A 113,165-nucleotide genomic window follows, 5' to 3' on the forward strand; every position below is an offset into this window, starting at 1 on the left:
CTGTAGCTATCCACTTTTAGGGGTGTTTTCTCACCTTAACATATGGGTAGTTGGAGGCATAACTACTTCTGCATTGAGGTAAAACTATTCCCTTGAATGTGTAACCAAGGCAGGAAAGAACAAAGTTCCATATTTTAAATTCTTAAATTGAATAACTTATTACAAAATCTTTGAATAATGCTATATTTACCCATCTTACACTATTTTTCATTCAATACATTTTTAATGTTCTCTTCTAACTGATCTAGAACACATCTGAGGTCTGGGATTTAAGAGTAACTACCTAATTACTATTTTATAATTTTGACACCTTTGTCACAGTAAGACACATCAGCAGATTCTTCATAGAAATAGTCAACACCACTGGACAAAAAAGGTAAAAGAAAAGATGTAAAGAGAACTGATGAACACATAGAAAGGCAAAATATGTGTAGGCAAATACTGCTTAACTTATTGTGACAAAAGATTGTTGCACCTTTCATATGTAGTGTTGCGCTATTCTGATTACCTGCCTGTAGGCACCCTGTTTCTCTCTTTTTTTAATTTTTTTTGTTTTTTGTTTTTCAGATTACATCTCCGCAGTTTGGAAGCCTAATCCGACTACAGCATGGACCACAGCTATCTGTTCATATGACATATTGTAGCAAAACCTAAATGAAAATCCAGCTTGGGGTATTCCTCCCTCAGAGAACAAAAGGAAGAAGATTGTGCAGAGGTCTTTTGCCAAGAGGTTCATTTGGAATAAGGTGCTGGACTGAGTCACTATTTATATAAAAAGTTTCCTCTGAAAGTGGCCCTAACACAGATTTCAGTCATATGTCTGAAGTCCAATTTTGTATTCATAGCCTGCAGCAGAATATCCTGTAAGGGTTGGTTTTGCAACAGAGCGAAAGAAGCCCTTTACTTTCCACTTAAAGTGTAACCAACAGACTCTATTTTCACTTGAGGAAGCAGAAAGCTTAGTACTCGGAGAATGGAGCCCAACAGCCTTCAGCAGAGGTTGCATACAACTGGAGGGCTCAACACCAGTCTCATGTAAATATTGATATGGCCTATTTTAAGCATATTTATGCACACTATGTAACTACAGTTTGTCAGTTCATAAAGTTTACACAATGCTTATATGGATATGTACATGGGTTTAGACAATCTAAAAATGTCTAAAACCAAAACCAGGCCTAAGTCACTGGACACACAGCTAATGCACAGGAGATGAAGTGGCAAAATTTGCTTTTGCATATTTATATACCTAAAGTGAGTAAAATTATGTTTTAAATGTTTAACGGGATGAAAATTGTTACAGTTGATGGTTAGGTTTTGTAAAAAACACACAAAAAGCTCATCTCAAAACATGTTTTTATGAAATAAAGTTTGATTTTTTTTTTCATTTAGTTTTGAGCATAATAAGCAACTGTTGCAATATTTGCAGTTGTAACCTTGCAGGGTGACTTTGTGGATTCCTGGATTTCATGGTGTTTTGTGCAAAACATCTAGGTTAAGACAGCAAACACATCAATAATCCAGGTAGATCTAGCATAGAGCAGCTGCGGCCTGGGTCGCAAGGAGACCACCTGTCAAGCTCTGCATGTAGGGCTGGCTACCCTCAGGAACTCTGCGACAAACCCTCCTGGCCACTGATGGGACATGTTCTTACCAGAGATTTCTTCACAGCCAGCTTTGCCACCATCACTGTGACCAGGATCAAGACCGACAGTGCCAACAAGCTTAGATCCAGACAGATCTGGTAATCTAATGAGTAGGCTCAATTCACTAGAGTATCTGCTTAGATAATTATTCAGCATAGCATTTAAATAATTGTGGAACTAAGTACTTATAGCCAATTGATTTTTTTAACAGGAAATTAAAAAATACTCCCAAGTGCTCTTCTGAGTATTACTGGACCTAAATGAATACATAAAGGCTAATCATGTAATGAAATGCTGTGATGAATCAGCACAGAACCAATATATATTTTTTTATATGTAGAGTCTACATTATATTTAAATCCTTAAATTTATTTCCAACTGATTTTTTAACACTGATCACTTTTCAACATAAATGGTAATATTTTCAAATTTTCACTGAAAATGAAAAATTCTTAAACCTGATTTCAGAATTCAGCGAGAATTACAAAGTGAAAGACTTAAGGATAAGGGAAACGAAAGCCTAAATTGTTGTAAATTGTGCTTTTAAATTTCATTAAAGGCCAACTTATAAAGTTGAGCATGCGAAAGTTTACATGTAAGTAACAGTGAGACATTTGCAGGCAAACATGAAGACACATTTGACCATGTATTTAAATAAATTGTCAACAATTTGTTTGCAAAGCTTCCAAGAGAAAAATCCAGACTCTGTTAAAATTACTTTTGATATGAATTTGACAGGAGGTGAGGATCTCATAAAGGTCTCCTCTGCATCAGAGGACATTTTACCACTAACCAAACCAATGCTATCAATAGAAGCACAGCTACCTAGTGTGCATCCTGTCATACAAGCACAGCATTTATATTCACATTACTTATTCCCATAGGGCAAACAGAACAAGTTACTTAAGTGTAAAATTCTTCCAATAAATAATATACTATACTGGTAAAACTCATACCACAAGTCAGTGTAGAGCTGGGAATATACAAAGATCTCTTCCTAAAGTCTTCTCAGTAAAGTGTGATTTGTTATCAAGAGCACGCTGAAATGCATACCAATATTTTTACATGGCAATGTATTTTAAAATGTCACCTATTATTGAAGTCATGTCTACATGTCAACTTAAGGAATGTCCATGAAAGAATAAGCTTCCTGAATAAGGAGGGCATATCTGTAACTGTAAAGCTATAAAAGCCTTCCCGATTACAACAGTAGTAGGCACCACTGAAAGTATTATTTAAATATATATCTCTTCCATTAATACAGAATCATAAAGGTTAAAAAAAGGTTAAGCAAGCAAATATTTACTATCAGGGTGGCTACATTTACTAACTAACATTAAGTGCCTGAATGAATAGTGCCCTATGTTCACATAGGCAAATATCTGCAAAGCACCATAAAATTATGAATGATATGTTTTATTTACTTTTCATAATGTGCTGATCTGCAAAACAGAAAACACTTTCACCTTTTGGACATACATTAGTTAATAAGCGAAAGAATACTTAAAACTGTTTCCTTCATGCCCAAAATATTTCTAGGAAATTTACTTTCTGCTATTTTTCTCAGCAAGAGCAATAGTTAATCACCACCATCCTGTCAAATTCAGTATTATAAAATGATGTGTGTAAAACCTAAAAATTATCTAAAGATCAGGGCTGGCTGCTCTCAACTTTCTGACTGAATGGATAAAAAGGATCCAATGCGATAGCAAGGCAGGCAACTAGTAAAGCAGAGGCAAAGCAACAACACAACACCCCAGTTGGACTAAAAATCAGAGTGCTGCAGTTGACAAAAAGAAAACCTCTTTCCATAGTCCCCAAGATAATTTATTTGCATGAAGAGCAGATTTTGGTTCAAAGTACTTTTATATTCAGCAACGACCTTTAAAGGGCAAATTCTAGGACACTACACTTAAAAATAAATTCTGTGCAGAACTAATTGTCATGATTTTCTTGTGTTGCAATTATTTAAGGGGTTCAGATCGTGAAGAAAAAAGTAATTGTATTGCATGCAGACACCAGTCATGTCCAATTTTGAAACCCATATCTTGCCACTTGTGCCTAACTAAAGCACGTACGTGTTTTCTTAGCTGTTTTAACCTCCCCATACACAAAAGTTCTGAATGAAATTGTACCTGTGAATTGACTCACACTGAAGTACCAGCCTTTGCTATCCTAAACCTGTTTATTTTCTGGGAGTGCTTACAATTGTTTTCATATTTCATAATGAAGAATTAGTAAGTCTCCATTGCACATGTGGGCATGCATGCCAAAACAAGAAAACAAGAGTACCAGAACATTAACAAGAAAAATGGCACATTAGATGTTATACTGGCATCCAAAAGTGCTTGTTTGGGTAGATATGTAAACTGCACCAACAAGACGAATTTTAAATTCAACAGCAACACATGCTGAAAGAATCAACCCTAATTCTACTCACCCACCCAGAAATGTGCAATTCTATTTGTTATTTTAGGTAAATGTCCCTTCAAGAACAGAAAGTGGAAAAATGTCTTTCCTGATTCTGTATCTAATAAGGATAATCAAGCATAAAAAAACCTAGCGTGCCCTTATTTATAAACAACAGAAAAAAAACATAGTCCATTTCAAAGAGGCATATGACAACCACAACCCCACATAAGGGGAGGTCTCCTTGGGAAATCAAAGCCAGTATTTAGAAGTCAGATTATTTGCTTTTAAAGATAAAACAGCTGTCACCGAAACAATGAACATCAATGAACTCATCTCAACAAAACTCAGCCACTTTCATGTCATATTTAGTTCTCCCTTTTTAACTGTAGGTTAATTAGTGCTAACCTACATATGTGGAAAAGGTATGTTATCCTCCTGCAGTTTTAGGCAAGGAGCCAGGGGCCAGATACAGAACTATCACAGCAAAGAAACAACTCTGACCTGACTTAGGATCTGGTTCTTTAGAGAGTAAGCCAGAAGTACTGTGACTATTTTTGGACAGTAGTATCCCCAAAGCTGAGGGCCATCATTGCACTTCTGATGCTAAGAATATTCACCCAACTAGTGCCAGATATTTGATCAAAAATTTAAGGTTCAAAATATTACGACAAAATTTCTCTCATTCATTTGTTGGTTATTAATCAACAAGCTGCACTATTTTTCTCCAGTAGTATTTTATGTCCATTTTAAAGCTAAAAAACCCCTACGTGGATAAACAGTTTATGTTTACTTAAAAAAGATAAGAAAATACAGAACATAAGCAATTAAAATGTAGCCCTTTAACTGTAGTACTCTAGCAGGGACCATCATCACAATAAATGGTCTGGAATAGATATAATCACTGCATTATTCCCTTGACACACTTCCATAATTCATTCAGTCAGAAGGATTTCTTTCTTTCATTATGTTACCCACAAATATGATATGAAGTTTGCATCTAAAATTCTAATTTGAAGAAAAAGCTTTTCCTCAAATTCATATACTTCTTTTGATAAAGGGCCATCAATTATCAAGCATACAGAAATTGGTTATGATCATAACTTCATGTTTGACTACCTGCGCGCTACAGCTCAAGGTAATTTTGCTATTTTATACTGAAAGCATCATCAACTAACTACTGTGTGCCTGAAAATTCAGAATAACTTTAAGCATTAAAAATAATTTTTGATAAAACAGTTCTATTCTAGAACAAGTATTTCTGGTATTTTAGGGTAAAAACACACTTTCTTTGAAATCCTGGTGCTTTCACATTGTCTTCTGTGTCCTATGGCTGCCTTTCCTTCTCTAGCTGCAAAGCCCACTTGGCAGTGTTTTTTTATATTGTTTTTAGGTACTTTAAAGTAATGAAACCTAGATTAGGTTTAGACTATCAAGCCCCGGAAGAGGTGAGCCTTCTGGGGTTTGTTTGTTTGTTTTTATTCCATTCAGAAGGGCTATGTATAATTATACTCTTTATCAAAGAAACCTAACTACAATTTGGCATCAGTAATGTTTACAGTTCCGTGATGTACTGTAATAGTTTGAGATACTTTAAGAAAACCCTCCAAATACTGAGATCCTTATTGCAATTCCCTTTTAAAGATTCAAAAGCCTTCTAATGACTTTGTATTTCCTATTTTTATCTTCTTTATAGCGTACGGTATTATATATTTGAAATATGCTTTCCACATAAAAATCAAACTTGAAAATACCCACTTAGAAATGATATTTCAGTAAATAGAGGGTTTAAGGCAAGTCATTCATTTGGAAAAATCAATTTCCATTTGTTAATCCTAGATTGACACAATTTTATTCCACCCCATCAGTGCCTTGGGATACACAACGTACATTCAGCAAAGGGCACACATATGACCCTATGGACATACGTTGCAAGTCCTGAGTGCCCATTGAAATAATGGTAATATCTTCATATAAGGCGTGACCCACAGGGACATGGCATGGGAGGGGTTAATTTCCTTTGTTTCCAGTCTTGCTATTGTATGTGATTTTCCTAGGTAATGCATTCTTTTCTTACTAAACATCTTTGCAAACAAATACAAACCCCTTTAAAAGGTGCTAAAAATGGGTTTCTGAAAACATACAAAATATATTCATCATAGTATTTCCTCAATCACTGTTTTAATGCTTGATATCTGCAGGTTATTTCTTGTTTCTGACTGAAACTATTATTTGTTGTGGAATAACTGTTCTTTTGCAAAAGATTTTCTTCTTCTAGTTTTTTGGACCATGCGGGCTGGATGCTTTCATGCTTTTTACTTCCTTTTTGAGTTCTTTTCAATGGAAATACCAACAACACCAGGATGCTGGCAATATGAAGACAGAAATAGCAGGAGCTAAAAAACAAACAAAAATAATAATTCAATAAAACTCTGACCACTCTTACAGGACATTTAAGGAATAAACTGTCAAAACCTACTTGCATACAGTACTTTGCACAGAAGACATTTAAGTCAGGAAGACATTAATATTTCCTTTTTAAGAGAAGTAATAAGGGGGAAATCAGAAATTAAGTCTTCTCCCACAATACACAGTGCTATAACAGAGATGTAAAGTGAAGAAAAGTCTGCTTTCAACTATTTTTCACAAAAGTTACTTTTGGTAAGTCATTATCTTGTCTTGCTATAAAAAAGTTCAAGTGCATATAGTAATCTCAAAGATACCCGCTGGTTTTGTGTTTGGTTGGTGTTTTTTTTTCCCTGCCCCAGGAAAAATAAGTCAATTGCGACAGGAAAACGGAATCACTTTATGGTTTCTCATACACAGCACAAACTATGTTCAAGCACTAGAACAGAAGTATAGTTTGCTCAGCTAACAAATAAGTCTTATAATTATCACTAAAATAGCCTGAGAAATCTTATGCCACAGAAAATAGTTCTATTCCAAGTTAAAGAAAAGAAGAAGGAAACAGGTAGAATGTGCTTACCTGTAAAAGGTGAACGAGGGTTTTACAGAGAGCAATACAAATGGCACAACTGTGTAACTTATTGCTACTTGAGTTGCCATCCATGTTATAATATCATAACATAGTTTAACAGCAGGAGATTCAACAAAATAGTGTCTGATATTGTTTCTTATCTGAAAAAGCAAATAATAGTAAGTTAACTTAAGAATAAACTTTGAAAGCTATCTTACTGTTCAGAGTTCTTGCACTTCCACAAAATTCATAGGATAAATTTAAATGCTACAGTTTGGTCTTCAAACTTCTTTGAACTATTCAAAATACCCATCAACTTCAATAGGATAGTGCGCTTCATCCAGCACAGGAATTTAACCATTTATGAATTTAAGTAGAATTTAAGTAAATGAACCCCCCTCTGAATCCAGTGGGACTTTGGACTACTTGTCTGAATAAGGCAGACATTCTATTCTATCAAACTATTCTGTAAATATAGAGTGTTTGAGTAAACAAAACCCAGAATGCTTCTGTTGAAAGTTTCTATATGGTAAGCCATTTTCATATACTTACTAGTAAGATATATTTTAGGACAAGTAGGGTATAAATCAGAATACACAAAATATCTGTTCCAATGACATATTTCAAGAGTCTTAATAACAACCACTATCAAGTGGGACTATTATCGAAGGACTCAATTTTCTATGCTGAGTTTTCTTTTGTTCGTAAAATTCTGTTCAAACAATGGAATACCAAAGGTATTTTAAAAAAATCCAAACCCCACACAGGTTTGGGTTCAGTTTTATTTAAATCTATAATTAAAAAGCCACCAGTAGATCTTCTCCCCTCCTTCCTTTGACTGAACTGTCACGGCTTGCTCACACTCTTATTTGCTGACAAGCCATGACGGGCTCAATTCAGCCTTTGTGTAGCTTGGTATCACAGCTGCCACCTTCCAATCATCCGCCCTGAGGTAGTCCTGTCTGAAAAGCCGCACACCAAAGGACAGTTTAGCTTCTTCATCCTTCAGTTCATTTAGAACTCCTGCTTCTCCAGAACACATGGAAGGCTAGCTTGTGCTAATTTCATTCTTTACATTAAAAGCCTTTTTTGCCCTTCTTACCCAAATTCCCCTGTGGGTATCACATTCCCACTCAGCTTTTGCTTAGTTAAGCTATGTAAAACAAGTCATTCTAGCCACATACCCTTCATCCTGGCATCTGCCATCTCCCCCCAGTTTTCTTCTATGGTCACATGCAATGACTTGTTCCTGAGTTCTGTAAAACTTGGATGAAGTTTCACAGAACTTCTTGTACAGAAATCTAGCATTTTAGGACTTGAAGGACAACTTCTAAAATAAATAGCCTTTTATGAGGAAATAACGAGGTGGATGGATGATGGCAGAGCGGTAGATGTGGTCTACCTTGACTTCAGTAAAGCATTTGACACGGTCTCCCACAGCATCCTCATGGCTAAACTGAGGAAGTGTGGACTGGATGACCGGATAATTAGGTGGACTGCGAACTGGCTGAAGGAGAGAAGCCAGAGAGTCGTAGTCAATGGGGCAGAGTCCAGTTGGAGGCCGGTAACCAGCGGAGTGCCTCAAGGGTCGGTACTGGGGCCCATATTATTCAATATATTCATTAATGATTTAGATGAGGGAATTGAGTGTACTATCAGCAAGTTTGCTGATGACACTAAGCTAGGAGGAGTGGCTGACATGCCAGAGGGCTGTGCTGCCATCCAGAGAGACTTGGACAGGCTGGAGATTTGGGCAGGGAATAACTTCATGAAATACAACAAGGGAAAGTGTAGGGTCCTACATCTGGGCAGAAACAACCCCAGGTTCCAGTATAGGATGGGGAGCTACCTGTTAGAGAGCAGTGTAGAGGAAAGGGACCTGGGGGTCCTGGTGGACAGCAGGATGACCATGAGCCAGCACTGTGCCCTTGTGGCCAAGAAGGCCAATGGCATCCTGGGCTGTATTAGAAGGGGGGTGGTTAGCAGATCGAGAGAGGTCCTCCTTCCCCTCTACTCTGCCCTGGTGAGACCGCATCTGGAATATTGTGTCCAGTTCTGGGCCCCTCAGTTCAAGAAGGACAGAGAGCTGCTGGAGAGAGTCCAGCGTAGGGCAACTAAGATGATTAAGGGAGTGGAGCATCTCCCTTATGAGGAAAGACTGAGGGAGCTGGGTCTCTTTAGTTTGGAGAAGAGGAGACTGAGGGGTGATCTTATTAGCGTTTATAAATATATAAAGGGGGAATGTCATGAGGATGGAGCCAGGCTCTTCTGAGTAGCGACCAGTGATAGGACAAGGGGTAATGGATTCAAGCTGGAACACAAGAGGTTCCACTTAAATTTGAGAAGAAACTTCTTCTCAGTGAGGGTGACAGAGCACTGGAACAGGCTGCCCAGGGAGGTTGTGGAGTCTCCTTCTCTGGACACATTCAAAACTTGCCTGGACGCCTTCCTGTGCAACCTCATCTAGGTGTTCCTGCTCCGACAGGGGGATTGGACTAGATGATCTTTTGAGGTCCCTTCCAATCCCTAGCATACTGTGATACTGTGATATCCATAATTCCCCCTAGTACACACCTGATTATGAAACGTGTAACGATTAAAGGGAGTAAAACTAGTTGAATACATGCTTAGGCATGACAGGAGAAGAAAGCGTGGGTCAGAGCTGCCAAACTTTGTGGTCTTAATAAAGGCTAATAGAGTTAAATAATAAGCATGCTAAAGCACATATCTAGCCAATTAATATTAAGTAACTGTTCATACAGAAACTAACAATATATTTATTTTATAGTCTATTTATTGATACATATGAAATGTGAATACAATGCAGCTTACTAGCAAAGCCCAGGATGAAGTTCGGTGAGCACTCCGATTTACTGGACTCACCTTACTGAGAGAACACAACTTTTACCTGTGAACTGTCCCTGAACTTTGGCTTTTGCACCAGCCCCTGGCTGATATATGTGATACACGTCAAAAGTTCACTGTGACTGAGTCTGGAAAGGAGAAGGGAACTATACCTATTGTAAAGAAAGGAGTAGTTCTGTCAAACAAGGACTATACCCACATCTTTGTGAAGGAAGAGGAGGAACATCTGTTTTATTACTGTTAGTAACAATCTAAATCTGAAGTACCACCTTCCCCTAGCTATTAAAGCAACAGAGGACAGTCTGCTTCGTTTCTCGTTCTCCTGGTTCTTTTGTCAGAAAAGTGGTCTAGTTGTCAGCTCAGCGCAGCATAACATTTTTTTTGTTCCTCTTTCCCCTTGAGTAACTGATAAACCTGCCTCTGTTCTTACTCAGCTTTCTCAAGCAGGACTGAGAGATTTCTTGGCAGATTTGCTGGTTCCGCATGGTTCTGAATAGCAGCTGTAAAAGCTTGTTAATGTGACTGCACTTCTGCCCAATTTTGAGTAGTAACAGAGATGTTTATCTGCTGGTTGACATGAAACATTTAGTTACCATCTTTACAATAGCACTGGACAGAAATTAGGGATGGGTACAGATTCCATAAATATATAGTACTGACCCCCCAGATTTCAAGCTAGTGATAATCAGTAATAAGTATTTTCAAACCGGTATTAGATACCATCATCTTGTTTAGCATGACGTAATAATACATGATCAGTTAATACAGAGGAAGGGCTTCCACAAAAGATACACTACAAAGATATAGACTATGTACAGTCTCGCTTGCTCCTACTGACAACCTCTACTTATCAATAATCATTGCCAGTGTTCTCATAACTAAAAAAAGTAAACAAAACTATCAGACAGACTGTTTGTGTGTGAACTGTAAAACGCATCTTTGAACTACAGAACACAATCAGTTTTCTTTTACAGAACTGCTTATTATTTAAGAAGATACTTGGTTGGTACTTACAGCTCGCGCTGCTAGCGTCATTAGTACTCCTGTTAAAAATGTTAAATAATATCCTGGGTAAACTCCATGCCAAATGGCAGAGAGGATGAAGGTTTGGATCGTTGGGCTGAAGGTGGCTCGCTCATAGCACACTCTAGCAAGTCAAAGACAATTCAAGAAAAATAACATGAGACACAGATCACTAACAGTCTTCCCAGCTATCATTTATACTTTTAGCAGTTTCATCTCCAACACATCATGTGCAATGCAATTGCAGTTTACTATTATTTAATAATGTTGCCACTATATTATGACTTACAGACAATACTTAAAGCTATTCACACTTCCTGATTTAACCCCTCAGCCCTATCCTATGCTCAGTGCCATCACATATGGTACTATCTATAGTGAAGTGATACAGAAGCATCAAAAGATGGGTGTTGGTTTTAATAAGGGATCTTGAGCCATCCAAGGATGCATTTGAAAAGCTACACTGGAAGGCACAGACTATCTCACAAAGTCTTGCAATGAGTCAGATATACATTTTTCATAAAGTGAAAGCAGCTTATAGGAGATGGAAAAAAAGTAACAACTACCTTCAATTTTGAATAACAGAGAGACTACAGTTGAAAATGTGTCTGTATATGGCAGTTAGGTGAGCATGATGATGAAATTATAATTAATGACTCTAGGGATGTGAGAATATCACATAAGGAGAATGCTGAACTCTGCTATTTAAAAATTGAGACTCCAAATTATTAGGCGAGGTCCTACAGTAAGGAATTCTAGAAAGAAGAAAGGGGAATTGGAATCCAAGAAAAGCAGTTTCTAGAAGACAACATTAAATGACACAGTGACAAACCATCATGATGTGGAAGAACGATAGGAAACATGGTAAGGTCCTGATATGGCTTCATCAAGAGTTCTTTAATCTCTTTAATGATCTGAAAACCAAAAAGCAATAGGAAATATGGAAACAGATGCACACTAACACAAAGTGAAAATAAACAGCACAAGCATCCATGAACACAAATCTAACACTAACGTACAAGCATGAGTTGTAAGTAAAAAGGCCACAGATCCCAATATATAAAAAGGTTTTATAAACACACAGCAAGTAACAGAGAAAGAGAGGAGAATTCACATCTATCGTTCAAAGAGGAAGACAAGCTAATGATACAGAGGGCTGAAACATTCACTACTAACGTAACTACTTTATTACAACTTCTGTATTTACAAAAGATTGCTGAGACCAAATGATACAGTCAATGCTAAAGAGCAGATGGTAAAAAGGCAGGATCTGAATCGGGAAAGATCAAAAATGTATTTTGCTGATATAGTTTATTCCAGTCAAATAGACGTGGTAAGTTTTATCTTATGAGGTCTTCAGTGCAGAGTACCAGCAGAGCCCCCCTCCCTTTGCCAAAGGGCTTCACTAACAATGCTCATTAAGATGATAACATGGGCCTAAGTAGGGCACAGTTTCATACATTTCTAATACACAAAACTCTCTGAGGACATTTGCCCACAACAGATCACCTTAAAGAGGAAAGCAACCTTGTCCAGGCTAAACAGTAACCAGGGAATTACAAAAAGACTTTTGAAATGAAGAAGGTGTCAGCCTAGAAAGTAGAAAAGCACTAGGAAAATTTGTAACAAGTCAGGGAGACATCTTGGAGCAAAATACTAGTCATTAAAACCTGGCTTAACACTGCCAGAAGTCACCCCACCAGCATCACGACCTCTGTCTCGGCCAAGACAGAGCATCCTTCCCTGGTAGACACCGAGTAGCCCGCATCCAGCTAGGGGCCTGTCAACACAGTGTGCAATCCACAGGGAGCAATATCGCATCCCTGTCAGCTGCATGCACATGAACTCATGGCATGCTTTTCTAATTGGTATGTAAATCAGTGGGCTCACGTAAAGCTGGAGCACCCACATCTCCCACAGGCGATGTGTACAAGCAAGGGGCCGACACTTCCAGAAGGAGGTGTGTTTTTGTAACCCACGTGTCCTTGGGAGTGGAGGCATGGTTTGCATGTAACCATGCGTGTGCATGTGCACTTTTTTAAACTCTTTGGGATTAGTTACAGGAGGGCGTTTAGAAATGTATTTATTAAGTCACAACACTAAGCACTTACAAAACATCATCTGTTCTACTACTGATATTAATTCTGAACGTATAGTTCACTGACTGGTGGTTAATTATATCTTGTTAATAAATTGATAAATGGCTTCAATCTTTATTTGGTTTAAACTACTTTAACTAAGCAGATTTTCCCCTGCAAAGCATTCAGGAACTAACAAAACTACCTAAATTAACTAATCAAATTTCAGATATATCAATGCAAGTCAGATAAAATATGTATTAGAAAAAAAAATGAGGCTTAAATTTCAAGGAGTTAAAAGTAAACTTAAAAATCCATTATGGATTTGTCAATAATAAATCATGTTGAATGCTTGCTTGACATTCCCAAAAGCAAACCAAAGAAATATGGTCATCAAAACAGGCTGAGAAAATCTATTTGAATATGGGTGGTTCAGGTTATCTATGATTTCCTCTAGAAATGGGAAGATGCATCAACTGTTCAGCAAGGTACTCCCCTTGGTCGGGTTCTATACTTTCATTACTAGCTTGGGTGGTAGATTGAGAAGTGTCTTTTTCCAATCTGCCTTTCCTTTTTTGGGGGGGGAGGAGGGTGAGGTGGGGTGTGGAGGGAATAAAGGATATTGGCATTGTTTCCTTAACAGAGGGATGCCATCCATAGGGACCTGGACAGGATGAAGAGGTGGGCCCAAGCCAACCTCATGCAGTTTAACAAGGCCAAGTGCAAGGTCCTACATCTTGGTTGGGGCAATCCCAAGCACAAATACAGGCTTGGCAGGGAATGGCTGGAGAGCAGCCCTGAGGAGAAGGACCTGGGGATGCTGATTGATGAGAAGCTCAACATGAGCCAGCAATGTGTGATTACAGCCCAGAAGGCCAACCGTATCCTGGGCTGCATCAGAAGTGTGGTCAGGAGGTCAAAGGAGGTGATTCTGCCCCTCTACTCCACTCTCGTGAGACCCCACCTGGTACTAGTACTGGATCCAGCTCTGGAGTCCCAACAGAAGAAGGACATGGACCTGTTGGAGAGGGTCCAGAGGAGGGCCATGAAGATGATCAGAGGGCTGGAGCAACTCCGCTATGAGGAGCGGCTGAGAGAGTTGGGGCTGTTCAGCCTGGAGAAGAGAGGGCTTCAGGGAGACCTTATAGCAGCCTTCCAGTACCTAAAGGGGGCCTACAGGAGAGCTGGGGAAGGATTTTTTACTAGGCCATGTAGCCATAGGACGAGGAAGAATGGCTTTAAACTGGAAGAGGGTAGATTTAGATTAGCTATTAGGAAGAAATTTTTCACTTTAAGGGTGGTAAGGCACTGGAACAGGTTGCCCAGAGAAGTTGTGGGTGCCCCATCTCTGGAGGTGTTCAAGGCCAGGCTGGATGGGGCTTTGAGCAACCTGGTCTAGTGGGAGGTGTCCCTGCCTATGGCAGGGGGGTTGGAACTCGATGATCTTCAAGGTCCTTTCCAACCTAAACCATTCTATGACTCTATGATTCTAACAGATAGAGCGCTACAATCCAAAAGTAACTTGACAGACTGGAATGATGTTCTGAAATCAACAAGATGAAGTTTAGAACATCTATGAAGAAAAGTGGAAGATGCAAAACAGTACCTGTCTTTTTAACATTACTGAAGAAGTGCAGTTGAGCATGAATATGAATCAACATCATGAAATGCTGAGTATCAGCTGAGCATGAATCAACACTAGATCGCTGCTGAAAAAAGAGACAGATGCAACACTGTGATGTATTAGCAAGAGTTATCTAAGAAAAGAAAAAGCTCAAAGCATTCAACTCTGCCTGTAACAAGGCCGGGGAAGAACTTGGAGGTCTTAGCAGAAGTACTGCATCCACTAGAAGACAACAGGAAGTTTGGAAAGAAGACAGAAGAAAGCAACAAGAACCACAGAGGTTTTGCAAACCTGACTAAAGACAAAAAGAATCGGATGTCTTCGTTGGAAAAAATAATGAACAGGCTAAGGGGGAACTTAACAGCTTCCCCACTCAGGAAATATTATCATGATTTATATTGTTGATATATGCTACTGTGTAAATATCTACTTTTACTTGTAACGATAATGCCTTTAACCGCAGTATTTTGTGATTTACATTAAATGTTTATTAAGCTTTTTTTATGATCTGTAGATGGTTTTGTAAAAACTGTTTTTACAAAGGGTTTCTTTTAAATACAAACAGGGTTTAAGTTCAGTTCCTCTTTCAGGAGTATCAGAAAAGAACAGAATGAATAATGACATCTGATATTTCTGGCCTAAGATCTTAGATGCTTCCATAAATGGTAAACAGGTGAGGTATTAAAAGTGGATATTTAAAGTAATACATGAGCTTGTCCTCTATTCAAACACCGCAACTAACTCAGTTATTGGTAATTTAATATATACTTGCACCTATATGTATGTCTCATATGTAATCATTAAAACAATCTCTTACTTGCAACAAATCTTTCAGAAAACATCCACCCTTCTTGCTTTCACTGTGGCAGAATCAGTATGTATTTAGACTACCCTCAAAGACTCTTCTACAATTGTTCTTAAAAATTTAAGAGCAATTAACTGTTCTTAAATGGAACTTAATTTTTCTTAAAAATATTTATTAAAGGACATGCTTTAATTTTCTTTGCATTTTCTTTTAACATCACCCTGAACAATTGATTTGCATTTTTTTCTTTCAATTCCTAACAGAAATTGTACTTATCTCCACTAAAAGGAGTTTTAGTTTAACATCATTCAGTTTAGGAGCTTTGAAAGTTTATTGGAATGCAACCTTCTTCTATTAAGTTTTAATACTAATAAACTTCTGTTCTCTAACTAAATTAAAATGCATTTTAAAATAGCTTATTTGCTTTATTAAATTATATATTTCAATACCTGCAAGCATGCAATTCTTTCATAACGACTGTCCCAGCAATAGATTCTATTGTCTATTGAGCCAACTAGAAAAAATGCATAAATTTCAATTTCCGTTTTTTAATTGGGTCAGAAAAATATTTAGGGAAGAAATTATGGAAGAAAAAGATTACACTATAAAGAAATTTGACGGAAGCAACATCCTGATGCCAGCCATCCTAGAATAAGGGATAAAGTTCTTTGTGTTATCCCAAGATCACACCTACTCATAAAAGATCATCTATACAGAGACTAGGAAAAGGGAAGCAACATCCCTGTACTACTCAACACTTTTTTTACTTTCTAGTTACCACAAAGTAGCAGTAAAAGCAGAGTGATTTAGTTCACTGGGCACTATACCCATTTCCCAGACAAGGAAAAAAGAACATCTGAGGGATACTCATTTGCGATTTTTTTTTTTTTATTGCAGATTGTAGGGTTTGATATTTGTCACACACTCATTATTGAAGGAGTACAGAAAATTCTGTCACATTGCGTATGGAATTTTATGTATCACTGTGTGGCTAAAAAAAAAAAGTTTCCACAGGCTAGCCACCAAAGATGCGCATTTAGCCTACTGCTTTCAGCAACATGCACTGCTTTGAATGCCAAGAGGGGAAAAAAAAAGACACCCCCACAGATTAATACTTTTAGGTTCCCTATGACCAATGAAGAAAAACATTTTCTATCATTACCTGATAGTTTACACTAAGAGAGAAGTGCTACATTCAGCGGCTTTAATTCAAGTATTACAAGAAGAATGCCCCGTGCAGCTGCTAATTAACTGTACTGTTTTGTGGGACATATTTATCTAAGAAACTTCATTGGAGAAAAGCTTTCATTTAAGAAATAAATACCTTTTAAGCCAAAGAGCTGTTTGGATATTCCAGTTATCAAGAAACATCTTGAAACTTGTGGAAAACTGTAAAGTAAAAACAAACTAATTATTTCTGTAATTGTAAATTGTTACAAAATATTTCAGAATTCTGACATACAAATTATTAAAAAAAAACCCTACTTTGTGATGAGTTGAATAAGGTATTTACTCAACTACTTATAACCACAAAATATTTTGGAAGTCAACTGACAAGTAGAACATATTCAAAACAGACTGTTTTTCATCCTTTCCTAAGGATGTGAATACATAATTTCTGACTTAGAAGATATTCACTATCTTGAGGAACAAAACGCATAGGAAAAGCTACTGAAATTACAGGCAACTACCTAGGTGGTAGTTGCATTAACGTTAATAAAATACACACATATTTTATTTGAAAGAGCCATGAACAAACCTCTATTTGCTGGATTCTCAGATTTGATATTAAATCCCAACGTGTAACTCCATTTTTATCATAGCCTCTAAAACCAAACCCTGCTGCATTATTAATTGCATCTGCTGCAATGAAACAAAAAGAAACAAGTGAATTATAAACTGCCTGTATTACAAATTGTGCATCACACAACTTACAGTTTGCTCAAAATATCTACCGCATTTTAAAGGCTACTTTTTTTTTTAATCACTGTATTAGACACTTGGACAAAACAGAAAATAAACCAAGCAACACAACAGCTTTCAATTAAAAAACTTGTACAAAGGCAAAAGAAGGAAAGGTAGCACTATGGACCGCAGAGTACAGACGTCCCCCCTCCCCTCTCTCATACCACCTGCTTAGACTTGCTCGAGCGATTTAAGACAAAACCAAACTCCATGAGATGCATCAAGACTATGAAACAGTGGCTGGCTGCAATGATTTGAGATAGCAGCTCAACACACAGATGCATGTCTTTGGTCTCCGTTATGCAGCAGCAGTCATGTTTTAGGCATAAAGACAAAATCACTCAATTCACTTCAAGCAGGTGCACGTTCACAGCGCCACACACAGGGCGGTGTAAACCTATGGGAAGCAACCTGTAATTTACTAAGCAATGCAGAGTTTGTCAGAGTTCCACTAATAGCACAAGGCCACTGTTAACAACACTTCTGAATGCGAAGTGTTTACAATGCATGTCAAAGGTCAACTAGTTCAAAGCAAACAATACTTTTCCCTAGGAGAAAAAGCTGCTACCCTCAGCTGGACTATGCAGGAAAATATGAGGGGTATCAGTCTGAATACTACCTGTCACTTTCAGTCATCACCTCTGCCTCAGCTTTCTTAGCTGACACTAAAATTTCCTCCGTCATACTTCTCAAATTGGGATGGCCACTTACAAAGAAACAATTTTTTTTTTTCTGTATATTGCCTCTGTTAAGCCAGGCACTTGGTTGCATCCACCCGAACATGGACACATACCCATGAGGCATGAACCCAACCATGTATCCCACTTAAGTGGATAAATAAGTGACCACAGGGAGAAGAATGCCAGCTCGTCTCCCAGTTCAGAGGCATCCCGAGGAACTGGAAGCAAGGTAGGCAGAAGGCTCTGCAGAAGCAATACAGATGTAGTTCTCTAGTTACAGGACACGAGTCCTCACTGTTAGCTCAGAATTCACCTTAAGCACTGTAATTAGATTGTCACCTTTTAAACTACAGCTAGCAAGGCAAGAGAAATTGCTCAGTTTGTGTTGCCATATTGAAAAGAATTTACTTCATACAATAGTGACATGTAAGAGAAATTAATATCTTTTACATTATCCGTTCTTCTTAACTTTGAGGTATTAATCCAGTGTATTTGGAAAGTAAAAGAAGCAATTGACTCAAACAGTTCCGTTCCTGAAGTTCATTTTCTCCAGTTATTTACCAGTCTGGAAGAAGGCTTTGCGACATTTGATTTAATTTACAGTACTTTATAATATTTTTATTCCCTCATCAATAACAATTTTAAAAAACATCTTTGAAAGCAACCAAATTTGCCACTGTACACCTGATATCACTGATATCAACTTCAAACATTAGACAATGATTTTATGCTCAATTAGAAACAGCTGAAGACATGAACTCCGTAACCTCTTGCTAGCTAGAGTAGGAAGATTACAGCTAGAGTAAGAACTCATTTTATTAACTAGCATATTAATACATATTCATTTTAAGTAATTCATTTCAGTAACGAATTATATTTTTTCTTAAGTGCAATGAATAGCAACATACAACTCAAAAGCGTAACATCCAGTAAAACTGTTAAGGCCCCTTCACATTCTACTCATACCATTAGAAGTTTAGATAAGGTAAAGTGGAAGGGAGAATGTAAAAGTTATTTAGCAAACTACAAGTCTGGAGTTGATACAGTTTATTTTCTTTGGTATTTTACCAAAGGAATGATAGCTTTATGCTGCTAGCAAGTGCGTAAGGAGAAATCCATCTGAAGTATTACAGGGAAAAAGAACAACAAAGAATATCCATTTTTCAGATTACTCCTACTCTTTACAATGATACTGGTGCATAAGAGCACAATATTCCAAATTACTTCATTCCACAACAAGCCCCAGAATTACTATATCTAGACAAGCTGAAAGCACTTCATTCATTGACCAGGAATGAAACCAGCAGCTGTAAATGAGTCATGTTGCTCTGCTACACTAAGGCTTTCTTTATTGCATTGTTTCCCACAGATTCTCTCTCAAAAGAATTATGAAACAAATATGTAAAATTGAAGAAGAGAAGGAAGCTGATGAAATCTGTTTTGTGAGCCACTTCCAAGATGTCAGCTGTTCTATGTGTTGGTTTTTTTCAAATAATATAAAATGAAAAGCAAAACGTTCTTTCAACTATATCGGATAGTCAGTGTCTTAAATCAGTGACTATAGGTGTTACCCATCAGTCAATTAGAACTTTTCGTAAACAAAGACTAGAACTCATCATATTCTGAAAATACTACTGCAAATGCCATCTGCTATTAACACCAGTACGATATATCTGACTTTCAATATATTAATTTTTCCTTCATGCTTGAATAACATCAAGCAAATTACTGATAACTAACCACAGAAAGAAGCTTAAAGTAACTTTTCAGATATGTCAAAATGAAAGTATCAAAAAAAAAAAAAAGATTATACATCAGACTAGATTTACTACAATTACTAAAAAAACAAAACGTCATTGCTCATTAAAACACTATCACTCTCCAAAACCCCCGTATGTTTCACTCAGATTTGTTCAGGACACCATGATCTCATTTGCAAGACTGTCACAACATTGTGCTTAGATTTACGATAAGTTTTCTTTCTCAAAAAGAGAGACACCATTCAATACACTTTGACAATACCTTATAGTACTTAAATGTAATAATGTTTTCCTAAGGCCTCAAGAGGGCACTGTCACTTTTTATTACACGCTTCGTGTCCAGTATCTCAAATGAAACTCAATACATACAGTTTCTTTTATTTATTTTTTTTTTTATATATACTTACTTACCTAAAGTCCATGCAAAATAATACTTGGGTCTGGCAGCCATAAGAGACACGTATAGGTAGAAAAACCTTACAGGCCATGATGCTGTAGCTCTGAAGTTATCATCAATATTGTATTCCACAGGCAAAGTTTTTGTAATAGTCATGTGGAAAAGTAAGGACAGTCCACAGATTAAGAGTTTCTGTGCCACAGCTATCTGAAAAATTTAAGATGGGAGGCTTTGTGAGCTTCATTTTTTCATTTTCATTCTGGAAACAAAAGCAAGTTACAATCTTCCTTCCCTGAACAGATGTATTTATCTGTTAATTTTGCAGTAATACATACTACTAACTGTAAAATAGTTCGTAACATTTTATAGAAGCTCAAGAAATACCATTATCTCGATTAAGTTGTGAGCACTGCTTCTGGCCAACACAGCAAATTCAGTCTGACTACAGGGAGCCCCTAAAAACTCTTTCAGTAATGGGAACGTCTTTTGCAACTCCAGTTTTTTCTTGCTTCAGTAATTTGACGATAAAATAAGTAAGTTGTTAAGACATCCTAATAAAAGCATATAACCTACAACAAGATGAGTACAATTATTGCAGAGATTCCAAAAATAATGGCAAAGCTTCAGTTCATTTTTGGTAATCTTTGGCATAACGTAGGTGTTAAATTGCTGCCCAACTCAATATATCAATCAACTCTCAGATTATTGCAATATCTACATTATAAACCAACTAAATCACTGAAATAATTTATGAATTTGAAGCCAAAATACCACAGTTCTATATAGACCTGTTTTACCAGCTAGAGTGACCAAGCTATAGGGGTCAAACAGTATGCTCACTGACATGCAAATATACGATGCTCAGGTAGGACATGGACTCACATTTTCTCAAAATTCATTTTGCTATAACAACGACACTAAAAAGTATGTATTTTTAGGAAAACACTTCTAAGGTTCTATGATAAAACACACAGAGCAATAATGCATGACATGGACTGCTTTAAGTAGTCTGATCTGCATCCCAAGGGCAGACACTATGTTCTATGCAAGTTCCTAAAGTAACACACTAACCAAGCAACTACAAAAGAGAAGCTTGAGACCTAGTTCATTTAAAATGTAATTTTCAAGTTCTGATTGTAAGTAGTCTTGACATTTAAATTTAAACATTACAATTTTAATTTACATTACAATTCTACGAACAGTAAACTTGGCAAGAAAGCAATCAATCTAGCTATTTTTCTTTGAAGCGTCAGAATAAAAAGATAACCAGAATCCTTTTTCTGTCCGTCCTGCTTCCAGGATACCTGCCCAAACTTTTAAAGATAACATCCTGCTTAAATTAGAGTGCAGCTTCACATATCTATTTCCAAAATAAAGAGTAAATCTGTTCCATGATACAAAATGAAGCATTAAGTGCCCAACTGAAAACAGATTTCTGCAAGACACACAGTATCAAAGATTCACTCAGTCACACAGACGCAAGAGGTGGTACAACGTGATAAAAAATTAGACTTGGAAAAGCTGTAAAACATTGAGGATAACTTTGGATATTGCATATATTTCATGTGGCTCATCTCAGAAGGTATTTCAGAGAGGGATCAGAAAACCCAGCTAATTAAAAAAAACAGCTGAATAATTCAGGAGGCAACTACCTGTTAACACCTAAAGCTGGTATTTAACTATTTTTTTCCTACTTGGTTTCTAATAAACTTGATTTTAATATTTTACTCTATTACAAGAGTTCAAAGTAAAGGGCATTAACTTTCTAAAAGCGTTCCTTTGTTTTTCTAGCAACTATAAATCCATTGCTCTCTTTGACAGAGCAGAGGGAAAGTTCAATTGGCTTAACTGCTTTAGGAATTTAAATAGAAATGAATGTTCATAAAATCATTTATTATTAACACTAATGAATCTTTAATTTTGATATGGAATATTTGATACATGCAAAAGTTAGATATTTGTAAATACGAAAAGGCCTCACCCCAAAGTTCTGAAGACAGTTGCAAGGATTTAATTTCAAAGTTTAAGCCATAATTTAAAGTCACATTCATTTAGCATGAGAAACAGTATTTATAGGCTGGTAACATTAACATGCAACTTAAAAATATAACCATAAATGTACAAAATAGTTATTTTCCACCTAAAGATCTCCATGACGTCTCAAAATATGTATTGGCAACTTATAAGTAATGTTATCTGTTTACAGGCCTGTTTTTTGCCACTGACACTATTTACCAGTTTTTCTGTTGCTAAACAGAAATCATTACTTTGCCTGTTAAACCCAAAATATGCTTAGCGCCTCTTTGAAGGTTTTTAACTAAATCATGGAGTTGAAAGCCCTTAAGGAAAAGCATAAGAGTTTCAATAAAATTTATCTTAAGAAAAAATAATGAACTCATACAGGGCTCTGCCATAAATTGTAATTTAAAAAAAATAAACTGTAGTTTCCAGTTTGTAGTTGTAGAAAAAATACTCTAGGAGGAAGGGGGGTTTATTTATTTAAATGATGTATTTCTACAATTTTTAGCAGCAATATTTAGGTGTAGGGACAAACATAACTACATCCAGAAACAGCATGTTTGTTTGTATTAATTATACTACTTCATTCAATAATTATAAATCCCAGAACCTCAATCAGGCATATGGACACCACTTACAGGGATCAGTATCAGGTATATTACAGTCCTCAGCAAACAGTGATGGAGATAATCTCCTGCCTCTACAAAGACTGGGAGCCGCAGTTTCAGGACTGGTTTATATAGAGTTTCTGAAGGACAACCCAAACAGACTGCAGCACAAAAAAGCAGTCCTTCCCTGTCTCCTCATCTTGACTGCATGTTTTTTGCTCTTTTCTGTCTCGTGAGTCAGATTAGAGAAGCAAATCAGGTGAAAATCTAGCATTTGAGGGGTTTACCTTTTTTCCCCCCTAAATGACAAATTAGGGCGGATCAAATGATCTGCATCAGAGCAGGATGCAGTGCAACGTGTGTTAGCCCTGCTACAATAAGCAAAGGATGCAGAACCCACAGCCAGGACCTACCATATTCAGCAAGAGTTAGTCAGTAAATTGTTTATTAAACTACAGCCTGAGGCTTGGTTATGGCACTTAAGCTTTGAACACATTTACACAGAAATTAAAGTCCTCACCTGAAACTAAAATAATCTATAGTTCAATTACCTATAAAAATGCATTTTGTAAAGCATTAATTAAGCAATGGAAGTGAATGAACTAAGTTATTGATATAAGCTTCTTTGCCAAGGCATAAATGGGTAATCGCTGGATGACACATTCACAGGAGGGTTGGTCAGTTTTTACAAGGATGAAGTAACTAATTTAAAAGTTTGAAGTTTAATTTCATTCACTCTTTAAAGTTTACAACATATCAAAATAACTGTTCTGTTAAGGAATGAAAAGACTGTAAGCTGCAGGATAACTTCGACCTCACATGAAATAGAATATGCAACTTATTTTACAACAAAAAGGTAGAAAGGCCTGGCTTATTTAGTTTTGATGAACAAAATCTAGGTATACCTGTATAAAAATATCAAATATGGCCAACACTGGGAAGGTAAAAAGAAAAACTTAAGCTAAAAGACAGTGCCAGGACAAAACCAAACATGCATTCAATCAACAGGAATATAATTACGTTGAAAGCTAGGCTCCTAATCAGAGAACGGAGTTCAGGAACAGCTTTCTACTTGAGGCAGTAAAGGTAAAACGCTCACTGAGCTCAGGAATTTTATTAGTATATTATGGTATAAACATGTGTAATATTTATAAATATATACCAAACAGTAGAAAAGGATCTTTTAACCTTTTATTTGAATGAATCTGTTATTCTTCTTGGCTGATAAATGATCAATAAGGAGCTCAATATTATATTGAGCTATGTTAAAGCATATTATTTGGGGGAGGTTAGCATTGCAGGTAAAAATTATAGATAATTAAGCAAGAACTTTATAACCTGTAGGAAGAGTCTGCCAAGTAAGAAAGAAAGTAGGTATCTGCTGACAGGAATCTTGCATTTTAAGGGTAGCCATAATAAAAAGAAACTTACAAAGACATATTAATTTCTGAGAGTTGACACCACTTTGAGCACCAACAATTGATAGCTTGCAAAAAGGCACAATAGGAGGGATATAAGAAATAAGTTTTAATATGTTGACTTGATTCATTTATCATGCAATGAACACAGCAAAAATATTAAACCAAGTTAACATCATGCAGTCAACACAGTATAGTACAATTATATCATCTATATTTCTCCAAAAGCACAAACTACTCGCTGGTGTTATAAAATGCAGCCAGATTTCTCTAACACCAGCTGGGAGACGAAGTACCAACAGCATAGACAGCTTCTCTTTTTTTTTTATTTAAAAAGCCAATGAAGCATAAATTGCAAAAAGTTTCAAGCATCTAAAGAGTAATTCATTTTAAGGAAAACTGCTTACCTGAACGAAGAATCCATCATAGGTTTATATTTATTTCTATCGACTGCCCAGATTGCTAGCAAGATTATGTGGTAAAAAGCTACGAAGTCCTACCAGGCAATCAGCAGATGCATGTCCAGAAGTACTGATACTGGCAGATTTGGTTAGTTCCACTTATTTGCAATAACTTTACTACACAGTATTTTTCTGCAGAAACAGAATTTTAGTCATAAGATGTGATGCTTTTCCTGAGCCAAAACAGTGTTTAAAAACAAAAGAAGTGTCTGCAGCTTTGCCAATACAACACATCAATGCAGACTGCAGACTACGAGGTGCCAACCTACGCAAGGATTGTCTCTTTTGCCCTTCCTAACTCCTTGCTCAACAGCACGCTTCTATGAGCTTCAGTGCTTTGTAAACATGTGGAGCAGTTTAAAGTGTTATCATCCAGCCACCAGTTTACATTCCTGTGGTGCAAGTTACTACAACCACATGAGATGGCGTAGAATGGAACATGCAAGGAGTCCTCATCCACATTCAAAGGATGGAAGTGGTTGGAGATGACACAACTGATTAGGAAGCACCCCCTGTTAGCCCAGCTGTGGGCATGATAACCTCTAGATGGTAGGACAAGACAAGCAGCTATGTGTGGGAATGCTTTCACCTGCTCCAGCAACAGTTGGCGGTCCACAAGATAAGCAGAAAACAGGTAAATGGTGCAGGAATTAGCAAAAGCCATTCATCTGAAGTGTTGCAGTTGACTTCATGATAATTCTGCCTTTTGTGTGTGGTAATAATTATATTAGGCACAAACGAATTTAAAAGTCTGATACACTCCTATTTAAGAGGACATGCAAAGAGTGAAAAGATAATATTGAGTACCCTGAGCATTAGACTAATTGGATTAAGTTTAAAAAGTTACAAGCTTCAGGAGCTTTTGATTTAAATTCCAGCCATACAATATCTCTTGTAAGGTACGATTAACTGGACTTTCTTCTGTACGTGTTTGGTCTCTTTTCCAACAATGGAACAAAGAAATATGTCATATGGATTATGAGCCATAATATTATGGCTAGTAATAGTATAGTATTAGAGCCATGGTATTATGGCTAGTACATCTTTTACTATATCTTCAGATCAAAATCCATCTTTAATACCTCTCTACTTGAATGAAAGCAAGAAAAATGAAACTATTTCTATGAGTGTTTTTCAACTTGTTACAGATGAATGTTTTCTACTTGCTGCAAGAAGACATTAAAAAACAGTAGAATTTGAAAATGTTCATGAAACCTTGCTGGAACTCTTAAGTACCATCAGCTTTCAAATGACAAAATGCGCATTTCATCCTTACCAGGGCTTTTTTTGTGCACAGTGTATGCTTTGAAGGAAACATGCATCAACTGTTTTAATTTAAAGACAGCTTTTTACCATATAAGCTTGTTAGGAAACTCCCAATTTAATCTGCTTTTATCCACAAGATCCAGACTGGAGACCATGGAGAAAACCTGCCTTAAAAAAAAAATATTTAACTTTTTGAACAGGGAACTAATACTGTTGATGAACAAACTCCGGATACAGCTCAGAAGTTATGCCTGTAAATGAACAGTGCAAACCAAGCTTTCCATGCAATGATTACAGAAGCATTGGCACTGCAAGAGTCATACATCTTACATTGGGAGAAGGATCCGGTTGTTCATATTTTGTATCTTCCTTCCCATTTGCTTCAGACTGTTGCAGTTGGTATGATCTGCCTTCAATGAAAGTAATATAGTCTTTGTAAGAGCATAACGGGCCTGCCAGGATACCCATGAAATTACAGTTGTAACTTAAATACTCCAGTAGACTTGGCATGCGTCTGTAATTCAAAGACAAGCAACTCGTGAGATGGAATGTGTAGTTCTACAGAATTTCCACAGTAGGAAAAGTCATACTCCATGTTATTGCTTACTCTAACTGCAATAAAAATCACACGTAGAAAAGCAGTTTGTGTATCTTTTGTAACCACAGCTTAAAACATTCTACACATAGTATTTGTTTCCAATCTGTACTGAGCATTTACAGACAGATCTCCTGAATTCTAGTGACTTTCTCCTTGCCCAGCAGACTGAAGTTTAACTGAAGCTGAGCCTGGGGAAGGAGAAGGAAGGGTGTTTCCTTAAGTGTTTGTTCAACTGTTTATGTTTTTTTTCTTTCCTCAATAACTGAAGCAGTAAACAAAGGTTTGTTTAACTGGCAAGAATTTCAGTTAAGGAAAATTCCTCAAGTCCAGACTGTTCTGTCCAGGACAACATACTATTTTCAAGCTTCCTGAATAAAGAAAGAATAAAAGGTAAGCTAAATACTGAAAAAAAGAATTAAACAAGCAAGTTCCTTCACCAGCTACTTTATATGTGTACTTTCTATGTGTAACTAGTCTCCTGTCTCATATGGCATTAATTTGTCATGACTGCATGGAACATAGAATGCTTTTCTTAAATAAGTTTAAAACCTACTTCTAGTGATATTTTCCAGAATAGATGTATGAATTAAGCTAAAAATATAAAAAGGATAGATCTGTTTTAGATGAGTTTGTAAACTCTGTCTTGAGTGTGAACTGCAGCAACTCCACAGAGCATTAATAAAGCACACAAACACCAGCTTCTCCCCAGTCCCAAAACTAGACTTTCGGAGATGTGTGAAAGCCTACCTTACAGCCAAGCACCTCTGTGATGCAGTCAAATCTTCATTTTTCCGAAACATTCCTAGGGAAGAGGACAAGAAAGAAGAAAAATAAAGAAAAGCCAACCCCCCCCACCATTAACTAGCAGTTTCTTTACTCAGCAGAGCAAGCCTCATGCTGCAGTGTAATTTAAGTCCTCAAGTAATTTCAGAGGTATTACGACACATAACATTTTTGCTGGAGTTGGATCAAACAATTCTTACTGTTGACAAAATTAAACTCTCGTATCCTCAGTCATATCCAGAAGTACATAAACCTGAAATCTCAGAAATTTCAGGAAAGCATTAAGAAGACTTGTAATAAGTGTTGACAAATACAATTCCCCTACATTGGTTAAGATTTCAAAGTCTGCAGGTTTTAAACTTATTTATTTCCAGTCCTGGAGACTGGACAAGCCCCAAACCTCTTTCAACACTGCAGTAACCCAGGGACATTACACTAGTCATTGCACTTTTGATGTATAGTATGAACACGGTCTAAGAATAGATTTAAGCTGTTCAAAACTTAAGGCAGACCTCAAGAGCACCTTTATGCTGCAAGTAAAGATTGTAAGCAAGGTCCAGTGAAGCAGGTACAACAGTAAAAGGGTCCTCAGGTCTTTTTCATGAGCACTAACAAGAAGCCCTAATAACCCCGGCTAGCAGAAGAGGGCAGGCAAAGTCGAAGTTCAGCAGCAAGACTGAATTTACCTTCTTGCCATACATGGCACTTTCTGAAATGCCGGTGGCCTAACCCTGCAAATTAAGCTTCAAAAATAGTACTCCCGTAAAAGAGGAAAGTAAAAAATATGACCTTCAACACTTTAAATTATTACAAAATACACGAATTCAGGAGCACAAAAGAAGCAGAGCTCCTTCCTTCAGACAGCCCTGGTTTATACCGGCTGGCACTGCCTGCCAAAATGACTGCTTCAGCTCCTTCTGCCGCCTCTCCGCTGGTCCAGACTTTAGTACATGCATCCATCCATTCTCTGCTATTCACATTTGCAAGTTTTCTTTGCCATCACAAGCACTAAAAAAATGTATTTTCATAAGCATAGCTTCCTAAAGGAAATTAAGTTTATAGAATCTCACTTCAACTATCTTCCTCCCTAGTAGTGCCTAAACCAAACAGCCAATTTCTAACCAAGGCTGACGAAAGAGTATAGGTAATATAGATATCAAATCCCAATGTGCTTTATGAAAATAGGTGATTCTATAGGAGATCCTCCTCCATTCATAGAAAGGTTGCCTTCAACCCCACCCCTTGAAGCCAGTAAATCCACAGAGGGGAGCCCTTCTATTTGATCCAAGCATAAAGAAAGTTTTAACTGGAACCAGTTGGTTTTTTTAGATATCAAAATCAGTCAGGATTGAAACAAAAAAAGATTGGGGGGCAGAGGAGGAAGCCAAACCTCATTGAATTCTATGACTCATGGAAATACTTGTTATCTAAAGAAAAGATAACTCTGTTGTCTTCATGTGACTCCAGGAACCATGACCTATGCAAACTTATGACCTGAAAACTGCACTTTTAGTCTTCAAAGCTGAGAATATAGAGAGGTTAGCAACTTGTCATCTCCTCTCTTCCAATATGACCTGGAAAAATAACTTTCTTGGTCCCGATCCCGAACGGTGGAAAGTCACCTCCACTCATACCCCCTCAAGGCAAGAAACTGAAGGCTAAAGCATCACCTCTAACTTCATGCGGGCACTTTCTCTTCCCCCAACATTATGTTTTCACATCTTTTCCTTGGTGCTACAGCAAAGATTTCTCTGCTGATAATGGTACTGAATAAAAAAAAATGTGGGAGAAGCATTTTGAAAGGTCTTTTAACCGTTAAGGCCGTAAGATTACAGTTCTCAGGTAGTGAATCTTTGAATTTAACACAAACTTAGACAGAAATTTAACAGAAAGACTCCTATGGACAGATCACACAATATTACTAATGTAGGGAAGTAGCTCGTACACAGCCTTCAGTCTCTCACAGCACATACAATGCAAACTGACAGGAGCAGGAGCCTCCTCCGCTGTTATATTCCATATGAGTATTTTACCCTTGAGTCAGAAAGAGGAAGCAGTCACCAAGTGCGTCCAAATGAATTTACATAAAGCCCGACTAACCACTAAATAAAGGTGATTAGTCAAATGAAAGTTTTCACATCATTTATGAGGCATGAAAAAGGAGGAAAAGCCCTCAAACCTGAAATAGAGGCAGCTAACCACTGAAATATGACCTATACTTTTGGAGGGGCGAGGAAGAAAGAATTGGTATATTTAAAATGGGTTCAAGTTAAACACGTACATACATGAGAAGTCAGTTAAGGCCTAAATAACCTGGTGTGTAACACACTTGCTGTCTCAAACATACCGCACACAAGTAGGCCTCCATTAATTTTTCATTTCCTTGTCTCACAAAGATTTCTCTCCAGCCAGCAGCTGCTTTGAGGTCAGTTCAGTGGCCTTCCCTGTATTCTATTTATTTTTTTTTTTTAATGTGTTCTCAGTGCCTTGAAGGCCCATTTATCATGTTTGCATAGCACGTAAGAACAAGGAGACTGTTGATCTCTGCCTCTGTCATACTCTTAGAACTTTCAGGAAGCTACTGTTAACTTTTTCATTCATAGAAAATACATATGGAAAAGGTGCTCTTACCGTGATGCTTATCTAATATGAGATGAATTAATATATACACATTCAATATTTCCTAGGCAGCGTATCTGCCCATGGGAACAGAGGCCTCATAAGTCATAGCTGTTCCCTACCTACTACTCACTGGAGATTAAAAAAACCCACTTCAGCAGCACACTGCTGCTGGGAACTCATGAAGTTTTGTAACCTTTCTCTGGGGATTATGAAAATTGTTTTCTCCTGTCCTAAAGCAGGAGACTGCTGCAATAGCTGCAGCCTTTAGTTGCTACCAAATCACACAGTGGGGATTAGAGAAAATGGGTTTTATTGAACATCTGTTAGAGAGGTGAAATAGTTTGGTTACTCCGTAACTATAACGCAGTTTTCTCATCTGTAAAGTAGGAAATACTCCTACTTTCCTTCCTTGGTAAAAGAATTTTGTAAATCATCAGTAACAAAATTTATCCCCAGTGGTCTAGATCATGAGGAAGTTGCATCTTTTCATTCCTCCTCAGGAGACCACATCCTAGTGGTAACAAAATGAACATATTTAAGTACACACCAGTATCCTGCCATATAGGATTTATTAAGGCATATTATGACTCTCACTGCGATAATACAATGTTTACAATCATAACATAACACTACCCCAGCTTTGCAGTTAATCTGCTTGAATATATCCACCTTTGTATTTGCATGAAATCTGGCTAATCAGTAACTCATTAATAATGCTTAGACATAAGATTATACTACATTAATAATACTTGAACATGGAGATCATATCGCAGGCTCTGTTGTAATTACAGTAAATTTTAATTTGAGGTTCTGAAATGGATCTCCAGCTGAGCCCAAATGCATGCTGTTATTAGAATACTTTAAGAGCTGAAGACAGACAGACAATAACAGTTTTAGTTGTTACTAGCACATTGGCAGCAACAGAAGCAAACACACACAGATGCCAGCTGAGTAAAATTGCAAAGAAACTACAAAAAGCAGGAAAAATCAGAAGTCTTGATATCCAGAGAGCCATGCATGCAAACATAAGTGCAGAACAACACTTGAAGACTTAGGAGGGAAGAAATACACTATAATTCTTTTGAACACTAATGACGTGTACTGTAATCGAAGTGATTCGGTAACTGATGCTGAAACAGTAATGACCATGCTGTCACTAACACAAGAGGGAGCACTTAAAAAAAAAAAAAAAAAAAAAATAAAAAGACAACTAGAGAGGGCATGTTAAAAGAAATTCCTAGACATAAGAAAGCATCAAGTTACCAAAAAAACCAAATACACACACCCCACCATACCATGGCAGTTTCACTGACCATTAACAGACATAATAAAAAACAACATTCCTGGTTAAACAGCTGCAACTTTTTTTGCTGTAACACCAGCATTTATAAAGTGGAACTGGGTCATGATGACCTATCAAAAATCCTTAATAGTATTCAGTTCTACACACATAAGGCACATTTCTCTATCTCAAGAGTTGTTCAATTTTCTCTTGTTTATACTTTCACAACAGCAACTATCCAAATACACATAGACAAAATAATAAAACACCTATTTGAAATCAGAAAAGAACATTGATATTTTATGAGACCTTTATTTTCATAAACATAACATTCTTAACCAACTCACTACAACAAAAAAAAAAACCCCACTTAATCACAAAAGTAAGTTGGCCAAAACAGGCTATGTTCCCTTTTACTATGGAGTCACACTGTGACAATCAGCAATTCAGCCTGGTAATCCCATTCTGCTTTTGTAGGTATTTATTGAAAATAAACTTGAATCACATCTAATGTACAGAAATACATAAGCTGTTCAATGCTTCAGTACATTCACATTTCCACCCTTTAAGCAAGAGCAGACTAATACTAAAGTTGCCTGCAAGCCTTTAGAAAGATGTAGTGTCTTTCTGCTGAATATGGGAATTATTTGCCTTTGAGAAAAGTAAAAGGCAAATAATCCAGTTAACTGAAAATAAAGAAGAAATGTTTATATCAACTAAATCAGGAAACATTCTTCAATACTTCTGACATTATTACATTGTTCAAGAGCAGCTAATAAATCCATTACTACTAATATAAGAGCGGGTATTACAGTTTGGATGGGACTGCTAATTAGCTGCAAACCAACAGGAAATTTATGTTCTAAAATAGATATATTAAAAAAAAAAAAAAAGAAAAAAAAAGCATTGTCTGAAAAACCTCCCTAGTGTATGGTGTAGTACCACAACCTGATGTAGCAATAGCAGGTAGCAATAGATAATGGCAACTAATACAGCATTTGCACATGTTTCTCCAACATCACCTTTGTTTCTTTTTCCTCATCTCCATTTTCCATGTGTTTCATCTATCCGTTGAAACATCTCTCCTCTCAAGGGCCATACTGGACAGAAACCGTACTTTCATTATTTTGCAGGGGGAAATAGGCTCTAATAGCCTATTTGGAAATCTTACAACTTTGTAATAGTACAATAGCAATATGAGGAAAAGAGCATAAAGTAATTCAGCCATTGTCCTAATAGCCTGATGTTGGAGCTAAGTAAATGAGACCTAAAATAGTGCTGTAAGACTAGCCTTTAACTATATTTTACCAATATATCACTCAAACAAAAAGGCAGAGGAAAAAAAAAAAAACCAAAAACAAACAAACCCACAAAAATCCTCTGAGTTGCATATTCATCGTACTCTTTTATCTCCTCTTAGTTTTCATAGTAAATGCAGTGCCTTGCCAAATCAGCATCAATGTCTACTCCATTACTTTTAAAAATGGAGAACGCCAGATATACAGGAGGAAATAATAATTAGGAAAAGAAAAAAAAAAGGCAAGCAGCATTTGAGGAAAAGCACATTTAAAAATTAGCAACGACAGAGCTGAAACTCAAGGCATAAGGGATGGGAGAAGGGTCCACACAGGAACAAAGAGTTTATTTCTTTGTGGTCATAAAGCACATGAGATAAGCCCCTGGGAACCAAGAAGCAGCTGACAGAACAGAAGTGTTATAGTTCTGGTTTCTTACCTGTATCTAGCTACACATTTTTATCACAAATTCTCCTAGATTGGAAAAGACCTGTAAGACCATCTAGTCCAATTATTAACCTAACACTGACAAGCCCACCACTAAACCATATTCCTAAGCACTATATCTACACAACCCTTAAATACCCCCAGGGATGGGGACTCCACCACAGCCCTGGGTAACACGTTCCAATGCCTGATGACCGTTTCAGTAAAGAAATTCTTCCTAAAATCCAATCTAAACTTCCCTTGGCACAACTTGAAGCCATTTCCTCCTGTTCTATCACCTGTTACTGGACAGAACGGGTCGAGGCCCACCTCGCTACAACCTCCTTTCATGTAGTTGTAGAGCACAATAAGGTCTCCCCTCAGCCTCCTTTTCTCCAGGCTAAACAACCCCAGTTCCCTCAGCTGTTCCTCATAAGACCTCCAGACCCCTCACCAGTTTCTTTGCCCTTCTTTGCACACACTCCAGCACCTCAATGTCCTTCTTGTGAGGGGCTCAAAACTGAACACAGCACTCAAGATGCTGAGTACAGGGGTAAAATCACCTCCCGGGTCCTACTGGCTACACTATTCCTGACACAAGCCAGGATGCCGTTGGCCTTCTTGGCCACCTGGGCACACTGCTGGCTCACGTTCAGCCAGCTGTCAACCAACACCCCCAGGTCCCTCTCCACTGAGCAGCTTTCCAGCCACTCCTCCCCAAGCCTGTAGCATTGGCAGGGGTTGTTGTGGCCAAAGTGTAAGACCTGGCATTTGGCCTTACTGAAACTCATACAGTTTGCTGTGGCCCATCGACCTAGTCTGTCTAAATCCCTCTGCAGAGCCTCCCTACCCTCAAGCAGATCAACACTTCCACCCAGCTTGGTGTCTCTCATCTGCAACTTACTGAAGGTGCACTCAATCCCCTCATTGACAAAGATATTAAACAGGACTGGTCCCAGTACTGAGCCTTGGGGGACACCATTCGTGACTGGCCGCCAACTGGAATTAAATCCATTCATCACCACTCTCTGGGCCCAGCCTTCCAGCCAGTTTTTTACCCAAAGTGCACGCCCATCCAAGCCATGAGCAGCCCGTTTTTCCAGGAGAATGCTGTGGGAAATGGTGTCACAAGTTATGGACAAGTGCAACATAGTAATATGAAGAAATAAATTGGAATAATTAGATTTCATGTTTAGTAGATGGGTATTTTAATTTTTTTTTCTTTAAATTATTATGTATTATTTAGTTTATATTAGAGAAGAATAGTAAGAACAAGGTTGGAAGAAGCTGTGAGAAATTTTTTTTTCCTTTTAAATATCCAATATCAAGTCTAACGTTCCCTAGTTTTGCTGGCTGAATGTCTTGGAGATTTAAAAATAAACACATTGTGAGCTCCAGAACTTCAATGAGTTATGAATATAAACATTTGAAGAGGCTCTTTGTTTAAGATCCACTAAGCACTAGAATTAAAAACAAGCTGCCAAAGTGCATACAAATTAGTGAGGTTAGATTTGGATATGGGTCTTTTACAGGAAAGACCCCTGATCTCATACAGAATTGCAGCAAAATGAGTGAGGATCTGTAGCAATGAGTGGGTTATAAGCAAAAAGGGAGAACGCTGTATGAACTCATTGCATGATACAGAGTTAAGCAGTGACAGTATCTCTCTTCTCGCCTGCTTAACTTTTAGTACCTTATAATTGCAAAAGCTTCTCTACTTACCACCATCTCTTAGCTAGAAATTTCTTGTGCAAATACAATACTCCATTTTATAGCCCTTCTAAATTGCACCTGTAGACAAGACCCCCTGCTTCTAGAATAACTGCAATGCACCCTTCCTTCTCCAAAATACGCTAGTTTTAAATTGGATTAAAAAAAGGGTAAGAATATAGGATCTGAAGCACACACACACAAAAATATCCTTCTCTCCCTTAACTCTGTCATTATCCTAAAGTGTTGTATAAATAAATCTTGCCATAAAGAATGAATATGGACACAAGGAGTCTCCAAATGTAAAAACATTTCTGCCTTTAGAATATACATGTGTAATGCCAAAGATAATCAGCAAGAAATACAAAGCAAGTTTCAGCATACTGACTACTCATTTCTGGCAGCGCTCATTTGAGTAACAAGAAACTGTAAGGCAACAACTATCAAGGCCTTAAGTTCAAAATGTAAAACCGACAGAGTACAAAGGCATACTCCAAATTTACTCAGCTGTAAATTTGTGATCCATGCAACCTTCTGAAAAGTCAGTATTATACAGCAAGCTTAAATTAATCCTATGCAACTTGCACAGAGTTTTTGTGATTTAAAAAAAGCCCACACTAAGTGCACAGGGTTGTAACAGTTACAGTTACTTTTTATTTATTTGTGGGATTCCATACAAGTGTTCAACTTGGAAACAAGCATATCCACTTAGCTAGACAGACTCTTTAATATGCAGCATGAGTGAGTGGCCTTCATAATTACATCCAGTTCTCTCCAGGACCTTCAAATGTAACACTGAAGCCTACAGGCTTCTCTAGACAGTGTAACTTAACAAGAATGGAAAACAATGAAACACAAACAGCACTAAAGCTAGGATGCATATGAGACAAAAGCATATTGAACTCCATACATAATGTTCCTAAACAAATTTCAGAAAAACGGGAGGCTTGATCCAGGTGTCTGCTGCCACACCCCCAAATCTTCAACAGATAGTTGTAGCTTCAAGCTATTCTAGCTAATTGGCTAGGTTTATTGGATAATATTTTCAAATTTTAAAATTAAGATTACTCCTTTGAATGTAAAGGTAACTAAAAATCTAGATACCTTACCCACAAAAGCCAACATTAGGATTCACTTTTGTCACAACTAGGGCCCACTTACATGATGGTTAAATTTGATAGGTAGTCCCCCTGTTCACACTGATATGTTAGCAGCAAGTGCAATTATGACAATAAATGAAGTGAAATGTATATAAAGGTTTTATAAAAATCAGTATACATGGAACAAATTATGGAGAAAATAACACCATTTTATAACAAAAGGTGCCCAACAACTGTACTAGGTTCTGTCACCAAGAGTGATCTTTGAATTTGGAAATTATTTAGCTAACTCTCAGGATCAATACCCCAGCCACAAAAAATGTCAGTGGTCTTTGGTCACTGGCCCCAGAAGTGTCATTGGTCTAATAAGTAGTATCTTCTGCACAACGTAAGCATTTTCAGAGCTTTTGTAGTGTCTGAGCAACATTTCTTGGTACTTCCATTAGTAAGCATCAAAAGAATCAACTGAGACACAAAATTATATTTTGTTCTCAAACACAAACTGGACTAAAGTAACTCATTGACTCATGACTAATTTCCCTTAAATTTATTTTGTATGGAATATTAAACATAGTTTAAAAAAATCTTACCATCATGAATCTCAAATGCCAAACTAGTGATCTTCTGTGTAATTATCATCATTGGACTGTTACAAAAAAAAGGAAGAAAGAATAATTCAGAAAAAAGTTCAGTATTTTCTTTCACATGTAAGTATCAGGGAAAGTTTATACTAATAGTTCAGCTTAATTATTCTCAACTAGAAGATTTTTCAGTACAAGGACAAAGTGATTAGTTTTTGGAGCTCAAACCATTACAGAGTTTTCAATGCAATGAAAAGAATTTAATCCTTCAATATAGTATTTGATAACCCATGTCTTTTATTGCTGCATTAGGTCCCACAAACACAGCCAAAGTGTTTTACATTTATTTTCTACTAACATAGTTTATTTTTTTTTACAGTGGGGAGAGTAAATTAAAAAGGGGAGTAAGAACAATTATGTGCATTGTAAATTACAGCAGCAGTAAGCAAAGGACAATAAAAATACACCAAAGTTGAACAGTTCTATAATTTAGATATGCAGACCACTTCCACTGTTTCTACTAACACCTGGCCCTATGCTTAATTTTTCCATCTAGAATTATTATTTGCTTCAAGTAAACATATCTGGCAAAACAATACCCCAGCATAATTATGATGGCTCCAACAGAGTTCAGTTTGTTTTGAATTTGACACACTTGAGCGGATCTTAAACCGTCCAAGAGATATTCTTCCCTGGCTAAGCAAGTCAACTTTATACTGAGAAATTATACCATCTTTGTAGTATCTAAGAGTTTTTGACTGATCTAAATCCCAGCATTGCTAACCCCCTAACTGAGGGGAGGGAGGGGATGGGGGAGAGCATGAAGTAGGCTACCAGAATTTAGAAATTTAACTTTAAAATTAGATCTCAAAAATATATCAGGGACTGTATTTACCCAGTAGTATCTGAGTTGGAGACAAAAATAAAAGCCACAACAAAATAATTATAGTGTAGGTTGGACACATAGTTTTGTTCCAGTCTTTTGACTGCACTTCCCTTTTTTTAAACATATTTAAGTTGGCACAGAAAAACAAATCCAAGAGCCATCAAGTCCTCCTTCATTGACAGGGCTACGCCAGTATTATGCCAGATGGCTCAGTCTGTCAAATTATTTTTTTTTTTAATTTATGGTTATTTCAAAGTACACAATATTTCCATTTCTCAAAATGCAATCAGGAAAAAAGTTTTTTTCTACCATATTATCAGTGTCCCAAAATCCTGATATCAAGACTAGAATGACAGGCAAGACTCAGCAAGGAAGAAAACTAAACAAGATCAGACAGTCTGGGAAATCCCTCACAGCTCTTTTTAGCATTTAATCTCTAGACCTGTCTGGTGCTGGCAGAAATCTCCAATTGATTCTGAACATAATGGGTTTTCCTTCTGTAAGTGGACATGTGACGGATCCTGCCTGGTGAAAGGATGGAGCACAGGAGGAGCTCCACCAGACCTTATATTAATCCTAGATCACAGAATCACAGAATCACAGAATTATCAGAGTTGGAAGGGACCTCTAGAGATCATCTAGTCCAACTCCCCTGCTAAAGCAGGATTGCCCAGAGCACATTACTCAGGACTGCATCCAGGCGGGTCTTGAAAATCTCCAGAGAAGGGGACTCCACAACCTCCCTGGGCAGCCTGTGCCAGTGCTCTGTCACCCTCACCGTAAAGAACTGTTTCCGTGTATTTGAACGGAACTTCCTGTGTTCTAACTTGTGCCCATTGCCCCTCGTCCTGTCTCTTGGAACCAATGAAAAGAGCCTGGCTCCATCCTCCTTCAACCCACCCTTTAGATACTTGTATGCCATAATAAGGTCTCCCCTCAGCCTTCTCTTCTCCAGGCTAAAGAGTCCCAGCTCTCTCAGCCTTTCCTCATAAGGGAGGTGCTCCAAGCCCTTAATCATCTTAGTTGCCCTTCGCTGGACTCGCTCCAGCAGTTCCCTGTCCCTCTTGAACTGGGGAGCCCAAAACTGGACACAGTATTCCAGTTGTGGCCTCACCAGTGCCGAGTAGAGGGGGAGAATGACCTCCCTCGACCTACTGGCCACACTCTTCCCTATGCAGCCCAGGATTCCATTGGCCTTTTTGGCGACAAGGGCACATTGCTGGGCCATGGATAATTTACTGTCTACCACAACCCCCAGATCCTTCTCCTCCAAGCTATCTCCCAGCAGGTCAGCCCCTAACCTGTACTGGTGCCTAGCATTCTTCCTCCCCAGGTGCAGGACCTTGCACTTGCTTTTGTTGAACCTCATTAGGTTCTTCTCTGCCCAGCTCTCCAGCCTGTCCAGGTCACGCTGGATGGCAGCACAGCCCTCTGGGGTGTCAGCCACCCCACCCAGTTTGGTATCATCAGCAAACTTGCTGAGGATACACTCTGTCCCCTCATCCAGGTCATTAATGAATATATTAAACAAAATAGGACCAAGTATTGACCCCTGGGGGACACCACTGGTTACAGGCCTCCAACTAGACTCTGTGCCGCTGATCACAACCCTCTGAGTCCTGTCCCGCAGCCAACTCTCAATCCACCTCACTGTCACCTCATCTAGCCCATACTTTCTCAGCTTCCTAATGAGGATGTCATGGGAGACAGTGTCAAAAGCCTTGCTAAAGTCAAGGTAGATGACATCCACGACTTTCCCCTCATCCAGCCAACCAGTTATAACATCATAGAAAGCTATCAGATTGGTCAAGCACGATTTACCCTTGGTAAATCCATGTTGACCACTTCCAATAACTTCCTGTTCCTCAACGGATGATATATAGATGATATATCTGTCATTGTTATCATAGCAGACCCCAGTATTTTTTTTTCCTTCTCAAGTGCTTATTCCAGTATCTTCAGAGATTTGGCTGAGGAGCAACAATCTAGAGACTAAAAGAGGAAGAGTCCTTCCTGAAACAGTGAGGCTGTGAACCAGGATTTTAATGATCCCTTTTAGGTGCCAGCAGAAAGGCAAAGGAGGCAGTGGAAAGCTCAATGGCAGCTGGGATCTATTAGTACTGGAGCCAGGACCAAACAGCTCTGTACAAGCAATTGCACCTCCAGCATGAAGTTTCCTCAGCTTTCTCTACTATCAATGCATTCATAACTTCCTTCAAACTTTTTGCAGATTCCCTGGCCTTGGCCACTTCAGAGGAGCATGGCATGTGTAGGAGAAACAGGTATTCAAAGCTCTTTTGGGGCTAACCACTATACAAATCCATGCCATTGTCTTTGGAATAACTTGCTGGTGCTGGAGTTCAACAGCCGGTTAGGCATCTTTTGTTATTTTCTTGAGCTTACTCTCTTCCCCTGGAACTACAGAAAATTGACAGAAAATAGCTCCCTTTGGTGCATTTTCATTCTCCTCCAGTTTTGGAAGTAACCTCTGTCTCAGGCCTCAAGGAAGCAGATGCTGTATGTGCCAGAGATTTAATGTGATACGCATACATCAAGCTCCCAAACAGATGCCTGAAAGGATGGTTTCAATCAGGCAGCTCAAACATACCATCAGAGAGTTGGATCTAAGCTTCAGAACAGTTCTACCAAGAACACAGAGCTCCCAAATCTTTGGATATGTTTACACCTAGCAGAAATCTCTGAGCCAATACCAAACCAATGGAGCCACAAAGACAGCTGCTATCGGAAAGCAGTACAGTTCCATTTGTGCAATGGTGTGCTGAAGGTCTAGTAATAGTTTGAGGGCAGCAACAAACAAGTACAATTATAATGTTTCTACAGTCAGCTCAGAGCTTTGATGGCTGTCAAGGTTGTACACTCTGGCTCTACAGTGAACTGGAAGGACAGTATTTGGATTACAGTTCCACTTGTAATGGTGAAATTCAATTCAACATCAGTAAAGCTAGTTTTAAAGTGTCTTTATGTATATGTCTATGTTGCAAGCTCTCATTATACCCAGTGGAGATCTAGTCAATACAGTCAGGGGCATCTGACAAGTGACCCAGTTCACGCTAAGGTAGATACTTCGCGGTGGGTCAGCTGAAATGCCCTCCAGGATCTACTGTCTACATCTATCAGATCTCCACTGACTCCAATTGGAACTCTAATATCTGCTTGAAGGCAGACACTTGGATGTAGGCATAAACGTAGAAAGATGTTTCAGAAGGTAAGACCCAGCTAAAAGCGACAAAAAAGATGCAGTTAACCATAAAAGCTTTTGGCTTCAGCCTACAAGTTAAGTTTCTGGGTTACATAACTGTTACCAATGAAGACTAAGAAGCACAACTCCGCTACACAATACAAGTAATACTAAACTACAAAGACCACTACCACTCATAGTATTCCTGAAAGGAGTTCATAGCATTTTTTTAAGCAGACTAGCAAACACTTCCCATCTCTTTTTTTCAAAAATACATACTCTCCTTTAAATCAACAAAAAGCACCACCAGTAGCAAACTTATTTACAGGAAATGTTGTGCTTCACTACTCCGTGTCTGTAGTACAAAGAAGAATCGCCAATTTTTACTTTGCCTATTTAATTCTGTTTTGCTCCTATAGAGCTCAAGTCAAATATAGGTTTAATTTCATTATATAAAATGAGAACACCTATAGATAAAACTTTCTACTTTCAAAGGCTGTGTGACTACTCCACCATATAGGCGCCTCTCTCCATAGCTTTCTCTTTCTGGAACATCTAACATAAAAACCAAAAAAGAAACAAGCCAGAAGATAAATCCCATAAAACATTCAGATTTTGCTCACAAAGTTGTATCAGTCTATAGCAGGCATGCAAGTACATCAGATACAATTCAAGTTCCATCATGTCGTCACGGGTGGTAACAAAGATTTTAAGGGAAAAAACAAAGGCAAAAAAAACCCATAACCACACCAAATCATTTATGCCCTTCAGTCAGGAACAGTACACAGCAGATAATACATTTGTGGTTTTAACAGCCACAAGTATTCCCAAAATTCTCAGTTTGCATGATTAAAGCATAGGTACATATGTATTTGTATGCGTGCCAATACGCATGCACATGCCCAGCTTTCTCCCAAACTTTAAAAGGTTGACACACTTAACTTGGAAAAAAAACAAAACAAAAAAAAAAAACCAAAACAAACAAACAAAAAAAAACAATAACCAATACAGTATCACTTAGGATGGAAAGATTATTTTTTTCCTTACCCAGAAAAATCAGCAGAATACTGTCCATAATCAAAGATATAGACTCTAGTAATTTGGCACACAGTGAGGTATCCCAAAGCAAAAACAAAGCAATACCTAGAAGGAAAATGAAAAAAAAAAAAAAAATCTTTTCAATTAAAAACCATAAACATTTCTCCATTTAATAAACCTTAAGTAGAGCTTAATCCCCAGTTATTTCTAGTGAATATTACATAATTGGAATGTGTAATTACACCTTCATTCTGACTGATTTTTTTGGTAATACTGATTCTATGCAAGTACATAGACTTATTTTTTTTAGAAGTGTGCAATACTAACTTACAAATTCTATTGTCATGAGCCAAAACGTTTATTCACATAAAGCATAGAATTTATAATTTCAAGTGTCACTAAAACCTGGAAGTCCTATAAAGAGAAAATGAAATTGTTAAGCTTTTTTTTTTAGGTCAATGTTAATTTTTGTCTATATGAGTATAGAAATTTGGCAAATTATACATCAAACATCATTTCCATTGAATGTATTTCTAGACATTCAAAATTCAGCACCACAAATCCTACTGCTACTGTTTTCAAAGGAACTGGAAAAGGCAATTTTCAAATACACATATTAAAACACATCTGAGTGAAAAGGAAACAGGATGCCTTTATGCCTCCTGTTAAAGCTGATCCTCAGAAAATGTAAGAAAAACACAGATAAGAACCACCTTATATAAATATTATAAATTTCACATATCATTTTTTCAGGTTAGGGTTGGGATCCCCCCCCCCCCTTTTTAAGATGTACAACAGTACACTAGTGAGAACTGATTTGCTAATACACCTCACAAAGTCTGCCAGGTATTCTCTGCAGTCAAAAAGGATGGTGAATGTCAGCAGGAACTTAACTAATCCTTTAGGACTTTACATATGAACTTCAGTGTCTTGAACATTTCCCCGTAACTCAGAAAACACTCATGGTAATGAAATCAAGCATTTGTTTCATGTTCACAAGACTGATGTGCAACCCCTGCAGCAGACCATATTTTATATACATTCAAAATCCAGTTAGAATGAAAATATTCATACAGCAAATGGAAAATCAAGACTAGGACTGGATTTAGGTGAAATAGTGAAGGACACTACAGGAAGACCTTGGAACATGTTTCTCCTTTCTCTTCCAAATAAATATTTTTGAAAAGAAAAGTGTTAACATAATAAATTTTAGACTCTCAGAAATTGTTCTTCAATCTGAAAGTGATACCTATTTTTGCCACACAGAACACCCATAGTTCTTTAATTAAGAATTGTGCTAGCTATAAATCATTTAATATTTTTAAACATCCAGCTTTCAAATTACAGGGTACCGTATATATCAGTAGCTACACTGAACCACATTTGTTACTTTTTAAAAAAAAAAGTTTAGGGCATCTGTTTTAGTAATAGTTTATTTTCTGTTTTCATTAATAATCAGAAACAATATTATATTGGGTGGCTAATTGGTACAAAAGTGTTTCTAATAAGAATCCAACAAAATTATATAATTGTCTCATAATTATACCAAATTATTTCAGCAAGCAAAACAATTTAATACAATTACATAATTTGTAGTGGACTGCAGGTATCAGGAGTATGATATAATGCAGAACCCTTTTAAAAAAGTTTGGTATTAATTTTTTCCTGAGATACTTTAAGAAAAACTACCCCCACCCCCAAATAAAGAATAAACACCCAGGTTTCACATGAATGAGGAGTACATGGGTTTAGCTTGCCCACGCTGAGATCAGTCCCAGTTCTTCCATTCACTGAACGTTTGGTATGATTTTCAGCTTTACCAGTCTCTTAACTTACATACTGAACAATCCCAGATTAAAAGTAACTTGGTCCGTGTAAAAATACCTACATACCCACCCATAGATACTATAGTAAAAAGCCAATAAAAATTAAAGTACTGTAGTTTTCTTTAAGAGAATCTCATTTTATCCCCACCGGTAAGACCATGTACTTATTAACAACAGCCTATTCACAGCATATTGCAATAGGTCTAGAAAAAACAGAATTACAAAAGTGACGCTAACTACAGCTTTCATAACTTAAAATGCTATCCATAGCAGCAACACGTACTTTGTGAGCTTTCCATCATTTACAGGAAATCATGGCTAACTGGGGAGGTGCCAATGAACTGGAGGGTGGCAAACGTAACACCCATCTACAAGAAAGGCAAAAAGGAGGATCCAGGTAACTATAGACCTGTCAGTCTAACCTCGATACCAGGGAAGATCATGGAGCAGGTCATCTTGAGTGCCATCAAAACCCACATAATGGGCAACCAGGGGATCAGGCCTAGTCAGCATGGGTTTATGGAAGGCAGGTCCTGCCAGACAAACCTGATCTCCTTCTATGACAAGATTACCAGAATATTGGACGAGGGAAAGGCTGTTGATATTGTATACCTGGACTTTCAAAAAGCATTCGATACTGTCCCCCATACAATTCTCGTGGAAAAACTGGCTTCGCACAGCCTGGATGAGCATACGATCCGCTGGATCAAGCACTGGCTGACTGGAAGGTCCCAAAGAGTGGTGCTCAATGGATTTAAATCCAGCTGGCGGCCGGTCACAAGTGGTGTGCCTCAGGGCTCAGTGTTGGGACCATTTCTGTTCAATGTCTTTATTGATGATCTTGATAAGGACATAGGGTGTATCATCAGCAAGTTTGCAGATGACACCAAGTTAAGCAGGAGTGTTGATTCCCAGGAGGATAGGGAAGCTCTACAGAGAGACTTGGATAGATTGGATCACTGGGCCAACATCAATGGTATGAGTTTCAACAAGGGCAAGTGCCAGGTTCTGCACCTGGGCCACAATAACCCCATGCAGCGCTACAGGCTTGGGGAGGTGTGGCTGGAAAGCTGCCTGGCAGAAAGAGACCTGGGGGTTCTAATTGACAAGCGGCTGAATATGAGCCGGCAGTGTGCCCAGGTGGCCAAGAAAGCCAACGGCATCCTGGCTTGTATTAGAAATAGCGTGGCCAGCAGAAGTAGGGAGGTGATTGTGCCCCTGTACTCAGCACTGGTGTGGCCACACCTTGAGTATTGTGTCCAGTTTTGGGCACCTCAATACAAGAGAGGTATCGAGGTGCTGGAGCGAGTGCAGAGGAGGGCAACGAAGCTGGTGAAGGGCCTAGCAGACAAATCATATGAAGAGCGGTTGAAGGAGCTGGGACTGTTTAGTTTGAGGAGGAGGAGGCTGAGGGGAGACCTCATCGCTCTCTACAACTATTTGAAAGGACACTGTAGAGAGGTTGGTGCTGGTCTCTTCTCACAGGTAATTAATGAACAAGAACAAGAGGGAATGGCTTCAAGCTCCAAGAGGGTAGGTTTAGACTGAATATTAGGAAAGAATTTTTCACAGAAAGGGTGGTCAGGCATTGGAATAGACTGCCCAGGGAGGTGGTTGAGTCACCATCCCTGGATGTGTTTAAGAGACGTTTGGATGTGGTGTTGGGGGATATGGTGTAGGGGAGAACTTTGTAGAGTAGGGTAGATGGTTGGACTCGATGATCCCAAGGGCCTCTTCCAACCTAGACAGTTCTATGATTCTAAGAAACACAATACATTAGTGGATTAGGTATGCACCCTCAGATGGAAGAAAACAGACACCAGTTTCTACCTCATACATTTTATGTTGTAAAACATTTATGCTGTTTTTAAACAGAACATCATGGCAACTTCCTTTTGCAAGCAGAAAAGCTATGCTGATAAGTACAATTGAAGAAAAACTAATAAATATCCTAAAAGAAGAAAAGCACTGAGAAGTCAGGAAACCTTAGGTTCTTTTCTATATAGTCATTATGATACAGTCCTGCAGCATTATGTGAACGTGCAACTGCAAATTCCCAACTTGTTGAAGAAATAGGTCATTATTCTTGATATCTTTTAAAGACTTTGCGTTCAAGATATCACTGTGTGTGTTACTTATTGCATACCTTCCCGCATGCTGCACTCGAGAAGTTTGGGATTTCCCCATAAGCACTTCCCTCAGTTATTCTCCATGCATTCAAATTTTCCATAATTGCTTTCCCCTTTAAGATGAATCTTAGTGATACTCAGTGTTACCCCAGTTCTACATATATAAAGAAACTGAGGAAATAAAGAGATTATGAGGGTCCCTGAATACCAAACTGGGAAGATGCAAGGTCAGTTCTTGGGTGAACTTATCTTTTTTCAAAGTTGCCAGAAAGGACATCACCAGTACATTTCAGTCACACACACACACATGTACTCTGTACTTCAACAAATCTAACCACAGGTGTTCCATGAAAGGTGAAAAATCATATTTGTAGCTAATACAAGTAGTTTAAATGAAGTTGTAGCATCCCACACTTAGGAACACAGACTGAAGTAGCAATGCTACCCTATTATAGATCAGTGAAATGTGTAGGGAAGTTCAGAGGTTACTTCTTCCTGTGTTACTTCTTACTTCTTCCTACAAGTTCCTGTGGCTCAAACGCCTTCCAACTTCTACAGCTAGTTAACTTTCTACAATGAAATAACTGGTCTGGTAGATGAGGGGAGAGCAATGGATACTGTCTACCTGGACTTCAGAAAAGCTTTTGACACCGTCTCCTGTAAAATACTCATAGACAGGCTTATGACATATGGGCTGGATGAGCAGCCAGCCAAGTGGATTGAAAACAGGCTGCATGGCTGGGTGGTGACCAGTGGCCTGGAGTTGAGTAGGAGGCCAGTCACTAGCAGTGTAATTCAGGGGCTGATACTGGAACTGATCCTCTTTAACATCTTCATTAATCATCTGGATGATGGGACAGAGTGTACTCTCAGCAAGTTTGCTGATGACACCAAACTGGGAAGAGTGGCCAATACACCAGAGGGTCTTGCTACCGTCCAGAGGGACTTTGACAAGCTGGAGAAATGGACTGACAGGAACCTCATGACAGTCAACAAAAGGAAGTGCAAAGTCCTGCACCTGGGGAAGAACAACCCCAGGTAGCCACCCAGCTAGAAAGCAGCTTGGCAGAGAAGGATGTGGGGGTCCTGGTGGACATCAAGTTGAATATAAGCCAGCAACACCCCCTTGTTGCAGAGAACGCTAATTCTATCTTGGGCTGCATTAGGCAAAAGACTGCTAGCAGGTTGGGGAGGTGATCCTTCTCCTATACTCAGCACTGGTGAGGCCACACCTAGAGCACTGGGTCCAGTGAACAGCCCATAAAATAATGAAGGGAGTGAGCATCTCCCCTGTGAGAACAGGCTGAGAGAGCCGGGACTGTTCAGCCTGGAGAAGAGAAGGCTCAGGGGATCTCATCAATGTATATAAATACCAGAAGGGAGCTGCAAAGATGACAGAGTCAGGCTCTTTTCAGTGGTGCCCAGTGACAGGACCAGAGGCCATGGGCACAAACTGAAACACGGCAGGTGCCGTCTGAACGTCAGGAAACACTTTGTTACTGTGACGTTGACCAAGCGTTGGCCCTGCTTGCTCAGAGAGGTTGTGGAGTCTCCCTCCTTGGAGACATACAAGGACGTGGTCCTGGGTAACCTGCTCTGGGTGGCCCTGCTTAAGCAGGGGGGATGGATCCAATGGCCTCCAGAGGTCCCTCCCAATATCAACCATTCTGTGAGTCTCTTAAACAAGTGTACAGTGACAACAACACTTTTCACCTTTCACATTCTTAAATGTTGATCAACCTCCAGGTTACTATTCTTTGCATTCCTTATCTAACCCAGTCATAAATTTCCATTAATGTACATAGATGAGATTCTACACCAGGGCTTTACAGACAGCCCTGGTTATCACATTTCCTGATGTTGGATACCTGTCTTCATGCCTCAACAGTTCTTTGAGACTGGAAAATGTTAAAAAAGGAAGAGTAGAAAAAAAACCCAAACATTCCAACACCTAAGTAATTTCAATTATTTCCTTGTTCTTATAAGGATATGGAGGTTCATGCTCACCATTAAACTCAACATGGTTTTACCACATAGTGGCCAAAGTCAGTCCCAAATTTTAAGCAATGAACTTTCTTTGAAACACATCTCAGCTCAAAAAAAACCCTGAATTCAGCTGAATTTAAAGTTTTGATTAGACAAAAGTCTAATAGAGTCTGACATCAAAGTTAGTACTATGCTCCACATGCCTGAATTCAAGAATTTGTAAATTAGCCCTCCCATCCAAAGTATGGCTTCAGTGATAGTAGACAGAATGAAAAAAGGAATGGAGCACACATAGTCATAGAATCATAGAATTAGTGAGGTTGGAAGGGACCTTTAAGATCATCAAGTCCAACCGTTAACCTACCCTGATAAAAACACCACCACTTCTAAACCATGTCCCTAAGCACCTCATCTACCCTTTTCTTAAACACCTCCAGGGATGGTGAATCCACCACCTCTCTGGGCAGCCTATTCCAATGTTTAATAACCCTTTCCGTGAAAAAATGCTTCCTAATATCCAATCTAAACCTGCCCTGACATAACTTGAACCCATTTCCTCTTGTCCTATCACTTGTCGCCAGGGAGAAGAGGTCAGCTCCCATCTCTCTAAAACCTCCTTTCAGGTAGTTGTAGAGGGTGATAAGGTCTCTCCTCAGCCTCCTCTTCTCCAGGCTAAACAACCCCAGTTCCCTCAGTCGTTCCTCATAAGGTTTGTCCTCCAGACCCTACACATTGTATTGACAGCACCTCTGCAGTATATGTCCGCATTCCACATAATAGTTTGCTGCAGAAGAGAACACAAACCCTTATATGTTAGGCCACAACCAAGCATTACAGCTACGTTTGAAGAGCCAGGCTTCTCAGATACTTTTTTTCTTTTACTGCTTCAGCACTGCAAGTTTGAACATACTACATATTTAAATGTAATGATCTTCAGTAATAACTTGAAGGTCAACACACAAAGTTACAAAGTTTGGTGCTGCATTAAGTGAAACCTACTGTTTCAAAATCGTATTTGCTTTATGTACAAGTGAGAAATGCCTTTCTAACATAACACAACCTGGTATTATTACGTCAAAGCTTGACATTCAAATCTAAGTTGAGTAATTATACATTGCTATGTGGAAGATCAATGAGTCCATGTCAAACAGGTAACCACTATTATACACTCTGCAAAGACAGAGCAACAATTAAGTACCACTTTAAATGGTTTGCAAGAAAACTAGGATTGTTTCTGGACTGAAATACAGCTGTTTTTACCATTAGCAATGTCAGTAAAATAAATCATAAGAAACATATCGCAAGACTTCGGAAATAAGTGGCCAAAGTAAATATAAATAATTCCTGAAAAGTTTATTACATAGATAAAAATTAAAACCAGCATCAGGTCAGGGTAGGAAAACCACAGCAGTATGTTAGATCAGGTGGTGTTTTCAAAACAAACCACCAAATGAACATAGATGTTTATCCACCCTTAGAAAGTGCACACCGAAACCCACAGAACTTCTGCTTTCACTTCCCTTACGCATTTTGAAAATACCCCCAGTCCTACAATATGTAACGCACTATCATTTTATAATAGGATTTTACCTGACAGTTAACTTCTGATTATTCCCAAAACATTTTTTTATCTTATCAGTGAATGAACTTTAACTTGCCTGTTAGTAAAATTAGGAAGGTCTTGTTTTCTAAAACTAATAAAACTTATTCACCACTATCCAGCATAGAGCTAAGCAAAATTATGCACATTTTATGTTACAAAAAAATATTAAAGAAACAAAATAAGGAAAAAAGAAGTCCATTTAAATAAGTCAATTCACAGGGGGAATTGACTTGAGGGGAATACCCTCCCACAGTAAGAAGAGATCAGGTTCATGATCACTTGAGGCACCTGAACATACAGAAGTCTAAGGGACCTGACAAGATGCATCCCAGAGCCCTGATGGAATTGGCTGACGTAGTCGCCAAGCCACACTCCATGATATTGGAAAAGTCATGGCAGTCAAGTGAAGACCCTGGTGACTGGAAAAAGGGAAACATTGCACCCATTTTTAAAAAGGGTAGAAAAGAGGACCCTTGGAACTACTGATCTGTCAGCCTCACCTCTATGCCTCGGAAGATCACGGAACAGATCCTCCTAGAAGCTATGCTGAGGCACATGGAGGACAGACAGGTGGTTTGAGACAGCCAGCATGGCTTCACCAAGGACTAGTCCTGCCTGACCAACCTAGTGGCCTTCTATGATGGAGTGACTACATCAGTGAACAAGGGAAGAAGTACTGATATCATCTATCTGGACTTCCATAAGGCCTTTGACACAGTCCCCCATAGCATCCTTCTCTCTAAATTGGAGATAGATGGATTTGATAGGTGGACTGTTCAGTGGACGAGGAATCGTTTGGCTGGTCGCATCCAGAGGGTAGTGGTCAATGGCTCAATGTCCAGATGGAGATCGGGGACAAGTGGTGTCCCTCAGGGGTCTGTACTGGGACTAGTACTGTTTAATGTCTTCGTCAGTGACATAGGCAGTGGGATCAAGTGCACTCTCAGCAGGTTTGTGGACGACACCAAGCTGAGTGGTGCGGTTGACATGCCTGAGGGACGGGATGCCATCCAGAGGGAACTTCACAAGCTAAAGAAGTGGGAGCACATGAACTTCATGAAGTTCAACAAGGATAAGTGCAGGGTCCTGCACCTGGGTCGGGACAACCCCCAGTACCAATACAGGCTGGGGAATGAAGGGATTGAGAGCAGCCCTGAGGAAGACAACTTGGGGGTGTTGGTTGGTTGAAGAAGAGAAAACTCTGGGGAGACCTTATCGTGGCTTTTCAGTACTTAAAGGGGGCCTACAGGAAAGACAGGGACAAACTTTTTAGCAGGGCCTGTTGTGATAGGACAAGGGGTAATTGCTTTAAACTAAAAGAGGGAAGATTTTAGACTACATATAAGGGAGAAGGTTTTTAGGATGAGGGTGGTGAAACATTGGAACAGGTTGCCCCGAGAGGTGGTAGATGCCCCATCCCTGGATACATTCAAGGTCAGGTTGGATGGGGCTCTGAGCAACCTGATCTAGTGGAAGATGTCCTGGCTCATTGCTGGGGGCCTGGACTAGATGACCTTTAAAGGTCCCTTCCAACCCAAATAATTCTATGACTCTAGGATTCCCCAGTTTCCCTAAAATTGGGAAAGGCATAGAATATATATATTCTCCTCTCTCCTGCATCCCATAAAAAGAGAAATAGAAGCTACCATGATATATTACTTTGAATACAAATGCAAGTTTATGTTCAAGATTCACAGGAAGTCCTTTAGGTTACATGAACGTAATGAAGTTGCTATAACCATTCACAGTGAATGACACTATCCATATAGAAAAACAAAGATCATAAACCATGATCGAAACCAAAATCGTAAGATCTCTGAAGCACTCATGGAAATACATAGGACACCTCCGTATAATGAACCTGATTAACAAACATATTATGTTTAATATGATTAACCTGATTAACAAACATGGGTATGAACCTTTCAGTCTTCCACACAAAGTCCCAGTCCTGGTTCCAGAGTTTACGAACTACAGGTTCCTGGTTTTCTCTCCTCTTGATTTCTATAAATATCTAAAAATCCAGCCATGTCCGCCAGCAGTTGACTGGCAGTCCAGTCATGGTTAATTGGTTAATTATATAAAAAGGCATCAAAACCAAGAGCTAAGGAACAGTATGCACACACGATCATCTTTCAACAACAAAACTCAAAGCTATAGCTATTGATGCTTTTATGCTGTAGTTGCAGGGGAAAGGAATTTTTTTAAAAGTATTCAATCCTTTCAACAGAATAATAGATGACACCTTGTTGGGGGAGGGACAGAGCTTTCCCAACATCTTTAAAGGAGAAAACAATATTTGCTATGACACTTGAGCAGGAGCCCAACTGGCACCTTGCCTTGAGGAAAGCCAGAAACATCTATCAGATCCAGCACCTGCTATCCTTCCCAATACCCTCTTCCAACCCAAAACTTAACTTTACTACGAAAGGTCCAGTTAGAAAGAACAGCAAGAAAATTAGTGCATCCTTTCTTGTCTTAATGTTTATACAGCATTTCTTTGGCTTTGATATCTGCTGACATAAGTATCAGCCACCTGTGTACTTCCAGATATCCTTCAAAACAGACGTAAGCCATCATGACCTAGGTGGTGGGATTCCTCACAACATTCAGTTAGTATCCACACTGAATATGTAGTGCAGGAATGGAAGAAAGAAAAAAAAAAAAAAACCAAAATGCAAACACACTACGTAAACTTCTTGCTGCGATTCCAGATTCCATTTTATAATCTAAAACAAAAGCTGTCTTCCCACAGAGCAGTGAAACTTGCTGCTATGTTGTATTCACCAAATACAACTATGAATTTTAACTATCTTCCAATTATGTCAGTCATCAGCTCCAAGATACACACAGCTTGGAAGACTTCAGATTTTTAACTGATGAGGAAAACACAGAAACTTGCAACCCATAGAATGCTTTTCACCTTCCAAGTGCATCTCTGCACATTAGCCGTGCCACATCACATCCCCTGTTGGCAAGAAATGCCATTTAACCAGGGAAAATACAGCAATACGTTTTCCCCAAAGGAGATTTAAAAGGTTTATGACAGCTTGTGTCATTCCTATTGTTTCTCCTGCAGGTTTGTGCTGCAACTTGCCGATCATCTTAACTCTCATACAAATCCAGCTTTATTGAAAAAAAAAACTCAAAACAGATCTGAAAAAGCTTTGAAAATTTTCTAAAGTATTTTTACTGCATGTTTCCTCCCCTCTTCAAAGGCTCATTCACCAAAAACACCCCTTAGATCAGAAAAATGAGTGAGGTTTAGCAGAGCTCAACCACATGAAGTTTTACTCAACTACAACAAAATTAATTACAGTCTGTACATGAATGCAACAGTTTTACCCATGGCTAAATTTTCTCCCTCAGCAGAAAAGCAATTGGTCTTAAAAGTCAATGTTACTCAATAGCTGCTACTCGGTAAAAAATGTCTTTGTGAGCAGACTGACAGGAGTAATTCACACTGGACATGAACAACTAGGAGCGAGTCACAATATTGTTTTTATTACAAATAAGTTTAAGACAAACTGATCTGTAATGAATGTTGTACTATATATACTAAAAAGACACAAAGACATTAATTGAGAATATGTTTGAGACTAATTCACAGGATCTTTGTCAAAATGACCTTCCTTTATCTATCAACAGATGCAACAAAGTCAGACATGTCTGGGAGACACTGCAGTAAGAAAGTAGCAGAAAGCAGAACAGATATGTCTAACTTCTGCTTTGAAGTTTAGAAAAAAACCCAAACAAAATAGATTTTAAGCAAACAATACTGGAGAATTATACAAGAGGGCTTTTCTTGTAGAAGTCTGCCATATTATGTTTTCATTCCTTATTATTTTGAACTTCCCAGAGCACTAACATTTAATAAGTTTTATCCATCAAATTATATCATTCTCTTAAAAAGAAATATATCAAGTAAACTAATAAAAAGTTTTTTAAAAGTATATTCTAACATATTATACATAAAATATAACTTATACTTTACACACTTATATTACAAAATATAGAAAATACTAAGTAAGCAGCCTCTCAGAATAGTACTCTAAAGGTGTTCAAGAGAATTTCTTCTTAATTATATTTTTTAAATGTGAAAGAATCTTTTATTAGCAAAGAAAATACATTGCTGTATATTATTATTTCTTGTGCAGCCATTTTTTTTAACTAACATTAATGAACATAAACGTTAGGTTTTTCTACCTGCATATATATAAAGCCAAAAAGCTTTCTTATACCTGTATGTATACATATATACACACATTTACAGATATACAGGCTTCAGTTCTTTCACATTACATGACCTTTCTTTCAGTTTCTGAACATCTCGATAATATTTGACATATATTTTATAGTACACTTTCTACTGCTAAACTGGAGTAGTTACATTAAATAGACTTCTGAAGCACCATTTCTGCTAATGCAGAAAACCTCGATCTCATCCCTGTACTAGCCCTATTTTTTATCGTCCTCACAAGTTTAGCAGAGCCAACAGAACATTCACACCAGCACTGCTCACCTACTTCAGTGCAAAGTGGTCTGATTTTCTTTGAACAGCTGATTATTTTTTTTTTCCTACAGGAAAAGCCTTTTTATCCAGTGTTGCCTTATAAAATCATTCCATTTGATACACCTACTATTCTGCCCACCACATCATCTATACCAGAGAAGGACATAAATGCCCCACACGAGTGGCAGTACTAGGTCAAGCGAAGTCTCCATCTAGCCCAGGATGGAGGACTGTGTTCCTCCCCAGAACAGCAGCTAGAACACAGGCCCAGGAAAGCAGATGAGTACAACAAGCACTGAAACTACTTCCCAACACTCTTCCCAGACTCAAACCATCAGCACCTTAAAGACCTAGATTCAAACACGGCACCCACACATTTAATAACCCTGAGCATACTACTATTCTATCAACCTTTTGTACCAAAGCACACCCTCATCTTTACCACCCTCTGTTGCTCCAAATACTCTTAAGATCTGTTAATGTCTATGTTTTCAGCATAACTTAGTACAAATTTGATAGCACAGAATGCACCAGTGGAACCTGCCCATATGAAGCTTCCATAGCTTTATATTCTGTGGTTTAACAGCAGAACCCCCAGCTTCTATCTGTGCCCCTCAGAAATTTTGGGTTGCTGGCTAAGAAAACATAAGAACATTCGTAGGTTAATTCTAGAGCTTTGTATCCATGAATGGGCAAGCTGGGCTGCACATAGGCCCAGGATAACCATAACATACATTAGCTGATTGTATTTGCATAACCAGGGATGGGAGTTGCATTTTTGTTTGATTTCACACATTTGGGGGACTCATAACCTTAGTTATAAAATATTTGGTCAAGTACCTACCATACCTATCTGCCTCTGCACAAAATGCAGCAAAAACAGAACTGCGACCTTGACAAAGGCACGCTTTGGGAGATGTCATAACAGCTTCTGTTATTTTAGGCTCTTCCCATGCAGTGGAAGGACAACAGCACAGTATGCTATTTTGCTGGAAGAAAGTTAAATAAACCAATCAATGCAGGGCACTTTTTCATCAGCTAATCTGCACATACTATGGATTTAGCCTTGAAATAAAGGTTTCATGTCCAGTCAAGATCCACTCCTTCCATTATGTTAGGCAATAAGACAATTTTTTTTTTTTTTTTTTTTTTACAATGTGTAATTATTCAGATTCAAGAGGCAGACCTGACCACCATGTAACAGTATGCTGCTTTGATTTTTAGAAAAGGTGACAGAATAGCCTCCGAGTTTTCCCATGCCCTGTTCTGAAAGCTGCTGCCTGGATTTGTTTGTTTTTCCTACTGCTTGTACCAACATAAAAAGACTAAAAAAATTAAATTCTTGTCTTTAGGGTCAGAACCAAGTTCTTATCAAAATGCAGCTATATTAATTGTTTTAATTCTAATGAGCATAATTAGTTTTCATTGTTCACACAAATAAATTCAACTCTATGCAGTTAAGACATATAACATTTGTTTGCAAAGCTTCAGGGGAAAAAATATACGTCAAGCAATAAGGTCCAACATGCTAAAGCTAAACATTTATCTAATTCCGTAATCATCAACTACAAGCCAATAAAAATACTGATTAGAATTAGTTTAGCTTTGGCTGTCTAATAGTCACAAGGTAAGCTAGCCCGCCCCAACCTGTTGTTACACCAAGAAGAGATTCCTATTTACACCATTTCTGTTCACTATAGATGCACTACTGACATACATCATCAGTATTAGAAAATGGATCAGTTGGATGACATTATCAGCAACAGACTGTGGCCTTAACCAAGTCCCAATCCTCTCTGTATTTTAAGAAACCACTCTCTAAAACGTCAGTAATATTAGTCCTTTTGATCCAGTTGGAAGCTTTCTGATCCATGCACTAGTCTGTCCCTCCTGATTACTTCAAGCAGAGATCCAAAATGCATTGGAAAAAAAACCCACCACACCAACCAACAAAAACGGCAAAACCAGACTACCTGTGAGCTCACTTCCAGAGAAGGAAGTGTTCATACCGTCATGCTTTGTTAAGAAGCAATCCCATTCCTCTTCAACCCTCAGCTGAAGATCTTTGGGTTCGATAGCCATTTTAAAGAAAATTGAACAAGTGGACAGAGTTCTCCAACATGTAGATGCAGCGACAGCCCTATACAACATATGGCACGACAGCTGCCTGCAGCCTCCAATGCCACTTGCTTGGCCTGCCTGTCGCTACAGTATAGTGGCTTGCTGAACCAGTCAGCACATGCTGACCAGACCGGCTAGCAGCTATGTTGGGTTTTGCTCAGCCAGTAGAGAAAAAGCTATCAGGCCCATCCAGTTCATGCACACAACAAGACACACAAAGCCATGGCACACGGGGCTTCATTAGCTCAACTGCACCCAGAACCATTTGTGATGGTTTTGCTAGTTTTGTTTACTACAGATTTGCTGTAGACATCATCACTTGCCTAATGTATTTTGATGTTTCACTACCTAACAGCAACATAATGACTTGGTAAAGTAAATCTTGAACAAAGCTAAATTAAACAATCATAGAATCATAGAATGGTTTAGGTTGAAAAGGACCTTGATGATTATCAAGTTCCAACCCCCCTGCCATAGGCAGGGACACCTCCCACTAGACCAGATGGCCCAAGGCCATGTCCAGCCTATCATTCCATTTATAGCTACAGGCCATATTCCAAATGCAACATTGATATATGACAAATACAACACAAATATTCTTGTCAAAACACATACTAAAAACTTGGTATTTTCCACATGCTCCCTAAAGTTTATATTCTCTCGCTTTCTGACCTCTTGCCTTGCTCCCTCCAAATCTGGAACATCTCAAGGATGAGACCACCAGCTTCAGGCTCTCATACAAAGGAGAAACCTCATCTACAACAAGAGGGGAGGCAGGGGGAAGGGTACTTTCATTTCTTCCATTCTGGGGAAGAAATATCTCATGTGCTTCATTCTTCCTGTAAGTCTCCAAAGGAACATGGAACCAGGAAGGGTGGGAATAGAAAAATTGATTTTATCCCTTATGAGACTCCAAGCTGAGAGCTGAAGTTGACCCTGTCCAAAATCTTAATGTTAAACTGAGATGAGACATGAGAGGTCACCTAAGTTCTCTCTCACCTGAAAAACCATAGTGTGTCACATCAACCCGTGTTTCTGCAATCACTTGAAAGTATAACAGTAAACAATGTAGATAAGAGCAGCAGATCTGACCTTTATATTTTTAAAAAGTGGACAACAGTACATTGCACTTCAAAACACACACAAAGAAGCCTTACAGCTTCACAACACAAATATGTAAAGGCAGAACTCCGTGATGCTGGAATCTGCCTTACAAAGCCCAGATGAAAGAAGGCAGTTTCTGACACATCTGATAAAGATGAGTACTCATAACTCAGAAATAAAATAGCTGCTAAGTTCCACAAACACTCCTATGCTGGTGCTGTGAATCTTCATCTGTTCAGCCATTTTTCTACACGTTTTTCCTATATAATATTTGCTTAGCTATATGATGTTTCAGCATCACAGCGTGCAAGTGATTTTATGGTTCCTCTTTCTCCCTTGTGATACATAAGTAACCTTCTGTAAAACATTATAACCGCGCCCAGTATCTTTACTTTTGCAAACCAGCGGAAACTCATAGAGCACATAGCCAGAAAACAGTCTCCTTTTAGGAGCTAGGCAGCAACACAACTTCTGTACAATATTTCGAAGGAAATACAGATGTTATTACCAAATATTGACAATAATAGCATTATTTAAAGTACTATTTTGAAGTATAGCCCTACTAGCCATAGTAGTTTAGCAACTGTAAACCAGAACTGATAAATATAAAATATTTTGCAAGACTAAATAATTTTGTTTCAGTGGACTGTAAGGCTTCATATAAGAACTCACAGCCAGTAAAACAGAACAAGTTCTCTGCTGGCAAAACCACGGTGAGATCAATCATTAAACCTGTTACTGCCATAAACTCGGTACTTGGCAAGTATCATCTTGGATAAAGATAAGAGTGAGCTGTTAGTTTCATTCACCCACTCATCACCCTGCTCTAGCTACACACCCCTCTCATACCCTGTGCAATCCCCACATCCGCAGCTTTTGGTCCTTCCTGGCTGCAGAGCAGAAGATATTCCCAGCTGTCTCAGCCCCCCAAGCTCTACTGTGACCCCCACATCCTTGCCTGGAGACACAACACCTGAGACAGAGAAACTGCGTGACTGCAACACCACCAGGGAGGGAGGAGGGGGTAGTGTGATACCAGCTGGAATTTGTGTTCAGCCAGCCAGGAGACATTTTCTGCATGTGTTAAGGATGGCAGCAGCTGAGAAACATACGGGATGCGATTTGCTGAGAAGGTCATTCTGCAGCCAGAATCAGTACATGGGGCAGCTAGCAGATTAATAAACAACCCAAATCCCTGCAAGGTGGAATATGCAAAGTGAAAGTCCACAGGAATCAAATTGAGTTACAGGAACTATTCTGTTCCTTGAATGATTCCAGTATCAAAGGAAAGCCAGAAGTTTGTGTTAACAACCTAACACATCCAGAAGACAGCTGCATTTCCTTTTAAACCATTTCTCAAAACAAAATGCCCTCTTTCACAGAGGTTCTTAATCAGAGGGGATGATACTACTCTATTTCCTACCCTATTTCTTGCTTCACCTTCAGGAAGGAACCAAACAGTTCTTTGATTTCAACTGGCTGCTGAGTCAACTGCAAGCCCCACAGCTTGTCTGACCCCCACCAAAGCTGCAGCCCTACTCCCTCCCGAGCTATTTGCATTGTCTTGCAATCATATATGCACCTTTAGCAGCACAACATTTGGAATAAAAGCTTTTCTGAAAAAATCTGATTTACTTAAAATATACCTTAAATGAAATGCCTGTTTTGCTGCGACATTTAACATCCCTTTACCTTGGAAAGACCTATCCCTTCAGATGACTTCTTTCATTTCTGTCCAATTTTCTCTTCCCCTCCCCAAGCTAAGTTAAAGCACCTTGATCACACAACAATTTCATATCTTCTACATCCTTTAATCAATGCATGACAATGAATATAACATTCACATGAGGCATCAACTTCACCACTGTCACAGTATTTGTCATATGCTCCTGTAGAGTCACATGAAGAGATCTAAGTCAGCTGTCTCCTGTTCCCAGCCTGGAGAAAACCTGTTGGTAGCTCCATTTTCTTTGCTCCGTAGTGAAGCCTGACACAGGTTACTCCCGAATACAGGACAGCAGCTTCTATTTTAATGCAGATTTATTTTCTTCTTCATAGCAGAAACACTATTGAGTATTTCCAGGGGTGAATTTGAGATACTCCACAAAGAGAGTGATATGCAATAGAACTGGCACGGCAACAAGAAACCAATCCTCAGCAAAAGCGAGCTCTATGCATAATGGTTATTTGTGGCATACAGTAGTCCTACTGTACACTCACAAGGAAATACTTCAGCTTGACGGTCGGGAAGAATCAGTACCTGTAGACTACTGCATGCAAGTACACAAGGAACCCATTATGAAAAAAAAGCCTTGCATTTATTTTTGGAACTCTTCCTTCTTCCAGTTAACAATGGAAAACTGAAAAAAGAAAATTAACTACTCAATGACAGTCCAAGTCATAGCATAATCACTCATGGAAGTGTCATACATTAACCCCAGGCAAACAATAATTATTCAAAGCCACATTAATGATCTCTAAATTAGGAAGTAACCATATTCTCAGAGGCTATATTTATATATTACACATATAACTATATAAACTATACCTCTTTTTAGCTTTGATTTACTTGGATACTGTCTTGATCCTATCTCCATACATGCTTGAGTTTACCTGCATTTTCAGCCTACACTAGCTGCTGAACTGCTTGCACTCTGCTTTGTAGTCTCCCTGCTCATCAGTAAGGAGGTACAAAACCACTTGTGTTCATGATTTTCTAATGCCCTTCAAAATTTTCACTGTGCCAGTGCTCTGCCACCCTCAAAGCAAAGAAGTTCCTCCTCATGTTAAGATGGAACTTCCTATGTTCACATTTGTGCCCATTACCTCTTGTCCTATCACTGGGCACCACTGAAAAAAAACTGTTCCCATCCCTCTGGCACCCAAATACATACTCTTATGTATTTGTAAGCATTAATAAGATCCCCCCTCAGTCTTCTTTCCTCTAGACTAAAAAGACCCAAGTCCCTCAGTCTTTCCTCATAAGAGAGATGTTCTAATCCGCTAATTATCTTTGTAGCCCTTTGCTGGACCCTCTCCAGCAGATCCCTTTCTTGAACCAGGGAGCCCAGAACTGGACACAGTACTCCAGATGTGGCCTCACCAGGGCAGAGTAGAGGGGGAGGATGACCTCCCTTGACCTGCTGGCCACACTCTTCTTGATGCACCCCAGGATGCCATTGGCCTTCTTGGCCACCAGGGCACATTGCTGGCTCATAGTCATCCTGTTGTCCACCAGGACTCCCAGTTCCCTTTCCACAGAGCTGCTCTCCAGGAGGTCGGCCCCCAACCTGTACTGCTGCATGGGGTTATTCCTCCCCAGGTGCAGTACCCTACATTTGCCCTTGTTGAATTTCATAAGGTTTCTCTCTGCCTAACTCTCCAGCCTTGTCCTGGTTTGAGGTAAAACAGAACCAATTTTGTTCAGTAACTTCGCTTCTTAGCTGGGCCTCTTCTAACTACTGACACTAACAGCATATTGTGCAGACAGTGTTCACTCTCTGAGTGATAAGACCAATTGTTTAGAGCTGATGCCCAGGCATGGTAAGCAGAGAGGCTCCTGCTTATACTTATTGCTATAAGAGCCAAGGCCAACCAACTTTGTTATTTGCCACGTTGGAGGGTCGGAAGCGGAAAAGCATAGTGGGGTCCCACTTGCAGGGAGGAGCGGACAGGACAGGTGACCCAAAACTGACCAACAGGGTATTCCGTCCCATCTGCCTCATGCTCAGTATAAAAGCTGAGGAATCAAAGGGTCAGCGCTCTTCCTTCAATGGCCGACATCTGAGGAGGACTGTGTTCGTCTGCCTGTGATCCTGATCCTGAATCCAGATCCGGAATCCAGTTCCTGTCTGTCACTGAGTCCAGCTTGGGACTGCCCCAGTGCCAGACGGTGTCATGATTATCTCGGGAGCTTGATACGGTTTTGTATATTTTTCATTATTTCTTTTTATTTTATTAATAATATTTCATTAGTTTAGTTTTCTCTAAATTCCTAAGTCTCTTTTTCCTCCTCTGCCTCTCTCTTTGAAGAGGGGTAGAGGGGAGCATCTGTTGGTCCCATCTGGGGTCCCTCAGGTCCCCACTAGTGGATTTTGGCCTAAACCACGACAAGCCTGAATTTATATAATTGAGGAAAGTCACTAAAAATTCTCTCAGGTAAATAAATAATAATCTATTTCATTCTCTCAGCATTCAAGCACTTTTCAAACTCACCAAATATCTGGAATTTTCCTCATATTACTTGTTTATTTCAGTTTGTACAAATAGGGATATGACCAAACACAATGAGCCATTCTTTATGTGAGCTAAGACCAGTTTTCTTCTTGTCGCAAACAGGGTGTCCAAGCAAATGAAATTCTCGCACCTGAATCTTTTGTAACACTGACTTATCAATGAACAAAATCTTTTGCTGCAAGCAGGACTGCCTGGAGGCTGCAAGTTACATGCAAGGAAGGTATCTGCAATCATTTTGCCAGCTCAAAGCTTCCTTTGTGAAAATTTTCATTACTTAAATTCCTTTATCTACAGGTAACACAAAAGTCACAAGAGGCAGTTCTAAAGAGACATTTATGAATTTTAAACCTGAACTGCAAAAAAGAGATTGAGAAAGGAGTTTGTCTTGATTTGTACTTTTCATGACTGGTACTAGTCTGAATTAGGAAATATGACCAATTTTCTTTTTAATCAGAATTCTAGACGTTATACAGCAAAAAACTCTGGATTTAGGCTATTAAAAGCCAAATATTATCACTTCGAAGGAAGTTGATTAAACTTAGAGCAAAGTAATTTACATGAAATAGTTTATACCTATTTGTTCATAGGAAGAAATACATACACATAGAAGCAGATTACTGTTATTATAGTGGCAAAGGTCCCACTGCACGTTAGATAGTTCACCATGACACTGCTCAACAGCCAGCACAGACAGGCAGAATGATCAAGGAAGAGAACTGAACTCCAGCAGCCTGGGAGACCCATCACAGACTCATCGTACAATTACAATAACCAGGATCCACAAATGCAAGTGTTCCTATTTATATAGCTGTTCTTCAGGCGTTCAAATTCCTATTGTATAAATCCACAGAACTTTGATATTTAGGAGCTAAATTTATGGAGCTATTTCAATCCCTCTGACTGCCCAATCTATAAAACGTGAATAGAAACACTTACCTAGTTCACGAGAGCATTCTATGATTAAGCTTGTTAAGGATTAAGATTCACTGAACTGTTTTATTGTCACTATTATAGGAATGCCTAAACACTAAACTTGTCTACTGTCTAAAACAAGTTTTGTTAAAAAGCATCCAACACATGTATAGATTGTGTTCAAGTTAATTAAAATTACTAATTTTCAGATAGAAGAGGACTTTTAATTTCATTCTAAGCATGTTAAACTCCACACTGTAACCCTTCAAGCCTAAAAATAGCATGATTGCCAGTCAGCCAGAAATTTAGCATGCATCCAGAAGCTCCTACGCTGCACTTGCCAGGAATGTCAAGACTTTGAAAAATCACATATATTATAACAATCAAGACAAACTAATCTGTAACACAAGCACACAGTGCACACTCTCTGATTATTCATTACTGTGAAGCTTGGCAGTGTCACTGCAGTTAAGCTTCCTTCTGTGTTCTCATTATAAACAAAATTTGAAGAAAAGTTTTAGTTAAATGTGCGTGCCCTGTTCTACATGCTTTAAAAAAACAGTTTAACGTGTTTGGAGTTTATGACACTTATTAGTGATGAGAATGTGAGGGGAAGTGGACTGTATCTTTTAAGCCAACAGAATTTCATACCGTTTTGGCCACCAAAATCCATAGGTATCTATATAGTCACAGACTGGAGTAATGAGAACTCTCCCATGCTGGGTTTGAATCAGCTGTATTCTATTCATGTGAAGCAAAAGACATTGTGTTTATATTCCTATTTTTTGCCTTAGTTATTTGATTATCAGTTATGCTTTCAAAACGTGAACAAACAGTATTACTTGATCTTAAGACCACCAGGTATCCCGCCAGCCAGGACTAAATTTAAATTACTAGTCAAAGTCCTAGCTCTGCAACCATTTATAATGTTCTTGCTCTACTCATAATCGCTCTCCTCCCACTTTTAGTTGTTGAAATAGTTGAGAAAGCATTCTTTAAAGACAGCACTAGTCTGAAAACATATCCTGTTTAGGCCTTTTTGTTACTTAGAAAATTTAAATGGCATTAGTTTGAAAAATGTCAAGATAGAATGCTTCTCAAACTTCTGCTGGGTGTTAGGGGCAAATACTGTTTGCTGTAACACCATTTCACATAGACTTACACCAGCACACACGTTCCAACTAGAAAGAGGCAACAGGAAAAAAAAAGTTGGTGGCAGTCTTGTGAGAGTAGCACAGGATTAAACACAAGCAAACAGACTGCAAGATTCATATTTTGCTTTGGCAAGTTCATCTGAATGCCAGAACCTTGTCATACTTCGTCTCTGGAGATGCAAAGATAACAAGGGAAGTGTAGAATGAAAAAGGATGGGGGAAAAAAAGAATCAACAGAAGCTGTCACGACAAAAAGCATTCTACTTCAAGCAGCATCAACTGTAAACACCACCTACAAGCTTCAGTCTTGTCACAATTCATAGTGAATTAATTACTTAATAGATAAAGACAATCTTAAATTTTTCGGTTGTTGGCTTCTTGAAGTATTTTCAGTCTATATGAAGGCTCTACCATGCAGATCAGATATTTCTATTGTAACTGAAAGCAGCGCATAGGTCAGCCTTCAGCTACTAGTAAATTGAAATCAGTGACACAGCCAAAAAAAAAAAAAAAAATATCACCAGTGTTCCCCTTAAGTTATTTGTACCTTTACCAGAGAAGGCACTTTTAGGAGATCATGAACATATCAGCACACCTCTAGCCTAAACTCATTACTGCCACTACATACAGATGTGCTATACCTCTGCAATGACTCAATTTGTTATTCAGATTTCTCAAATTATTTCAACAGTGAAGCAATAAAGCCCATGAATGTAACGATGTAGAAAAGAGTACGAACCTATGTCTCATGAAATCTATGACAGCAAGAATAAGGGAACAATGTTTAATCCAGACTAGCAGTTATTTATCGCTGCCCAAATCACACTGGACTGCTTCAAAAACCACAAGACCAGATTTGCAAGGAAGAGAGGGAAAACTCAGACTATCAGAACTGCTGTGAATAAGCCCACAGCTTTGCACTTTCTTTTGTTAGCCTAAGGTATGTTTTATGAAGTGGTAATAAAGTACATTAACTGTGGTCAATTTTAATTCAATGTGGACGATGAAGCATAGGGTAGGTTTTCATTCAAGATTCACTTTGATCTTTTATAGCTCTACTCATAGCTGATTACCAGCTTGAAGGAGAAGAGCATAGGATGGTGATGGTTATCCAGACCCAACAGGATGAAGTCCTGAGTAACCTCGTCTGACCCCACGGCTGAGCACGAGGCTTCCACCTGAAACTTCTCATTCTATGAATTTATTCAGTTTAACTGTTAATTTAACAGTTTATTTAACTCAGTTTTCTAAGATAAAATGTGGTAAAGAAAATTAACGACTTCAGAACAAAGTTTGCCATCACATAGTAACCTAGCTGCATTCCAAGCATAAAATAGTAGTGTCTAGCAGCTTTTTGTCCCAAAACAAGTTAATTTTCCTCAAATAATCAAAATCCTTCGTAGCACTTGTGAGAGAGGAGAGTTGCACGAGAAGAGTACCACAGAATGCAGGGTGAAGCAGACCCTACTGAAAGAAGTCACACTGCAGTGACGAATATTGGAGCACAACTGAGATGTTGTCACATGGGATAAATGCAACAACAATGATACTTTTGCACATAGTTTCATCTGTATAGTATCTATACATCACCACATAGTAAGTTATAAAATATTGCTGTAATTATGGAATTGTACTAAAAGCACTGAGCTTTATAAAACCAATATTTTAATTTATGTAATAGTAGAAACATGTGCCTCCTATACAAACTTGTAAATTCCTAAAATATGAATTTAAATAGAAAACTCTATTACATGGTAAGCATCACAATTAAATCTCAGATTTCTCTTACTGCTTTAACTACAAAACTATTTACTCCCAAGTACACATTTTTAAGTTGCAGAAGCCTGTAACTATGAAAGCAAATGTGTCATCTCAACTTCTAGTATAGGTGGCAGAGATCGTAGAAAACTCCGCATTTTTATTAAAGATGCCAAACATTTGTAAAGATACTTTGAAAGAAATAACTGGGTAAATGACAGGGGAGCATCTGAGAGGAAAGGAGTCAAAACGATGATTTACTTTAACAACCGTATGCTCCACCAGTCACTACGATTTGCTGTGGGAAACTATCATTAAGGAAATCTCCACTTGTGCATGCCCCAAACAACTTTGAGAAGGACAGGAGTTATGCAAAGCACCCAGAGTTAGCGACAGTTTTAAAATTACATGTCTGGATGCCCCCCACCTCAGAAAGCTTTCCACAAGTGTTATAAAGGCTTTTTATTTGGGGCAGGGGGAATAATGCAACACACAACAAACCAAAACCAGTACACACACACACACACACATATATATATTACTGGAACAAGAACTAGAAGCTTAAATTTTAAACAGAAAAATCTGAGAGCAAGTAGGGCAGACAGAACAAAAAGCACATCCCTCCCTCTGTTCATTGTGTCCTTGGCAGACAGGCCTGTACTTCCAGCCAATTCTACTATTTTCTGAATGGTGACGGATTCTGCTCAATTACCCCAGTCCCTCAGAAGCTCTCCCTGTCCCCTCTGAGGCCCAGCCACCCACTCCCGGCCCCTCACCGAAGCCTCGCAACCTCTAGTTGAGCCTCGGGCATCAGCAGCTCCCTCTGCAACTCTCCTTTTGCCACACTTCAGCAATTTCTCAGTCCCTTAATCCCTAAGCAAGCTTTCACAGGAAGAAGCAACTTCCCCCTCCATACAAGAGATCCATCTATCCTCCATACAAGACATCCATCTATTCCTGTCTTAAAAGGAAAAAGCAGGTCACAATGCATTTGGCTCACTGCAATCTATTTTGGTACTTCCTAAGCAATTTTTGTTTTACATAATGGAACAAGTCAATCACAACTCGGTATCCTTGTCAGGAGCAGGTAAATCAGAAGCCGTTGTGAGAACCACATGGCACAGTAGCTCAGACCAGAAAATATCTGGTTAGAAGACAAATGTTACTTTCATAGTGAAAGAATGGGACGATTAGGACACCTATTAAAAAGGCGAAAAAAAAAGATGGGCATAACAAGAAATAATGCCAGGAATATAGCTCAAAAACATTCAGACTAGAATCAACAAAAGTGATTACAGTAATCAACTTTTAATGGAAAACAGTTTTTGATTCCCAGAATCTTCTGCAAAAGCATCCAATCTTAAATTTGAAACACATTTAATTAAACAAATTATTGGTTTAACAGTGGGAAATACTATTTCTGTGCTATATCAGAAGGTAGGTAAGATGAATTTAACAATCTCCCTTTAAAATTTTACCTCGTGAAGGCTTCATCTTAATTCCTTATAGCTGGAAACCATTTTAGATTTTGATGCCAAGCATTTATAAACATTCCAGGACCCTTTCTCCCTAGTAAGGATATTGAAGCCCTTCTTGGCATTTTCCTACAGTCTTGGGCCCCGGAACATCCTAGAAAATTAAAATCTAGATTTCCACTATGAACGGAGATAGAAGCAAACCCTTGCACCTTTTGGAAGTGGGATTTTAAAACCAATTTGGTTTTACATTCTTCATGACAGAAAAGTTAAGAAGCTGACTTTCCTATCCTGTTCATACACATCTCTATTCATAGTCCAAACTAGGTATATCATTAAAAACAGGCACTTGCTTAGGGCAACAGATTGCTGGGAACAAAAATACTTATTTTCAGAAATGGGTATCCCTATTAGACAGGACAGTCATAACTCCTACTTCTCTTATTTTCTCAGCAGCAATAGGAACATCAAATCCAGCTTTCCATCCCAGGTCCCTTCCCAGTCTACTCCCCACTGTCCTACAACAGATATGCAGTTTCTCCTACACAGACAAACAGCTGTAGGCAGGTTCTGATCTCACATCCCTTCTAATTAACTTTTCAAGATAACCAACTCAAATGTCCTCAATTTCTCATCCGAGTTTTCCACACCTCGTTTGTTATTTTTACTAACCTTCTCCAAATCCTCAGTAATTGTACAGTACTCCATGTGAAATGAAGTCCTCAACACTGGGCTCTGTATGACACCACATCCCCAATCCATGTAAGAGCACTTTGTCTTCCCTATTATTCTCCACATAACTTCCTTTATGAAGCTTCTCTTGAAGGTCCTCCATGTTATACAGATCCCCTTCCTAATTTCAAGCCAACTATGTTGCCTGCACAGTTGAACAGCCTCACCTCAGGTAAGTATTAAAATCATAACTGCATTATTGCCAATTTCAGAAAACAAATTCAAAGATAAGGTTCAGAGACAATGTGGAGAGATAATAGTTGACAAATGCAAATGCAAGTAAAATATAAAAGATACTAATTTAAATGCAGCTTAATTAGTCATATTTAATAACTATCCGCTAAGAAAAAAAATTTAGCATGGGTAAGATTTCATCAGACCTGGAAAAAAGGGCTAAGGCTCTTTAGAAGCTTATCTTTAAAATTAGAAAGAGGAACTCAGAAAAATCATAGGGTTTTGTTGTTTTGGGGTTTTTTACCCATTATATATTTATAAACGCCTAGAAAGTAAACAATGCAACACAACTGAGTCAAAGGCTCATCCAGAACAAGTACTATCAAATATCCTATTTCTAATGACTTGGTTAGATGACTACAACTAATAGATGTGGTCTGCCACATGAGCACCACCACGCAAACCCACAGCCTAATGACTGCCATGATCAAACCTAGCCTATTAGCAGAGCCAGTGGGAAGTACAGGTGTGCATACAGCCAATTACTTTGTCTTAACCCTAATGTTCAAGTTGCTGGAGACTACCTGCCAATATCCAGATTGTACAAAAAAAAAAAAAAAAAAGATATTAATGAAACACCATCAAATCATAAGGATGTATCAGACCACAGAATCATAGAATGGTTTAGGTTGGAATGGACCTTGAAGATCATTGAGTTCCAACCCCCCTGCTATAGACAGGGACACCTTCCACTAGACCAGGTTGCTCAAAACCCTATCTTACCTGGCCTTGAACACTTCCAGGGATGGGGCATCCACAACTTCCCTGGGCAACCTGTTCCAGTGCCTCACCACCCTCAAAGTGAAAAATTTCTTCCTAATATCTAATCTAAATCTACTCTCTTCCAGTTTGATGCCATTATGCTCATCCTATCGCTACATGCCCTTGCAAAAAGTCCCTCCCCACCTTTCTCACAGGCACCCTTCAGATACTGGAAGGCTGCTATAAGGTCTCCCTGGCGTCTTCTCTTCTCCAGCCTGAACCACCCCACTCTCTCAGCCTGTCTTCACAGCAGAGCTGCTCCAGCCCTCTGATCATCTTTGTGGCCCTCCTCTAGACCTGCTCCAACAGATCCATGTCCTTCCTGTGCTGAGGACTCCAAAGCTGAATGCAGTACTCCAGGTGGGGTCTCCCAATAGCAGAGTCGAGGGGCAGAATCACCTCCCTCGACCTGCTGGCCACGCTTCTTTTGATGCGGCTCAGGATACATATGGCCTTCTGGGCTGCGAGCGCACATCGCTAGCTCATGTCGAGCTTCTCATCAACCAACTCCCCCAGGTCCTTCTCCTCAGGGCTGCTCTCAGTCCATTCCCAGCCCAGCCTCTACTTGTGCTTGGGACTGCCCTGGCCCATGTGCAGGACTCTACACTTGGCCTCACTGAACTTCTTAACGTTTGCACAGGCCGACCTCTCAAGCCAGGTATAGTTCTACTAACTAAAACATATAAAAAAACCTGAAAATATTTATTAAGTATTTTGGTAACATTAAGTACCCTAATTAAATCTGGAGGTGAACAGTAAATTACGAAACCCACAAACATTTAGTCAATCAGAAAGCCAAGTTACCTAGCAAAAAGAAAATTTTAAGAAAGGCTTAAAAGCATCAGATGGAGAGGAATTAAATTGTGTAAGGCACAATTTTGGCTGTAAATAATCAACCATACAAATCTGTAACAGAAACCAACTATTAGGTAGCATTAGAGCAGAAAAGGATCTGTGGAAAGTCACAGCATCGCAAAACAGACAAAATAAGCTTTTTATTCTGCTTAGCATTACAAATACCTCAACCTGTTTTGAAAAGCACATCTCCAAATGACATAGAACAACTGAAAGAAGTCCAAATGCAGCTACACAAAAATGGAAAGAGGCCTTGAAAACACAACCTGAGGAGAGATTTCAATAGACTTGTTCAGGCTCTACCAGACTGAAAGGAGACAATTTAAATAGAAGACTGCTGTAAAAAGCAAGAGAATACACTTCCCTACACAGATGAAGGGGCTCAAACTACAGAAGGTTTAGGCTAAATTTAGGCTAATTTCTAGGACAACCTAACCACAAGTATCGTTAAGCACCTATACAGATTGCCTAACAAGACTGGAAATTCTTTGTGGATTTTTTTTTTTTTTTTGAGACCTCAAACTGCCTTTCATTAGAGGTTCAGACAAATTCTCAAATCCTTTCCAGCCTCCATTTCCAGAATTTTATTATCATGTTTTGTTTCCCAAATAAACATTTTTAGAAATGAGAGAAAAGGAATCTGCCTAAAATATGATCCAGCATGTAGATGAAGAGACATCTGCATTTAAAGTATTTACAATTTAGAGTCTGTTAAGAGCTCAGACGAAAAAAGAAGAAAAACAGCTGTGGGAGCCAGTCAAGATGCTGATGATCTGGCAAGATAAACTCAAGAATAGGAATGAAAGAGACACACCCATGGGAGTTGTTTGTGTCTCATAACATATTTTAGTACTACTCAGATTTCTTTTAAATGTTTCCAACCTTGTCAAACCAAGGTTGCGTTTGCTGCAAAGATGTCACATTTTGCCTTATTAGTCACATATCTGTTTTTGAACACATATTCCATACTCTAAACATTGTTCGATTAAGGAGTTCAGCTATGCTGTGAAGGCAGGCAGTCTACACCTCTCTTATCTCCTGATCAATGCAAACAAATATTTTCGAGTAAGAATGAGGCTTTAGCACAAGTAATTTCAGAAACATTTGTTTGGTAAGAGGGAGGTAACCCACAATCTTTTTTCTATCTACTAATTTACAGATCATTCCAATACTTTGTGTATTAAATTTCTTTGCAATAAGCATCATGAAACGCAAAAATAAAATGTAAGCAGTGTAGAAAACTGAACTGAAGTTCTCACACACACTTTTTTCCTTCTACATGTATCTCTCATGCACTTTAAATGCTTCTCTCTTGAAAAAGCCAGGTGGAACATTTCTTATTAATACCTTTGGGAAAGCAGGGACTGCGAGAAAAAAGGACAGAATCTCTGAAGAAATTCAGAAATCAAAATTCTATGCTTAGAATATTGGATTCCTTAATTTCTGTAAAAAGAAATACTGAACAAGATGCAAATCCAGCAATAGAACTATGGCATTCAAGTCAGCACCATCTTAAATGAGGATACCAAGTCTGTGGCCAAAGCAACATTGACCACAGTCCCCCAAGAGACAAGTTATTCCTAAAACTTTCATTAAAAAACCCAAATATGCATATTTACCTCAGGAACAGATGTAAAGAAGTTGTGGATTAAAAACCTGAAAGTTACATTCCATCAAAAGCTTTGCTTCTCCTCCTTGAGCAGAGATCTTGGACTCTGCAGCCAAACTGCACCCACACATTGATTCTCACAAGACATGCCCTGATCAGCACAGTCAGAAAGAAGCAGCCCAAGAAGCATGAAGAAAGGTGAAGACTTCTTCCTTCAAAATGGCACTTCCAGGAGTGTTAATCTGTTCACATAAGTCTTACGGTTTTCTCCTTTTCACCAACTGGGAGAAGACAATGTAGGAAGAAATGGCATATTGTTTCTGGTTGACTCCTGCCTATTCCTGTTGGTCTCCACATAGTCTACCCAGTCTGCCAAAGGGCATAAAAATCAAAACTAAAGTAATGCACTTAAATACGGAGGCTCTCTCTGCTTTTAAGAAAAAAAAAACAAAACAAAACAAAACAAACCCACTAAATTGAAAGTACCTGTGATATTCTTTAGTTCAGAAAAAGCCTTCAATTCCCAATTAACATTTTAATAGTGACAAATCAACAAGAAGCAGCATCTAAAAGGAAGGTTTATACTTGTTTCATTTAAATGCTGACTTGCACACTAGCAGCTGGTCGGTGGACTTTTTGCACCCTGTATTTTAGACAGCTTTGTGTCCCACTGGAATACCCGCCGATAGGACAGCTGGATGTCTAAAATCATTTCTAGGTCATCAAGGCAGTCCAGAAATGCTCTCTTGCTATCTAGAAACATTTCCTATGGATTTGGAGCTCTATTTATGCAACCTCTGGAAATCTTAATTCACTCTATTTATCTAGTTCAAGTAGCAGGGAGATCTGAAGTTTCATGAATGATATAATATCTATCATAACTGCAGCCAAATAATCTCCAAAATAGCCTATGACATTTAAATGGTAAAGCTGCTAGTCTCCTTTTAGAAATTAAGTCACCCCCTCCCCAAGGTTTAGCTGGAAAGCATGATGCAAAGATTATTTTTTTTTTTTTTTGAAACCCCACAAACTATTTGTAGAAAAAAGTAACAGCTACTGAAGTCCATACGTAAACTAATTAAGCCAGAGGACCTTCTCCCAACTCTCTCACCTTTCACATTCTTAGCTTTTCTTAGTTATTCTGAGCTTTTGCTATGCTGAACTATGTCAGACTGTAAAGTGACAAACACACACCCAAGGATTTGTGGGGTTTTATTTTGTTGATGGTGGTTGTTTTGGGAGGTTTTTGGTTTGGTTTTGGGTTGGGTTTTTTTGTTGTTGGGATTTTTTGGTTTGGTTTTTGAGGAGTTGCAGGGCTTTTCTGTTTGCCTGGTTGTTTTTTTGGTTTTTGTATGAGATTCCAGTATATGCTCTGACAGCATCGTGTATTTAGGAGAAGAGTTAATCCCTTCAAAAAGAACTGGAGCTTTAAAATAATTCGGAAGCAGTTGGCTCTCTTAACTAATACCATCCTACACTTACTACCACAAAAGCCTGGAAAAGACATGCAACTTCTTTCCTGCCTGAATCCAGAAGGGCCTTTCCTCTGCCCAAACTTGGGTCAGAGATTGACCTGCAGAAAATGTTTCTAACAGATAGGGATGCAAGAAAACATGAGAGCACTAAGTACATAACAGTCAGAGAAATATCACCAGTTCAAATTTGAGAAAAATGAACTTGCCACTCGTGAACTGGAGAGCATGGAAAGGTATGGTAGTTTAACAGATAAAAGGTCAAGGCACCACACAGTGTTCTACAGAAAGAAGAGGCAGGGAGTAGGTGGAAGGAAAACAGCAAGGGGTTGCACAGGTTGACAGGAATGCAATCATTAGCAGGTTCTCAGAATAGAGATGGAAGGTCCGGCTAGTGAAGAGGAACATGTGCGTACGAGAGGACAGCTAAGTTCAGCATGCAGGACAAAGCAAATCTGCAAAAGATGGATGAAGGTTTTGAAAGCGTCACAGCTTTAGAATCATAGAACAGTTTAGGCTGGAAGGGACCTTAAAGATCACTTAGTTCCAACTCCCCTGCCAGAGCACATCCCTCTGGATGGCATCCCTTTCCTCCTGCGTGTTGATTGCTCCACACAGCTTAGTGTTGTCAGCAAACTTGCTGAGGGTGCAAGTACAAAAGCAAGTTGGGATTGTTTTGAAGCTGGTAGAATTCAGTATCTTAATAGGTTTTCTTAAGTGAAAACACCCAGGTATTTGTTTTCCAAAAGAAAAGTTCCTTCTACTTAGACCACAGCCCACTTCAGACATGAGTCAGTAGTGTGCCCTTACTAAAGGAAGACGACTAATGGTGTCCCAGGCTGCATTAGGCAAAGTACTGCCAGCAGGTTGAGGGAGGTGACCTGTCCCCTCTACTCAGCCTGGTGAGGCCATACCTGAGTGCTGAGTTCAGTGCTGGGGTTTCCAGTACAAGGGAGACACAGACATACTGGAGGGAGTCCAACAAATGGCCACTAAGATAAGGGACTGGAGCCTTTCCTCTTGATGAAAGACAGAGAGCTGGGACTGTTCGGCCCTGCGAAGAGAAGGCTCAGGGGATCTCATCAATATATATAAATATCTGAAGGGAGAACGCAAAGATGAAAGAGCCAGGCTCTTTTCAGTGATGCCCAGTGATGGGACCAGGGCACAAAATGAAACACAGGAGGTGCTGTCCAAACAGCAGGAAACAGTTGTTTACTGTGAGGGTGACCAAGCACCGGCACAGGTTGCCCAGGGACATTGTAGAGTCTCCCTCCTTGGAGATGTTCAAATGCCATGCAGACATGGCCCTGGACAACTGGCTCTAGGTGGCCCTCCTTGAGCAGGGCAGTGACCTCCTGAAATTCCTTCCAACCTCAACCATTCTCAGATTCTGCAAAGACTTCTCAGCCTATTACAGTTAATAAAACAGATTATTTCAGCTAAGCATCAGAAAAACAGGACTTGCTCCTGTATGAGTCAACCCTAAAACCCCAAGCCCAAAATTTTGCTGTTAGAAAATAAGATGCTGACAGAATAGACAAAGCAACCAGTTGCTGCAAGGTTCGCTGTTGAGCCTTTAATGAGACCTGTCTGGCTTTTGTTGAGGCTACCACTCATTTTCTCCCTCTGCCTCCTCAGATCCCTTGGCATCTAAAGCATCCAGCAACCAGCACCTGTCTGGTAGGAGTCCCATTCTGGAATCCTTCAGGCTCCCTCAAAGAGATGGGGTACTATGAACTTCTCTGGCAAAACTAATCAATATTTCCATTTGCAAAAGATTCCCTTTGACAAAGAATCCTAAACTGACCACAGTGATAGTTCAAGGATTGTCTGCCGAAGTTACCCAATGACAAAGCCTGATTACTCAAAGATAAGAGACCAACAGGTCAGGACAACAATAAATACACAAAGTCCATAACTCAAGTACTAATTATTCTGTTCAGGTTGTTTGGTCTCCTCCTTCCCATTTCATCTTCACTGAACCACCAAATGAATCACAAGTTGCAAGAGTTACCTGTTAATCACCACCTACTACGATTCTTAAGCACATCTGCACACAGGGAGAACACTGCAAGAATTCTCACTGCAAAGTGACCTAAGGAAAGTGACCCATACAGGTTGGTTAGGTATCTGCTCAGTGACTTGATCAAATGCCATTTCAAACATATGTCATCACTGTAAGTGTCCTGCAATATGGAAACTGAGGCAGTGTATCCAGAACAAACCAGACAGCCTGCCACAATGCTCCTGTGCACTTGCAGATGGTGAAGAAGAAAAAGAACAATTAAGACACAGAAACTATCTGCTGATTGCTTACATATTTTCACTCTTACTATGAGAAAATAAGGAAAGAAATCAAATACGTGATTATGCAACACTGGAGAAATACACTATGGATAAGCAGATAATGGTTTCATTTCACAATGAACACAAGTACACAGCAGGTCATTACCATTCTGATAAAAGATACTTCAAATAATTGGCTCTCAGTGCTCTGAAAAATAAGTTTCCAAGAAATATCTTGAATAGCATCTAGTTAACACCTATAGCAGAAGATTAAAAAGATTAAGAATTATTTTACTTTTTCATTGATTCTGCTTACAAACAGAGCTTGTACAGAATGGATGTATTAGCCAACACTGGCATTATGTCTACCATTGCCCGTTTTACCAACTTTAGAAAGCATCACTTGCCTCATAACCCAATGCATTATTATTAACTGCTAAAAAATATATGGGGCTTACTACTTCCAGCAAAAGGATCTCTTCTACCATAAGAACTGGACATCTAGAATCCTCTTCTAGAATTATCTTCTCGAATAAAATAGAATGTTTCAGTCGGAAAGGACCTACAAGCGATCATCTAGTCCAGATGCCTGACCACTTCAGGGATGATCAAAAGTTAAAGCATGTTATTAAGGGCATTGTCCAAATGCCTCTTAAACACTAACAGGCTTGGGGCGTTGACCACATCTCTAGGAAGCCTGTTCCAGTGTTTGACCACCTTCTTGGTAAAGAAATGCTTTCTAATGTCACAGAATGGCAGGGGTTGGAAGGGACCTTAGAATATCATCTAGTCCAACCCTCCTGCCAAAGGAGGTTCACCTAGAGCAGGTTGGGCAGGATCACATCCAGGAAGGTTTCAAATATCTCCAGAGAAGGAGACTCCACAACCTCTCTGGGCAGCCTGTTCCAGTGCTCTGTTACCCTCAAAGTAAAGAAGGTTTTCCTCACATTGAGATGGAATATCTTGTGTTTCAGCTTGTGCCCATTGCCCCTTGTCACGTTGCTGGGCACCACTGAAAAGTGTCTGGCCCAATCCTCTTGACACCCACCCTTAGATACTTACAAGCATTGGTAAGACCCCCTTCTCAGTCTTTTCCAGGCTAAACAGACCCAGGTCTCTCAGCCTTTCCTCATAAGAGGTGCTCCATTCCCTTGATCATCTTCATAGCCCTCCGCTGGACTCTCTCCAGTAGTTTCGTTTCTTTCTTGAACTGGGGAGCCCAGAACTGGACGCAGTATTCCAGATGTGGCCTCATCAGGGCAGAGTAGTCCTCAGGCACCAATCCTGTTCTCCATGACCTTTCAAGATGGAGAGTGGCTTCGCAGTAACATCTGCCAGCTCCCTCAGCATTCATGGGTGCATCCCATCAGGGCCCATGGATTTGTGGGTATCAAATTTGCCTAAATGATCCTCCTCAATCAAGGGAGAGCCTTCCTTTCTCCAGGCTCTCTCTCCTACCTCCAGGGTCTGGGATTCCTGAGGGCTGGCCTTAGCAGTAAAGGCTGAAGCAAAGGCAGCATCCAGTAACTCCACCTTCTCTGCATCCTCCATCACCAGGGCACCTACCTAATTAAGCAGCAGGCCCACATTTTCACTAGTCTTCCTTTTCCTACTGATGTACTTGAAGAAGCCCTTCTTATTGTCCTTGACATCCCTTACCAGGTTTAATTACAAGCGGGCCTTAGCCTTCCTCGTTGCATCCTTGCATACTCTGACAATGTTCCTATACTCCTCCCAAGTAGCCAGTCCCTTTTTCCACATTCTGTAAACTTCCTCCTTCTACCCGAGTTTTTCTGGAAGCTCCTTGCTCATCCATGTCCAGTCTAAACCTCCTCTGGTGCAGCTTTGAACCACTCCCACATGTCCTGTTACTGGATTCCAGGGAAGAGAGATCAGCACCTCCCTCTCCACTTGCCCTCCTCAGGAAGCTGCAGAGAACAAGGTCACCCCTCAGCCTCCTTTTCTCTCAACTAGACAAACCCAATGTCCTTAGCCCCTCCTTAAAGGGCATTCCTTCCAGCCCTTCAGAAGCTCTGATTTTTGTGTGCGTTTTAGATGACTGACGTTGTACTTTGTATCTCAATCCTCATTCATAAGAGGATAGCATTAAGGAGCAGAAATCATTCCATAGTCTTGAGGTACTTGTGCTTCTACAATGCAAAGGGAATACCTTTGCAGGACCTTTGAAAAAACATGCCTGGCACAACAAATTAAACTCAAGCTGCTTCTGGGTGCCTTAGGCTCCTTTATTTAGACCCTTCTACTGTTTATACAGATTGTGTCACATACACTAATTTCTCAAACATGAAGTGTGGAAAAATGCCAGAGAAACTAACCGACTTCCAAAGCCACATATCAAACCAACATCAGAATACAGCTTTATTTCAACCCACTTTACAGAAGCCACCTATGAACCAAGTGTTTGCTTTCACACCCTTTTGAAAAGTTTAGAAAGCCTTAGCTATTTCCATTTAGAGATGTTCTGCCTAGATAGGGATGTTGTTACTTCAGACATTTATATAAAACACAGCAAGATCTGTTCTTCCGCTCTCCAGCAGCTAGGAATGATGAAGAAGCCACTGGAGCTCTGATAGCAGCTTGGTAGCAAGGCCCTCCCGTTCTTCTGGAAAGCTCCTCAGGCCCAGTAATATACCACATCATGTTCATGTAGACCAATTCTAATTTTGTTACCATATAAAGTGGTAAGAAGTTACCGTGGGGACAATTCTTAAGAATCACAACCACACTGCTTACATGAATTTCTGAGGCAAACCTTCCAGTGAAACTACTGCAGTCAAGACAACTGAAAACCAACATCCTCAAGACCAGTTTTACATGAATGTCCTCTGCCTGCAGAAGAATGTGCCTGTGGCATTTACTGGTCAGCTTTCCAGAGCAACAGGGTCACATAGAGAAATAAAGCCAGAGCAGCCTGGACTTGGAGACAAAAAGTAAACACTGCCAATCAGTGAGACCTATCTCCATCTTGTAGGAAAAAAAAAAAAAAGATAGCTCTACAGATTTTTCTTTTGATTCATTAAAAAAAAAAAACCAACAAGTTTTAGCTGGCATCTGTATACCTTACATAGGGAAATGGCAGAATCTTTCTAGTTCTCACCATACGCATACCACCTCATTCATTATCTCACAAGATGTCGTTCATCATCACAATTCAATAGATTGTGAGCTGCTTTGAAGACGAAAAGTGTTCCACAGAAGCAATAATACCAATCACAAAAAATCAGCACTCAATATCAAAGCCAGAAGGCAGCGATTAGATACATGGATGATGCCACAGCATACATTAAACGTAGTATCACAAATGGACACCATGGTGGAGGGACAGAGAAGAGGAATGCCTGATGAACTGAAAAGCCTGACACTTACTAAGGACTTTCCAGGATATGGGATTTAAAACATCACACACACTCCTAGAAAGGGCAGAACACCAAGAAAAAGAAAGCCAGTTACATGCCTCTTGTTTAAAATTATGCATTACTTGTATGCTTTGTGCATTTCCATGTGATATGATCTATTAATAAAAGATTATTCACTCTTTAAGTAACTATACACTAAAATACCTAGAGCCTCCTTTTGCAAGCCCACTGACTTCACAGTTCCTGTTGTGCCTGTGATTAGTAATGACTGTGCAAACTGCTTAGCACTTGACTATACTAAGCATTTTTTATTTCAGCTTCAGTTTTGAAGATTAACACCACATTACACTGTGCAAGGTACTTGCATCTTCTTACCAGATGTAGACACACAGCAAACCAGCTTCAGTACTACATTGCCAAAATTTCCTAGAAAATAGAACACCAAAAGCTCCACTATCACTGAAGGCAGATTTCAGATAGGAGTCACAGAGTCATTTACAGTATCTTTTTATATTTACCCACTTCTCTTTCAACATAATCAAGTGCAACTTTTAAACAGCACAGTTTGAAATTTACTATCGTAAACCAGTAAGCTTCCCAGCTAAAATCTATGCTGATACACAAGGAAACAGGACTTCTTGCACATAGCCCTCTTAAAATTTCCAGGTAATTCATCCATACTGAAGAGAGTATAAATAAGCCCCTTATACATCTTCTCATGGCATAGAAGAAAAGAATGGATTTCTTGTTTGAATACTGTAAAACCAAAACTTGAAGTATCAAATACTCCCACTGATATTTATTACTCAGCCTGGCTACTACATGTTTCTACCAACTTAGAGATACAAGAGTTACGTACTTTCTCTTGGCATAGTCTGTTTTGTGTGTTTTGCTCCTATCACCCTTTTTATTATTGATACTCTGACAAAAAAGGACAGGGAGACAGACGACTACTACTTGTTGCCTAATGTGGTCTCCTCCTACCAAAATAATTGTCTCAATTCAGTTGTTTTATTTCACTTTAAATTGAAATAAGCCTAATAGATTTAAGTTAACAATGAAACTTGACAATACCGTGCAATTATTGGGTGAGGAGAAATCAAAGAATAAATGCTTTTGTAGCAAGTCCAGATCAAAAAACTAAGCTCCATGAAGTCACCTCAAATAAATGTTAAGCTATAATAGACACTGAAGCAAGACACCAAAAGGAAATGGCTAGCATGCTTATGACAACTGGAGCTATCCAGGATCATGACCGTATTAAGGAAGACTTGGGTTTCACAGAGGAACCTGCTCTACTTGATCCTGCTTTGAACAGGGGAGGTTAAACTCAGAAACACTTCCCTCCTCAGCTATTCTGTGATCTCATCTTTGACTTCCAGAAAAGGCATTCCTGCAAAACCAATCAGCTTTAAAAGCTATACAAAACTTGCTAGCACATTTAATTGAGACACCAGATTTTAAACTGAAAAAGTTTGTATTGTTTAAATATCAGTGCCTTTTATGTACATCCACCTTCCCTTAAAGGAAACAAAACACAAACAGATTTTTCCTGTTTTGTTGTGCATCTGTAACAGAAAGGGTCGTCATCTTTTACTTCTTCAAACATCTTTTAGTGCCAACACAGACACTTTGTACACCACCACTTGCAGTTCTACAGGCAAAACTGGCTTGCATAATTTACAGCCAACAGTTCCATTAAGGACATTAATGATTGTTTGCTGAGCTTGTCATAACCACTCCAGTGAAATTTGTCTCAAATGCAAGATATTTCACCAAAGAATAAGAAACTACGCAGAAGCATGCACTTAGAGAAGAAAGTTGACTATAATATACAAAATCCTTGCATCTAAACTCTCTTATCACAAACACCACTGGTTCAATTCAGTCAATGCCATGCAACCAGAATTTTTAATCAACTCTTATTAGCAGCAGTCTTTGCCAGGAGCTGAAGAACACAGCTTTCACTGAACTCTTCTAGGTACAATTTATTCTGCCACTTCATTTCGTAGGGAGCCTGATTTATTTGACATCAATAGTTTGTTGAGGTAATAAACCATGCAGCAATGATACCATGATTCAGAGCTCATTTGCTAGCAGTCAAGTTGCTTGGCAGTATGACAGGCAGAGTAATGTGCCTTGAAGAAATATCTATATAGATGCTACAGTTCCAGAGATTACCAAACAAATACAGAGCCCAGAAAACATGACTTTACTCTCACTATCAATTTTCTTTTGCTTGATTGATTGTGCTCAACTTCACTTTGAGCACAAAGATTAAAAAAAAAAAAATTGAGATCTATGCAAGCCAAAAAGCAATAGCTACTCAGTCCCAACAGATATCTAACACACCCAGCCATTTTACACTACTGCTTCTTTCCAAGAAAAGGTTGTCCTCTGTGTACTTATAGAAACCAAGTACACAGTGTGAAAAAACTACCTATTAATTTAAAGTTAAGGAAGTCAGAGAACCCTCTTTCAGGTAAACATCAATACTCAATAACGTATCGCTACTTCATAAAACAGAAGTCCTGACATTTTTTCACCTGAGTTTTGTCAAGTGTGACAACAGAGGTTTCATATGCCAACAACACTGTTAAAATGCCTGTTCTTCTGAGAACTCAGCTCTTTGAATAACATCAGCAACCAAGTCGAAAATAAAATTAAAAAAAAAAAAAGAGAGGGAGGAAATTTAATAACAGACTAATTCAGACTCTTCTCCCTGGAAATACAAAGTATACAATCAGAATTTTTGCTAGTTGCATTAAGACAGCATATGTCCCTTTTGTACTAAAGCAACTGAACTGACTACAACACTTAAAAAATCCTTATTTTGCATTTTAGTTCATTATCTTTATCGGCCTCTCTACTTAAGTCCCAGCCCTCACAAAGCTGAACACACTACATGATTCCTGTCCTTCCTTCTTTCTCCCTTTCTTCTTTCTCCATTGGGGGGTGGAACAAGGATTAAATGAATGTATTTAATCTTTATTTAAAAATAAGGTAAAAGTGACAGGCACTAAAGATAAGAAAACTCCAGTTCTATTTTTCACTACATTTCTGTAATTATAAAAATTACGATCGATAAAGGCCTTTCAATTCAAATTTCCAATTTTATGAAGGATAACATATCAAGTTATTTCTCAACTTATACCTTTATTGTTTTAAGGAATGTATTGAGTTCTACCCAAGCACAGCCAAGAGAGTTGCAGGAAGTTATTGAAGTGGATGAACTTGTAATAGCTATTTAAAACAAATACTTGCAAAAGAATTTAATAAGGATTACTAGGAAATTCCTTCACAGCTGTTTACTTCAACAAGTGCTTTTCAAGTCATTGAAGACAGCCATCCATCTACATGACTATTTTTGTAATGGTCAAATCTTCAGCACACAGAGAAGCACTGCCTGGTGCTAGTCAGTATTTCCATTCTCACTCTTCAGAATATGAAAGTCTGATCTCTAGGTAAGCATCAGAAAAAACAAACTTACAACAAATTATGAAGATAAATAAGTCAATAAAGCACACTTAAGAAAAAAAAAAAAAAAACCTCTAGCACTATTAATCTCAATTTTCAAGCTCCGCAGAAGTAAATAGGGATATAGTGGGGGTTGTTGTTGTTTTGTTTTTTAAATTTGGTAGGGCAGTTTTAAACTGTATGTGGTTTTGATGAGCAACCTGATGTAGCAGTGAAACAAGGAGCATGTGGGAGGCGGCTATTAAACTTCAAATAACTATAGTATATGCCCCATGCAAGTCCTATCCCCACATATCGAAGGTAGCAGCAGCAAGATACATTAATTTGAGTTGTGCAGAGCTCTTATCCACAGTTAACTCAAATAAAGACCTTCAAGTAGATCATCTGATTTAACCATATAAAGAAGAAACTCAGCAGTTAAGGACAAAATTAACAGCCATGAGAAATTTTAATGAAAACATGAAACCTATTTCAGATCACAAGCTTCGGTTACCTGTGGTAGTTCTATATTTTAACTCTGGTTTTACCTTTTTAATATGTGCATGCAAGGTAAGCTACACTCTTGAAGAAAAAAAAACTAGCATTCACCTCTGCAAACAAACAAAAGTCTTTGCCATTACACAAGCAAAATGTCAAAGATTCTATGTAACTAGGAAGACCATCTAGCAGCTAGACCACATGCTTCGCTATTAAAAAAACCCAACAAACTACCCGATTCAACAAGAGAGGTGAAGCACCCTTCTTCATAGAGCCATACTAGTATTTCTGATATCAGAAAATACCATTAACTCAACTTTTTGTAGTGCTCTGTCTGCTAACATAAAAGTTCTCTGCATTTTTATCTCCAATATAAATCCTTTAATGTCTTGTACTTCCTTGATAACCCACTAAGGTTCCTAACAATACTTGGTTTCAGTTCCCCAAATCATTGCTATGGCTCTTCAAATGAGATTCAGTATTTCCAAATCATTCCTTAATCCTGGCTAAGTAGAACACGACAAAATTCTGCAATCTCACCACTACTTTTGGAAAGAAAAAAAAAAAAAAAGATTTTTTTTATATATTGAAGATTTGCATTAGCTATTTTAGCTACAACACTGCTCATGCTGAGACAGATACATATAATGACCATCTACCCTTTCTTAGAGGGAAATCAACAAGTGCAATCCCTTTTCTTTGGGAAAAGACTTACCACTTCAAAAAGCAAAACTGATTCTGTTTAGTTGATAAACATTGAAATATGCTCCTAAACACCAAGGCTAATGGATGGCTGTATTTATTTCTAATAGGGGAGGATAAGATTTCTATGCATCCTGTAGAAAACATACTCTTTAATATGTATTTGATTTTCATCTATACAAAAATGACTTTTTAATTGCTTTTTAATCACATATAAACTTTATAATTATAAAATTTTAAGGGTTTTTATTTTGCATTTAACATAGATCTGATAAGACAACAAAAACTGCTTGCAGTGACAGAACAGTACTTGTTATTTCAGTCTTTATGTTATTTAATGCTACAAGAGCCAGTAGATCTCATCTTCCTCCATCTCGCATCTATCCTTGGCTGAATGATAAGAACATATTTCATATTTTTCAGGTCTCAATTAGTTTCTTAACTGCAAATAAGTTTATATTTGCACTAACTGTAGAAGCAGAAATGGAGAAAAATTGTGTTTGCATATGTAGAACAGTTCACAGCTACCAATACTTCAAATTCTAAATCAGGTATTCTCAGTGCTATGGTCACTGTCCTTTGGCAGCTACCTATGTACCAGACATTTTTATTAAAGTTACATAAACAATTACAAAATTGCAACTGAGGAGTTACACCAGATAGTTTACGGTTGTCTGAATGCCCTCACACCTCCAAAGAACTGTAATTATATTGGCAGGCTACCAATCCTAGATTTGCTAAAAATTATTATTAGAAATTGATAGCATTTCTTAGCCAAAGCCTCAACGATTGTTAGACATTGTTATTTCAATCTGCTGATTTGATGATGGCTAATTTTAAATGTTGCTTCAGATCCTCTTTTACAGATTAAAAAGAAAATAATCTTTATCCACATCATGTATGTTCTTCATAGACCAAGACACTTGTGATCAAATCAAAAGCAGACAGCAATAAATAAATAAAAAAAACCAACCAACCACAAATCCACAACAAACCAGCAAACTTTTATTTACCTTGATCAAGGGCCTTTGGAAAAGACAGAAGTTCAATTAACAGCCTAACATTTTCAAAAATCATTTCAGCTTAGGAATGCTCTCACTTCTGAAGATACAAAGATGCTTATGAAAGCCTTGCCAATAACACACAGGATAAGGGAGCACAGCTTGCTTGATACCTTTTGTATTTCACTGAAACCATGACTTTTAAACAATACCTAACAGTTTTCAGAGCAATCTACGTTGTAGGCTAACTAGCAGTCAAACTTGCCTATCAACAAGTCATGACATTCAGCATTATTAAACACCTGACTGACAAATTAAGTGCCTCAATTACATGCGGAGTGAATTAGTTCACTCAGATGAACAAGATTTATTTGTCTCTTAATCTGAGATTTCTAAAATCAAATCACTGAGTTTCCTCCACCCCTCCTTTGCCAGATCTCCAACTGTTTGTCAAAGGCACAGCAAGGACTGAATGAAAAGGGGAGCAAGGCATTGCTCCGTCCTGGCTCTGGCTAGGAGGTGGAAGGGAACTTAATGAGGACTAATGTTCCCAAATCCCAAGGAAAAGGATGGCCAGGAAGCACCTCCACAGGGGCCAGGCCAGTTACAACCGAAGTTTGTTTACTCAAATTCAAATATCTTTTTACATGTTCAAACAGCTCACATACACAAGCATAGGTACAGTACAAAGAACTGTGTGTGTATCAAAATAAAACAGAACCACAGAACAGTTGAGGTTGGGAGGGACTTCCAGAGGTCATCTGGTCCAACTCCCCCTGCTCAAGCCAGCTGCCCAGGACCATGTCCAGACGCCTTTTGAATATCTCCAAGGAGGGAGACTCTACAATGTCTCTCACAGTAAAAAAGTGTTTCCTGCTCTTCAGACAGCACTGTGTTTCAGTTTGTGCCCATTAGCTCTGGTCCTGTCACTGGGGACCACTGACAGCCTGGCTCCCTCCCTGAGGGTATTTATATACATTGAGGAGATCCCCCTGCACCTTCTCTTCTCCAGGCTGAACAGTCCCAGCTCTCTCAGGCTCTCCTCATAGAAGAGGTGCTCCAGTCCCTTCATCATCTTTGTGGCCCTTGTGGCACACACACATCAGCTCATTATGTATTTACTGCTACTAGTTATCTCAGGGTCTTAACTATGCCAGAAAACAGTTAAGTGATTTTATTTTTTTTTCTTTTCTAAAACCAGAAATAACCTCCTTAAGTCTTAGTAGTTCAACTCCAGACTTCTGGAAGAAGAAAAGTATCATCCTGCAACTTTAAGCATAAAACAGAAGATACCAGACATGAATAGCACATCTATCACTTGATTTTACATCAGTACATTTAAGAAATTTAAGTGAACAGTTTAACAGGAATGATTTTAAATAAACAGATTTATTTTCTACACTGACACAGCTGGGACTTCTATATTTTGCCAGTGAAGTCACTGAGAAAACTACTGACTTCACTGAAGCAACTGTGAGCCCTATAATTAACTTTCCTTTACCCACAGGCTGAGGGACATTATTTACCAACCATAAAATGAACAATCAAGTCAAAAGAGATAGAATTACCTAGAAACCTTAAAAACTTTGTCATCAAATCACCTGTGCAAGCACTGCTTACACAGATCTTGGCTAACGGTAGCCAAAGGCTTTAAGGAAAAACCTTGTGGCATTTGGGCTTGTGTCTTTGAAGATAAGTAGCAACTTCACAACCATAGATGAAACATAAGAATTTCTAATAAATAAATAAATATTAGCACCACATCAGTTACCAAATGCAAATTTGTTGGAACTGAGAACTTGTTTAAACACATTTTTCAGTTTCACAATTAACTGAGCCATGAAAACACCAAATAAATACTAAGATAGTTTAGTCACAAATTAAACTTAAGAGCTTTTGAACAATTCAGGAGCCAGTGTTGCCACTCCATCTTTCATTTAAAGTACCATCAATTAAGTAAGACATAAGTATAAAAATAATTGATCAACTTTAGTTAAATCCAATTCTCAGATAACTCATTTTCTGCTAATTAACTTTGTTCTAAAACTTGCTAAAATATAAAGGTAAGGTTTCCTTCCTTTTTTAATACGGTCAGTTCTCCCCCTCCCCCCCCCCCCCCCTCGTTTTACCTTTTTCTTTCTTTTTTGCCCCCTCCCTTTTATGTTGTTCAAGTGAGGCTTTCATCTTTAACTTACCATGTATTGTCAAGACCAACCTAGAAGCAACAGCTGCACAAGGTTCAGTTCCCTCAGGAAAAACACAAAGGTAGGAACCTTGTAGAGCAGAGAATTTTAGGATCCAATGGAAGTACTTTAAGAACACAACAGAGGCTTAGAAGAGTATCAGTATCAGACTCGAAAGTCTGCTTTGGAGAACGTAGTAGTTTATCAAAAACCTTTGCTTGCTTCAGATGGTAAGGAAAGCTGGTATACCCAGCACACAGCTGAACTGACAAACAGTCTAAAAACTTTAGTTGCCTCTTATTTGTTTTAAGAATTGTTTTAGGAACTGTATTAGGGGGCGGGGGAAGCAGGAAGGAGATGGATAATGGTTTTGTAATACATACACTTATGAAATCCGCAGTACACGGAAAAGAGGGAAACTTCAGTGAATTAATTTAGAGAATAGACAAATTTTTTTTTTTTTTTTTTTTTTTTTTTTTTTTTTTTTTTTTTTTTTTTTTTTTACAATACACATGCAGTTTTCCAATACAAAAAAAAAATCACTTGAATCCATATTTAGATTATGCATAGGTATTTGATGTTCTACAGTCTTCAATTTTAAGCAGCTTATGAACAATGCAGGTAACCTCTAACTAGGACTGCCAGCCAATGGATTCCTCTGTGACTTACAAAGTATATGCAAGTACTCTGATTAGCTGTATATACACACACACACCTCCCCCAGTAAAACACTGATGGGGCCCTTCTCCAGTTCTGAGGCCAGGTGGTACCAGCTGCAGCCTACTATACAGCACTTAACTTTAAATCTCCACTGGGCTCCATCAGACACGTTTATAGCCCAAAGACAAACATTTAGGTGGGGAGAGGAGTTATTCACATTGATTTCTGTTCATATTGCCCAACAGAAAGCTGTAAGTGGCATTTTCATAGCAGAAAACTGAGTACGTGGTGCATTCCTTCGGTAAAAGGTAAAGGCTTATAGGGACACCAAGAGGCATCACCACTTCTGGGATACTGTGGCAACAGAGGGAGCAAACCTTGTACAGTCTTACTTGTATCGCCTATTAGGAACGGCTTCTGGAGCTTCCCATATAGCACCCAAGCATTGTGCACAATCAAAGTAACAAACGACTCCATTTCTTAGGTTTTTTTCCTCCACTGAAAGAGCTTTCTAGTTTTATCCAACAGTATGTTAATTCATACTATGATAGAGCAACATAAGCCTGGCAGTCAAATCTAGGTTTCACCATCCCCCCTGCACAGTAACTAAAAGTAACAGAGAACATGTGTACATAGTTGCATATAGGACAGTAAACAGTTCAGCAGATCAGTTGTTAAACCAGCTGGTATGAATTGGGAGGATCAGGAACTAGCGAGTTGACTTGCTCCAATGCAGAAATGTTAAATACACACATGCCTACCTGCCTCTCACTATTAAGGAAGTAAACCACTGCTAGATTTCCTTTTACAAGAAACCTATGTAATTTGTTATGATAAAGACCAAAGTATTCCTGCCTGGTACCTCCCTTTGCAGCTTTTAACTACATTAATAATTTCTTTCAGAATATTAAGCTACATAAATTATATCTTACACTGTTACATATCTGAAGAGAAATTGATGTAAGTTGCTTAAAACATTTTCTAATCAAATAATCCATTAACATACAAACCAGCCATCCAAACAAATGAAGTTCTCTCACATCTGCAGTAGTTTGAATACACCAGGTTTTATAGAAAATCCTAGAAATAAGAGCCTAATATAGCATATTTCAAAAGACAATAAAATTATTTTCAGTAACAGCATAAAGAAGCAGAGTGTTCTAATAGGCAGGATCATGAACTAAGGCCACCCTGGCTTTGCTCTTTAGATATAAAGCAATTTTCCTTTTTGTTTCTTTTACTAGCATCTTTCCTGACAGCTTCACATACTTCAGGAACCTATTCAAGCAACGATTTGCTATTTTACTAAACATTTATGCAGGAATTAACACAGTGGGAACCTAATTTGGTTCCGATCTCTAGACTAGTGGAATAGTAAAATATACACATATAGTAATAAAATAAATGTCGTTCCTGCTTTTAAGAATGATTGAAAGAGAGAAACAAGTGCCATTCTATATGGATTCGGATACCACTAATCTAATCATGCATTCAAGCAAACCTAAAATAACACTCTACATATGTAATTTTACTACAGTATTCTTAACCCAAGACAGCATTCACACTGCGTTATTCTTACAAAAAAAAAAAAAAAGGAAATTACAAACAATACCTAAAAACATTTATCTCACAAATTCTGTTCCCTTCAGACTTCTTCCTTCTACTAGCACTGGCTGTTACGAAATTACATTGAGTTAACCCATTTTTGAAACATCTAGAATTATTTATGATTAAGTAATGACAGAAAAATCAGAATGCTGAGAACACAAAAGAAGTCTCAGTGGAATATTACCAATTGTAACAAAATATAGCTATTCCAAAAAGCTGGTAAAAATACCCAAATAAGCCATTTTCTCTCCTGGAAATAAAAGCATGGTTAGCAGAATTCAAATAATGAAATAACATAGTACAACCAGAAGCATGGCATATGCACACAGTTACAAAAAAAAACCCTAAACAGTAGCATTCTTGTAAAAGCAAAAGAAATACTTTTAGAATGGAAACTTACTTGTGCATATTTTCCACTCCTATTATGATCATGATATAGTAGGAAATTCCACTTTGTATAACAAAGTGTAAGGCATACCTAGGAGGGGGGAAAAAAAAAGTAAACCCTCATGGCAATTTCATTAATGACAATAAATGGCATGCATTTATTTATTTAACACAACATTAAATAGATTTGTCAAATTTTAACTTCACTGCTTCCAAAAACCCCTTTTGTTCTATTTAGGTTTTCTGCAGCCCTCTCTTCTGTTGAGAACTTCACCCCTTTAGCACAGCACAGAGAGCAGTAATGAACAAAAACTACAGACTTAGCTAGAATTCTCCAGCTCATAAACAATAATACAAAGAATATGTCCCATAATACTTCCACTTGGCATTATTTCATGTGTGAACAACATGAATGTTTTGTGGTTCAAATTCCATACTCATCTTTTTACCCATTTGCAACGGTAGGTAACTCAGATAAGGCCCAAAATATCTTAGTATCTGTAATATCAATATATGGGGAGATTTCCCAGTCAATAGAAATGGTAACCCTGTCCAGCCAGTCTCTCTGCCCCAGGTCATCAATAACTGATAAACGGATGGTGGTGATAATGGTCCCCAAAACACAAGACAAAAAAAACCCTACACACCAAGAACCCGCAGATTTATTTCACAAAGGTGCTCTAACCTCTTTTTTTTCCCCCCACAGCTTACTACTACAGCTACCACATCACCTTTGTTTTGGATTTTTCGGCCTTTTTTTTTTTTTTAATGAGTTCTATTTCAGTAAGCTAGTAGAACACTGGCAGCAAAAGTGATTGGCAAAAAGCATTCAATCTTCAGTAAGTTTCTCTTTCAATCTGGTACTTTAAGTGCTTCAGCAGCATACTTACATGTGCTCAAGTGACACACTGATCTAGTTTGGGAATTTTTGCCATAAAAATCAGCCTAAAAAGCAGCTCCTATTATACTGATACTGTTTTCTTTTAGCTTGTCATCAGCAATTTCCTAATTTTACTCCTCATCTATTCATAAGGAAACGTCTTCAAAGACTTTCAACAAGAAACCCAGTTCTATCCATGTGAAATCCTACCAACTCTACACATGATCAACTGAGGGAAAACAATTCTCTTGGATTTTAAGTGACCTTGAAAATCTTGACTTTTTATGGAAGATCCAATCCGCACATGGTCCCCTGCTTCACTATTAGCTAGTCTCGTCTAAGACTACCTAAAATTCAAATGCACATTTAATATAAGCAATTGCCAAACAAAAAAATATTCACTTTTTCTCTCATATCAGGTACATATTGGCAACACTGCGTAGCAAAGACAGGCATTAGTGAAATGACAACAATTTAAGTTTAAGAGGTTTGCTTCTTAAACAGAGAAAGGAACATAATAATATACCAAAGTCTGGAAAAAACATTGGGTTGATGTGGAGTACCATATCAAGATTGCAGTTTCAGAAAATATTTCTTTCAGAGTTGTTAACAGTAGCAATATGATTGGTCTCCACTTTGAAAATTAAAAGGAATGCATTTAAATACAACCTGAAGTAGTAAATTTTAGCTATACACAAAGGGTACTATAGTCCTTTTATGCTATTTGCTATTATCCCAAGGGAATTATCCCTTCTCTTCCCATCCCACATCACCATCACTACAAAGGTAACTGAAGACTAACACATCTGAAGTTGAAAAGCACTACATAATGACTAATAAATACTCTCAAAGGGTGCAGATTCCAAACTATTTCCCCACATTTAGGTTTGCATGAGGTTTTCTGCAAATCTACATTTACTATAAACTCTATGTAAAAAAACAGGAAGAGTTTCCCTTTTGTACACACACATTATAACACAACTCAAGTTGCTCAAGGTATACCACAGGATTGTAACCTACACATATACTTGATTCCTTAAGGAGGGGTGAGGGACACCAAATAAAACAAAACCCTCAAAAAACATGCTTGTATAAGACATACTTAAGCAATAGGAATAAGAGTTGGCACAAGTGCAAGAGAAATATCAGCTTCTAAAGAATGTATACTTTTAACATCTTAAATTGTGTTCTTTCTTTTCGGCACTTTAAAAAAAGCTTTTAGTTCCATGACTGTAAGAAAAACACCTTTTAGTAAAATAGAAATTCATTGCTGAAATAATTGCTTTAAGTATGATTCAAAGCAAACTAGAATAATCTGGATTTCTACTATGGAGTAAAATTTCTCTCCAACTTATTTTCCAGGGCTTATTGTCAATGAAAGGCTTCACCAAATCTTTATTTATGTCTGTTGAGGGTGGAGGTTGCTTCTTTCTAAAGTCTCCCATCCCCAAATTTCAGATATGAATATATTGTTAACACTTTCTAATTACGAGCTAGAATTAATGATTTCTGTTTCCAAACAACGTATACAGAACATGCTGCTAGAGCTTACACAGTACTCACAAAAACCACACACAGTAGCACCTATCTCACATACCATTCTCCACATTTAGTGCTAAGACTGGAAGTCTTTGACATCAGATCATTCTCTTAAAGCAGAATACCATGGCCAAAAATTTAAGAAATACATGGGAGTTATGGAATTATATACACAAGTAAACAGCATGTGTAAATCCAAAGATTAAAACTTACTGATTTTTCTTTTCCTAAATCTAAAAGTAATACATATCAACTAATGTTGAGAAGCCTCTGCAACATGCCAAAATAGAGGCCAAATCTGTGGTTTGGAATTTCAGGATTTATTTATATACACAGCATGTGCATCTTCCCACCTGCACAGCAGCTTGATTAATTCCCCCTAGTTCAGTAATAGTCTACAACAGTCAGTATAAGTAAGTCTTCTATATACTTAAAGCTGAGCAAGCACTTTGTTTACCATGCAATAAAACAGAACTGGCACTTAATTAATCTTAAACCAGCTTGGGAAGATGTGAGCCATTTAAGTAAGCTAATTTTGAAAGAAAAAAAAAAATGCATGAAACTAAGTGCATACCCTTTATTAACCCTGCTAACATTCTGGCTTGCTATACTGAAAAGATCAAGATGCAAGAACAGCAGTTACAGGAAATTTGTGCTTAAAAAAAACAACAGCCAAACAACAACAAAAAAACACAAACACACACCACACCAAAAAAATTCACACCCAGACTCCAAAACGTAAAAGAAACCCTCACATACACACACACACTAAATAAATAAATAAAATTCAAGGCCAGCTCCTTTCCAGGTGTTTTATACTACTAGGAGCATCACCAGTACTGCAGTTCTAGCCACTCTTCCTACAAAGAGTCGGATTATACTCAATGTTCAGAAGAAAACACAGCAAGTTATTTCATGCAGTGACTATTCAAGAGAAATTATCTTAGTCATCACACCTGTGCTGTGCCTCAAGAGAATACTTCTCAAGCAAGTTTACAGAAAAACTGGCACAAGTTAAACAAACTGCACCTGCTTTATTCTCCCAAAACCACAGGAAGACAGTACATTAGTTACCAGTTTGCAAATGGGAGACCTTTCAAAATTTGTGCACTGCATCAGAAAATGTACAGCTGATTTCTGTACATTTGCAGCAGCTAAAACCCACAGAATTAGGTAATAAGGTTCTTCATAACAAAACTTTGCTTCCCTGCAAACAAGAAATGAAAAAGTAAAAGTCCCTGAAAAGTGAATTTAAATGCAACTTACCATCCAAAACAAAAAAGTGCAAGATAAAGGCCCAAGAGGGTTGCAACAACATGTCTTATAAATGGGCTAGTTTTGCTTGAATGAAGGTATGTTCGAAACCAAAAAGCCGCAAGCAAGGCAAACAGTTGGCACACTACAAAGTTGACCTGCATAAAAAAGAAAAGAAAAAACTTCTCACACACTTGTGTATTAAAATTATCAGAAATATCCATACATTATTAGCAATTTGTAGAACCTTTGGCTCTGCCATGGCTCTTACCACAGCATGCCAGCCTCAAAGAGCTTCTTCTGGGAATCCCTCCCCTCCTAAAGCAGAAAACAGTGCTCCCCTGAGCAGCCAAGAAGAAAAGATACACCAAACATGTAGAGGCAATTTGTGCATGAATCAAGAAAAAAAATTTTTTTTTTTTTTTTACATATTTTCCCATAAATTTTCTATATACCAATCCACTCTATCAACCATGGAATCATTATACTCTCCCAGTAATGCAAAGATCTGGGTTGGCTTTTATTTGTTTCTTAAGTGAGCATGATTTGGAAATACGTATCAGCTACACAAATCACTGGCAGAGCACTTCAATGGCCTGTGCAGAAGCAGGGCTCAACACAGTGCACTTCAGTGGTATATAATCAGATAAACAGCTTGGTTGCACACTGGATTTTCTTCTTGTACATTCAAGTAGGATAGTTTCAGAAATTCCTCTTCCCTTCAGGTTGTTTATTCTAGAAGATAGAAAATCTCTCGTGTATTAAATATTTAAAGACATTAGGGCACTGAAAGGAAAAGTGGAATTAGAAAAAAAACAAACCAGTGAGTAAAAAGAATCATTCTGACTGTGGCCTGAAAAAAATGTAACAGTAAGGGTACAATAAAGAAACAACTTCCACAAATACAGCAACTGCTACCAAAACTGGCTTAAGCTACAAAAAGCTGGATGAATTCCTTTATTTAGAAAAGAATATTTCCCACTCCATGGATTTTTTTCTTCTATAGAAGACTGCCTAACAATTGTCTGTGTCTAACAGCAGCATCCCAAGGCATCACAAGCAACAGCTTGGGGAGCACTCCTTCAGGTCATAAGCACTCCAACACAAGAAACTTGCCCATACTACATGCTTGACTAGTCCTTAGCACAACAGTGTTTTAGACTGTTTGATGTCACTTAGCTGAAATATATACTTAGTCTTAATACCACAGGGTACAATGTCAACACTATTTTTATGCTCGTGACAGCAGGCCTGATATTGATGTTTGCAGCACCACAGTGCACGCCTCTAGTACTATAATTCAGCTAGCCCGTTCCTTCATAATTTTTCAGCCAAGCTTCGGCAACATGTAAGGGTGTGAGTATGCACACATGGTTATATTTAAAGGAGAAGCTCAATAACACCAACTACCTACAGAACTCCTATCTTCGTAACAATTGCATAGCTACCCTATTTGCAAATCCAAGGATAACTCCCCTTTTTCCAAACCACCCTAAAACCTTCTGTAACACTGAGCTACACAAGCATTAAGCACTAGCAGGGAAAGAGGCTCAGAAGGCAGGGCTGCTCTTTTTAACGGGAGCAGTTCCCTAAACTAAACCATCATGTACACTTTGCCATCCATTCTCTTACTCCCACATCTACATCATGCTTTTAACAGTATTTGAAAAATCCTAAATGAAGGAGGAGATATTCTTTCAGGGCATAACTTGACCTGTTTTCTCTCCCCTTTATAAGCAATGTTGCAAATGAAATGGAGCGAGGTTTATAACTCAGGATGAGTCTGTGGATTTAGTGGAAGAGTTTCATACAAAACCGTCAAGTTTAATGAACCACTGAAAGGGAAACAAATTGGTCATGTTTTTAAAAAAGAGGGTAATAAATAAATTAAAAAAAGCCAAAGTAATTAACTATGAATTCAGTATCAACATTTGTTTTTTGTATTTACTACAGAAATTATGCTATGAATTTATTACGCTCCACAGAGCATGTTTCTGACCCAAAGAACTCACACCCTATACAGACTAGGAGGGAGAGGGAGACAAAGGAGAAAATTGGGACAAATATGCAGTGGAGCTGAGGTGAGGAGGCAGAGGAAACAAATGGGCATAAACACTTGTCTATAAGCGATAGCACAGTGGACAAGTAAGCATTGCTGGTTTTACTGAATGTCCAGACACCACTGCTGCAGCTGCACTACAGATGATTTGCCAAGTGGTACCTCATGATGCCTCTCTTTCAGATTATCTGTCAAATCCAGCTAGCAAGATCCAGGGAAAAAGAATAGGCATCACCTGGCTCCTACTATTACCATGGCAAAGGGTGGAAGTGCTTGGCGTCTCTGACCTGTATCATCATCTCCATAGGAGCAGACACAAGCGAAACAGTAAACCTTGAATTTCACAATTCAGGGTGAGCCTGCAGGTTTAGGAATGTGGAAAAGCCTCATAAAAAACATGCAAAGAGAATCTAAGAAAGGTGACCTCTCTTCACTCCTTTCCTGCTGACTCCTTTCCTGGGTACTTGCTCTTCCCTTAGCTATTTACCCAAATGACCAAATCCATATCTGAAAAAAACACACCAAACAAACCCCAAACCAAAACGAACAAAAAAACCCACTAAAAAACACCACAAAGAAAACCCCCCCAAAAAAAAAAAAACAAAAACCCCCAAAAGAACCCAAGCTCCACTAACACAAAACACCTTCCCCAATAAGAATATTTTGAGAACAGCAATAAAACGCAGGTTATCATACCTTTAGACCAACCCCACAAGCAAAACCTCCAGGGATGTCAATTCACAATGTTGGTGTTTTGAACACACAACTAAATGACTCGAACAACACAATCTTGTTCTGAAAGCCTTCCTCACAAGTGACTCCAAAATTATCAGTGGGTATTTTTAAACTGCCCTTCCCAAAACGTGCACAATCATATGCGTACTTGGATACATAAAAGACATCACCACAATGTTCACACACCACCCTGCATTCCATCTCTACCCTTACCAATCCAACCCTCACACTTGCCTTGTAGTGCACTGAAATGTAGATTACAAAGCACTAAGAGTTTTGCAGACTTGTAGCACATCAAATCCTCCTAAAGCTTTAAATACATATTTGCAAAACCAAGCTACGCAGCAGTTAAGAACTGAAAGCCATGCAACTTCAGTTTAGCCTTTATACATACCTACTTCTGACAATATTCTTTCTGCTGCTTTATTCCATTTTTCCCAGCAGGATTTCTGCTTCATTCAGCAAATGGACAATTGTTCAGTTTTTGCCCTCATCCTATGACCCATTAAATGCTTACCATCTGTATCCTACACTGAATACAAAAATCTTATATTTCCCCATAGACATGTTTATGCAGATCTGTCCTTAACATGGGAAGACAACATAAAATAAATGTAAACTTTGCAAAAACTTTGTGACATTAGTATTCCTATTCCTGTTCTAAAGGTGAGTGACGGACGCACAATAATGAAAGACCAGATGGTAAAATAAATGCCCACTAACTTTGGTTGCCCAGACACTCGGTATCAAGTTTTTCAGTCAGTACTTTTAACAGAACTTTAACTGGAGCTGTAATTGGAAATATAATTTCAGCTGCTATTTTGAATATCCAGCATGCCTATAAATTAGGCCCAAACTATCCCCGAATTATCATAGCATCAATGTTGGATCCTCATTGCCAACCACATCATTCCACAGAAACACACAAAGTTTGCCGATGATACCAAGGTGTTTGGCGAGGTAGACACACTGGAGGGGAGGGATGCCATCCAGGGGAACCTGGACAGGCTGCAGAGGTGGGCCCAAGCCAACCTCATGCAGTTCAACAAGGACAAGTGCAAGGTCTTACATCTGGGTCGGGGCAATCCCAAGCACAAATACAGGCTCGGCAGGGAATGGCTGGAGAGCAGCCCTGAGGAGAAGGACCTGGGGATGCTGATTGATGAGAAGCTCAACATGAGGCAGCAGTGTGCGATCGCAGCCCAGAAGGCCAACCATACCTGGGCTGCATCAAAAGAAGCGTGGCCAGCAGGTCAAAGGAGGTGATTCCGCCCCTCTACTCCACTCTCGGGAGACCCCACCTGGAGTACTGCATCCAGCTCTGGAGTCCCCAACAGAAGAAGGACATGGACCTGCTGGAGTGTGTCCAGGAGAGCCACGAGGATGATCCGAGGGCTGGAGCACCTCTCCTATGAGGAGAGGCTGAAAGAGTTGGGGCTGTTCAGCCTGGAGAAGAGAAGGCTTCAGGGAGATCTTATTGTGGCCTTCCAGTACCTTAAAGGGGGCCTACAGGAGAGCTGGGGAAGGACTTTTTACTAGGGCATGTAGCCATAGGACGAGGGGGAATGACTTTCAACTAGAAGAGAGCAGGTTCAGATTAAACATTAGGAAGAAGTTTTTCCCTTTGAGGACGGTAAGGCACTGGAAGAGGTTGCCCAGAGAAGTTGTTGAGGCCCCATCCCTGGAGGTGTTTAAGGCCAGGCTGGACGTGGCCTTGGGCAACCTGGTCTAGTGGGAGGCTTCCCTGCCTATGGCAGGGGGATTGGAACTCGATGATCTTCAAGGTCCTTTCCAACCTAAACCATTCTATGATTCTATGAACACTACTTCTGTACTGCACTACTTGCTGAAGTAAACAGTGCCAAAATTTAACATTCGGCATTTTCCTAATTAACATCTCCCATCTTTACCCATTATGACCAGTGTGGAGCTGACATACAGCTCCACTGTATCCACACACTGAGATACATGAAGACCTGAAAATACACAACCTGCCTTGAAATAGAGCATAAAAATTATCGGGCTTCCTAGAAGAGAAACGGAACAGCCATTCAGAGAGCAAGCGAGCAGGAACAAGGACAGAGCTGAACGTCATCATCATGAAAGCTTCCACAAAAACCAGATGCTTAACCAAGCAGTTCTTTTGTTAGCAACTGTTATATACAATAACTTCAACATCTGAGAGTGCTGTACTTGTGTACCTTTTGAAAACTTATGTCAAGCTCTTATAACATCGTGAGTATGGGTAGAACACAACTTTGAAACACCTCATGACTTGGTCCGATGGGAGAAGAACACCCACAAAGAACAAAAGCAACACATTCCCAAAAGCAGTAGCAGCATGATTCATTCCTCAAACCAAATTTTAACTTGTCTCCCTGAAGCCATAAAACCTGTTCCAATAAGCAGCTCCAGGTTTTTTTGGGGGGGAGGGAGGGAATCCACTTAAAGCTGAGACTTCCTAGGGGAAAAAAAATTCCAATGCAGATTCATGGAATGGCAAGTTTCACCCTGAATAGTTATAATTTAACACATGCATAAGAAAACAAACAGAATTTTTTACCTCCTCAGGCACAGGTCATATCAATAGCTTAGTTTATAATGGGAGTAACACCTGAAAGTCCCATACAGAGAGCAATATGTAATGGAAAGTTATGTGCACATTAGAATAAAAAACTTACAATGATAATGCAAATCATCAGCACCGGTTATTCAGCAATGATTAATGAAGGTGTGTGTTAAATACCACTTAGACAAAGCTATGACAAAACCTGCTGTGTATATTTTAGAAATTTTAAAATTAAATCCACTATTATGGTGCAAGACCAGTTGTATGGCCAGTGCAGTTTACAGGCACACTTTGTGCCAAATGTAACAGTAAAACATGAGCACAAATTCACAGTTTCAGTGTTCAGAGTAGCTGCATAAAATGTAAATCCATCACATCATCAACTGCATTAAGCTATCTACAAGACAAATTTTCCATTCGCTTGACCTGTGTAAAAGTCAATGGAAGGTTTTGTTATAAACTTCTTAACACACATTTATTTTAGTCTTCTAAAACTTTAAATGTAATTTATACCATACACTTGTAAAAACAAAGTTGTTTTTTTAGGGAAAAAAAGTATTTGAGAGACCAAGTCTTTATGTAAAATGAAGGAGAAGGAGAAAGAGGCCACTGACAGCTATGAGGTTTTTCATCATCAAGAGGAAGTTGTGACAAAACATTTTATTTGAACAGCTAGAAATCACTAACCTTTCAACATAGGCAGCATCTTTAATAAACCATTAAAGAAATTTTTTAAGTCCATGTTAAAAGAAATATAGAAGAAAAGACTATTTCTCCTATGAAACTAATTTTAATATACTGCTCTGCAATTTTTATCTACTAATTCAGATTTTAGGCTAAGCTTCCCATTCATATCAGCTATATTTTAATATCAAAAGCCAACCGTTGCAGCCAAGCCCTCCAGAATCCTGCCACTTCACAGCACAGAAGGCATTTCCCTCACTCAGAAAAGCAGCCAAAGCAGCAAGGGAATTTTACTGATATAGATAATGCCTAAGTGGATGGCAAAAATTAATCAGTGGCCCACACAGCCTACAATCCACTGAGAAGTAGCAGTATTATTTTATAGAGTTTTGCTTACTAGCTCAAGCGAGGCAATGAGAGGCACTTAGAAGTAAAACAGGAACAATAAATTACCTTACAAGAGGAACAGTGGGCTGGCAGGTGGAACACCAAATTAAGATTGAAGAAAACAACATTTTACAATCTCTTCTGCCAATGACCCACACAAACTCTTTGGAAGTTTCCTCCTCTTTGTGCATCTTTATTTTGTCATTTTTAACAAATCTTCTCTGATCAGAAGACCCAAAAAAAGTATTGAAACCTGTTAGATGAAATGAATGTCTGTAGCCTCAATAACATGCTTTTGACGAATGAAAGTTGATGTGGGTTTGTTTCAGTTTGGTTTATCTTGTTGGTTTTGTGTTGGGTTTTAGGTTGTTAAGTCATTCACTAAAAAACAAACAAAAAAAGGCAGCATTTTAGTCCTTATTGATGATAAAATAGGCTTTGGGAAAAGGTCACCAAAATATAAGCAGAAGCACTGAAGCCTACCTGATGCATCTTAAAACTGTTGGTTTAGGCTCTGTGCAAGATGCTTCACAGGTAACAGTCAAGAACCCGTGGAGACAAAGATACTGCAGCCAGAGATTTAGGGGGATTTCCCCATTTTGCCACACTGTGGTATGACAAAATGGTATCCTCCACAGAATTCAGTTTCTCTGAGCTGCAAGATACCACTATCACTTGTGTCCTTGTCTGTAGCCATTTTTGGTCCACCACAGAAATGAAGTTATCGCACACGCTTTCTGCTTTGTCTGACAGGGTTAGTGAGCAAGGTGCATTGAGCAGCATTCCTATTCTCCTGTCTTATAACCCTATTTTCAACAACTATAGTACTTAGAGAGAAAAGACACTTTAAAAAACATTTTAGAATATGAACTGAAAAAACTCTTTGAAAAGAACTCTTGTAGGAGCTAGGAGATCACGACAAAATAATGTACATTTTCTTTAAAAAGAAGCACTGATCTTAAAGCTGAGGCTTTGATTTTTTTTTCTAAATCTATAGGGTTTTTTTCTAAATCTATAGGGTTATTAGCAGTAAAAACACAAAACCCCTCCAAGCATCGTATTTGTTGACACATACTTGTCAAAAATTGCCAAACCTTATCACAATTAATGAAGCCTCAGTTATGCCTTGTTTCTCAAACATCAGTATTTTCCTGTTCCTGCTGCCAGTTAGGTCAAAACCTAACTTTTCCACCTTTTCCACCAAAACAGTCAGCTGAAGAATTAAAAACATCTACAGGTGTTCACAAAAAGCTATGTATAACACAGGAGAGCTGATGCTTCTCCACAGCAACCAGATAGCAGTACAGATGGATCTTCTTCTGTCCAATTTTTAACCTTCATCCAGTATAAAAGGAACAAACAGCTTGCACAATTATCCAATAATTGCCTACTGCTAAAACACTAAGAACTGAAGAGTAAGAATAACTGGTATTTGAAACCAACGATCAATTTTCCAACTATTTCCTGAAAATTGCTGCACTGATATTAAAAAACAATTTCCACACTAAAGCTGAAAAAAGCAATTCCATGAAAAGAATAAAAATCAAGGTGTTTGGTAATTTTCTTCAATTTATTGGGAAATGTCAGCAAGGAGTCCAGAGACAGTGGCACGGGTATCTGCTAAAGTTGAGGCACTCATGGGATCAATTCAAAGAACATTTCTTCTCTAACTGATAGGAAGAAACAGGCATTCCCCTTTCAACTCAAATTTCATAAAGCAATGCTTTCAAATGCATTTTTGGTTCAAATAGTAACATGATGAAAATGTAACTAATTAACACTCCTGCCCTGAATTTTAAACCTCACTTCACCAGTGAAATATGAAGCAGTGGAGGATAAGCAGCAGTAGTTATTTTGGGGCAGTACCAGTATGGGAGATACTTACATTAAGGCAGTGTGTTCTTTGTAGCAAAGACTGTGTTACTGCATGTTTATACAGTACTCAGTGTGAAGGGACACTCATTTTCAGATGAGACTTCCAAGAACAGTCCCTCTAATGGCAGCCACTTCCTTGAAGTCCATATTCTAACCATTTGTGTTAGTCAATTTTAACACCACCAGCAAAAGCTTTAGTGTTGCATGAATATGCTTCATCTTCATATGAATCTACTGGCAACTGTAAGGACTTACTCATCAGATTCTAAATGCTTTCTTTCCAAGCTGATTTCAGTCCAAAATATCAAAGACAGTCATGACGTTAATAATAGTATTTCTATTTTCAGTATTAACTTCCAATTTCTAGCTTGTAATTCTTAAGTCCGCTGGAAAGAGTGAAGAACATCATGAAGATGATGAAGGCACTAGTAATCTGGTTTGCGCAAATAAATGAGCATCAAATCCAATAAGCTTTTTCAAACAGGGCTAAGTCATTACTCAGAATTACTCTAAGAAAACCTGTATGACTAAAGATGTAAAATGAAGTATCAATGTATGCAATTTATAGTAAAAACAACCAAAACTAATTCATTAAGGAAAGGAAGATGTCAGCTGAAGGGTGCTGTCTCTGATCAGTTCTCAAGGATTCAGCGTTATAGACACTGAGCTGCCATACGTAATAGCTATTTATTCACAGGAATAGCCAAAATCTAGGGAGCAAGTTTGGTTCAAAGGCGAAATTGGACTAAGAATGCTAGCTTGAGGTTTTTGCTTGTGTGTTTTGTTTTCTTCTCTCCTCAACAATAATAAGGACCTAAACCACTTGCTTCCATCGAGCAAAAACTGGTTTGGCCAGTTAAGGGTTGCAGAACTCAGGACTGCCAGGAAAAAAGGGTTTACAACATCAAAACACAACAGCCTTGCATTATGTTGGCAAAACACAGTTCCAAAGAACAACTCAGCTACAGCATTTTCAGATGTGTGGCTTTTTATCACATGCCCGCGGTGCACATGCACATAGTGCTTAACGTCCAAATCTCTACTCTTCATCACATGAGTATCAGCAATATACAAGATACTCAAAAGTGTATTTGAACAGCAAGTTTTTATTGTAATGCTCAGAGAACCGCTACAGTGCCTGAAATTTTGTAAGAAATTTACAAGTTACTTTCCTAGCCATTTAAAAGTAAAGCAAAATAACTAACATCTACAGAGGTATCCTCAAACGCAACCAGAAACAGACACTTTCTCCATCAAGATCGACCGCAGTATTATTATATTCTGCTACAGGTGAAAAACTGCAATCCATCTTAAAATAAGCAACAAAACATACGACATAACACTTTTGTCCATATAGCCTGCAGAAACCCAGTAACAGCAGTAGTCAATGTAATTAGCAAGTACAACAAATGTTCCCCATCTTTAAAACAGTCAGCTTCTCGGTGTTCTCCATGGAAATAAAAAAAAAAAAAAAAAAAAAAGAAGTAAAGGACTTCACCACGGTCTCCCTTGAATGAACTACTGTTCACCTCAGTCTCTACTCCTCCATGTCTATTATCCTCCTGCTCTTCCCAATTCAGGAATCCTCTGCATGAAATCAGCCACCTACAAAGTCTCCAAGCACCACAACAGCCCTGTAAACATTTGCAATACACAGCTACCTGCAGAAGTAATGGACACTGCTTTGAGCTGTTACAGCTTTTCAAATTAATTCTATTTTCTTTTATTATATTTTAGTAAGATTTAGAATCATGCTTCCATATTAAAATATTTTATCTAACTTCTTACATTCAATCCCATTACAGATAATCATTTGTTAACATATCTAAGGCTAGAACTTCTACAGATCTGGTAGCAATCACTGGGCTTCTAATAAACTCCTGCAGATTCACGGTGGCCCCAACTTCTTTCTAGTTTTTCCCCCCCATGAAGAATAAGAATCCATTCATTATACCTTGGACTGCCAGTGCACTTTGAGTGGCATGCTTAGTCTTCATTAAATTTTTATATATCTACATACACGAATGATTGACAGGAAGCAGTAGAATCAAGAGCATTGCTCAACCACAAGGCAGGTCAGAAAGATTAAGAAGGATCTATACAGGTAATGTTACCAGCATGGAATATACCACTGTAGTTACACAACCAGTGTGCTCACAAGCCATGTCTCTGAACAAGAGTACATTCTTCTTCAGCTTAGGCCACTTTAACTGGAAGTAAAAGGAAACACCAAAATCCCAACTACAGCAAATCACACCATTACAGCCAAACCAAAAATAGCTTCTTCACCTTCAGATATATTATTCCAGACTAAAAGACAGAGCTATGGAAGTTTTTCTTTGCAAAAGATGGCTTAGCTGCCAACAACATCACTTAAGACAAGCAGGCATAACTTAGAATATATCTAAATTTGCAGACAAATTGAAATTGCTAAACAGTTCTGTTCACTTGAACAAGTGCTAAAAGACTAATAATGATAACTAATGTTGAATTTAAAGTACTTTCCAAAGGAAAGAAGGAACCCAAAATATCCATACTGAAGACCTGTATCAACATTTTTTGTAAAATAAATGCTGTAAAGATACGCACATTAAGTAAACAGGTCTTCATCTGGCTATGCGTAGTTTTTCTCACCTTCCTGGACAAAATAAACTCCACAGTCTAGACTCCCTCATTCAAAGGCTTAGAAAACAAGAAAAAAAAAACTGGGCAACTGTTACTCAGGAAGAGTGCACATTAGTCAAAATAATAAATGTGAAGAAGATGTGCCATAATTAAGGCTGCAAAGGATGTATCATAGTGCTTCATTAGGTCAACACAGGAACAGGCAAACGGGAGTTAAAGTCAACAAATATCAGGGCTAATGAATGACAAAGGTGACTCATTTATTTCAGTTTCATCAGCTTTCAGAACTCTTGTTTTAAGTCAGTATTGTACCCAAGAAAAAACCCACAGAGGGAAAAGATGTACATAGCTGCGGAACAATAGATTTACAGCAGTAACACTTCAAAAACAGAAAGCAACACAGTGGTAACCACGTACTCAGTAAATAAACGACTCTTGTCATCTTCCTTGCGCCTTACTGTTTTTTCTTTACTAGCATGTTCTTTGGGCGCTCCAGTATTTCTTTTCAACATCCCAGGACTGCAGTATTTTTGTAATAATTTCTGAACCACATTTTGAAGTCAGAAATGGCTTGCACTGTGGTGAACATAGGTCAGTAAGTGTTCACGCTTACACCACCCAAATGAATTGCCTAAGGATGGGAAAAACAATTTGACAAAACAAAGCAGGTGACTATAGGCTATTCAGGTAGACTGTTTACTTTAGGTGTTTACTGTAGAAACCTTGGGCTGTAATTATATTTTGAGTTTTTCCACTGCTTTGGAAAAACCTGGAATAAACATACACAGTATGAAAATGAGCTAAAGTATATCAGAATGAAAATTCACTGCTGTCTTCCTAAAAATTAAAGAATTAAAGTAGCTCTATACTTTACATCCTCACAACAATATTCATGAACCCGAATTAAATTAAATTAGCTGGGGAAGGACTTTTTACTAGGGCATGTAGCCATAGGACGAGGGGGAATGACTTTCAACTAGAAGAGGGCAGGTTCAGATTAAACATTAGGAAGAAGTTTTTCCCTTTAAGGGTGGTAAGGCACTGGAACAGGTTGCCCAGAGAGGTTGTTGAGGCCCCATCCCTGGAGGTGTTCAAGGCCAGGCTGGACGTGGCCTTGGGCAACCTGGTCTAGTGGGAGGCATCCCTGCCTATGGCAGAGGGTTGGAACTCGATGATCTTCAAGGTCCTTTCCAACCTAAACCATTCTATGATTCTATGACATAGAGGTATTTCTTTCTTGCACTAAATCTTTCTACCGCTTAACAGATGGCTCTTTTCCAACACTATAACCAGCATCTACTTTTTTTTCTTTTCCAACTCTGTTTGCTACAGCTTCCACCCCTTCCTTCAAGATAGTCACTTTCTCTTGCCACTTTTTTTCTCTTATCCCAACAGTTTCATCCTTCTCTACACATTTTTCATTGCAGAGTAATTTCAATAAACAATAGGTGGAGAGTTAAGTCAACACCTAAACAGTAATACTAAAATCTGGGACAAGTGTCACTGCAGAGAGACTAGAACCCTTCTGATCATGACGACTCTCCCTTCCTCTAGTTCAAAAGGTAGTTAAGAAATCAGTAAAAACTTGCTAGTGTATCCAAACAATTCAAAACATCCAGTCACTGAGAACAGCACATACAGGATGGAGAATGGGACTTTTTTTCCAGCTTTTTTTCACCCACTACGATCTCCATGTATTGTCATGGGAGATCATGCTTTGCTATCCACCCTTCGCTCCTCTGACTGCTGCCAGCAGCAGATAAGGAACATACAGGGCAAAGTAGAGGCACAATTTTCTTACCCTACCACTCCTTATCTCCAGTGTTTGGATTTCACACACCCATGAATGCTACTTTTACTCACTTCTATTAGTCCTAAGTTTCCTGGGTCACATCAGAAAAATCAATAACATGCTGGTCTGTATTTCCCAGCTGCACACAAGGGTCTAAGAATCAATGGTGAAAGAGAATAAAACTTGGGACACTCTTCATTTTATCCTTTTTTTGTAGTTTCATAATGCTTCAGACAAGTATTAGGCCATCTAAATTCTGGAGAGCTATACAGGACAAACTTTTTTGATTTCCACTCCATGTTTAGACAAAAAAGTTTTTATCAGATTAAAATATTTCAGTCCTCAGGAAGCTACATTATGTTGCCTGGGTGGAAAATCAGGGAGGCTAAGGCACTGCTAATGCCCAAAACTTTGTGAAATAACAGAGATCTAACTGGGAGACACATCCAGATGTTCACTGCAGGCAAATCAGGCACATACTGCTGCTCAGCAAAGTGATTCCCTACATCACTTCCAAGCCTGGTCTTTTACTTAAACTCCAGCTGTGGCTCATCTCCAAAGCATCAAAATAAAGTGGGAAAAAAAAAAATGCAGATACATCTTGCCAGTCACATACATGTAAGAAATAAACATTTCATACACATATATGAGGAAAAAAAATCCTGCCCACTCTCCTGGAATGCAACAAGGTGAAACACAAAGGCTCAACATATGTCAACAATAATTGCTTTTACATGGAACTGAATGCATTGAGGACATGTTGAAAGCAACTTTGATAACCCTCTACACAAGGAAGCACATGCTGGCAGAGACGTAGATGCAGCAGACTGGCCTGAGATCACTAAATGCAGGAAGTTCATATGGTTTATACAGTTCACCTTTAGGAGGACTTGGATTTTTATGCCTATTCTTATTAAAAAAAGGTAGGTGTAGATTCTTTGAAGGTTGATGGCACTCAAATAGAAAATTATATTTATTCTACACAAATGAGCAAATTTATTCAAATAAAAGCTAAAATCAGCCTGCGGGGGGGAACAAAACAAGAAAAGTGTGGAAATAGCAAGGAATTTTTTTTTTTTACTTTTGTTGATAAAACACTGCTTATCTTTACATCCTGGATTTTAAGTGAAGTGCATAATCATAAGCATGACTTTTTATTGAGTCCACACACATTCACATAGCTATACTGTTAAGAGTTGGAGCCATACTCTTTCTTTTCTTATCTAGAAGATAATCTCTGAAGTTAAGTTAGCTGATCCAGTTGTTCAGACCATATTTCAGGATCTCAAGGTCAATCTCTTAGACAATCCATGCAAAAAGTTGACACTCACATACTGTCATAGTCAATCTCCAATCTCTCCTGCTCAGCTATTCCTCTACTACAGTTATCTGTTTCTAAGGCAAATGAAGGGTGGTAATAACTCACATATTTTTTGCCCATTTTCAGCTAAAAATTTTGCTCCCTCTGGTGGAAGCAGTGAAAGCAAAAATTATTCTCTGAACTCACCTTACCCTGCAGAGACCTATAGTCAAGAAGAAAGCTTTGCTGTCCTAGAACCATTCTCATCTCACAGGAAATTTAAATAGCTCCAATTTAATGATAGGTAATCTGACATGCCATCAGGAGAAGTCATTTGTCAATAGACAACCAACAAGACAGTGCAAGAACTAGAAATGGACCAAGGTCCAACGCGCTATTTGTCAGGCTTCACCTCTGAGAAAGAAGAAAGCAGCAGAGACACAAATATGACATAAGTGCAGACAGGAAAAAACAGAAGGCTAGGTGAGAGACGCAACTATAATAAAATCATTCAAATTGCAACCTCGATGCATTATGCAACACATAATTCTCTAGCAGCCAAGTTTTTATGATAATCCTTCCCATACTTGTCTTTAGCTGTCAGGGGCGGGAAGGATATAACTACTTTTATTCCCTCTCTCCCCTAACAAGACAGAAGGAATACTGTGGTAGATTAACATTCATTCACTCATTCATTAACTTAAAGGACCCAAGATGACACAGCTGTGAACAGGATGCTTCCTTTGCTGAATAGCAAGCTTAGGTTTTCCAAGAAGTGAAAAGATATAGTACTTATAAGGATTTTCAACCCCAAGGAGTGAAGTTTTTTTTCCCTGTAACAAAATACAAAAGAAAGGTGTGCAAATTTGCCTTCCTAAATTTACAGAGATAATCATAGGTTCTTGTTCACAGCAAGCATCTTCCCTTGCACCAAAAAACTGAAAACAACAGAAAAATCGGAACAAGAAGCCTATCAAATACGCATTAGCTTTTCCAAGCAGCCATTTCAGTTAACTGAGTGCAAGACAAAATAAGAGCTAGACATAGTGACAAATTATCACATAATACCTTGTTGGAAGATATACACAAAAGCAGAAAACAAGTTCTTCTCCATTCCTATAGCTAACTAGTACTCTAGTACCAAGAAGAAAGATCTAGAACAGCAATGCAAACAAAGCTTTTCTCTTATAACACAGTTGGGCACACAGAGGAGACTGTTGTTCTTACACGTGTGTCAAATGGCTCTGGTGGGGCTGTCATCCTCCATCCTTTACACTGATCTCCAACTAGCACTTAACCAACACCATTCTCAAGCAAATCTGTGCCTCTTTTTCTACCAAGCATTAAGTCAAAAAATAATCAATTTCTCACATTCAGTCCACACACAGATGTGGATCTGATGAATTAGTTCAATGTTAGAGACAGCAGCTTCACCTTTAACTGAAATTTCTACTTCCATTCACTGCCAAAAAAGGCAAGGTCCTTCTGTCCATTTGTTTAAACACCCAGACAGTACAGTAACATTGACACATGCTACCTGGATTTGTCCTCCCCGTTACATGCCTTTGCCTTCACTAAAACTTTAGAGCAGGATAATTAGACAGTAATGGCTTAAACATTAATCACAATCACAACATTTTGGATATTAGGATTAGTATCGACTTGTGGTCAAATCTGAAACACAGAAGTAGAGAAACAAAACCCATTCATCTCCACCAGTTGTGAGTTCTGGTATTATTCTGGACTGCCCATTTCAAGTACCTGCTGTAGTGGTATGACTGTAGTTACAGTACAGATTTGGATCAAGTAGCAGAAACAACCTACTAATCAGAAAACTTTTATTCTTTTATTAATGCAGCACTGCTAAATTTTCATACCAAGTATGTGTATGGTATCACTGAATGTCACGCATAATCTTCAAGTACACACACCAAAGAGTATCAGCACTTTCTTTTTCTTCTCTGCCCTCATTCTCTCCTTTACTACCTTTGATTTGATTACACTGAACACATTTCACATTCTTTCTGTATTACAAACTTACTATCAAGATAGATTCTTAAGCTGAGAGGTTACAAAAATCTAACTTTTTTTTTTTTTAATCAGTTATAGATGCATCCTCCTCAGTGCTACATAATTTTGTAACTCTTCACTTCATACTCCAGACGTAATCAGTGCTCTTTATACACAACTGGACCTATATTATGTATGGTCCACTGATACCCAAAACCAAAGTATATATGATTTTTAACTGCTTATAACAAATCTTTTAAACCATGTGTTTAGCCACCCTCCCTTGTGATTATCCCCCAAAGCTTCAACAGAAATCAAATAGTATTTTATAAAAACATCTTGGCTTTACAGGAGCATCTGTTGCAAAACATTCAATACAGGGAAGTCTTCCAGGCTTTGATAAAAAGTAACCTTATTATCATCAAAATGCCTTAGCCACAACATTTAAATAAAATAAATTCAGTAGAAGCTGTGCTACATCATGAAGCAATCAAATCTATGATTACCATTATGAACAGATAATTATACGACACCAGCATCACTCCATAAAAAGATGGTCAGCTACTTGTTTTACAGTACCCTGCAGAAGCTACACACTTCATGGAAACAAATACATACCACCTGCCAAGTAGAGCTTACAGTTTGCAGGTATGAGGCACTGAGCCATGTGATGCCATTGATCCTGGATGCAGGTATCATTGCAAGTTGTGCGCAGCATCTATTCCACCACAGCATGCTTAATTTAAATTTGCCTGCTTTTGTCAGTTTTCTAGAAGATACATTTCACACGTGTCCTTAACCTAAGGTTGTCTCACCTCCATCCAAACAAATGGCCAGAGGGGGGTAGGGGGGTGAGAAAAAAGAGAGTGTGTAGTTCAGTCACTTCCAAAATTCTGTCACTAGTGCTCCTTCCTCGGTATTTTGTTTACAGTTACTTTTCTCACTTATTAGGTGTATTTTGTAAAACCAACCCATCAAGATCTCCCTCTACATGAGCACAGACTGTTTTCCTGCATGTGTTTCATTCATTCACACATTGATGGAGGGTTGATTTTTGTTGTGGGTTTTTTGTTGTTTTTTTTTTTTTTTTTTTAAATAAAGACTCCTCACCTGGAATTTCCTGGGTCTAAAAATTTATAGGAGTTACTTAAGGTTACTTTACTTACACATTCATAAACACATAAATTTCTGTAGATTTAGGTCTAGACCACCTCCCACCCACATAAACATTCTGTACAACTTCAGTCATTAAACTCTGCAAACCTCAGTTTCCCAACCTTATTTTGTAACCTTCTGATGTTCTGTGCAGACGACAGGATTAACAGCCTTCAGGAATTTTCATCACTCGGACAAAAGGTACCACAGAAACGCTCTGCCTACGAGATACGCCGGGATTCCCACCAGCATTATGTGCAGCACACATCATTATTTAAAGCTGCATTTAAAAAAACCCTGGCAGACGCACGCAGCCACAGCGCACTGCTTTTTGCGTTTGCGATTATCACCCAACCTTTGCATTGCCGAGCTGACACCGGCCCCTTCCCTTCCCAGCTGCGCGCCCACATCTGTCCAAAGGGGGATGCCAACAAGTTGGCCAGCCCGGCGCGGCCGCAGCCCGCCCCCTGATGCCAGGCCCCCTCCGCCCGACCCCGGTCCCCCCCCCCGCGGCCGCGCATCGGGCCGGGCCCTCCCCGGGATGCGGCCGCGCTGCTGGACCGGCGGGCGGGCGGCGGCGCGAGCGCACCTGCACGCGGGGCACGGCCGCACCTCCCCGCCCCGGTGCGCTCCTGCCTCCCCCCGCTTCCCTCAGCCGCCGCTGCCTGAGGAGAACCGCCGGCGCCGGGCGCTGCCTGCCCCCCGGCCCCCCGCCCGGCGGAGGCGGGGAGGATGGAGGGGCGGCGGGGGGGATGGGGCGGGGCGGGACAGCGCGGAGCGGAGCGGGGGCGCTCGGCCGGCGCGGCACCGCCCCTCCCCGGCGAGCCCCCGGGAGGCAGCGGCGGGGCGGGCGCCTCCCCATCCTCACCTGGTCGACGGGCAGCCGCACGGCGTTGCTGAGGGGCTGCAGCAGCGTGGAGCCCGTGGTGCTGGTGGCCATAGCGAGGGCGCTTCCTCCCGCGCCGGGAGAGCGGGCGACGAGGCCGGGGAACCGCTCCCCTCCCGGGCTCCCGCGGCGGCGGCAACAACAGCGGCGGCGGCGGCGGCGGCGCGAAGAGCCCCAGCCCCGCACGGCGCCGTGACAACAAGGGGCCGGCGCGGCCCCGCCGCTGACTGACAGCGCTGTCGACCAACCTGCGCACGGCGCCACCGCGGAGTGACAGGCGGGCTCGCCCAATCCCCGCCCCTCGGGGGAGTGGGCGGGACGAGGCGGCTCCCCTCCGCTCGGCGCGGGGGGCGGGAGGGGGAAGATGGTGCCCGGGCGGGCGGGGGTCGGTGAGGTAAATCACGGGGCGACTTGGGCGAAGTGTGGAGGGGATGGAGATGGCTCCGCGGCGGCTGCTCCGCGCTGAGGGCGGGCAGAAGCTGCGCGCAGCGCGCAGGTAACGCGCAGGGCCCGGCGCCGCCTCGTCCTGCGCCAGGCGGCGCTGCGGGGCTGCGCGGGGCACGGGCCTGGCCTGGCCTCGCCTCGCCTCGCTGCGGCGTGCGGAGCCCTGACCGGCGCAGAGGTGTGAGGGCGCGGGGCGGGGGCGGACAGATGGGGACACCTGAGGGGAAGTGACACCTACCTGCGCGGGGTGGGGACGCGGGGACCGGCTGACAGGGGAGGTCCCCGCGGCAGCGGGGTGCTGGCAGCGCTGGCGGGGTCACTGCCCTGGCGGCAGCTGCGGAGGTGGTAGCGCAGAAACCATGTGGGCGCAGGCGCATGTTGGGGTAATGAAGAGATCAGCCCCCCATTCTGCTCATAACCATCACAGGCAGCTCAGCATACGCGATGGCAGCTGAGGGATGGATACACACAGGCATGAGGGTAGCCCTGAAGAGGTCACAAAAAATGGGTGAAAAACCCTGTTCCTGCAGCCACCCATTGACTTAACGAAGTCTGTGTGTCGTGGATATAAGCCACAGTTTTTAGTTTGTTGGTGGCCTGTTTGTTAAATACAGAAGCCTGAAAAGGTACAAGTGTGAGTGCTTTTTCAATAGGTTCAGCCCAGCAGTGCAGTTTCCTTAAAGAAACCAAGAAGCGATGTGGTGAGGCTGATGGTAATAAATTGGTTCGAAGCACACCTCTTCCACCTGTCCAGTCAACACCGTCCAATGTGAAACGGAGTGAAGACTTGAGTGAAGGCTTCGCATTAGGAAGAGCAGAAAACTCTACCAGATGAGCTTGTGCAGTAAGGCTACTTATTAAATCATTCTGGTTTAGTGCCCTGCCTGCCTCTTTTATGTTAGAGCTTTCTGTTTGTTAGTTTTTAGCTTTATCTTATGAAATAAAAGTAACCTTAGTTGTTCTAAATGATGTGATGAAGGAGCCTCCAAAGGAATACACTGCTCTTATCTATAAAACTGCCCAAGAATCCTGGGTGTCTTGAGAGAAAACTGCAGGTTATTCCTTGCACTTTATTAAACATTTTTTGTAATTATTGTATATTATACCTCTAAACCATGCTGCGATCAGTAATTTACCTTCAGCACAAAAATTTCACCATTTTAAGTATGTGAAAGATAAAAATGCCTTGTCCAGTATCATGCTAACAGTCTGAACCGTGTCTGGAATAGTGGCTAGGTGTAGTGATTTACATAACCGTTTAAGTTCATGGTTAATGCTAATTGGTAGTAGCAGGAAAATGGAGGTAAGTGTAATTATCTGAAGACATCCATTGTTTCCCTTACTGAATTGCAGACCACACTCTGTACTTGTGTTTTAGCTTCTGGTAAGGTCTTTTGTCTGCATTTAAAGAGACTGGTTAATAGGTACAGATAAGTGGTTTTAATTAGATTTCTTCACTGCATGACAGGCAATTACAATTGTGGTAGCATCTGCAGCTTCAGAAGCAATAGCATGATGTTTTTGTAGTAAAGCAAAGAAAGTTGCTTTTATAAAGGGGGAAGGGGAACCCCTTTTCCCAATTAATTCTGAATCAGTCCCTTAAATCTAAACCTGCACATTATATATACATGTGAGTAACTTCATAGGAGTGCAGTGCCACTAGGCTTGGTACAGTCTGCATTACACTATACATATGTATATATGTATATAAAGACTAAATTCATTTTATCTGATTCTCTTTTAGTGAGGAGACACATACCTTCACACAAATCTTTGGCAATCTTAACCTAAACATTCTTCAATGAAGCCACAAAAAAGCTGCTTTAGAAAAGGCTGATAGCTAATTCTGAATCATAGTCTAGTCACAAGAAATTATTCTGGTGCATCTATATAAATCCATGGAGGTGGTGTTACTGAGACTTCCATGAAATATTCGCAGCAAATAATTGATCTACTGAATTAACTTCTTACTTTCAATTAACGAAATGCCTGAGAACAAGCTCATGATATCGCTGCATAAATGTCAGTTGGTTTTAAAACACAACCCTGTAATTTGGTAATTGTTATTCTTTTTTTCAATACGTGTGTTCATGCAGTGCTCAGAAAATACAAAAATATGCTTCCCCACATGACTTCTAGTATCTTAGGAGTTCATACTTGAAAGGTACATTGATCTATACTATAAATCACAGTATCGTTATAAATAGTTTGCAGCTATGGCATTAAATTACATAATTACATCTTTCACAAGTTTCCATTGGAGAAATGTGTTTTGGGAAGATGTTCTTGTGCTCTTATTTAGGAAGGTGTGCATTGGGGAAGACAACGTTAAAGAAATACATCTTGAAAATAGCCACAAAATAGTAGTCTCTTTGTAGTGACAGGGGCAATTGGTTACACTAAAGGACAAAAGGGGTCCTGCCCCATAGAGCTTAAAATCTATGTTCACAATTAAAAGTTAAGTGTACAAATGTTGGTCAAAAAGAAAGTGACAGGAAAATAAGCATTTTCTGCCAGAGAAAAAGTAGCCTGTCTGATGTCTGCTGTAAAATGTATGGTAAGGGCTTTCCTGGGCACTGCAGTAAAACTAAGTCATCTCTGCTTTTACTGGGTTTTTGAAAGAAGATTTCATTACATATGTTTTCAGAGAACTTCCTGCCTGTGTGAGAGTACTACATTGTGTGTGGGAAGATGAAGCATTGGCTGGCGACAGGTAGCATTCCACATCACATTGACACAGTAACAGTGCAGTTAGTCCTGAAAGTTAAATGATGCTGTGAAAAAGAAGGCTGGCGAGTGACAGAAAGA

The 113,165-nt window shown here is 39.0% G+C and overlaps 1 protein-coding gene across 1 annotated transcript; it reads right to left on the bottom strand.

Annotated features, from left to right (window-relative positions):
- Positions 1-6,186: 6,186 nt before the first annotated feature.
- On the bottom strand, positions 6,187-109,967 carry MBOAT2 (membrane bound glycerophospholipid O-acyltransferase 2; the record flags this gene model as incomplete). The annotated part of the gene is made up of 13 exons (XM_082481012.1): positions 6,187-6,451; positions 7,042-7,193; positions 10,912-11,044; positions 16,752-16,816; positions 17,187-17,290; positions 20,244-20,436; positions 26,332-26,515; positions 27,347-27,401; positions 36,408-36,463; positions 41,531-41,626; positions 88,177-88,254; positions 91,849-91,994; positions 109,896-109,967. The coding sequence occupies 13 exons, from the start codon at positions 109,965-109,967 to the stop codon at positions 6,229-6,231; spliced, it is 1,557 nt and encodes a 518-aa protein (XP_082337138.1). The 3' UTR covers positions 6,187-6,228.
- Positions 109,968-113,165: the final 3,198 nt, after the last annotated feature.

Source organism: Vanellus vanellus (genome assembly GCF_965231255.1).
Source record: "Vanellus vanellus genome assembly, chromosome: 3".
Taxonomy (NCBI): Eukaryota; Metazoa; Chordata; class Aves; order Charadriiformes; family Charadriidae; genus Vanellus; species Vanellus vanellus.